The sequence below is a fragment of the Magnolia sinica genome, chromosome 9 (genome assembly GCF_029962835.1).
Source record: "Magnolia sinica isolate HGM2019 chromosome 9, MsV1, whole genome shotgun sequence".
NCBI lineage: Eukaryota > Viridiplantae > Streptophyta > Magnoliopsida > Magnoliales > Magnoliaceae > Magnolia > Magnolia sinica.
Genome location: NC_080581.1, coordinates 17,827,203 through 17,971,381, shown reverse-complemented (window position 1 = coordinate 17,971,381; position 144,179 = coordinate 17,827,203). Strand labels below are relative to the sequence as shown.

The 144,179-nt window shown below is 38.9% G+C and overlaps 4 protein-coding genes, 1 non-coding gene and 1 pseudogene across 7 annotated transcripts; 2 read left to right on the top strand and 4 right to left on the bottom strand.

Moving 5' to 3' along the window:
- Positions 1-9,247: 9,247 nt before the first annotated feature.
- Positions 9,248-9,354, bottom strand: LOC131257276 (small nucleolar RNA R71). The gene has a single exon (XR_009177284.1). It is a non-coding gene; the product is annotated as a small nucleolar RNA R71 (small nucleolar RNA).
- Positions 9,355-64,000: 54,646 nt separating this feature from the next.
- LOC131256999 (two-component response regulator ORR24-like) lies at positions 64,001-74,196 on the top strand. Of its 3 annotated transcripts, none has more exons than XM_058258141.1 (7): positions 64,001-64,528; positions 65,885-66,037; positions 67,593-67,988; positions 68,986-69,062; positions 69,199-69,988; positions 70,481-70,955; positions 73,841-74,196. In XM_058258141.1, the coding sequence occupies exons 1-6, from the start codon at positions 64,420-64,422 to the stop codon at positions 70,948-70,950; spliced, it is 1,995 nt and encodes a 664-aa protein (XP_058114124.1). In that variant the 5' UTR covers positions 64,001-64,419; the 3' UTR covers positions 70,951-70,955; positions 73,841-74,196. The 3 variants fall into 3 exon arrangements, with proteins under 3 accessions (XP_058114124.1, XP_058114123.1, XP_058114125.1); XM_058258140.1 differs by having other exon boundaries at positions 64,003-64,528; positions 70,481-70,946; XM_058258142.1 differs by lacking the exon at positions 64,001-64,528 and having other exon boundaries at positions 65,909-66,037; positions 67,574-67,988; positions 70,481-70,946.
- A 21,691-nt stretch (positions 74,197-95,887) lies between these two features.
- Positions 95,888-116,011, top strand: LOC131254890 (brassinosteroid-related acyltransferase 1). The gene is made up of 3 exons (XM_058255592.1): positions 95,888-96,262; positions 97,638-98,099; positions 115,200-116,011. Exons 1-3 carry the CDS (start codon positions 95,888-95,890, stop codon positions 115,692-115,694), a joined length of 1,332 nt encoding a protein of 443 aa, XP_058111575.1. The 3' UTR covers positions 115,695-116,011.
- LOC131256249 (histone H4-like) lies at positions 97,173-97,483 on the bottom strand (annotated as a pseudogene).
- A 3,881-nt stretch (positions 116,012-119,892) lies between the features above and the next one.
- LOC131254889 (calmodulin-binding protein 60 E-like) lies at positions 119,893-120,709 on the bottom strand. The gene is made up of 2 exons (XM_058255591.1): positions 120,694-120,709; positions 119,893-120,467 (listed from the first exon to the last, which is right to left on the bottom strand). The coding sequence occupies exons 1-2, from the start codon at positions 120,707-120,709 to the stop codon at positions 120,160-120,162; spliced, it is 324 nt and encodes a 107-aa protein (XP_058111574.1). The 3' UTR covers positions 119,893-120,159.
- A 208-nt stretch (positions 120,710-120,917) lies between these two features.
- LOC131256998 (calmodulin-binding protein 60 F-like) lies at positions 120,918-137,437 on the bottom strand. The gene is made up of 7 exons (XM_058258139.1): positions 137,209-137,437; positions 133,378-133,453; positions 130,440-130,498; positions 124,203-124,696; positions 123,517-123,677; positions 122,899-123,102; positions 120,918-121,813 (listed from the first exon to the last, which is right to left on the bottom strand). The coding sequence occupies exons 1-7, from the start codon at positions 137,328-137,330 to the stop codon at positions 121,112-121,114; spliced, it is 1,818 nt and encodes a 605-aa protein (XP_058114122.1). The 5' UTR covers positions 137,331-137,437; the 3' UTR covers positions 120,918-121,111.
- Positions 137,438-144,179: the final 6,742 nt, after the last annotated feature.

Genomic DNA, 144,179 nt, shown 5'->3' with positions numbered 1-144,179 from the left:
CGATTAGCAAGTCTAATATATATTTTCATTGGGAGAGAAATATACCTTGCTTAAGCCTAGCAACTTCAATTCCCAAGAAATACTTGAGTCCTTCTAGATTTTTCATCTTAAATTCAGTTGCTAATTGCTTTTGAAGCAGAGAGATTTCTTCTTCATCATCTCTTGTAATAATCATGTCATCTACATAGACTATCAAAGCAGTTACCTTGCCCAACTGATGCTTTAAGAACAAAGTATGGTCAAAATTACTTTGTTGGAAGCCATATTTGTTCATTGCCAAGCTAAACCTTCCAAACCATGCTCGTGGTGATTACTTCAGTCCGTACAACGCTTGCTGCAATTTACACACCACTCCATTCTTTGAAGATGTTGTATAACCTGGAGGAACATCCATATAAACCTCTTCTTGGAGATCACCATTAAGAAAAGCATTCTTTACATCAAGTTGATGCAAAGACCAATCAAGATTTGCTGCAAGAGACAATAACACCCTAACTGTATTCAACTTGGCTACATATGAGAAAGTCTCCTGATAATCAACACCATACGTCTGCGTATATCCCTTCACTACCAGTCTTGTTTTGTACCATTCAATAGATCCATCTGCTTTGTGTTTAATGGAGAACACCCATTTGCACCCCACGATTTGTTTTCCTTCAGGTAATGGAACAAGAGTCCATGTATCATTTTTAAGTAGTGCCTCCATTTCTTCATCTATAGCTCGGGTCCATCTTGGATTTTCCAATGCCTCATGAACACTGGTAGGAATCTGACATATGGAGAGTTCCTGTACAAATTTCTTGAGAGGTTCAGAGAGTTCCTTGGTAGATACATAGTTAGCAATTAGATACCTTGACCTTCCTTCTTCAATGTCTGGAGAGTATCTATTAGGTGGCTTGCCACGATTGGACCTGTGAGGTAAGACATATCTCGCAGAAGCATCTATATCATCGGTATGTAAGGGTGTAATAACAGTACTTACCTCAAGAGTATTCTCAGGAGATGATTCGGCTGGCACTTCAGAGGGAGGGGATATAGGTTCGGTCTCAGATGTTGCATGCTCTACATTAGCATATATCTCGGCTTCAAAGTTCACAACGCCTGAGTTATCATTCGGCCCATCATGCTCTTGCGGCTTCTCATGATTCTGCTCCTCATGTTCACGTGGCCCCTCATGTCTGAACCAATCAAACTCATTCGGCATCTCATGTTGGAACCAATTCAACTCTTCATTATGTATCTCCCCCTAAGAGGAGAAGTAGGTGCCGAAGAGGAAAAAACATATCAGTCTTCAAGAATTGGACATCCATTATCACATAGAGTCAGCGAGTGGTAGGATCATAGCACCGGTACCCTTTTTGATGGACGCCATAGCCCAAAAACAAACATCGACGTACACATGGATCAAATTTAGTGCATTGGTTATTGTGGAGATACACATAGACGACACACCCAAAGACGCGAGGAGGAAGCATCAATGCGGTAGGTAGACACATAAGTAGAAAGACATTGGAGTGGTGTCTGAAAGGATAAAACCTTGGAAGGCATTCGGTTGAGAAGATGGACAGCAGTTGAGATGGCATCGGTCCAAAACCATTTAGGCATATGAGCACCGAGAAGCAAAGCACGAGCAGTCTTAAGAACATGCCTATTCTTCCTCTCGGTGACACCGTTCTGTTGAGGTGTTTATGAGCATGAAGTTTCATGAATTAAACCATATTGAGTAAAGTATGCTTTAAGGTGCTTATTGACATATTCACCACCATTATCAGAGTGGAGAATCTTCATGGTGGCATCGTACTGAGTACCAACCATAGCATGGAATGTTTCAAAGGCACTGAGAACCTCATCTTTGTGTTTCATCAAGTAGAGCCATGTCATACAGGTATAATCATCTGCAAAAATAACAAACCAATGAAAGCCAGATATATTAGTAACAGGTGAGGGGCCCCATACATCAGAATGAATCAACGCAAATGGAGTGTCACTTTTATTCATGCGTAATGGATACATAATGCGATGGCTCTTAACCAAAATACAAGTGTCACATTTCAAATCAGAAGTCTGTAAATGATTAAACAAATCAGGAAAAACATACTTCAAATAAGGAAAAGATGGGTATCCCAAGTGTCGATGCCACAACCAAAGTAGTGTCTTTTTATCAGCATGCGGATGGTTCATGTTATTGGCCTAGCCGATACTGATGTCTTCCACATAATATAATCCCTCCTTCTTAGTACCACGTCCAATTATCTCCTTGGTAAGAATATCCTGAATAAGACAGAAGTTTGAATAAATAAGTACAACACACCCAAAGTCTGCAGTAAGCCGACTTATAGACAACAATTTATGGGATAGAGATAGAACAAGTATTAGATAAATGCAAGGATAGAGATAAAGTCATAGAGCCAGCTCCAGTGACTGGTGAGATAACACCATTTGCATTGGCTATGCTAGTGCGTCGCGGAAGAGAGGTCTGAGAGAAGTCCGAGGCAGCAAAGGTCATATGGTCAGTGGCCCCCGGGTTGAGAAGTCATGCACTACAGTCCGCATCTCTGTGGGAGGTAAGAAGGGCAAGACCAGGAATACCTGAGTTCAAGTTGGGAGGAGCATCCATGGACGTTACAACTGGTTGTATAAGAGAAAGATGGGGCTCTGCAGCAGCAACAACAGCTGTCCCTGAACTTCCATTGGTTCCGATTTCATTAGGACGTTTACGGGCTTGAAGATCATGCCACCAATCTGGGTACCCATGCAACTTAAAACAATTTTCACGTATGTGTTTCTGGTTTCTACAATGAGAACATTTTTTCGCATCAGTAGAATTCCGGGTCTTGGAAGATTTACCAGGGGCAGAGGTGCTTAACGTAAGGGCTTTGGAGGCCAAGACAGCCCCCTGGAGCCCATCGGTGTCATGGGAAGTCATAACCTACTATCGAACAGCCTTCCGTCTAACATGCGCATACACTTGTTCGACAGTAGAAAACGGTTTCATCTGTAAAACATCAACCCATATTTTATCTAGCCAATCGTCAAGACCATCCAGAAACACATAAACACGGTCTTCCTGGATGATCCGATTATAGTGTTGAATATCAACAGAGCATTCCATAGGATTTCGCCGGTGGAAATCAATTTCACGTCATAAACCCTGCAACTTAGTATAATATTTTTCCAGCGAGCCAGCGACTTGCTTCAGTCGTGTCATATGACGTCGAAGATCATACACTTATGAGGTATCACTACTATCAAAGAAGGTAGTTGCAATGAAATCCCAAACCGCTTTTACCATAGGAAACCGAATAGAATTGCCAATTAAGGACAAATCCATGGAAGAAATTAACCAACCTTTAACAATGGCGTCATCGGTGCGCCACTTGCGAAAGGAGGGATTAGTTGGTAGCGGCTTGGGAAAGTCGTCGTTAATGTACCCCAGTTTGTCCTTACCAGAGATATACATCTCGACAACCTGGGACCACAATGCATAGTTGGAACCATCCAACTTAATGCCGATCAGAGCAGCAGATGTTTCAGTGGTGATGGTCGGGGTCTGGGTGCTGTTCAAAACCTCGTTCATCTTTGTAGTCAATTCAAGGATAGAGTCAGAAAGATTGGACATGTCGCCAAAGGAGTTCGGAGCATCAGAGTCCGCCATGAACGGAGGTATGGTTAGGGTGCAATACTGTAAGTCAGAACTCGTTTGGATTTGATACCATGTCAGAAATTCTGTCTTTCATATTTCTTCATTTTTGTTCAGCCGTAGGTTATATACATTTAAAAAAATAAAACCTAAAAACCTATTCTTTGTTATACAATTCCGTCTCCTAGACTCATGCTAAACTCCCTTATTCATGGGATGTTACAGATTTCAAATGCCAAATCTCTCTTGGTTGTTTACAATGACAGCTCACGCTAACACGGATAAAATCCGATGTCACTATAACCCCATCCAAACTCATTAGATTTAGTTTTTCAACATCTTATCTGACATAGTTGCTATGCAAGCACCACTACCCTATCTCTAATGCCGTAAAACTTCTACGTCATTGCCTCCTTCATTTACTCTGACCACCACTACTGTCAATGCAACCTTTGTTTGAAACCTATTGCTGGCCTCACTGTCGCAACCTTTTGATCTCGAAAGAGATTGACAACCCTCCTCTGTTACAATCATCCACCACTATAGATCTAAGAACCCATCTTCTCTGATGGATTTGGATTCCAGTCACCACATCAAATGGGCTCTACTATTTTTACTTGCAATGTCTTCCACTCATCTGCTTTGGAGCATATGTCATTCAAAGAAGTAGCTGTCAACATCTTCACCGGAGATATTACTCCAATTACTCAATTAAATAATAATTATTTATTTATAACAAATTATAATGAAAATTCAAATATTAAACTATAATACATTGGCTTTCGTAATCCAAGTTTAGTACTTGTTTTCTGAAAACCTAGGTGTTAACTTTTAAAGATAACCCAATTTTATCTTTTCTTTTCTGGAATGAACTTTTCAATGGAAGAGAAACAATTAGGCATAAAGGAAAGTCTGCATACACGTTCCAAATATACGAGCGATTGTTCATAGGATTTATACAAACTAATGTCTCAATGCTAACAAATACAAGAAAGAAATAATTTAACATATGAAAATGAATGAAAATGCAATTAGACTTCGGTCATAAACTCTTACCCTCAATCCTTCACAAGAAAAGAGAGTACATGAACTTGTACACTTGACAACTTGTCAGATTGAGTCCCTTTCAGCTTCGTCTTTGGTTGCTTGATCGTCGCTCTCTCATGCTTTAATCAGCTCCTCGATGATCCCCTGATCATGATGTCAATACTTTGCGAAGGCTTCAGCTCTAAGATCAAATACATTGCATATAATGATCCTTTGAAGTGACCAAGGTGATGGGAGGTAGGTAGAATCTCCTAAAACTAATGGGAAGTTGTATTTCCTAGGTTATTCACCTAAATGGGTCTTCTAAAGGATTTAGAAAATAGTATACCTATAGAGGTTAAGTCTAATATCTAGAAATTGGAAGAATTCAAGTATATCTTCTAAGGTAGAGGTTGGAATCCTAAGGTGGAGGTTGGAATCCTCACTAGAGTGTTAATCTCAAGGAAGATGTCTTGAACTCAATGGAATAGAGATTTAAGATGACGGATATGAACATGGAATCTCTTAAGCTTCTATTGTACCAAAAATCCATCCAAATGCCTAAAAATTGAATGCCATTTATAAAAAGTTTGAGTTAATAAAATAAAATAAAATAAAAATTAAGAAAAAATAGAAAACAGGTCGATCAATGCCATCGAAGGTTTCCTCAATGCCATCAAGAAAATTAGTAATATGTGTATTTTCTTGCTAGACCTATCTAAGTTAACTTCGATGCCATCAAGCGGGTCTTCGATTTTATGGTCTAGGCAATTCATCAAAGATTTTAAAGGTTGTCCAATACATCAAAAGTTTTCTATTGGTTAATCCAGGTTTTTAACGATTAATTTTTAATTTTGACTATTGAAAAATATTTTGAACCAAGACTAATATATATCCAATGTATGATTTGGTGATTGTTGAGGGTCAAATATTGCATATCAGACCCATTTATTGTATGGAGTTACAAGCATGACACCGTTTAATAGCCTAATTTAATTGTATTTGTGATGCAGGGCGTCTTCATGAGCTTGGACTGAAAAAGGGTGGTAAAATGCATGGATTCGACGCTCCAGAAGCACCAAGGCAAGGCACGGACTCTAGAAGACCAAGAACGAAGGAATTACACATCAGGGACCCAAGAAAATCAAGGAATTGAAGCTCAAGTGGCCTGAAAAGTGTCCATAATGCAAGATCACAGGGTTCTCACCATCTGATCGGCTCCCGACGTTATACATGGCCTGAGGACCATAAATGAACCGTACATGTCAAATTTGAACCCATGGATCTCTATGAAAGTGGCCCAACTGATAGATCAACTCATAAACCATCGATTTTGCACACACCTGATCTCTGGATATACCTCAATTTCGGTATCAACCCCTTAATTCAAATGAAAAGGAGGATAGACGGATCAGAGTTCTCACATGCGTTAAGATGGGACCCACCGTGTGTACGTGGAGTACACATGGGCTGTGCACTCGCAGTGCACCGAGTAAAGGGAAGAGTCCAACTTGCATTTGACCGCAAGTTTCGCCACAACAGAGTCTGCCTCTGTTTACAATAGACGGACGAGCGGTCCGTCCGTCATCTCAGTGTGGGCCACCAACAGGATGATCTAGACCGTCCATTTGTTTCAGAAGGTAAAACCGACCGTACACATGAGGTTTTTCAAAACCTATGCTCGCATACACAGGAAAATACCGATCAAACGCAGGTTGAACGGCAATATGGAAAATCAGGTGGGCCGTTTCAACGTCAATCCAAAACCGACTAGATCCGAACGGTTTTTCAAGTAAAGTGCAATAGACGGTGTGGATTTCTCATATATGGTTGATCAATGCCCATCAGCCACGGCGCAAGAAGCCTTACAACGTCTCTGCTTCGCGACCAGATCTGCGGACGATCCTGGTAGGCCACGAAAACGATCTTTTCGGATGATCCAGTCCACCCCTCTTGATCAGGGTCGAAAACCGACCGGTCAATGCTCGTTTTCTTGATCTATGTTAACCGGACGGAAATCAATCCGCAATGCACCGTCCGCGGACTCCGTTGCATGATCCACATTACAGATGGTTGTGGGCTCCTATCTTCAAGGAGATTGAAGATCTGCATCGTCCATCTTGTAGGGATGAGGGACTAGACCAAACCCTAGAAGATCTTTCACCAATCAGCAAGATTAGCAAGGGTGGAATGCATTGTCTAAATCCCCGCGTAAACAAAGGTTCCGCAGGAGGCTCTGCGTAAACAGACTTGCGGAGGACGTTTCACCATCAGAAAAGCCCTTTTAAAACAGGGAGTTGGAGGCAGTGAAAGGCTCTCGGTTTTTGCTTGGACGAAGCTAGAAGGGAGAGAGAAAGAGGAGCAGAAGTTTGGTGGCTTGGGTTTGGGTTTTGAACGTGAGGGATCAATTGGGAGGGACGTGGCTAGCGGTTTTGGTTGCTGCGGCACGAGCAGGGTCGTGGGCTGGAGGAAAAAGGGGAGGAGAGAGAGAAGCACGTCCTGGGTGTTCTGCTGCTACGTGGAAACGGTGGTGTTCTACTTCCTTTTTCTTTTATTCCTTTCCTTTAATGTTTTTTTTCTTTTTCCTTCTTCTTCTTTTTAGTTGGAATTTAACTTATATCATGCTCGGCTAAACCTCTTAGCTAGGGCTAAGAGGTGAAGCTTGTAAAGTGATGGGAGTCTTTATTTATGCCTTCTTTTGGTTTAAACTGAACTGATGTGGCTTTTTAGTTAATTAAAGGAATGTTTTGTGTCTTTAATGATCTGTTGTGACTGAAATTACAATGGATCTGCAATGGCCTTGAATACTTTCTTTCCAGTTTTATATTCTCAGGAAGCCCTGTTGTTCATCATTGTCCCATGGGCATGGTAGGATGACAGTACCCTTCCTGATCTTCATACATTGTTGATTGGTTGGTAATTAGTTTAACCCTGTTGTTTGCTATGTCTCCTGGGCATGGTTAGATGATGGAATCCATCCTAATTTATATACCTTTCATCTCTTGAGAACCAAATCAAGTGAGTTCAGTTTGAATTCCATATGCGAGCATACGATCTCCCTGATCTCTACAAGTGGATCCTCTGAATCCCTAGTTCCCTTTCTCAGAATTCCTGAAAGTCTTAGATAATTCTTCCACAATTATTTCTTAAATTCTAGTTGGTGTAGATCACATCTTAGTCTAGTTCTAGTTCTACTTGGTTTCAGATAACGTGCAAGTTTCAGGTCCTGTGGATTCGACCTCGGTCTTACCGAGTTTATTACTACATCACAACCACGCACTTGGGGTGTGAACAAGTTTTGGCGCCGTTGCCGGAGATAGTTTTTTTTTTAAATTAATTAGTTTTAGAATTAGGATAAGATTAGGATTTTATTAACTTTAGTTTTAGATTTTTATTTCTATTTGATTTTAGAACTAACTTGTTTCCTGTTTTGTAGGATCCTGACATAAAATCTCTAAATTGGTAATTCTTTCCTAAATTCTCTACTTTTTCTTTTTATAAAATTAGGGTTTAGATTTTAGAAACTTTCTAATTCTAGTATCCTCTGTTCTGTAGGAAATAGTTTATTTTTAGAATTTAGGTTATTTAGAAATTGACTTTCTATTTTGGTTCTATTAACTTTCTAATTCTAACACTTTTTGAATCTAATTCTGTTTCTTAATTTATTTTTAGGATTTTTGTTTAGAAACTAACCTTCCTATTTTTTAGGCCTTTAAGATAGAAATCTCTATTTTGGTACACTCCTTCCCTACTCTCTATTTTTCAATTTTTCTTGTAGTAATTTACTTTTTAGTTTAGGCTTTCCTAGTTTCTTTTAGAAATTAATTTACTGTTATTTTTCTTTTAAAGTATCGTTTCTCTCCTTTATAGAATCTAACTTATTTTTGTTTTATTTTGCAGGTCCTTAACTTAGGAGCTTCAATTTGGTAATTCCTTTCCAATTCTCCCTCTCTTTCGTTTTAGATTTTTTTTTTTTTTTCCTTCTTTAGGATTAGGCTTTGAATTGAGGGCTGCGAGTGTTTCATGCCCAAGTGGGCCCGTGACGACACTCGACGTCTCTTGACTGAAGGAGGAGTGGTTGAGGGGTTGACTATCCATCGCAGGATTAGACACCGCTCGAAATTCCTTGAGTTAACTGAGGTTATGGCTGAAGACCAACCTCCTCTACTTCCACCCAGGGTGGAGGATACCCAGGATGAAAATGAGGTGCAACAGGCACCCCCGCCCCGTACTTTACGAGATTTTTTACAACCGGCGGGAGTGAGTACGCCCTCATGCATGATTTTTCCTGAAAACACAGGACAAATGGACATCAAGCCAGGAGTTATCCAACTCCTTCCCAAATTCCATGGACTTGAATCAGAGAGTCCATATTTACATTTGAAAGAGTTCGATGAAATTATAGCTACATTATGTTTTCCTAATGTATCTGAGGATACAATTAGGCTGAAACTCTTTCCTTTTTCCTTAAAAGAGAAAGCTAAGACGTGGTTACATTCACTGCGTCCTAGATCCATTGGCACATGGAACGATATGCAGAGGGAATTCATAAAAAAATTCTTCCCACATCATAAAACGATTACCCTCAGAAAAGCGATCATGAACTTTGCCCAAAAGGAAGATGAAACATTCTTTCAATGTTGGGAAAGGTTCAAAGACTTGGTCAGTTCATGCCCACAACACGGATTTGAAACGTGGCGCATTACAAATTTTTTCTACGATGGACTGACATCTTCCATGCGCCAAATGGTCGAGACAATGTGTAATGGAGAGTTCATTAATAAAGATATCGACGAGGTATGGGACTACCTCGACAGTTTGGCTGAAAAAACACAATCTTGGGACTATTACCCAAAGTCGAACACCACGTCTAGGCCGACTCAATTAAAGGAGAAAGGTGGATTATATCTCTTGAAAGAAGAAGATGATCTCAAGTGTAAAGTGACTACGCTCATAAGGAAAGTTGAGGCCATGGAAGGAAAGAAGGATAAGGTCAATGAAATTGTTTGCGGCATCTGTGATTGCAACATTCACACAACTGAAAACTGTCCTACAATACCTGTCTTTCGAGGAGTGTTGAATGAACAAGCCAATGCCGTAAATAACTATCAAAGACCTTTCACTGGACCTAACTCCAACACATACAATCCTGGCTGGAAAAATCATCCAAACTTTAGTTGGAGGAATGGACAAACGGCGACTCCTCCAGGTTTCTTCAATCAAAATCCAAATAAAGTAAAACCTCAAGAGGAACCGGTTCAAAATCCCATACAAGAGCTGGCTTAGGCAATGCGGGGAATCACAGATTTTATGCAAAAGATAGATTCTCGTATGACGGTTATAGAAAAGGGGATGCTTCCTGCACAAACCCTCCCCAATCCTAAACCGCAATACGAGAATAATGATCCCAGCTCTTCAAATCAGATGGGACATGCTAAATCCATCACCACTCTTAGGAGTGGGAAGATCATTGATAAAACTCTTCCGGTTAGGCCCGAAAAGCCTCAAGAACCAAAAGAGAACAACAATGATGGATCCAGTGATGTCCCACAAAAAGTGGAACCGGAACTTCTAGAGAAGCCAGTTGCTCCATTCCCCCAACGGTTGGTTTCACCAAAACCTCTCTCTAACTCTCAGGATATCCTAGAGGTGTTGAAACAGGTGAAAGTCAACATTCCTCTACTTGATGTCGTTAAACAGATACCTTCATATGCCAAATTCCTAAAAGACTTATGCACGACCAAGCGACGGAAAATTATTCAAAAGAAAATCTTCTTGGAGAAAGTGAGTGCCATCCTCAAGCAAGACGTGCCACAAATATAAGGATCCGGTAGCCCAACCATATCATGTGTAATCGGGAACCATCGAATTGATCACGCACTTCTTGACTTAGGAGCGAGCGTCAATCTGATTCCCTACTCGGTATACAAACAGTTAGGTTTGGGTGAATTAAAACCCACCCTAACCACACTACAACTTGCTGATCGCTCTGTTCGTGTACCAAGAGGGATAATTGAGGATGTGTTGGTCCAAGTTGATAGATTTTACTACCCTGTAGATTTTATCATCCTGGACACCGAACCCATCAATAACATGAGCACTCAGATTCCCGTCATTCTTGGTCGCCCATTCCTTGCCACGTCAAACGCAATTATCAATTGCAGGAATGGTATCATGACCATGTCTTTTGGAAATTTGACATTGGAGTCAAACATTTTTTTCAATAACGGCAGCAATTCAGAGGATGATGACGATTTCCACGATATTAACATGATTGACTCTTTCGTGGAAGATACGACACCTCTGACCTTATCCTCCGACCACCTAGAGACGTGCCTGGCCCACTCCCATGATTTTGATGATGACATGATTAGGGAGACGTGCGCCTTGCTTGATACTGCACCGGTACTCGAAGTTAACCGATGGAGGCCACAATTTGAAGAATTACCACAAACTGATGTAGTGCCTCTACCGTCTAACCTCAAGCCGCCGAAGCTTGACCTAAAACCTTTGCCCGCTGATTTGAAATATGCATATTTGGGTCAAGATGAGACATACCCGGTGGTGATCTCTGCCCACCTGGAGAAAGAACAAGAGAGTATGCTTATATCTACTCTCATTGAGCACAAAGGAGCCCTGGGATGGACGATAGCGGACCTCAAAGGAATTGACCCCTCCATTTGTACTCACCACATATATCTTGAGGATAATGCAAAAACCGCTCGGCAACCACAACGTAGACTAAATCCAAACATGAAGGAAGTGGTTAAAGCCGAGGTTCTTAAACTACTGGACGTGGGTATTATATACCCTATATCTGATAGTCAGTGGGTGAGTCCAACTCAAGTGGTCCCTAAGAAGTCCGGAATCACCATCGTAGCCAATGCTAATAATGAACTCGTGCCAACTAGAGTCACTACTGGTTGGAGAATGTGCATTGACTACAGGAAGTTGAATACCGTCACGAGGAAAGATCACTTTCCTTTACCATTCATTGATCAGATCCTGGAAAGGTTAGCTGGTCATTCCTATTACAGTTTTCTTGACGGGTATTCGGGCTACAACCAGATAGAGATAGCCCCTAAAGACCAGGAAAAAACCACATTTACATGTCCCTACGGCACATTTGCCTATCGAAGGATGCCATTCGGACTATGTAATGCCCCTGCCACCTTTCAGCGATGTATGCTTAGTATATTTTCTGATATGGTAGGGCAATATTTAGAGGTCTTCATGGATGATTTCTCTGTCTTCGGTCCATCTTTCAGAGAGTGCTTGGAAAGTCTTAAATGTGTGCCGAAAAGATGTGAAGAAAAGAACTTGGTACTTAATTGGGAGAAGTGTCATTTCATGGTTCAGAAGGGAATTGTCCTTGGGCATATCATCTCGTCCAAGGGAATCGAGGTAGATAAGGCAAAAATCGATCTTATCTCTAACCTACCTCCACCCAAGAACATCAGAGACGTGCGATCCTTCTTAGGACACGCGGGATTTTACAGGCGATTCATAAAGGACTTTAGTCTTCTTTCTCGTCCTTTATGTAATCTTCTTCAAAAGGATGCTCCGTACGAGTGGATTGAGCCATGCCAGGAAGCTTTCACCAAGCTTAAGGGCACGTTAACCACCGCACCTATCATGCACCACCCGATGAGCCTCCCTTTTGAGCTTATGTGCGACGCTTCGATTATGCTCTTGGGGCGGTCCTAGGCCGAGAAAAGATAAGAAGCCCTACGTCATTCATTACGCGAGTAGGACTCTAAATCCCGCCGGTGAACTACTCGACTACGGAAAAGGAACTCTTAGCTGTAGTGTTCGCCTTGGACAAATTTAGGTCCTACTTGATCGGATCCAAGATCATTATCTACACAGATCATGCGGCACTTAAGTATCTTCTTTCTAAGAATGATTCTAAGCCCCGTTTGATACGATGGATCCTTCTACTCCAAGAATTTGATTTGGAAATTAAAGATAAAAAGGGAGTAGAGAACGTAGTGGCCGATCACCTTTCTCGCCTTAATACCTCTGATTCCCTTGAGGCGACCCATATCAATGATATGTTCCCTGATGAACAACTGTTCAGAGTCTCCCATTCTCCTTGGTTCGCTGATATTGCTAATTATCTTGCCACAGGTTCCATACCGACACAGTGGACTGCGCAAGATAAGAAGAAATTCTTCACCGAGGTGCGCAACTTTTTCTGGGATGATCCTTATTTATTTAAATATTGCCCAGACCAAATCCTAAGGAGATGTGTACCAGACGATGAGCATCAGAGTGTCATCTCCTTCTGTCACTCAGAGGCCTGTGGTGGTCACTTTTCTGCTAAAAAGACCACGGCCAAGATTCTGCAGTGTGGCTTTTACTGGCCCACTATATTCAGGGACACTCATGAGTTTTGCAAAGCTTGTGAGCGTTGTCAGAAATTGGGAGCATTGTCCCGTCGAAATATGATGCCTTTGAATCCCATCCTTATCATCGAAGCATTTGATTGCTGGGGCATCGATTTCATGGGACCATTCCCCCAATCGTTTGGAAATTTATATATTTTGCTTGCCGTAGACTACGTCACTAAATGGGTCGAAGCGATTCCGTGTCGGAATAATGACCATCGCACGGTCATTAAATTCCTAAAAGAAAACATCCTTTCCCGATTTGGAACACCTCGAGCCATCATTAGTGATGGGGGCTCACACTTTTGTAATAGGCCATTCGAGAGTTTAATGAAGAAATACGGTATCTCTCACAAGGTGAGCACCCCATACCACCCACAGACAAGTGGGCAAGCTGAGATTTCTAATAAGGAGATCAAACACATTTTGGAGAAAACGGTTAACCCTGACCGTAAGGATTGGTCAATTCGATTGACCGATGCCTTATGGGCTTACCGTACTGCTTTTAAAACCCCTATTGGAATGTCTCCCTTTAGACTCGTCTATGGGAAGGCTTGCCACTTGCCTGTAGAGTTGGAACATAGAGCCTACTGGGCGATCAAAAATCTAAATTTCAATTTGAACAACGCTGGCTCGCTACGCAAACTTCAGTTGAATGAACTTGAAGAAATCCGGAACGACGCATACGAGAATTCGAGAATTTACAAGGACAGGATGAAGGCGTTTCATGATCAACATATTCTACGAAAATCATTCACACCAGGCCAGAAAGTCCTTTTGTATAATTCTCGATTACATCTCTTTCCGGGTAAGCTTCGATCTCGTTGGACCGGCCCTTACATTGTTGTTACCGCTTATCCTCATGGGGCCGTCGAGATAAGAGATCCCGACAATGGCAAGGAGTTTAAAGTAAATGGACATCGTTTAAAGCCATTTGTCGAGAAATTTGATTCAGAGGACATGTCCATGCCTCTGACTGATCCTGTTTACCAGGACTGATCTCCTAGTCTGATGGAGGTATAGGTAGGTTTCCCTGTTTTCTTAGGACTAGGGTAGTTGCTTTATTTGTCTGGCTGAAGACGGTAAACTTAGCGCTCCTGGGAGGCAACCCAGTTCTTCATTTTATGTCATTTTTTTTCATTAGTCAGTTCAATGTTTGTGGGTAACATTGCTGCAAACCCTCACGAGACTACAACTCGTCCACTAGGGGTAACCTAGGGGTTTAAAGGCTTGTTGCATACGCTAAATGCAATCGAGAGCACCTACGAAAGTGGTATAGGTAGGATTTTGTCTTTACTTTTGTTGGTTCCTCTCTTGTACTAACCCTTTTTTTTTTTTTTTTTTTACGTACATAGCTATAGAAAGCCTCTTGATCCTTTCAGGTATTATCTTCTCATCACTTCTCATTTACCTATTTTTGTCCCATGTGCATTGCATGCCGATTTCTTTTACATTGAGGACAATGTAGATTTTGGTTGGGGGTGGGAGATTAGGTTACCTAATCAGTGTTTTCTTCATCTTGAGCAAAAATTGTGAAAATTTTTAAAATTTTTTCTGAACATTCTTGTAAATTCGAAGTGATTTTGATGGCCATCCTGGATTTAGAATTACAAGATAAGTGAATGTTGGTGAATTACTACTCTTGGATTCAGTTGCTCGTTAGAATTCACAGTTAAGTGAATTATTAATCCATGATTAGAAGTTGTAAACATTGATTGAGTCATGATTTCACATGTCACATCTCGCTTACACATTAAGATTTCAGTTTGAAACTGAAGGGTTAATTTGGTGATCAGTAAGCATAGAAGGAACCAACTGGAACAATTGCCCGTCAAGATCAATTAAAAGGAAGAGATACCGTTGACAAAGGTTAGGCAAAGAATCTTCACTATAGGTTTGCTCCCTATAAGTGTGGACTTCATTCCTCTTCTTGGTTTGCTCCCTATAGGTGGGGATCTGATCCCTCTTCTTGGCGTTACTTCTAATAAAAAGATAAAAAATTAAAAGAATAAAAGGATAATGTGTAAGCCAAGTTGAGTTATCGTGATTTCTCTTAGTGTTACCAATGATATCCTTAAATATCGAGGTAGATCTTAATATTAACAAGTCGAGATTAGACTATACATTCATAGATCTCAATGGTTAGAATTTTTCTAATTAATGGAATAATACTTTGAACTTGATTATGAGTTTACCGTGTGCTGGAGTCTAGGAGAAAACAATATCCAACAGTCATGAATCTAACAAATTCTCATATCTAGATTACTCTGCAAAAATCACTCGATTTTATAAATTGTTCTGTAATTCTCAACTTATTTTTCGCATACTTTGCTCGGGACTAGCAAAATGCTGGTTGGGGGTTGTGTTGAGGGTCAAATATTGCATATCAGACCCATTTATTGTATGGAGTTACAAGCATGACACCGTTTAATAGCCTAATTTAATTGTATTTGTGATGCAGGGCGTCTTCATGAGCTTGGACTGAAAAAGGGTGGTAAAATGTATGGATTCGACGCTCCAGAAGCACCAAGGCAAGGCACGGACTCTAGAAGACCAAGAACGAAGGAATTACACATCAGGGACCCAAGAAAATCAAGGAATTGAAGCTCAAGTGGCCTGAAAAGTGTCCATAATGCAAGATCACAGGGTTCTCACCATCTGATCGGCTCCCGACGTTATACATGGCCTGAGGACCATAAATGAACCGTACATGTCAAATTTGAACCCATGGATCTCTATGAAAGTGGCCCAACTGATAGATCAACTCATAAACCATCGATTTTGCACACACCTGATCTCTGGATATACCTCAATTTCGGTATCAATCCCTTAATTCAAATGAAAAGGAGGATAGACGGATCAGAGTTCTCACATGCGTTAAGATGGGACCCACCGTGTGTACGTGGAGTACACATGGGCTGTGCACTCGCAGTGCACTGAGTAAAGGGAAGAGTCCAACTTGCATTTGACCGCAAGTTTCGCCGCAACAGAGTCTGCCTCTGTTTACAATAGACGGACGAGCGGTCCGTCCGTCATCTCAGTGTGGGCCACCAACAGGATGATCTAGACCGTCCATTTGTTTCAGAAGGTAAAACCGACCGTACACATGAGGTTTTTCAAAACCTATGCTCGCATACACAGGAAAATACCGATCAAACGCAGGTTGAACGGCAATATGGAAAATCAGGTGGGCCGTTTCAACGTCAATCCAAAACCGACTAGATCCGAACGGTTTTTCGAGTAAAGTGCAATAGACGGTGTGGATTTCTCATATATGGTTGATCAATGCCCATCAGCCACGGCGCAAGAAGCCTTACAACGTCTCTGCTTCGCGACCAGATCTGCGGACGATCCTGGTAGGCCATGAAAACAATCTTTTCGGATGATCCAGTCCACCCCTCTTGATCAGGGTCGAAAACCGACCGGTCAATGCTCGTTTTCTTGATCTATGTTAACCGGACGGAAATCAATCCGCAATGCACCGTCCGCGGACTCCGTTGCATGATCCACATTACAGATGGTTGTGGGCTCCTATCTTCAAGGAGATTGAAGATCTGCATCGTCCATCTTGTAGGGATGAGGGACTAGACCAAACCCTAGAAGATCTTTCACCGATCAGCAAGATTAGCAAGGGTGGAATGCATTGTCTAAATCCCTGCGTAAACAAAGGTTCCGCAGGAGGCTCTGCGTAAACAGACTTGCGGAGGACGTTTCACCATCAGAAAAGCCCTTTTAAAACAGGGAGTTGGAGGCAGTGAAAGGCCCTCGGTTTTTGTTTGGACGAAGCTAGAAGGGAGAGAGAAAGAGGAGCAGAAGTTTGGTGACTTGGGTTTGGGTTTTGAACGTGAGGGATCAATTGGGAGGGACGTGGCTAGCGGTTTTGGTTGCTGCGGCACGAGCAGGGTCGTGGGCTGGAGGAAAAAGGGGAGGAGAGAGAGAAGCACGTCCTGGGTGTTCTGCTGCTACGTGGAAACGGTGGTGTTCTACTTCCTTTTTCTTTTATTCCTTTCCTTTAATGTTTTTTTTTTCTTTTTTCCTTCTTCTTCTTTTTAGTTGGAATTTAACTTATATCATGCTCGGCTAAACCTCTTAGCTAGGGCTAAGAGGTGAAGCTTGTAAAGTGATGGGAGTCTTTATTTATGCCTTCTTTTGGTTTAAACTGAACTGATGTGGCTTTTTAGTTAATTAAAGGAATGTTTTGTGTCTTTAGTGATCTGTTGTGACTGAAATTACAATGGATCTGCAATGGCCTTGAATACTTTCTTTCCAGTTTTATATTCTCAGGAAGCCCTGTTGTTCATCATTGTCCCATGGGCATGGTAGGATGACAGTACCCTTCCTGATCTTCATACATTGTTGATTGGTTGGTAATTAGTTTAACCCTGTTGTTTGCTATGTCTCCTGGGCATGGTTAGATGATGGAATCCATCCTAATTTATATACCTTTCATCTCTTGAGAACCAAATCAAGTGAGTTCAGTTTGAATTCCATATGCGAGCATACGATCTCCCTGATCTCTACAAGTGGATCCTCTGAATCCCTAGTTCCCTTTCTCAGAATTCCTGAAAGTCTTAGATAATTCTTCCACAATTATTTCTTAAATTCTATTTGGTGTAGATCACATCTTAGTCTAGTTCTAGTTCTACTTGGTTTCAGATAACGTACAGGTATCAGTCCCTGTGGATTCGACCTCGGTCTTACCGAGTTTATTACTACATCACAACCCTGCACTTGGGGTGTGAACAGTGATCCATCCTTACGCCAACATAAATATTAGCTAAAGATGGTGGTCATAATGAGTGGGAGAATTTGGCCAATTGGGGTGCATGACTAAGAGAGGATTATAGATTTTTAATATCGTAAGTTTATATTGCGGTAGAGTAACATAACTAGTATCTCCTTATAAATGCTAAATCTTCCTTATATGTATATATGTATCTTAAAAAAAAAAACGCACACACACCCCCTACGCACTACGCTATAGCGGGATTTCACCACATATGGGTACTCGAACCCTTGACCAGGTGTTGAAACTCCTGAAAGTCTACCACCGGAGCAAGAGCAAGGACCCAATGTATATATGTATACCTATTTCAAAGGGAGAGGACTTAGAAGAGAGCCTTATTAGACATCCTAAGCTCCTTTGGGTGTCACTTTGAAAGAGAGAAAAGGAGAAGAGAGAGAGAGAGAGAGAGAGAGAGAGAGAGAGAGATCCTCCTTCCTCTCACGTATGTAAGACAATCAATCGGCTAGAGCCTGTGAGCTTTTATTGGTAGGTATGTGGGTTGGGTTGGAGCATGACTTTTTGCCCCATTGGATGGGAAAAAGTTTGAACAAATTTATGCTCGGTGTGAGTACCCCACTCCCCCCTTCTATTGTGTATGTATGTGTTTGCTAACATAAGCATCTTTAGAGTCCCCAAAACCTTTTGAATGCCATGAGGGATGCCCAATCATCAATAGGAATGGTTCATTCAATGATATTGATGAGAGGAAGTCATGGTGCAAAAATCACATGATTATAAAACTTAAATGGGGATAATTTGTTACAACCATATGTTGTCCATAGATCATATGATTAGAATCATCTAACAAAAATGCTTCTTTGGAATCATAAGCAATACAAAGTGGAACCTATCCACTAGATGTTTCAATATGATGATTGGAGCTATTTTATTTCTCCTTTGAATCTTAGTTGGCCATTTTCCATGCCATGGATCTGATGCCTAGCATCCATCCAATTGGCCTAATTTTTGCACCATGGCTCACACTTTGGATGAATAATTCAGATCAGTGATAAGTCACCCCATGCGCGCAAATGTGTCCCACTTGGATGAAGGGTCAGACCAAGTTTTAGATGCATCCAAGTTTCAGGTGGGCTACACCAAGTGATTTTATATGTTTTAGGCTTGTCTTCACATGATTTTAGATGGTATGGCCCAATTAAGTTCCGTATACAGCTGATTTTTGGCATATCCAATAATTTAAATGGGACCCATCAAATTCACAGGGTTGATGTTCGACATACATCACGGTGTGGCCCACACAGCTCAACCTCATGGGAAGTTCCCACGAGGTCGAGGTGTGTGGGCCTCACCGTGATGCCTACCCCATCAGTCAGATGCACCATTCCATAGTATGCCTCGGGCTTAAAAATCAAGTCAATCTGTGACTTGTGTGGGCCACACCACATACAAAAATTGAGAGGGGTTACCCTCCCATTAAAACATTCATAATCATTTGTTGGGCCCATCGAGATGTGGTTCACAAATCCAGCCCATCCATTTTGTGTATCCCACTTGGATGAGGGGTCAAACCAAAGTTTCACACGTGTCTAAATTTCAGGTGGGCCCCATCAAGTGCTTTTATATGTATTAGGCATGTCTTCGCATTATTTTAGATGCTATGGCCCACCTGAGTTCCGTATACGGCTGATTTTCGGGATATCCCATAATTTAAAGGGGACCCATTAAATTCACACTGTTGATGTTCGACACACATCATGGTGGAGCCCACATAGCTTGTGGCCACGTAGAACCATTTCCATATGTGTGTGTGTGTGTGTGTGTATAATGCATGATGTAATATAAGATGTATGATTGACTTAAATTGGAATTATAATTTTATTCATCATTTAACCTGGATAACTCAGTGTTCATGGGCAGGTCCTACATGGCTGATCAAGGCACCGAAACTGTCATATAGGGTCAGCATGGCAATAGGTTTATATATATATATATATAAGCTAGTCATAGAGGATTTTGGGTTGGGATTGGGTAGTATAAGGCCCAGCCCAGCTCAGCCCTTTGATAGCCCTAGTATAGATGGATGGAACCCTGCAACTGTCTTGTTCGTATTAGGTCAAAGTGGGTCCAAGCCCAACCCACTTACTAAACCAGCCAAGAATTCTGGCTGAACCCAATTGCAAACCCCATTACCATGTGGTCCGACCCAACCCACTTAAATTTCATCCAACCATAGGTCCCGTTGACCCGACCTGTTTACTTGTAAATGGGCCGAGCTCAGACAACCTGGCCGGACCTGCTCCAGTTTAAACGTATAGCATGCTATACCCTAACCAGTTAGTGAATGCACACATACTACATATGTATGTATGATTATCTTCCATTATTTTGTTTCAGACCATGGGTTGGGCCAGGTCAGTTATCTGGTCGAGCCTATCCATAACTTGCATGGGTGGGTCAAGTGGGCAGGGTCCAACCCAAGCCCCTATTTACTAAAATGGGCTACATTTCTAGCCCAATCGACCCCGACCCGCTACACATACAGCTTGGCCAAGTCCACTTCAGGATAGGGTTGGACCAGTCAACCAGTTGGCTGAGCCGAACCATTACCACCCACAGCTCGGGTCACAGGTTGGGCTCGGGCCTGAATTCAAGACCGATAAATAGACAGTTTGAACTGATGAGAAAATCCAGACCGGACCCGAACTCTGCCCAATACCAATACCTTTGCCCTTTTTTTTTTACAGCTGTGGTGCACCTGATGCCTGACAGGCTTACTTTTGGACTGGTCTTTTCTTATCGTAATGTAGACAAATCCTGCACAAAATCATGAAATGACAGTTGCCCACCTACGGATTCAAGATCCTCACATGGCTGACTATAGGAATATGGATATTTTAAGAGTTTTTAAATATCACCATATATATACGGGAAGATCTCAGCCATTACATATTAGAAAAATAGCATATGTCTAGGGACCCTTAATTTTATATTGGGAGAGTGCACATCCAAACTGGTTGCATCTTTGGATGGACCTGGGATATATAGAAAATGGTGTGTGACCCACCAAAAGAAATATCATATTGTTAGATTACATTAAACAACAAGAAATCTTCTATCATGAATCAGAATGAATCTTGAAGAAGTGTGTTATCAATGGAGAATGGGCCCACATGGTCCATGTATTCAATCCAACCCGTCCATCAGTTGCAGCCCCAGAAATAATGGGGGATAATGAAAAATTAAAACAATCTAATCACCAGGTGGGCCACACAATAGGCAACAATAAATGACTCCCAGCATAGAAAACGCCTAGATTGGCGTTAGGGACACACATGGTGAGTGCATCGGTCGCCCCACCGTGACAAAAATCAGGGCAATCCAATCATCAGGTGAGTAACACCACTTGAATTTGTAAGTTTTTTAGCAATTTTCCATTGTTTTATATGGTGTGACCTACCTGTTGATTAAATTAGCCTAATTTTCCATTGTTTTATACATCACAGCTTTAGGGATGCATCAAAATACCAGATCAGACGGCACATACAATCACATGAGAACGGCATCTGGTCAACTCAAAGTTGCTCTAGAATAGTTAAACAGTCCAATCCATTGATCTAGACTGTTCATCACGTCCAGAGAACATTTCATAAGGTACCATGAAAACTTCACATTGATATGACAAATACTAACCATTTGATCAATGGTCTTTAATATGGTCGATCAAGATTATTCACACAAAACTAGATCTAACAACAACTGGACTCATCTAACTGTTAGGGCCCACCGTGGATTGCTGATGATTCTACTACTCACTTTTGTTAGGTAATTGTAAGGGTCACATCCATGACTAGGAAAAATGATGGCTATAGACAATAAAACCAAATCAAGGATTTGATTGAATCATCCAATCAATACGATTTTTTTTTATGGTAATCAATGAAATGTGTTTTGGAATCAGTGGACAGTTCAAATCAATTGATTTGACTGTCCACTAAAACTGATACAGCTAGGAGCACTAGTGTTTTCATAATACAGGAACATTTTTCAAAAATAATCATACATAAGAGACACACACGCTTGGGCACATGCCCCAGTAAGGAATACTTGTGCGAGATCTGAGCTTCCCATCATGTTGGAAATATTGCTTCGATATCCCTAATTGACCGTTAAAATATTTAGTTGGGATTTTTATTGCAAAATTCCTCTAGATTGGGATTTTACCAAACAGTGACTCCACAATTTTCAGAGATGAATTTATACTACTGCCCTTTTGATATTTTCTTTATGCAGTGGAGATTTAGAATTGTGGGGCCTATGTGATATGTGTCTAGCATCCAACCCGTCAATCGATGCAAACCAGACATGATTATTATATGGATGAACCAAAATTAGGGATGATCCAATCATAAAGTAGTCTAGCTAATCCATAAAAAAATAATATTATACCACTCAAAACATCCAAATTCAATTGCAGCCTATCTCATGATTTAATTAGCCTGATGATTTGTTCATGTGACTAACATTGCAGGGTCTATATGTTGGACGGATTGGATGTTTCACACATATCATGTGGGCCGTACAAATCTGTGACTTTCACTACTTTTCAAAGAACAAGGGCCTTTTTATAATTTCCCCTCTCCAAAAGCACCACAGTTCAAGTTGGGGAGGCATCACTTGGTAAATGTGGATTCTGGAGGAATTTTACGGTAAAAAATCCCTTTTTTGTGGCCATACGTTATATGCCTTCTGCCATGGTGGACTAAAGTGTAAAATGGCCTAATTTTGAGGCAATAAGTCTTAAAGATTGTTGCCCATCAAATGGAACATAAGCCTGTGGAATTACAAAACCTTTATACACGAACATCGTGGATTCTTTGGCAGTTATGTTGAATTTTCGTTTAGGATATTTACCACAAAATACTTCAAGATTATTATTTTTTTTTTTGCTAAGAGGTGGTAGAGTTAAGGGTGTACATCGAGTCGAACCTAGTTGAGCTAGCCTGAGCTCAACTCGTCTCAACTCGGTCCTCGAGCCTGGCCAAGTCGGCTTTGTTCGGTCAGTAGCTTGGGCTAGTTCGAGCCGAGTTCGCCTATACAGCATTTTCACAAATACATGGACTGCACCTTCAAATTCTCACTGAATGTAAAACACCAGCAATAGTTTTACAGATATTTCATCAAACACCTTTTAAGCAACATCAAAATCAAGAAAAAAAGGGATTCGTTTGATGAAACATACTTTCCTTGCTACCCAGCGGACACTTCGTTGAGTAATTTCATCGAACACTCGGTGAGCAACATCAGAGATTACCCGAGTCGAGCCGGGTTAGAGCTATATATCGAACTGAGTCGAGTTGAGCTAGGGCCAGCACAAACTCGGCTCAAATTCATTTTCAAGCTCTAAAAACCAACTCGACTTGGATCGAACTCAACTTCGAACCAAGCTGATTCAAGCCTTTTTGAGCTGGGTCGAGCGAGTTGACCGAACTAGCTCAGCTCATGTACACCCCTAGGTAGAGTTGAGCATTGCATATCTAGGTGATGAGTGAATGGCATTCAACCTATCCAAAATGCGCACCCCACCATGATAATCAAACATTATAATGTTCAAGCGCATTTCATTGTTGGAAAGCTCACATGAATTTGGAGGTTTTTGGGGAGTGTACATCTTTTTTATTTTTTAAAATAACATCACGAACTTGATCGTATCAACAAGATTCTTAATTCACTTGATCATCACTTGATCATCATTTTTTGAAGCAAAAGTAGACCCTCTATAAATCACATTTCAACTTCACCTTAGACATAGGATAAATTTTCAAAGAAGCACATATATGAAAATTTTAAAAACTAAGTTAACAACAAAGCATATCCCCAATAGCAAAGCCGAGTAACAAAACAAAATCTTTACCACAAAAACAAGCTCCCTGAGTTATCTTTCACAGCAACAAAGATCAATACATAGTTCAAAAGTGTAGTGTTCACATAGCAAGAGGAGAATAAAGGAAAAAAGACAACATTTCAGCAACTCTCACAACACAAACCATACGTTGTGTATGGTATGCCAGCAACAACATCCAGACCAACACACGTCCACACGGCATGAAGTTTGAGCAGTTGGTTGTGGTGCTAAAAGCACCTATTTCAATTACTTAAAAATAAAAATTTAAAAAAAAAAAAAAAAAAACCAAGAGAGTCTAATGTATTTTTGACGCAAGGATGAACATGATGAGGTCAATCATCGTCTTCCTCAAGGATAACTACTCCGAATCATGGAAGTTCCCTGAGCTGCTCACAAAGACTTCTTGAATCCACGAGGAAATAAAACAAGAAGAATATAAATAAATTCGTAATTTGATTGATAAATCAAAATAACTAGTTCACAACCCTTTAAATAGGGATACCAAGCAATGGGAGAGAAATTTGGAGCAAACTATAACTAAAACTCCTAGAATTCACAACTTACTATAAATAATAAACTAATTATTTATATACGGTCATGGTCATGATGTCTACTAGTGCGCAAGGTTTTCGGCCAAAAATAATAAGTGTCCCATTTGGCTTCACCAAGCTGTTCTCCTAATTATTCTAAGCTCTTTTTGCATTGGGCGCAACTCCTAAAGCCCAACGGATGAAGAGTTATAATCAAACTAAAACTTACTATTTATAGTAAAAACGGAATTAAAATAGGAAAACGGCCATCGATCCAGGGGTATTTCGTAAATCCGGCTTGCATAACCCGGCTATTGGCTAAAGTAGCTCGTTCTACCCTAAAATCATATATTTTACACCCAATAACTCATTCCAGATTGCAAGATACGCCCGATCTAAGGTCTAATGGTCTGGATCACTTATGTCATTGACCGGGCCTTTTCTGATCCATCTTGGCCATGAAACTGTCCGCGACCCGCTCTACATCAATTTTGAAGGGCTTAGATGATTATTTATGAAATTTCACTGCTAAACTACATGGACCATGTGTGGGCTTTGTAGTGAATAAGAGCTCAAATTAGCACAGCCCAAAAGAACTTATTCAACAGTACAAGGCGGGGAATTTGAGTAGCTGATTAGGTCAGGCATGTTAATGACATCACCTAAAGGACGGCTTAAACAAGCGTGTCCTAGCCGAACTCATTTATACATTAAGACGTTTTCAGTTTGTACAAGTTGGGTTCATGGTTTAGTGATCCAAGACATGGATCAGTTCCGCCCATTATAAACAGACCATACCCCAAGAATACAGTTAATTGAAGTTTCTAGGGACTTAACATGGACCTTTTTAAGTGAATATGGACTTGTATTTTTCTTACCAACCTTCTACGTATGAGCTATAAATTGAATTGCGATGTTAAAGAGATTTTCGAGGCATGATCCATCCATTGCCGAGCATAACAGACCAATGGTCTGGGTCACTAAGGGCTTCTTTGGATACCGCCAAATAAGTTGCTTTTTCTACTTACAGTAGTAGATAAGTGACTTGTTTCAGATAAGTACTTTTGGTACATGATTAGTTTATAACTTTTTTATTTAAAAGTACTTAATCATTTCAGTTAATTGTTTTAACTTTTCTACTTTTTATAAGTTTTTGAAGAGAAACATCGGGAGAGAAAAGAGAGGAGGTAGAAAGTAAGATAAAGTACTTGTGGAATAAGTAGATTATCTTAAGCAACTTATGATCCAAACAGGCCCTAAGATATGTTGTGCAAAAGACGTATGAGAAAAACACCTTACATTGCTTCTTCTTTTCAAAACTCATTTATGCACAAAAATGAAAGAAAATAAAGATAGTATGTCCCAAACTTTGATGGGTAACAAGGATAGTATATTTTTGCTAAAAGTTCAGATAACTGTGAAGAAATTTATTCTTACTTTGTTAAATAAGAAACATACATCATATGTGCCAAATGTATAGTATCTATACTCAAACACTCTAAATTTCAGATGTACCATCGTCAATCTTCATATGTCACATTCTATCTTTGATATTTGTCCAAGGTGCTTAAATTGGTAATAGAGCAGCTAAGCCGATATAGGATAACCTAGATAATTGATAGCCAATCCATGACGATAAAACTAAGTCTGGATTTTAAAAAATTAAAATTAATTTTTTTTTAAAAAAAAAAAAAAAACCAATTTTGCTTACATCCAAACAGCCCCTACATAGTCAACCCCTAGAGATGGCCAAGGACAAACAATGAAATCGAAGTTGGCTTGCTATTTTTTGGAACTAAATGTAATTGACCAGAGACCATGTAGGCTTGTTGAGCCAAAGACCCACATAACGAAGGATGAGTCGAGCATACCAGGTCAATGTCTTTACAACTAGTTCCATCACACACTATCACATAAGTGAAACTTCCATCTCTGATGCACTACAATCGGAAATAGAAATCTATGGTGGATCATAGTGGTGAAGAGGAGAGAGAGAGAGAGAGAGAGAGAGAGAGAGAGAGAGAGAGATGATCATTTCTATTTGGTTGAACAGAACTCAGCTCATCTTTGGTGGTGTTTGAGATCGGTCAAGATGCAGAGAATATTGCCTCCAGATTTCATGCAATTAGTCCCCCAATTTTCATGCAATCAGACAGGATTCAGATTAGTCAAGATGCAGAGAATATTGCCTCCAGATTTCATGCAATCAATCAAGATTCAGATCAATCAAGATGTAGAGAATATTGCCTCCAGATTTCATTCAATCAGTCAAGATTCAGAGAAGATGTTTTTATATGTTTAAATAGAAGTCGTCTGTATTAGTTTTGTATCATTGTCGAGTGTTCACGTTTTTTTGAATATAAGAAAGCAGTTTTTTTTTTTAACATCTCCATCGTTTTTCAATTTTTCTTCTTGGTATCAAAGCCTTGTGTGAACACACGGCACAACCCAGCAGCTCCCTACAACCATGACTTCCCTATCTCTCAATGTTGGTAACTTCATGACCCTCAAACTCAGTCCTACAAATTATCCCTTGTGGCGTGAACAAGCCTTAGCTCTTACAGAAAGCCAAGAATTGGTCGGCCACCTTACTCATGAAGATCCTGCCCTTACCAAATACACCATACCAGATTCAAATAACATCACAGATACAGAAATTTCTGCACCAAGATTAACTTAAGCACACATTGTCTGGCGAAAGGCAGATCGTTTTCTTCGTGGGTGGATAATTGGAACACTCTCTGAAGAAACGCTCGGCCTCGTTGTTGGCTTAGACACAGCCCATACTGTCTGGGACGCACTCAAGAATGCATATGCGGAAGATTCACAAGAACGTGAATTCACACTCATATAATAGGTAACACATCTTCGCAAAGAAGATGACAAAACCATTGGAGAACATATTCGCACCTTCAAGGGTTTATGCAATAGTCTTGTAGCTATCGGGAAACCTGTCCCAGACAAAGAAAAAGTTTTCTCCCTTCTCACTAGCCTTGGCCCTCAATATGAAACTTTCACCACTACCATGTTGAAGCCACCAAGGCCTTCATACTCTGAGTTGGTCTCACAACTCCAAAGTCTTGATCAGCGACACAGTTGGTTCTCTAATCATACAAATGTCTCAAACTCATTCACTCCTCAAATGGCATTTTATGGGAAACAACAACAGCGCTTCCAACAATCCTCCTCAGGATATCATGGCAACAAAGAAAAATTCATATCAACTGGGAGAAGATTTCAGGCACAACAACCAAAAGAACGAAACCATGCTTATTTTGCTAGCCCCACTTCGGGCTCTCAACAAAGACGTCCTCCACCACCTGGTGAACGTCGTATGACCCCTGCAGAACGAGATCTTTACCATGAAGAAAAATGCTAGTACTTTGCACGGTGGGACATATTGCAAAAATATGCTGATGGGTGCCCAAAAAGCCAACTCAACATGATGACATACCACAAGCTCTTGCAGCTCTCACCTTGGACAATGCCATCACTGAAATAGAGTGGACCTCAGACACATGAGCCTCTAACCACATGACAGGTAAGTCAGATATGTTAACCAATATTCGCAACTACTTTAGTACAGATTCAGTTCTTATTGGTGATGGATCTTCTCGACCAATTCTTGGTATTGGAAATTCTAGCATTAAGCAAAAACATAACACCTTACCTTTTCACGACCTACCAGTTCCTGACTTTAAAAATAAAAAATAAAATAAATAAAAATTGCTCTCTATAAGTCAGCTAACAACTCAGTTTCCTGTTAATTGTGAATTCTCTAATGTTGATTTTTGTGTTAAGGAACGACAAACCGGACAACCGATAATCACAGGGAGGCGCACGGGTGATCTCAATATTATTCCCACTTCGTCGGAGCTCTATTTTTCTCATCGATTCAAATTTGGCTCAACAGATGTTTGACATCAACGCTTAGGACATCCTTAGTTTTCTACTTTACAGTTATTAAAGAATAAAGGATTGATTGATGTTATAAGCGCTGTAAAATCTGAACACATTTGTGATAGTTGTCAATTAGGGAAGCTTAGTAGATTACCGTTTTCCTGTTCTGAACATTCTAGTTCTAGTATTTTTGAAAAAATTCATTGTGACTTATGGGGACCTGCTCCTATTTTATCAATTGAAAAATTCAGATATTATGCATGTTTGGTAGATGACTTTTTTAAGTATACTTGGATCATTCCCTTACAATATAAATCTGATTTTGCAAATGCTTATTTAGTCTTTGAACAATACGTTACCAGACAATTCAATAAACAAATCAAGATTTTTCACTCTAATGGAGGAAGAGAATTCATAAACTCCAAGCTATCATCTCATTTTCTTTCCACCGGTATCATTCATCAGGTATCATGCCCATATACTCCAGAGCAAATAGGTATGGTTGAAAGGCGACATAGGATAATACGGGAACTAGGTATGACTATGTTATTTCATAGTGGTGCCCCTTTATTTTCGTGGGTAGAAGCTTTCACTACCGCTGTCTATCTTATTAATCGATTGCCTTCGTCTGCTCTTCATTTTGAAACTCCATACTTTACATTGCATGACACTCATCCTGATTATTCTTCACTTCGTGTCTTTGGTTCTAAATGTTTTCCTTACACCTGGGATACACGGCGCCACAAGTTTGACTTAAAAACCGTACTTTGCATCTTTGTAGGCTATAGTGATAAACATAAAGGATACAAGTGTTTTCATCCCTCTAGCAAATTTTTTTTTATCTCCCGCCATGTGATTTTTGATGAGTTATTTTTTTCCTTATAAACGTACTCGGAATCAAAGCATTACTCCTCCTATATCACATGTCATTAGCATATTTGATTCATGGTTACCTCCTCCTCACTCCAATCCTGTTGCAAAGACCTAGTTGCCAACACTTACACCACCATGTTTGAGTCCTTTACCGGCAGTGTCAATATCCCCTCCAGATTCACAAACTTCTGTAGGTTCTCTCTCCCCACCTGAAGATACAAGTAGACATGGGACTCAACAGCTCAGGTCTGAACCTGAGTCCGAGATGCAGCTGACACCCCTTGAGCACGAGTCACTCCAACTCGAGTCTGAGATGCAGCTGCCACAACTTGAGCATCTCGAGTCTGAGATGCACAAGCAACCCACATATTCTTCACAGCCTGAGTCTAAGCCTTCTCAAACAGTCTCACATCCCCAAATTCTCCAAATTCAACACATTCAACCTCCACAAGCACCCCTCTCAACTTCCATGGTTACTTGCTCATAAAGTGGAATTGTTAAACCCAATCCTAAATATGCCTTGACTTCCTCCACATCCTTAGCCAATATCCCTCGTGAACCTCATAATATTCGATCTGCCTTAGCTCACCTTGGCTGGAAGGTTGCAATGGATGAGGAACTTGAGGCTCTTCTTACAAATCAGACTTGGGAACTTGTTCCTCGCACTTCTAACATGTATATTATTAGCTCTAAATGGGTGCTCAAGCCAAAACTCAAACCTGACGGCTCACTAGATCGTCTCAAAGCTCGAATTGTAGCAAAGGGGTATCACCAAGTTGATGGGTTGGACTACACCGATACCTTTTCTCCAGTAATCAAATCTGGAACTATCCGCATGGTCATCACTATAGCACTTGTTCAGAAATGGTCCATATGTCAACTTGACGTAAAAAAATGTTTTCCTGCATGGTTTAATTTCGGAAGATATATACATGGAACAACCTCCAGGAATGGGTAACCCTTAATATCCAACACATGTTTGCAAGCTTCAAAAGGCTCTCTATGGTCTCAAACAAGCACATCTTGCTTGGTTTGATCGGTTTAGAGCTTTTCTTCTTAAATATGGTTTTTTTGCAGCCTAGCAAACCCATCCTTATTCATTTTTCATTCTGATTTTGGTACACTAATTCTCCTTCTTTATGTAGATGATATACTTCTCACAGGATCCTCTACTGTTCTGGTTACAACCTTCATTCAGCTTCTGAGTTCCGAATTTGCGATGAAGGACTTGGGACCAGTTCATCACTTCCTTGGGATCGAGATCTCTGAAACACCAGATGGCCTCCACCTGTCCCAGTCACACTATGCCCTTACCTTCCTTAAACGAGCCAGCATGGTCGACTGTAAGCCCATGAGCACAACACTTGAAGCAAAGACCACGACCTCATCTAATGACATCTTATTAGAAAATCTAAGTTACTTTCGAGGACTTGTCGGTGCTTTACAGTATCTAACACTCACACGTCCAGACCTTTCATACAGTGTTAACTATGTATCTCAATTCATGCATACTCCTACTATCGTGCATTTAAAAATGGTTCGCTGTATCTTAAGAGATGTCAAAGGCACTATTGACATAGGCTTACACTTTACTTCCAATACTACACTTGATCTATGTGCTTTCTCAGATGCAGATTGGGCGGGTTGTCCCATCACAAGGCGCTCCACCACTGGATACTTCACGTTTCTTGGAGGAAATCTCATCTCCTGGTGTGCGAAGAAACAACATACCATCTCTCGATCCAATACTGAAGCAGAGTATCGAGCCATGGCCAACACTGCAGCCGAACTCACGTGGATGACATTTATTCTAAAAGATTTTCAAATTCCACTTGCCTCTCCTCCGATCCTCTACTGCAACAACCTTAGTGCTTTTCATATGATAGTTAATCCACTGTTTCATGCTCGTAGTAAACATATTGAGTTGGATTATCATTTTGTGCGCGAACGAGTTGCACTTGGATTTCTCATCACTTAGCACATCTCCACTAATAATCAAGTAGCAACCTCTTCACAAAACCAATGTCAAAGGCTACTCTCAGTTACTTTCGGACCAAACTTTGCCTTCAACCCCGGCACAGTTTGAGGGAGAGTATTACACAACCCAAACCCAGCAGGATGGTTACTCCCACAAAAAAATCAAATAAGATCAACTCAGCTCATCTTTGGTGGTGTTTGAGATCAGTCAAGATGCAGAGAATATTGCCTCCAGATTTCATACAATCAGTCCCCCAGATTTCATGCAATCAGACAGGATTCAGATCAATCAACATGTAGAGAATATTGCCTCCAGATTTCATACTATTAGTCTCCCAGATTTCATGCAATCAGTAAAGATTCAGATCAGTTAAGATGTAGAGAATATTGCCTCCAGATTTCATGCAATCAGTCAAGATTCAAAGAAGATGTTTTTTTATGTTTAAATAGAAGTCCTTTGTAGTAGTTTTGTATCATTTGCGAGTGTTCATGTTTTTTTGAATATAAGAAAGCAATTTTTTTTTTATTTTTATTTATTTATTTATTTTTTTTTAACTTCTTCATCGTTTTTCAATTTTTCTTCTCAAGGTATTAGATGGGATTATGTAGGATAGAATTGCATTTGGTCCCGTCGAATTCCATTCAACATTTGAAAAGGATGGGAAAAATTGGAATTAAGTGGGAGGGAATTGCATTTAGTCCAATAGAATTACATTTGGTCTAATGTAGAATTTCCATGGATTTTGAAATCCACTACACGTGGGCCCTACATTGATGCATGCATTTATCCATACTGTCCATTCATATACACCGTTTATACCTGATATTCTGGTTATATATCTGTATAAGTGAATGACATCTGTTATGAATTTGATCCGTTGATTACAATTCCATAATCTACCAAACATGATTTTTATAAAGCCAATCTTTTTCAAAATTTTTTATCCCAAACATAGGATTGGATGGCTATAATACATAGTATTTCGAACATACAATCATTTTACAGCAAGAATATTAATCCCATCCAATACAATTCAATACCATTCAATTCCACATGCCAAAGGACTCTTTTCTTATCTCTTTAAGGATTAGAATCAGCCGTAACTTATATATATAAAAATTATTACAAATTTAAAGTATTTAATATTAAATACCTATTAAAGTAGGAATATTTGAAAAGACAAATATATATATATATATATAAGAAGTACACACATCCCACCGTGCCATGCCACATCACAATCATGGCCCGTGAAAAAGGGCATGCGGTACACATATATCCCATCTACCTTAAACCAATATCTCAGAAGCCGAGCCCCATTTAAGATCAAAATTCTCTCCTCAACTAACGTTGGACAGAACAAAATCTTTCCTAAATACACTTACTTATTTTATAACCTTTAGATTTATGGGACCCAACTTGTACATAATGAAAAATCTCGAATAATCTTGGCCATTTGATGAGTGGGCCTTCAAAGGGTGGTCATAAACATGGTAATCATTAAAACCATAGGTGTGGAAGTACAGAAAAGTGATGTACATGATAATCTAATAAATGTCATTTTTGAAACATGAACCATACAAAATGCCACTTCTCCAACTGAAACGAACGGACCATCTGTACACTCTCAGGTGAAGATAATATAAAGCTCCACCACGTAAGGATTAATTTACGATTTGTGGGGCCCAGCACGAAAATTTTTGGGATGAAAAATCAACTGTTGAATAAAGCCAAAATTAAACAGAGAAGTGAAGAATCCACTCCGTCCTTTTTCAGACTAAAATATTGACCGTTCAGTCCACTATCGTCCGCGCGACGAATGTGGAAGAGATAATTCGCGTCCCACTTAGGAAAAAATGACACATGTTACAGATCTGGACCATCCACTAGGTAGTATCAACCGTTTGAATGGCCTGGGTAGAAGATAAAAGCCAGATCACACATCCATGTTGACTACAGACCGTTGGTCATCATTTTTCTTACAAATGTATTTCTAATATACGAGTTGCCCAATCTAATCATCCATCCCAGTTGGGTTTTCTTACAGGTTATTTTCTAAAGTGGGCCGACGTTATGAACGGCTAAGATCATTTACAGGACTGAAATATGATACATATGCTGGGAATAGTATCTGCCGTCTGTCATGACACCGATCGCCGAAGCAGTCACGTGATGCGGGAGCATGCGCACTCGCGTGTTCGCTCACCGGCTTTAAAGAAGTGGTCCCCGCCGTTCCCAGAAACGCACCAGGGAATATACGGAAGCGGACTGCGTACTGAGTAACTCGGTACGTTAAGCGTACTGAGAAAACTCTGTGGGGCCCACCATGGTATATTTATTTTATCCTCTCTGTCCATCAATTTTACCAGATAATTTTATATATTTAATCCAAAAATCAAGCATATCCGAAGCTCAAGTGGACCACACCATAGGAAACAGTGTGAATTGAACGTCAACCGTTGAACAATTCATGGGAGCCACAGCATTTTTGGATCAATCTGATTTTTATTTTATTTTTTTACCTTCATCCGTGTATTTTTGATCTTATGAGCAGGTTGGATGACAAGTAAACATCACAGTAGATCCAAGGAAGGCTTCAACGGTGGAAATCATTATTCCCACTGTTTCCTGTGTTATGGTTCACTTGAGATTTGGATATCCTTAAAATTTGGGGTCAATCTCTAAAATGATCTGAAAAAACGGATGGACGGCGTAGATATACCACATAAATTCACGATTGGCCCAACAGAGTTTCCTCAGTACGATAAGAGTTTTCTGAGTAACTCAGTACGCAATCCGATTTCGAATATACGGCCATCTGACAAGCGTGTTGGACGATTCGGATCCACGTGTCGCAATCGGATCTTATGGCCCGATCAGTGATTTTCCATATGCATTCGTTTTTTTGGCCACGTATCTCTACGGTGGTTCAGATGGTACCGTACTATCCCATAGAAAGTCCAAACGTCGCGAGTCTGCAGTTGTTGAATTTAGGAAGTTATTTGATACTCTGGTAGTGTATGACACTTGATACACGAAAAAATTTGCATAAGTGGCATACTTACATTTGATTGACCATAAACTGTGGACTCAGTGCCATCAGTCGCAGTCCAAAGATAAAATTAGCTGAGCAATCCCAACACCTAATTCCTGCAGACTTGTTTGTTAAGATGGAATTATTGGATGTTTTTATGTTTAACTGTCCAATCATTAGCCATTTTTTCAAGCCTTTTTTCTACTCTAAAACGTGTTAAAGTCAAAGTTCTCATTTTTTAAATCGAAATTTTACTATCTTTTCGTCGATCAAGATTGAATTAAGCATCAACATTTCCTATATGATTTTTTCATTTTCTATTATTATTATTATTACTTATTGTTGTGTGCCGTTATTCTATGGTGTCCAAGTGGGGTCTATAATTAAAGAGAAATATTCCGATTCTAGTACAAAGTGCTTCAGTGGTCGACTCACAAAAATTTAAACATGAGGTCATGTGTTCGAGTACCTGATGCCGCAACTCTCACAATAGTGTGTGTGTTTGGGTGTGAATGCATGTAAAATAAAATCATGAATCCAATATTGGCATGGATGCATCGTGAAATAAAATTCATATCAAATTGATGACCATCCATTTAGTATATTGGAATTGCCTAGCGTGGGACATAGCACCAACATCGATCATGGTTAGTACTATAAAAGCTTTATAGACCGCAGCATGATGTGTGTGTTTTATAAGCTCATTTTATGTTATAATGTCAAAAATCAGGCAGATACAAAAATCAGGTCAACCACACCAAAGAAAAAGGTGGTGATAGTACATCGATGGTTTAAAAACCTGTCCAGAGATACAAAAGTGTTGGATCAAGTTGATACTTGTGTTTTCCCCTCATCCAGGTCCATGTAACCTAATCAATAGGTTATGGCAAATAAACATTACATTGGGCCTTGGAAAGTTTTTAATTTAGGATTTTTAATCACTATTGTTTTGTGTTACGTGGTCCACTTGAGATTTTGATATAACTCATATTTAGGTTCATGCCCCAAATAAGCTCCCAAAGGATGAATGTATGGATGAAACACATGCAGCGCACTAGTTTGCACGGAACCCATGTAAACTTTTTGACAACTTATCATACCTGATGTAAGTCCAAAATCTAAACAGTCCACGTGATGCAACACCCCATGAAGCCCCCCGGGCCCAACTTTTAATTTGTTCCAAAACCTTATTATTATTATTTTTTTAACAGACGCATACGTACTGCCCCACACACTGTAGTGGAATTCAACACCTATGGGTACACAAACCTTTGACCAAGTGTTGAAACTCCTAAGAGTCTACCAGAGACCTTGGTTGGCTATGAAGAAAGAAAACATTTTACTCCTTTGGTTTGCATCTCTCTTTTCCATGGCCACCGGAGTTTTAGATTGTGGCGAAAATTCGTACCTTGAGGTTTCATGGGATACCACGTCACATGGATGTTCGGATTAGATGCCCATGGCATGTGTGCAAAGGTGCACACGTTCGCAGGTGAGCATGCCATATATATATATATATGTGGAAATGGTTCTATGTGGTCTAGCTAATGGGAACTTCCTATGAGGTCAAGTTGTGTGGACCCCACTGTGATGCGTGTCGAACATCTACTCCATCAGTCAAATGCACCATTCCATGGTAGGCCTCGGGGTTAAAAATCAAGTCAATCTATGACTTTGTGGGCCACACCACGTACAAAAGCTAAGACGGGTTACCTTCCCATTAAAACATTCATAATCATTTGTTGGGCCGACCGAGGTGTGGTTCACAAATCCAGCTCATCAATAATGTATGTCCCACTTGGATGAGGGGTCACACCAAGTTTCAGATGCATCCAAATTTTAGGTGGGCCCCACCAAGTGTTTTTATATGTTTTACACATGTCTTCACATGATTTTAGATGGTATCGCCCACCTGAGTTCCGTATATGGATGATTTTTAGGATATCCCATAATTTAAAGGGGATCCATCAAATGCACAGTGTTAATGTTCAACATGCATCACAGTGGGGCCCACACAGCTCAATCTCATGGGAAGTTCCCATGAGCTTGACCGCACGGTGAGTGAGTGAGTAAGTGAGTGTGTGTGTGTGTGTGTGTGTGTGTGTGTGTGTGTGTTTCCCTTAGATTAGGGTGAAAATTGGTACCTTGGGGTTTCATGGGATGCCATCTCACATGGACCATTTGGATTAGATGCCCATGACACGTGTGCAAAGGTGCGCACGTGAGCATGCCACCCATGACACGTGTGCCAAGGTGCGCATGTGCGTATGTAAGCATGCTGCCCATGACATATGTGCAAAGGTGCACACGTGCACAGGTGAGCATGCCTCCTGTGTGTGTGTGTGTGTGTGTGTGTGTGTGTGTGTGTGTGTCCCCCTTATGTTTCTAAAAGTATAGAGTTTAAAACATTTAGTCACTTAAAAAAATTATTAAGTTTAGACTAGTCTTTTGCAAAATCGGATTACATACTAATTAACACAATGTGCTCAAGCATCCCGAGGGGTCCCTACTCATGGCTCCGTAGTAGACTCACGAGAGTTTCAACGCTAAGGTCATGGACTCCAGCATCCATTATGGTTTGTCTGGGTATGAGTGTATGTGTAAAAAACGTAAAGCTATATCAGTCTAAGTAAACTTTGTGAAGCCCATAGATGGATGTATTTGATTTATCCACGCCATCCATCCATTTTAGGAGATGAGCCTACAATTGAAGCATATCCCAAGTCTCAAGTGGAGCATACCACTGAAACATTCGGGATAATGCTGTTCACCATTGAAACCTTCATGGGGCCTACAGCAATGTTTATGTCATCCAACCTATTTATGTAGTCCGACCCTACAAGAAGTTTTTAACCATAGGCATTCAATTCACATTGTTTCTTGTTTCTTGTGGTGTCATCCTCTTGAGCTTTGGGTGTGCTTTAATTTTTGGCTCATGTATAAAATAATTTAGAAAAATGAATAGACCATGATGATAAGACATACATTACAATGGGCCCCTTAGAGTTTACTCCGAGTTACTTACTGCCCAATCTGCTTCTATGTTTTGCTAATTATGGTAGGTACAATGGTGGGGGCCAAACTGCTTGTAGAGGGGTCTCGAGGGATATCCCGTGACTCTGTAGGGCCCACTGTGATATATATATTTTAATTACACAATCTATCCATTTTTCCAGATTATTTTAAGGCCCAATGAAGCAGATCCAAAGATCAAGTGGACCACATGATGTAGAGCGGGTCGCGAACAGTTACATGGCCAAGATGGATCAGAAAAGGCCCGGTCGACGACAGAAGTGATCCAGACCATCGAACCTTAAATCAGGCGTATCTTGCAATCCAGAATGAGTTATCTGACATAAAATATATAATTTTGGGGTAGAACGAGCTACTGAAGCCAACCAACCTGCTACGCCGGGTTGCGCAACCCGGAATTGCGAAAAATCCCTGGATCGACGGTCGTTTCCCTATTTGAATTTCATTTTTACTATAAATAGTAAGTTTTAGTTTGATTATAACTCTTCATCCGTCGGGCTTTAGGGGTTGCGCCCAACGTGAAAAGAGCTTAGAATAATTAGGAGAACGGTTTGGTGAAGCCAAATAGGACACTTACTATTTTTGGCTGAAAACCTTGCGCACTAGTAGACATCACGACCGTCTATAAATAGTAAGTTTACTATTTATAGTAAGTTGCGGATTCTAGGAGTTTGAGTTGTAGTTTGATTCTAATTTCTTTCTCATTGCTTGGTACCTTATTTAGAGGGTTGTGAACTCGTTTTTATTCATCAATTAATCAATTTCGAATTTCTTAGAATTTATTTCTATTTTCTGTTTTCTTTCCTCGTGGATTCGAGAAGTCTCTGTGAGGATTTCAGAGAAGCTCCGTGGATTCGGAGTAGTTATCCTCATCACGTTCATCCCTGCATCACCACACCTAAGGAAACAACGAGAATTGAACACCTACCATTGAAAACTTCCTAGGGCCACAAAAGTTTTGCATAAAGCTGATATCCGTGTTTCAGCTCATCCAGGTCTGTGAAACTGACCTTATGAACACGTTGGATGACAAATAAATATCAGGGTGGTCCATAGAAAGGTTTCAATGGTGGGCGTCAATATCTCCACCTTTCCTGTGGTGTATCTGGCTCATTTTTTGGTTCATGTCCTAGAATAATCTGACAAAACAAATGAAGAACGTGTATAAAACACATGCATCATGGTGGACCCCACATAGTCCGGTCATAAGGATATACAGACCGAGTCTCAAGGCTGCCCCGTCCAAGAAATAGAAGCATATGCGTTGGCAAAGGCTCCACGAAGTGATAACGCTATCAAACGTAAGCACATTTCTTATATAAAATAAATAAATAAATAAATAATAATAATAAGGCCAGTCCATTGACTGATCTGGTAAGCATCACATGAACATTGAATGCAGACCATCCAATGTCATTCTTCTAAACGTATAAATGCCGCATGCTTGACAATGGAAACGGACTGCGTCCTGCCCCAGCATGGAAGGAATCAGTATAGGCAGAGGCTCTATGGGGCCGATGATATTGTACGAATTTCATCCATACCGTTCATCAATTTTTCCAAATCATTTTAGAGTATAATCCCAAAAATAATGCAGATCCAAGGCTCAAGTGGACCACCCAGTGGGAATTGAACGCCCATCATTAAAACCTTCTTGGGGCCACAAGTTTCAGATCAGGCTGACGTTTGTGTTTTCCCTTCATCCAGGTCTATGTGACTAATTATGAGCAGGTTGGAAGAAAAATAAACATGCAGTGCCATGAATGGTACGTGACTATATCTGTTTAGTACTGATCACGAACATTCCAAGGGCCCAAAGTATCCTATCAAGCCTATAAATTGTTTTTTTAGGCCAGCCGTCGGCATTTAAGTGTCCTTTTGAGTCTTTGGTGGGTGTTGCTAGGATTTTACAAGTGAAACCAGACATTCTCTTGTAGAGAAGAAGGGTTTTTTTTTTTTTTATTAGCTTGTTAGTACACAACATTGGTGGTTCACACTTCTCTGTAGAGACCCCCACTAGGGATCGATACCAAGACCTCAGTGTTGAAACGAGGTATCTTTCACTCGGTCTACCACTTGAGCTTTGGATCAGGGTGTTGTAGAGTTAAAGGCTTGAGTTGGACTTAGAAGTAGAATTGTCGTTAATTCTCTTGCAAGACCGCTTCAATAATCAGTAGAGTATAAATATTGTTTTAAAGGCAACAACATTGTACATGACTCGAGAGCTTTTTTTTTTTCTTTTTTTTTTTCCATTTGGCACTTCACAACTAATACATAGACAAGTTAGCACCTCAAGCACGAGCACCAAGTTCTTTCACCAAAGTTTTAATTAGGATGTAAGAGAAATATAAGATTTTAATAAATGCTTTGCATTACACTGAGAACTCAAGAGAACTCACTACTTCAAAGGGTGTTTATAAATGAAGACACATCCTACTTATATGAAGCTAAGAACATTCTAACCACTTCACATGAATGATTAAGATTGTGCTATGTAATAATCATTTAATGGTCAGGAATATTATAAAAAGCTTATGGACTATTATAGAATATTACTCTGGTATACAAGAGTACCCCACTTGAAAAATAGTGTAAAAATCCTACCCACTAATCATCTAATGGCTCGAACTTTTAACGCAAGTGATTATTTGACATGGTATCAAAGACAAGGTTAAGTGTTATATATATATATATATATATAGAGAGAGAGAGAGAGAGAGAGAGAGAGAGAGAGAGAGAGAGAGAGAGAGAGAGAGAGAGAGAGTCATGCTTACCTACGCACATACGCACATGTGCACCTTTGCGCACGTGTCATGGGCATCTAATCCGAACGGTCCATGTGATGCGGAATCCCATGAAATCCTTGTGGACAAATTTTCACCATGATCTAAAATTTTGGTGGGCCCTAGCAAAGAGAAATGTAAATCAAGGGAGGAAACTGTTTTCATTTTTCATGGCCCACCAGAGTTTCAAATCAAATTAAAAATTGGGCCCAGGTGTTTCATGAGGTGCTTCTTCACATGGACCGTTCAGATTTTGGAGTCAAATCACCTACGATGGGTTCTCATAAAAGTTCGCACGAGTTACGTGTGAACCAGTGCATAGGTGAGTTCTCATAAAAGTTCGCACGAGTTCCGCGTGAACTGGTGCGCAGGTGAGCATTCATGTGTGTGTGTGTGTGTGTGTGGTATCCCACAAGGCCTAGGAAAATCAAGACCGGCCCAACTAGAGATATCTATGCTGGCTAACATTGTTTTATCATTCTCTAGAATTCTCCATGCGACTTTAATACCTTATGCATAGAGGTGTACACGAACTGAGTTAGCTCAGTTAGTTCACTCGACTCGACTAAAAAAAGCTCGAATTGACTCAATTTGAAGTTGGGTTCGAGTCGAGTCAAGCTAATTTTTTGAGCTCAAAAATCAATTTGAGTCGAGTTCGAGCTGGCCCCAGCTCGACTTGACTCGAATCGAACTCGGATCAAATCAGTTTGGTGACTCGGTTACTTTGATATTGATGTTGCTCACCAAGTGTTTGATGAAATGACTCAAAGAAGTGTGGCCTATGGCAACGATGGTATGTATATGAAACCAACACCCTTTTTTTTCTTGATTTTTATGTTGCTTAGAAGGTGTTTGATAAAATACCTGTAAAACCATTGTTGTTATCTCAAATTGAGTGAGATTTTGAAGGTGTAGTCCATATGTTTGTGAAATAATGGCAAACTCGGCTCGATCTTGGCTTGAACTTGGCTCGAACTGTCTTGAGCTGCTGACCGAACTGAGCCGAGCTAGCCAGTCAGGCTCGAGGACCAAGCTGAGCGGAGTTCCAGCTGAGGTTAGCTAGTGGTGGAGCCTCAGCTCTACTCGGTTCGACTCTATGTACACCCTACTTATGCATAGCCTCTAATATACAAGAAGAGTATGAATCAGCTAAATCTCTTATATAATTAGCCCCTTGTAAACATTCAGTCCAATGATGCTCAACTCACTATTCATAATCTTTCTTCTTTTAGCAAGATGAAAAATGCATACACTCTAAACAAGTTTCGGCCGGATACATTTTTATAGTCATTTTAATACCCTTGCAGAGGACGATGCTTGATGCTTGATATGCATGTAATTAGAAATTGTTTACATTTTAATGTAATTTAAACTGATGAAATTGTTGAATCCATGGTTGCTAAGTCACAGTCCCCCAAAAGATCATATTGGTTTGAATAATCCTAACCTCTTATTTACGAACACTTATTTGTTTAAATGGGATTATTTGATACCTTTCTTCACTTTAACCATACAATAAATGTCCCCGTAATTTGGACAGTTTTGTTTGAGTTACTTATATGCCACATATGCAATTTTTAAGTAATTTCAAAGTAACTGCATATCATCCATCACACTCTACTAGAGTATTAAAGTTTTTTTCTTTTTACAGGGAAGGTGAATGCAAACCATAGTTTAAAAGGTGGGTGCAGACCTCAACTTTGAGGTGGGGGTGTTTTTTTTCGAGTTTTTAATCTATGGATCAAACACAAGATCTCAATTTCAAAACTTAGGTCGCATAGCATTGAGCTACATTCTCAAACAGCATTATCATAGTCTTGTCCGGCTATTTAGGTGTAGGCTTTGAGAATCCCCTTTTCACAGATTATTCCCATCTAAAGGCCTTATTCTTGGTAAGTGCCTGTCACTTAGTGGGGAACCCTAATTTTTTTTTTAAAAAAATTAAAATTAAAATTTTAAAAAAAAATTAATTAAAAAAAAAAAAAAGAAAAAAAAAAAGAAAAAAAAAAGAAGAAGACTCAAAACAGTAGTTCTCATGATTGTTTGGTAAAGGTTTTCGATGGACCACCTAACTACTTTGGACGCTCTTCCTTTATTGAATCTTGGACCAGCTAGTGAGTCATTTTCATACAGGGTCTATTTGATAAGGGTGTGTTGGTTGCAGCAAATTTCATGAAATGTCATGAAAATTCACACCAATTACATTGACTAATCATTAAATATCATGAAATTTGGTGCAACCAGGCGCACACCCTAAGCAAAATAAAATATTGGAGAAAAGGTTAAATACTAAAAATAAGAAGTGACTGAGTAAAAAAAAAAAAAAAAACCATCAATTAAGAAAACAAAGAAAATCATGCAATAACTATTTCAAGAAATTAAATGAAAAATAAAACATGATGCAAAAGAAGCTAAGCCATGAAGCATATGTAGCGGATGCCCATTAAAAGAAAAAATAAAATCGAAGTCCATATAAAACTTTGCTAATCCCACATGTACATAATATGTGCCAAAGCGGCACATATGTGAGATTTAGGCCATTAATTGGGTGAACTCAACTTATAGCTTCCCCAACAAAGAATAAGGTTGGATTTCCCATTCGGTAGGGTGTATGTTGGGGATGCGACAAGCCCTAACATGACTTGTCTAGCATGAAAGTAATCTCAAAGAGAATCACATGATGCAATAGGGAAGAAAAAATTTAAGCAACCACAAATAACACACGAATTTTATGTAGAAAAATCCTTGCTGAAAAAAATCATTGCACAAAACCACAAACAATCCACTATGGTCAGAAAGTTATAAGAGATGGAACAACTTACAAATGAAAAACCCTAACTTCCCCTCAAAACCCTTGAAAATGTATTAAGCTCATTTCGTTCTACCCTAATTGTGTAATAAAGAGCCCATTTATACACTTTCGTATGAAATTAGAAACAAAAATCCACACTAACACATTCTGTTTAGTCGCACCTTCGGTCAACCGAGACATCAATAGAGTCTCTTGGTCAACCAAAACAGATCTTGATTGATCGGGAACATCGCAGTGTGCAATTCGGTCGACCCAAGAATTCTTCAGTCAACCAAACAACACAACACCAGATTAAAGGTACTCTATCAACAATCTCCAACATGGCTTTAATTCTCTAGTCCACTGTTCCAAGTTACTATTACCATCTCTACTCTCCTTCATAATAGCATTATCATCATCGTTTCTCGTATACACTCTATCTTCATTCCTTCTTTGCCAAGCCTAGAGAAGTTGATCAAAACTTGAACTTCTTTACAGGAACTATCTTTGTAAGCATGTCCATCAAATTTTCACGGGTGTGAATCTTCTCAAGAGTAACATCACCTTCCTCTAGCATCCGCCAAATAAAATAATGATACACATCAATGTGTTTAGTTTGAGAATGGTACAATGAGTTATTCACCTAATTGATCACACTTTCGTTGTCGTAATGTACAAGCACGACTTCCTGTTGAAGCCCCAACTCATTCATCGTTCCTTTCAACCAAACAGCCTCCTTGAATGCTTCCGTTACAGTCATATTTTCCACTTCGGTTGTAGAAAGAGCAACCATAAACTGAAGTTTTCACGTCCAACTAATCGCTCCACCTGTTAACACAAACGAGTAACTGAAAGTCGACCTTTTATTATCCACATTACCAACATAATCATCATCCATGAACATAGCTTACAAGTCTCCCATCAGATTTTTTTGAATGTTAATACGTAGTCCATCATACTTCGTATGTAGTGAAGTAGCCATTTCACTACCTCTCAGTGTTGCTTGCCAAGGTTTGACAAGTATCTACTCATAACACCCACTACATGTGAAGTATTCTGTCTAGTATACATCATGATATACATATAACTGCTAACTACGCTCGAGTAAAGCATATGAGACATCATTTTTCTCCATCTAAAGTAGGACATTGCTCCCAAGAAAGTTAAAAGTGAGCAGCGTATGATGTGTTAACCGGTTTAGCCTTTCGAAGCTCGAACTTGATCAAAACTTTCTCAAGATACTCATTCTGAGATAACCATAGCCAACTCATTTTCCTATCTTTGTGTAAGTCAATGCTGAGAATCATTTTTGTAGCCCTCAAATCTTTCATCTCGAATGTCATGGATAATTAAGCCCTCAATATATTAATTTTAGACATGTATGGTCATCGGTAAGCATATCATCAATATATAATACCATAATAATGAATTTCCCATCACTCAATGATTTGAAGTAAACATGATGAAAAAATTTGCATATAATAAATCTCTGACTCAACATGAAAGAATCAAATTTTTTTTTTTATCGCTGCTTAAACAACCGTTTCAGGCTGTACAACGATGTCTTTAACTTGTAAACTTTATTCTCTTCTCCCTACACCTCGAACCCTTTATGCTACTTTATGTATATCTAGTCTTCTAGTTTCTTATGTAGAAACACAGTCTTCATATCTAACTATTTCAATTTTAGATTGTATTGGGCAACCAACTCTAATACAAATATAATAGATACTTGATTGACCCCAAGTGCAAATATTTTATTGAAGTCGACACCTTTTTTTTAAGCATAGCCCTTCGTAACTAATACAGTTTCGTATCTATCCAGTTTTTTGTGGAAAATTTACTTGCACCTGATCACTTTTTATCTAACGGGTAGCTCCACTAGATCCCACATTTCGTTCTTATAGAGAGAATCCATCTCATTATGCATCACTCTCATCCATTTCTCAGCATCTTTTTCTTCTGATAATTCTTGAAAAGTAGTTAGATCTCTCTCATTCATAATGAGAGGAAATGTAATATTGAAGTTTTCCCTGTATCTCAATGGTACTCTGTGATCTATCGATAGATTTCTCTTGACAAGTGGTGCAACCACCTCTTTCTGTACCTTCGTATATGGCTCAGCTTCTTCAAGTGTTTCAACATTAATTGTTGATTTTTTTTTCTTTTCCTTGTGCTTATCCTTTCGAAACAAGGAACCTTTATCGAACTTGACGTCTCGGCTAAATATGATCTTGCGTGAAATCCAATTGTGCAGTCTATATCCTTTCACTCTATCACTATAGCTGACAAAACTACACTTTTTTACTTTTTGGTCTAACTTATCTTTCTTCACTGGTGGTATATGAGAGAAAGTATCACAACCAAATATGCATAGCCCTGAGTAATTAACTTTATGACCACTCTATACTTTCTTTGCAAATTTACAATAAATCAATGTTGATGGAGATTGATTCACTAAATAGCAAGCAATGTTAACGGCCTCAATCCATAGCTCATTCCCAACCCAGTATTACTTAACATACTTCATTCTCCTTTTTAAAGAATCTGATTCATGCATTCTGCCACACCATCCTACTTTGATGTATGCCTCACTGTGTTGTGCCTTACAATCTCTTCATTCTTACAATACTGATTAAAATCCTTAGAAGTACACTCTTTGCCGTTGTATTCCTCAAAAGTTTTAATTTTTACTCTATTTGCTTTTCAACCATTGCCTTCCATATCTTGAAAGTGACAAAAACATCAAAATTTTATTTTTTGAAATAAACTCAAACCTTTCTAGATAAGTCGTTAATGAACAAGATAAAGAATCACAACCCTCATCCAGAAACAACTGTCGATGACCCTCACACATTCGAGTCCACATAATCAAGTTATCTTTTACTAACATTAATTGTTTCTCATATATGCAGCGCTCACATATATCTAAATTAAAATTTTTAAAACTAGAATCAAACCATGATTAAGAAGTACCTTTTTTAAACAAAGAATCAAACCATAATCAAGAAGTACCTTCATACCACTCTCGCTCATGTGGCCTAGGAGTGCATGTCACACACGTGCTGACGTGAATTCTGCTATAAATGTTGCGACTCTACCTGATACAATGCTCCCGATCAACCTATAAAGGTTTCTACTCTTTTGTGCCTTTATAATAGTGAGTGCCCATTTAAAAACTTTCAGGACACCTTTATAGCTGATAAATTTACATCTGAGTGCCCCAAGAGCTCTCAAAGATATTCGATTCTTCTTCAAATCTGTAACATGCCTCGCATCAGTAAAAGTACACTCCACCCCATCATACATTCTGATGTGAACAAAATCGATTTTAATCATCTTACAGGCTTAATCATTGCTTAAAAGAATAAAGCCACCGTCATACTCGTTATACGTAGTGAACCAATTCTGGTGAGGATACCTGTGATATGATGCCCCTATATCCAAAATCCACTCGTTACATAAGTGTCCGTCCTTGGACACAAAAAATACATCACAACCACTTATGCCTTCATTAGATTCCACTAAATTAGCCTCATTCAACAAATCATCTGATTTCTCCTCCTTTTAGGTTTTGAGATTTCTATAGTCATTCTTCATATGTTTCGTCCTGCCATAATTACAACACTTTAACTTTCTTTTTCTCTTCAACTTGGACCTCGATCGCAACTTCCCATTTTCTCACTCAGACGATCTTCCACTAACAACCAGTGCACCCGTAGACATACATTCTCCACCGTTATTCCTTCTCAGCTGCTTTGACAGAAGGGATGAGATAATGGTATCAAGGTCTAAGGTATCCCTGCCATGGCACAGAATATCCTCAAGATACTTATAGGAATCCAGAGGAGACGTCAACAAAATTAGGGCGTTGTCTTCTTCGTCAATCTTCACATCCACACTTGTCAATTTACAAATTAGTTTGTTAAAGGCATTAATGTACTCAAAGAGATTTGACCCTTCCGCCATCTTCAAATTGTACAACTGTCTCTCATATATAGACGATTGGAGAGCAACTTCATTATGTATATGCTATCCAACTTCGCTGATAGGGTGGTAGTAGTCGTCTCATCGATGACATTATAAAAGATTTTTTCGACCAAGCACAATGAGATTGCGAGATTGCGTTAATCTCCATCTGATGAAGTTTATCTCAATCATCTTTATAACGTCTCTAAAAAATCCGTACAAAGACCAGAGTAGGCAGAAATCCTTAAAGATCGTATACTATGGAAATTAGATGAAAATTAATTAAGTACTAAACTAAATTAATCAGTGAATTAGCATGAATCACTATCTGTACGAACTGCAAGAATCAAAACCATTAAAATCACTAACTCAACAATACTAAAAAATCTAGGAGAAATCCTAAAACTCAGTTGCTCTCGGAAGCACATTAAAACTCCAAATCGGACCTACACCGCGTGTCGAAAGTCTGATTACCGTGAAACTATAAGGTTATGACCGCCTTACTAGGCTTGATAGCCATTGCGGGAATCGATCCGAAATAGTATCCAGAAATACACAACTTGAGCCTTGAGCGAAATGTGTGAGAAACGCGAATATCCTTAGAAAATGAACCAGAACTTAAGTGAATTAGACCGTTCGCTTACATGCGAAATTGAAGACTTCAAACTGTCAGATTCTGACCCAACTACACCCATGGATTAGGAAAATTTTCCTGCTCTTATCGGTATACTTGTGGCCCTGATCGAGTAACGATGACCGTTGATCTGATACAGGTCCTTCACGGTCGATCAGTTTGTCAGATCACACCATAAATATAGTCCTGGAGTAGATCCATTGTCAGGGAACTTGCTCCATGACTTAGGTGAGATATGGACCTTCCTAAGGGCCCCGTTTGTTAAAAACAGGCACCCTTTAGCTATAACCTAAGTATATCATGGCCCTGCGGCTATTGACATCACTTTTGGGCCTATTTAAAGACCTTAAACCACCCCTCTCTCATTCCATACGAATTTCTCTAACTCTAGGAGAGAGAAGAGAAAAGAGAAGAAAAGAGTGAGGAGAAGAGAGTGAGATAGAGAGATCGTTGTTGGGATTCTTTCCCACGACTCAACGTCTCGATTTACCACCCCACCTCGCTACACGTTCATCTTCGACTATGATTTGGGTAAAAAATCCTAACCCTAATATTGTTTTAGGAATCTAAATAGAGGCATCGACGAAATAACTAACTTATTTCGATGTTTAGGTACCGTTGTTCTGTATACGAGAATGTAGGATTCAAACTTAGTTCGAAATGAGGAATCTGACGGAAGGTGCAGACTATAAATGTTTAGATTATGGTTTTCAAGGCTTTCAATGTCAGCAATGATTTATGTCTGACATGATTGTTGCCATATGATCTTAGTTACGATGTATTCGATAAACTATACATGTGTGTGAACTATATGATTATATAATGCATTTCAAGTGTTTGTTAAAATGTTTGAATGAAAGTGAAATTATGATTTATGCTTGCCACGACTATTAATCTAGAATACATGTTTGTTGTATGTATGACAACTCCTCTATGAAAGGACCTGCCATAATATATGTTATAACTATTTTAATTTATGTATATAGTATTATGTAATCTAAGTGTTTGATTAAATGTCTAAATGAGAAATTGTTTGATAAATCGCTTCCAACAAGGTTGTTGAGATGGGATTCTCAACTACCTTATCCATATTTGTAGTTTCCTTCATATAATGTAAATTGCAGTTATGTGATTTATGGATGAAATGCATATGTATAATAACTTGTCCAATGTGTTTGATAAAATGCTCAAATGAAAATTATGTTTGAATTGTTCGTTAAATGTTGTTATGTTTAACATATGTGATTACCTCTTGCATTTGAATATGATTGAGACTACTACGCAATCCAGGCAATCGGTAACTGTTTCCGATTAAGTGACCGAACTAGTTTCGCCACATTAAATATGTTCAATGAATCTGAATCGTACGATGATTATCAACAGTAGTTAGGCCACGTGGAGTGCTTACACACTCTATATCAATCAATTCAACATGCGCTCGTACCAATCGCACTTGTTAAATAATTCGATTGGCCTATTGTGTGTTTACCATGTATGGACGTTACTGTTTGAATCTAAAGTACCACTTACCAATGTAAAACCCGTTCAATCATGGTACTACAATCCGCTAAGACTCATGAGCCGGGCATGGTGGTGTATGGGACACCATGGTTAAGCTGTCCGCCTACGCTGGGGTGATGAGCCTTCCCGTAGTGACCAGTGAGCAACCCAAACTCGTGAGCTGAATATGATGGTGTATGAGACACCGTATTCAAGTTATTGGCCTACGTTCAGGTGACGAGCCTCCCGTAATGACATCGAGTATAAATTAAGCCTACGCTGATGTGACGAGCCTCCCGTAGTGACCTCGAGTATAAATTAAGCCTACGCTGATGTGACGAGCCTCCCCGTAGCGACCTCGAGTGTAAACTCTTGAACTTGTCTATCCACTATTTTCATCAAGGGTGATGCCCTACAACTTGTCTATCGTATATGATTAACTAGGATTGACGACCCTAGATGGATCCTTGCTTGGGTAAATGATAAAAAAGGAGGTACCTTAGTTTTTCGAATCTGTTGTATGAATAAGCCTAATAAATTACTTGACTAACACGACCATACACCGCATTGCATGTGCTTTGGTAAGGAAGCACACTTTTAGGGAGCTTGTCATGCATGATCGTTAGAGGAAGTCACTGAGGGAGTGCAGACGAGGGCATGCATCATTACAGCATACCATCCCTACATTAATAAGAGTACTTAAGATATGATTATTGTACTGCTTTATCATTACTGCTTACCTGAACTGATAACATGTTAACCTTTGCCTTATAGTACCACTGAGTTGATCACTCACTCCCACTCTGGGACGGTATTTTGAAACACCAACTAAACTCTGATTTAGCTGCAGGTTACGACGAGGCTTTCGCGACAGAGCCAGATTTTATTGACGAGGAGAAGGAGTTCTCCTACGTGCAGCTCTCAGGTGGGTCTATGTAGACCTCGCGCTGCTTTGATGAGATTATAGGGATATTGGATTAGTTGAACATTTACATTTTTATATTTTGTATATTTTGAAACAAAAATATGTATATATTCAGCTTGGCTACATGATCATACTCTAGAAGTTATGAAACTCGTATATATACTTAATATACCTATCTTAGTCTTCCCCTTGCTTAATTGCATTAACTTTAGAGTACAATATACTGTTTTAGTGTAATCTCACTCATGTTTAATGCACTAATATGACAACATTTAAACATCATTATCTATATTGCATAAGTGATGCGTTGGAACTTGGGAGTTGAGCTTTGCTCGACCTCCGATTTTCGTGACGTTACAATCTTCTTTCATCGATTCAGGACGTTTCACTTTGCCAAGGATTATTGTTTGCTGTAACCCTTATTGAATTATGAGAGATTTCATCTTTAACCTCCATAATTCAAAATTATCTTTTCTCGTGAATTTCTATCTTGAACTTTACATTCAATCCCCTCGATGTCATGTCTTAGATTTTATCTAAAAACCGAACGTTTTCTTTGATACCACTTCTTGGGGATGCAACATACCCTAACATGATTTGTCCGGCGTGGAAACAACCTCAGATAGAATCACACAATGCAATAAGGAAAGAAAATTTTAAGCAATCACAAAGACCATATAAGTTTTATGTTAAAAAACTCTTACGAAAAAAAACCACGGTACTTAGTAACAAACAATCCACTATAAATAAAAAATAAAAAATTACAAGAGATAAAACAACTTATAGATGAGAAACCCTACATTCTCTCTCAAAACCCTTGAAAACATATTAAGCTCATTTTGTTCTACCCTAATTACATAATTAGAAGCTTATTTATACCTTCCATACGAAATTTAAAACAAAAACCCACACTTGCGCATTTCGTTCCATCGCACTTTTGGTTGATCGAGACATCAACAATCTCTCGATCAACCGAAACAAATCTCAATCGAGCGAATAATCTTACAATGGATTAAAAGCACTCTATCAAAAGTGGATATATACATTGAGTGGACCAATATCGACCTCCTTTTTCATTCACCGTGACTCACCTGATGCATGTCCAACTTGATTCTTATGTCAACATCTACACACCAAGGCCTACCTAGTGGGAAGCTTGGATCTCTCACATGTGTGCTACACTAGCACATGTACTGGCTTGGATTTCGATTGTAGATAACACACATGCTGTACTTCCATATTTAAACTTTTAAATTCACCATCTTTTGTTAAATTTAAAATGTCTCTTTAACTTATATAAAACCCTTTGTAATATCTAATTCTCCCTATTTAACCACCAAAAAAAAAAAAAATCCTTAAGAATAACCCATAGTTGCCAAATTTTATCCCAAACTTTCCGAGTAAAATCTTATTATATTCAAATGTACCCTTCTTTAATTATTTTAGCCTTTTAATTTTTTAAGACCAAAATTTTAAATGTATTTTTCATTGTATGTGCCAAACGATACTCAAACAATTGGAAGCCGGAGCCCCAGAGGGGCTGAAGGAGGACGTTGAAGGCCCTGTAAAGGCCCAGGCAATCGAGGCTCCCGAGCACGTGGTGTTGACCACTTGAACTGATGGTCCCGCCTGTTATCTATCTTTTTCTTTGCCATAACTATAAATACTTTTTTTTCGTTACCTTCTGGACCGTCCAAACACCCCAACGATACGAAACCCAGGCAGAGCTTGCCTACAATTCTTCTTCTTCATTTATTTATTTATTTATTTATTTTTATTTTATTTTATTTTTATTTTTATTATTTTGGGGGGGTGGGGATAAGATCCATACCGTCCATCAGATGCGCTACCAAATGTTGGACGATATATATAAACCATGGTGGACCCCATGTTCCACTAATGGCGGGCATCCCATCCCAACTCTTCCCCACTTTGTGGCGGCCTACCAGAGTTTTTGACTGACCTGATTTTTGCATTTCATGGTTAATATCAGGCAACACACCTGATGGACGGTATAGATCTCATGTACGTTGTCGATCCCAACTTGCCGCCCGGTGCTTATTCGCCATACCCAGCGCATGTGACTCAAAGCCTAACCACCCAAATTGGGACCCACTGTAGAGTAGTGAAGCAATCAAAACCAGAAAGTCATTAGATGTCACCCAATCAAGCGATTACAATCATTAATGTTAGTGGAAACCTGAAGTAATAATCCATCTACAATGGGTCCCACCATTTGGGTGTTCATGCCACGTGTACGGTGGGGAGCTCACCTATCTCCTACATACAGTGCCATATGGCTACTCTACTGTCTACATCAAATCCTACAATTTCTACAGGCAAAACAAAACACTTCCCTTTTCCCATTTCAATGAGCTTTGAATATTGCAGTTCAGACTCTCTCCCTGTCATTTGGATCTTTTGGATCTTTTGATAGAATGATGGGCCCCGCATCACAGATACCATGCCAGGCCTGCTTTCTGCAGTTGGATGCCACACGTGTCAGAGATCCACGCCATTCCTTGGATTGTAATATACACTGTAAACATGCCATGGACAGAAAATAGTATTGGTCCGCTCATCAGGCAGATCATACTTGTACCAGAAAAAATGGACGGTTAGAAAAAGTCCAACGGTCCAAATTCAAAGTTCATGTGATACTTGCCGGATCAGTGGGCTAGAAGATGGTATGTTCAAGGTTCCGTCAAAGGTCCACATTCTTTTAAAACTGAAAGTGGAAGCCATGCGTGGAGAGCTGGAGGTTTGCTATAATTAGCTTTTTGATGATATAAAGCTTTTACTTATTTGAAGGATATGGGATGTTTTTTTTTTTAAAATAAAAATAAAAAAAATTTAAAAAATTTAAAAATAAATTTAAAGCATGTAGGTTTGATTGTGTTCTTCTCCTTTGTATGAAGAGGCAATGAATTAAAATTAACAGTACCTACATTGTGGGTTTATATATATATATATATATATATATATATATATATATATATATATATATATATATCATTTGATTTTCCAACTAGCTACTTAGGTGAATGCTTAATGAATTGCTAGATAGAAATAGTCAAAAGTCCCAGTGATGTAGGCCCGTGGGTAGAGGTGTACATGAATCGAGCTAGCTCGGTTAGCTTGCTGGACCTGACTCGAAAATGCTTGATTCAACTTGGTTCGAAGCTGAGTTGATTTTTTGAGCTTGAAAATGAGTTCGAGTTGGCGCTGGCTTGACTTGACTTGAATCGAACCCAGCCCGAATCGTACTTGGATTGAACCAGCTCAATAACTTTTTGAAGGTGGAGATCAAGTGTTTGTGAAAATGCTGCATAGGCGAACTCAGCTTGAACTGGCCCGAGTTGCTGACTGAACCGAGCCAAGCTAGCCAGTTAAGCTCGAGGACTGAGCCGAGCTGAGAGCTAAGGTCAGCTAGTGGCAGAGCCGAGTCGAGCAGAGGCCAGCTTGACTCGGTTCAACTCAATGTAAACCCCTACCCATGAGGTTTACTTGTGAGCAACCACTAGTTTTGTGGGTCCAGTATATTTTTTCTTCTTATTTTTGGTTTTTCTTGAAAGTTTGAAATTGTATCTAAAAATTTTAAGTTAAAACTGAATTCTGATTTTGGAATAAAACTAGAAAGATGAAAAGATCTAATGAGATGTACCTCATCCAAACTCTCTAATCCCTCTATTATAAATAAAAAAATGAAGGTTTTCTTGTTAATCCCATTAAAAAATTGGGTGTTTTCAAAAAAAAAAGAAGAAGATAATATGTATACTCATATTCCGTCCATCTCCCTTAAATGATTTAAGCAGGTGATCATAATCAGGAAACCATCTTAACTGTTTAATTGAATGGGTGAAAGGATTCTTTCTGTTCCCTTGGTGGTTACATAAATCTTTGACCGCTCATCTTCAACTTTTACAAAGATTCCAAGATTGTATAAACCGTCCAATCATGCAAGCTCACCCATCTAGGAAAAATTTCAACTCTATATTCAAGAAATAAGTATTTATTAATAGAAGGTAGTAAACATTAGATCAATGTTAAATGTACAAATTAATCCACGCAATGCAACTCCTACATCATTTCGTTGAAATAATATACGCCGCGTATATCATTTCAAAGCCTCTAAATGCCAATCCTCACCCTCAACCTAAGTAATGAATAGCTCTTCTTTACACCTATAGCTTTTTCCGACATCTTGCAAACCACTCCCCACACTCTCTCTCTCCCTCTTCACATGAGCTGCATGTGCCATATCCACTAAGTATGAGTGGAATGCACTGAGACTCTAGCTGTTATATCAACGTCTTTTTCAATCAATCAAAGTGTTTATATGATGCGCTACATTGAATGGGGATAACAAAACAAACTCCAAGGTCAAATTATCTCAACCGTCTAATAAATTTTAGGAGATTTTTACATTTTTAAGGTTCTTTCAACATATTATTTGGGAATATCAGGCCAAAAATGAAAATAAAAATAAAAAATAAAAAATTTAAGTAGTTATTATAAATAAATAAGTTATTTAAAATTATTAATATATAATTATGTAATAATAGAATTATTTTAACAATATTATCGAGTTATTTTTTGAAAAAATACTAAACATTTGTCACCCTTGCTTCTAGTTCCAGCAAACCTCTCTGTTGAATTTGGGTAAGGAAATAAAGACTACCAAAAGAAACTCTCCATAGAAATTACTGTCATTTTCAAAACAACAAAGCTTCCTTGATTCCTTATTCTTCTCAAAACACCCCCTCATTTTCCTAAAATTAAAAACATTCAACCTCTGTGGGGTCCAAGAAGTTGTACATGTAAAATCAATTCCATCCATCAGGTTCTATCCTCAATTCTCGTTTATAGAGTGAAAGATCAGCCAGATCCATAACTCAGATGGGCCACACCTCAGGGAACAATGGGGGATGGGATGCCAACCATAGGTTCATTTGTGGGACCACCATAATATGCGCCTTTCGTTAAACCCGTTAATCAAGTTTAACTCACTAAAATACAGTGAAGACACAAAAATCAGCCCTTATCTAAAACTTAGGCCGGTTACATAAGCATGAACTAAAAAGGTTTCAGGAGCAAATTTACATTGTTTCTGTTGGTGTGGCCCATCGGAGCTCTCTGTCAAAGTGACATTTTTCATCATGCATGTTTCCAATTGGTGTGGACCATCCAAGTTCTGTTGAGGTGATATTTTGCATCGTGTTTCAAAGAAAGTTTCTTACCTATGGATGGAGTGGATGATACATATACATATAGCATGGTGGACCCATAGAGCTTGGGCATTTTCAGCAGTGCATAAAGGATTATTGTAAATGATTCTGGTCCATAAAAGGCTTTTTGAAAATGAAATTATCAGAATGGTAATGTCCATTAATTGCTTAGCAAGTTTCTACATCCATCTTGAGTTGATTATTTAAACGGTTTGAGGACTGAGGTACACGCATGCCACTTGTATGTGCACGCGTATGATGTGTCATACTCCTAAGGGCCTCTTTTGGATGCAACCTCTAAGGGGCTAGTGACGCCTAAAACCATTTTTGAGGCAAACTGAATTTTTTTAATGTGCATAGGCACTTTGCAAACCCTATTTTACCATCCGCTCTTTAAAATAGGTACTAAAAAGCTCTTTTTCTTTTTGTTTTTTTCCTTTTTTTTTTTTTTTTTTACATGCACACACACACCCACCCACACACTCACATCATAGTAAATTTTCACCCAATGGCTACTTAATCCATGACCTTGTATTGAAACTCGTGGCATTACTGGATTTTCACCACTTAAAAATTGGCTTGAGGAAAACTAATAATATATGATGGATAGTTTTTTCATTTTGATTCGATCAGTCTTCATAAATATCTTTTTTTGTGCGAGAGCACCTGTTCTTCACCAGTGGATGAGTAAAAACGGTTTAAGCAATAGAAGAATAGACATTCTACGAGTAAAATCCAATCAAGAAATTAAGTATTGCAGAGTCGAAAATTCAGGGATATGCTTCACTTGGGTTCCCTCATTAGCCAAGTCTACCTCATCTCTTTGGGCTTGTGAAGCCTTTTACGTCAATAAAAGAGTGGAACAATTCCGCTTGTTGCAAAGGAATGGTGTTTCCTAAGCCGTATGCATGTAACAATTAAAGCACATTTATACACAAATGCATATGTCAAAGTTGCAACACCCAGATCCAAAGCTCAACTGGCAAACTGAGTGGAGATACCTGCATGTACTGACATGTGTGTACTAACCAGCTAACTGCCCAAAAAAAAGAAAAAAAAACCCATTCATTTAGTTGGCCTGACCATAAACCAAGATCTAAAGACCAAAATGTACCTAATTGGTACCCAAATCTGATTAAATTTGAATCCAAGTTTTTAAGAATGAAATATGGACTTGGCAATACTCAATCCAATTAAGGCAGGTACGAGAACTTTAGGACCTGACCCGATGATAGCCCCAATGCTCTATCCTTTACTAATGTTCAACATGTGCATCATCTGCCACTTATCATCTTTAAATGCCCCACATGTGCTACTTTTCTTTATCATGTGTCCCACATGTGCAACAGGTGCCACTCCTCATCTTCAAGCCCCCTCACTTGTGCCAATGTCCTACATGACAATGTGACAATGTTCTACATATATGTCACCTTCTATCTTCAAGTAAACTTTTCATAAAAAAAATTTGTACGCTGAATAATAGATTTAGAAATGAAGTTTTTTTTTTTTTTGTAAAGAAATTCTCGTCAAAAAACAATTAAGAGAAACACTATTTTCTTTTGCATAATTTCCTTTTTTAAAAAAATATTTCTAGGAAACATCATTTTCTCAATTTTTTAAACAACGAATTCAAGCCATAATTGTTAAGATAACTAAGATGACCAATTCAAATTAATCCATATTGGATTCTGCAAAGCCTTCAACAAAGATTACTTGAGAAAATCTCTCTAAAGGAAATTGTTAGTTTACAACATGTTACCTCTCTCTATATAATGCATTTACAATTAAATTCTGTGTGGGAAATACAAGTTCTAGTAAATTGACATTTGAGTGTTTTTATATACGCTATGAGAAAATTTTAATACTCAAGCAAAGTATGATGGTTGATATATAGTTTACTTTGATATTGCATCTTGCATATAAGTATTTGAAATTAAATTGTCTAAATTAATAGTCTTAGTGAATAAGTATCATGAGTGAAAATTTACACTCATTTGATTATTTGACTATCCAATTTGTGAAGATTTATTGAATGGTTAAAAATGAAAAATATCCAATGGTCTCATTTCAAAAAAAGTGTCATCAAATCAGAGGTCATGATTGCCCAACCAACACTATGACCTCACGACCGGGGATTCCACAATTTAGTTTGCATTAATGTATTCAACATGTTCAATTTCTAAGTGCTTAGTATCAACTGTAATATGCGGTTAGAATGTCTGATACTACAAATTTCTTTCTATCATTTGCATAAATGAATAAATATTTGCACCCACAACTTCTTACATACACATCTTTCCTTCTACTTCTAGCATTAAAACAGTCGTTGTGCTATTTTTACCACCACAAGAATGTGAAATTATAATTTACATAAACGATATTTGCTAATGCCCCCACGCATTTAGACCATAGTTTGAAAATAGTGAGCATTTACATATAGGAACACGTCATAATGCAAGGACTATATCTTGAAGCAACATTTCATGTTGGCACATACACTGACAAGTATGTGAGTTGTGTTATATATTCACAAGTGAGTAGGTAACATAGTGACTTATAGCTACTAGCATAGCGCAAGTGCATGGTGTAAAGAGAAGGGAAGAAATCATTGTCTTCTTCATCTATGATAATCCTTAAATCATGAAGAATCTTTGATTCACAAGGTAAAAAACAAAAAGCCTCTAAAGAAAAAATATTATTGAAAATAATGAATAATGCTTGAATAACGTCTCTCTACAAAACACTTTCATATGACCTGTACGAGCCTAGTCCTAAATTTATAACTTTTTTAAATAGTAAATTTTTCTAAAATTTTAATATTACAAAAAGTAGTAAACGACTTATAAAGTAATTCGAACTCTTTTGCATGGGTTAAACAATAATTTTAAGAAATATTGAACATCTTCAAACCCTAAAGTGCTCTAAAATGATAAAAATCCTAACTAAAATAATAAAGCTCGTAACTTACTAAAAATAATAATGAATCTTAAATTAAAATACAAAGTTATTCCTTAAAACAATTGAAGTTATAAAATTGTTTGGGACAAATATCATTCCAACAACATATTGTATGCCTGAAATAGATAACCAATCACAAAGTTATTCCCATCGAAAGCCACACACTCACACCATAGTGAGATTTCACCACCTATGGGCACTTGAACCCTTGACTTGGAGTTGAAACTCTTGTGAGTCCACTATCGGGGCAAGAGTGAGGTCCCCTATTATTTCCTTCCTAACCATCCAGGAAATTGACCTTAACTTTGTCCCGCATCGCCATGACTATATCTCAAAGCTACATGCCATGTTGTTAGGACATGTATCTTAGCTGTGTTGTACACACATATGAATATACAATCATAACAAAGCTCTCATGCAATAATATAAGGACTTGATAGGCTATACTCCAATGATATTTTTACACCATTTAAAAATCATGGCGGCTCTTCAAACATTACATTGGTACAGTTGTACAACAATAAGGTCGACCATCCAAATATTTGACCCAATTATGGATGGAGCATTACTTTAAAATGACATTAAGAAGATGGTACCATCTATTTCATCCTTAGAATATGGACCACTCATTGTTTTAGTTCCGACCATTCATTTGATAGCCATAAATGGGATGGTTAGGGATTGCTTGATCTATGTAAATTTGTAGATATGCTCTATCCACAATTAACCCCACAATTTGAATTGCATAGGTTGTAGTAAATGAGTGCAACATATGAGAAAGGCGAGTGATAACCAACTTTAAATGATGCAAACCTATCATATTGAACCTAGCCTAATGATGAGATTCCTATGTGGTGCCTTATTCCCACCTTCATAAAGCATATGTGTTTGAGATGCGGCCAATTCTTTTTTAAAAAATGTTTCTGCACTTTATAACCAAAGTTTTAACTGCTTTTTTCATGTCTACACTAAAGTATACTTGGACTTTTTCTACACAATGTTTTTGTTTGCCAAATAACTAACCATGCTCTAGACCACCCATCCAAGCAACTGATGCTTAAAAAAAAGGAGGCTTGCTAGCCCACATCTGCCAACCCTTCGTGTGTATAGAACATCCAAGTAGAGTATTTTTTACCCGACACACCACCCAAATTGATTTAACAAAAAGTGTAAGCTTTCAACTACTGGAGAGGTATGTATTGACCATACAACTTTAGTAAACCAATAAAAAAGTACATGTAACGAACATCTCTCTCCTCACTTGTATGTAGCTCAATACTCTCTCTCTCTCTCTCTCTCTCTCTCTCCGTGAAGTCCTCACTCTCTCTGTTTTTTTTCTCGTCTTATTTATTTATTTATTTTTTCTGTTAGCTTGTTAGTACACCCCACTGTCAGTTCACACTTCACTGATAGCCACCCCCACTAGGTATACTCTCTGTAACAAAGTGATTGAATTTGAGTTGAGTCACAACTCATCCAAGTTGGAGTTGAGTTGGTGTAGATTGGACAAACTAGGATGGGTTGTGACCCGTATAGGTGACTTAGGGCCTGTTTGGAAGTGTGGATTTAAAACCCCCTAGATTTGGAACCCCCTGGATTTGAAATCCTCTTGTTGCGTTTGGCACCCTAGATTGAGAATCAACTTTAATCCAAAAGTAGCTAATATTTGCAGGGGTTTGAATTTAATTACTAAAGCAATAATATCTCTAATGAGTGAATTTATGTAATTTTTGACACGATGGTTGTAATAAGCCCACTGAAATATTTACTTTGCCAAAAAATGATGAAATTCTAAGCCTTGGATGGGCCACAAGCACAAGATTACGTCCAAGTGACTAACTAATGATTTTTAATCATTGATTTACATGGACAATGTTTGGATGGTGTTGATCTTCGTATTAAAGTAATTATAGTGATGCAATTGATAATCTAATTATTTTAGGATATCATTAGTGGGCCATGTGTCCAATAGATTAATAGTTTAGTGATATGCATGTTACACATGCAACTTTGGGAATGATTTTAGATGTAATCCAAGGTCTCACCTTGGATTTCAAACCCTCTAATCGAGGGGATTTGAAACCACCTAGATTTGAAACCCATGGTTACTTTATGGTGCCAAACAACCCTGGGGATTTTAAATCCCCCAAATCCATGGTGCCAAACAACCCCTTATGGTGATGTGGATGCTGGATCCCGGGTGGAGGATCGTCTCTCTTTTTCAATGGTTGTCTCACTCGAGGACATTGTTGGATTAAGAGGGTGTTATGTTTAACCAGACTCGTCACTAACCAATAATTTTGATCCTACAGTCGGTTAGACCTTATAAAAATACTTAGGATTGAGAATACAAAGATCCTTAGCCCTGAGATGATTCTTAAGTTTGTGTTTTATAGATTTTTAGTAAAGGACCACAATTACAAAGAGGGAAGGTGTTAGGCACCCACTCTGTTCATACGAACGTACGGTCTTTACTCCACATGATCTGACTAATTTATAATAAATAAGATTAATTCTCACACACAAAATTGAGATGTAATGCAATGATAATGATGGTTAATTGATCCAAATTTATGATGGGCATGATCTAATTATATTGATAAACCGTAGACATATGTTTGAATCGATTGAGAGTAGTGTTCAAAGTATGTGAAAATGTGATGTGTGGGATTCTCAATGCTATATTGATGCTTATAATAAGCGATGGTTAATTGGCTGGTTTCTACTAGATAGGCTCTGATTATATCGGTAAGTCATTGAGCATATGCCCGACAATTAGATACGAGAAAATGATAAAATGCAATGCAGTGATAATGTATTTGATGAGTAGTGGCGTTGAAAACGAAATGAGTGTTGCACAATGCTAATGTTTTAACTTAGATGCAACTGATTGAAACTTGAATAGTTGAATAGACAGTAATGTCGCAAAATTAAGATTGAGTGGCTCGAATTAGGACTTAAGTGGCTCAGGTTCTAGTTAGGCTAAGCTAGATCAAGACTAGACTCTCTCTCTCTCTATCTCTCTCTTTCTCTCTCTTTGGAGGGATGGAATAACTAGATGGCTAAATTCTTAAGGGATGAGGAGACTTTGAAATGAAAATGGATGCCTAAATGAGGAGAGGATATGCTATTTATAGCTCCCAAACTCAATTTTCTTATAATTCCTACAAAATCTATGGGTAAAAGATGGTTGAAGGGCTAGGAATGAAGATTGATATATGGCATCATCTCATGACTTTGATGAGGCGGTAAAATGGTAAATTTGAGTAAGGAAATGAGCATTAAAGTAAGTACACATCAACCACACACCTTGAGTCTGGAAAAGAGGGGCTCTACATACTTCAGGGATGCCGACTCGAAGAGGAGGCGTGTCACGTGGTCAATGGCAAGTGTCACGTGATCCACACTTGGAACCCCCACCCCCCAGTAGACCACATCCCTCACTCATGTGATGGCTCTACTGTGAAGAGGGTTGCATTGTTGTTGCACACTATACTCCGATTGGACTTGATTTTGGGCTTTGATTCAGGCTTGGTTTTGAACTTAACTAGGTAAGTTAACTAGGTTCTTTGGATTAGCTAGGCTGATCGAATGGGTTGACACAGTGAGATAGCTCAGTAAATTGATACATCAAGTTGACTAAGACTCTATAATTTTAGGGTCCTAAGGTTTAGGATTAGATCAGCTAGATTAATTGGGTTGAGGCCTTTAAGATTAGAGTTTACGAATAACTTTTTGATTAACCGCTCATTAGTTCCAACTCAATCAACTTATCACTCTTAGAATAGGATGTCCACGGGTGACAATGCACATTAGCTTTTATTGAGCTCAAGTCCACTCACACGAGTTACATAGGGCTTATACAAGTCAACTCAAATAATAACACTAGTCATTACAACCTTTCCAAGGGCCACCACAATGTTGACACTCATCTTGAAAACCTTTCATAAGAGCCACACAATGTTTATTTTCCATCCTAACCTAATCATGAAATCATTACACTTGGATGAAAGTAAAATACAAATATCTAGCTTGATCCAAAACTCATGCAGCTCCCAGGAAGCGTTCAAAGGTGGGTGTTCAATCCCGTACATGTGGGGAGCATCACCTTGAATCTGCTTCTCTTTTAAGTTTATACCTTAAAATAATATGGAAAAATGAATGTAACAGAGTGGTTAAAACCCATACATCATGGTGCCCTACATAGCCTGGATGAATAATCCCACAGGCCGGGGCAGGAGGCAATCTGCTTCCAATAAACTGCAGGCCTGATACAAAACTTGTGGGCCCCACAAAGTTTCCAATGGCAAGCGTTCAATCCCCGCTGTTCCGTGTGGTGTGGCCCACAAGAGTTTGGGATCTGCCTGATTTTCAGATTCCTATCCTACTGTGGTCTTGAAAAAGGGATGGACGGGGTGGATTTTTCACACGCATTTCTTTAGGTCCCACACAGATTCCGACTACAGGAACTTACTGTGCTCCGGGCACAGGCCATCCACATCCGTCTAAATCACCCCTTGGAAAATAATACAGTAGGTGATGGTCCACCAAAATAGGTAGAGTTCTAATAGCAACGTAACATCTCATTTTCAATGTGGACTTTTAAAGGAAGAATCATTTTAGAAATTTCTTAAATAATGTTTTCAAACTCCACTGAGACGGATGTCCCGATCCGATACCCGATTTCTCTCTGGCCGTTGCACTCCCTCTCGCACTGCATGTACCGTACCCACTTGTTTACCAGAGAAAAGAATTTGCTTGGTATCGTGTTTAGCACTCTTGCAAAAGTAGTAGGGTGTATCTATCAAAAGAGTAGCTGAAAATATCGATTACCTAAGTGCACACGCATGGACTATAATGCTCTTGGACATGCCACACATGTGCCAGAATGGAGCTATAGGTCCAAGATCCAATCCATCTATCATAACTAAAATAATATATTGACGCATTAAAACAAAAATTATTTTGATTCATTGGTCAGATGGGCCATAGTTTCCAAAATAATTTTACTGGTCTAAAAACCTTGGCTGAAGTTTTTTAACACATTCGCTTGCTTTTGTTTTATGTTGGGGCTCACATGCTGAGTGGACCAGATTGCAGTATTTAAATGATCGGATGAACTTGATGGTTGGATTTGATCTCATACCTATTTGCCGTGTTTGCAAATGTGTGACGTACACATGAAAGGTTTGTCTCACACGCGTGTGCGCTTTATGTAATTGAACGTTGCGTCCTGCCCCCGCCAAGACCGAAATCGGGGTCCACTGTCATGTATGAGATTTATCAAAACCGTTCATCCAAATTTCCAAATCATTTTATGATATGATCCAAAACATGAGACGGATCTAAGGCGCAGGTGGACCACACCACAGGATGCAGCGGTGATAATGATGCCTACCGTTGAAACTTTCCCAGGAGCCGTCATGATGTTTATTTTCCATCCAAACCGTTCATAAGGTCAAAATAACATAGATTAAGTGAAAAACCAAATTCCAGATTGATCCAAGACTTCTCTGGCCCCCAATAATTTTTTAATGGTGTACGTTCAATCCCCATTTTATGGACCACTTGAGCCTTGAAATACCTCATTTTGGGCTCATACCCTAAAATGATATGGAAAAATGGACGAAAGGCGTGGATAAAACCCATACATCACGGTGGGTCCCACGCAGCCCTGCCTAGACCGATTCCGTCCAGCGGGGCCAGGACGCAATCTGATTTCATTGCTAAGAGCACACGCGCGTGCAATAAACTCAAGTACACGCCACATACGTGCGAGCATTGCATTATAGGTCCAAGATCCAACCTCTCTATTAGAACTCTTCCACCATATTGATCCTCCAAACCAATAATTAATTTGATCCAATTGTCATGTGGGCCATACATTTCAAAACCAATGTACGGCCATAAAAAACTTGGATGGAGTTTCCTAATCCATCAACCACTTTCCAATATTGGGGACCCACAATGTGAAAGGGGGGGATCGAACGAACATGATGGATGGATTGGATCTCGCATTTACCTTCCATTCTATCACACGTGTGACGTGTAGATTTTCTTTATTACACACGCGTGTTCGCTTACAAAAGCTAAGTTTTATTCCATTAAGAATTTTTTAAAACCAAAAGAAAAAGACAAAACTGGTAAAAATGAAAAACAGAAAAAGAAAAGAAAGCTTCTTCTCTTTATAGCCATCTCATGCATAGCTCCCTAGATAGCAGCTTTCCTCAAAATTCTGAAAATTTCCTCTCCTTTTTCTAATCCGCAGGACAGCTTCTCTCTCTTGAATTGGGTCTCTGTCACTCTCTTGAATTGGGTCTCTTTCATTTCTCTATCAGACATTCCTTTCAAGCTTTTTACTCTCTCTGTATTCTTTACTTGATTCCTCTCTGTTCTCTCTCTCTTTGGATCTTTTTGGGCTTTGTTGGGTTCTTTTCCTTGAACTGTTTCTGGGTTTTAAAGAGAAGAAGAAGAATTTTGGTTTTTTGTTGTTTTGTTTTTGGTTTTGAAAGAGTTTCAGTAGATAGTTTTGAGGATTTGGGATATTGGTATTTGGGGTGTGAAGGGTCTAGTTCAAGATGACAGTGGAAGATCGGTTTCCGGTTGGTATGCGTGTTCTTGCTGTGGATGATGATCCAACTTGCTTGAAAGTGTTGGAGAATCTTTTACGCCATTGCGACTATCACGGTTTGATCTCTCTCACTCTGTTTTTTTTTTTTTTTCGTTTGTACTTCTTTGAATTTGTTTCTGGATTTTGGATGATTTTTTTTTTTTCTGGTTTGGGTTTGGGTTGATCAATCAGAATTGTGTTTTCGTGAATATAGATGAGAGAAGTGAAGTTTTTGGAATTGGGTTGGTTTTCATGTTAATAGTTCTTATATAGATATATGTTTTTTGGATTTGGATTGATGGGTTTTTAAGATTTTTGTTGATGGTTGCTTAGATTCTTCATTAAATGCGCCAAAAAAAAAAAAAGTTTTTGCAAACTTGTTTTTAATGATTTTCGCATATGTAAAGTTTCATTTATTATCATATTTGTTTATTTTTTTCATTATTACTATTATTTATTTATTTATGTTGCATTTTTTGGTGGTTTTGGAATGTTGGTTTTCTTGTAGATTTTGGCTGAGACATTGGAAAAGCTATTTTACATGGATTTTCAACTAATTTGTTGTTATTGATTTCTTTGTCGTTTATTTTATTTTATTTTTCTGTGGGTTAGGAATTATGGGAAATTTAGAATTTAGTTAATGGTTGGTCAGTCAGATTTATATGTTTTTCTTACGTAAGTTTTTTTTTTTAAAAAAAAGTTTTTGGAAATGGGTTTGGATTAGTTTCTATTTATCTTGCATTTTCTGGCAATTTAGGTCCTATTTGGTTGCGAGTTAAAAATGAATTCATCTCATTTTAGTCAACTGCAATTATATATAGAGAAGGGTTAAATATAATCTTGGCAACTCATAAATTATATAAATTATGATCTCTAATACATCATTAATATCAACTAAAATGATATGAAATCATTTTTAAGTGGCAACCAAACAGGACCTTTTGGTTTTGAGATGATGGTTTCTTGTATTTTTGTATATGGTTACAGAGATTCTGATTTTTTTATTCACATATATACAATAAAAAAGCCAACCACTAATTGCTGGGAGAAGGCTATAAGATGATGATGATGATGTATATAATAAAAAAGAGAATTTTCTGTATTAGATTTTGACTATATCACATTCTTCCTTTCAATTCACTTATTCAATGCTTCTTTGGAGTCTTGAGTGGTTTTTATTTTTATCCTTTATTAATAATAATAATAATAATAATAATTATTATTATTATTATTTTAATTTTTTTTTGAGAATTGGACATTTCTCGTTGCATAATGGCAGATCTGTTTGGTTCTTTATTCCCTGATCAGTCATCTATTTTAGTTTTGGTCAGCAACTTTACTTTGATTTTAAAGGCCCACTTTCAATTTTGAATTCCTTTGGGTGTACAAGGTAGGATATGGTGTGGTTTTACATGTTTGATGTTATTTTGCAGTTACTACAACGGGTCAAGCTATCACTGCACTCAAACTGTTGAGGGAGAACAAGAATAAATTCGACCTGGTTATCAGTGACGTCCACATGCCAGACATGGATGGTTTTAAGCTTTTGGAGCTTGTAGGCCTCGAAATGGACCTGCCTGTTATAAGTAAGTCATTGAGTGCATTTGGGTTATTTCAATTCATCTGTTTTAAAAGGATTTTGTGTACTATATTTCACTTAGACGGTTCTCTTATTTTGCAAATTTCATTAGATGGAGAATTTAAATTTACTATGATATGTACAATTTTGCTCTAGTTTTGGGAATGTGACTTGGGTCAATTGAATTCTTCTTTCAAATCAAAGGGATAAATTGGTTTGTGAATCTCTCTTTAAAAAAAAAAAAAAGAAGAAAAGAAAGAAAGAGAACAAAAATGATAGATCGGTTCCTGAAGATTGCAATGATTTGGGTCAATTGAAAATTTTCTCTTGAATCAAAGGGATGGATTGGCTTCTGAACCTCTTTGAGAAAAAAGATAAAGAAAAGAAGAAGAGAAATGGAAAGGAGAAAAAATATAGATTGGTTTCTAAAGATGTGATGGTTTGAATCAACTGAATTTTTTTCTCTCAAATCAAAGGGATATATTGGTTTATGAAGATCACGATGATTTGAGTCACCTAAATTTTTTCATTAAAATCGAAGGATAGATTGATGTCTGAAGATCGTGATTGCTCGACTGGTTCATGTATGATTTACTTATTATGAATGTGTCAGGTTTGGGGACCTGCGACATTGGGTAGCTGAAAATCACTTCTGGGATTTGGACGTTTCTGAGTGTGGGTTTTCTATTCTTTTTGGCCTTATAAGAGGGATTTTTTCTATCAATTTTCTCTTTCATAAATCTCATTTTTTGAATTTCTGTGAGGAAGTCTCTTTTAGCCATGGAGAGGATTTCGCTTCTGGTGCTGTCGTCCGATACTGTTGATTGGACAGAGATTCCTTTGGCTCCTAGCAGTTTTTGTCCTATGCTTTGATTTTTCATGTTGTATCTGCGTCTTATTCTTTGTACTCTTGTTATGGGCCTTGATTCTCTTCTGTAATTTCCTTCTTCCTTCTTAATACCGTTTCAGGCAAAAAGAGGAAAGAGAGAGAGAGAGAGAGAGAGAGAGAGAGAGAGAGAGAGACTGAACATGTGGAATGCATTCCATACACTGATGAGAGCAAAAGTTAGAGATTTATCCTCGTGATACATGCATTTACTTCTTTTGGAGCTAAGTTCTAAATAGAAGTGAGAAGAAATATAGGATGATTGATATTAAGAAATAGTGCCTTTCGTTTGATCCAGCACTGGCCCAGATGGAGGCCATCTGGTAATCTGGGCCATCATCTTTTGGGTGCCATCAGAATCATCAGATGTGCAATTTGTTAGTGTATCTTATATCCAACATACAGTCTGCCATATGAACCATTTGGATCACCGTATTGCGGGTCCCACATGTATGTTTTTTGGACCGGGCAAATTACTCGATTGATCATTAATCTATACATGGTTTAAAAAAAAAAATGCATACTTCCTTGATTGAACATCACTTATGGACCAGGCGATTTATAAGGCTGTCTTGCATTAAATTGGCTCATTTGTAATGTTTTGAATCGGTTGGATTTTGGAGAATAAATTGCTGGACTGATATTTACTCGTCACAGCATAATCTTTGCAATGCAGTGTTATCCGCAAATAGTGACCACAAAGCTGTGATGAAGGGGATAACGCATGGTGCTTGCGACTATTTGCTGAAGCCAGTCCGGATTGAGGAGCTCAAGAACATTTGGCAACATGTAATCCGGAGGAGGAAGATTGATTGCCGAGATCAGAACAATGCAGGGTATGGAGATGATGGCGAGAAGCCACGTAATGGAGTGGGTGAAGGTGCGCAAGATTCTGTTGTGAACGGAAAACATAGCAAGAAACGCAAGGATCAAATTGAAGAGGATGACGATGATTGTGAGGAAAATGGGCATGGGAATGAAGATTCGTCGACCCAGAAAAAGCCAAGGGTTGTTTGGTCTGTGGAGCTGCACCGCAAATTTGTTGCTGCTGTTAATCAGTTAGGCATTGACAGTAAGTTCTTCTCCCAATAGCAATGGTGGTATGCTAGATTGAAAGCAGCAGTGTATGTTTTTGTTTGACCCAGCAGTGGTACCTCCCTTTGATCCTTACATTCCTATGGGAATGGATAATGACAAGTTGACAATTGCTGGTCTATATTTAAAAGGGTCTGAATCTGATGGTTGATCATCAAAACAGAGATTTTTAAAAAATATTTTTTTGGGCCCGATCTGTGATTTGGCCGATCAAATGAGCGATCTGGTTCACAGAATGTGGGCACTATCTAAAAAGTTGGAGGGGCTGAGCAAATAGGGCTGTCAACTCAGGTTCAGGTGGATTCCTATGGTACCCATACCCAGGAGAACTGGGTTCAAGTCTTGCCTGGTCTGGGTCACTTGAGGTCCGGTTCTAGTTCTTGAAGACCCAAACCCATATCGAATTGGGTTTGGGTACCTGTTGTGTACCAATCAGGTCATTGGATCTTGGTTTCAAGTTTCATGTGGAACAATAACCCACCCCTCCTGGTGGATGGATTATATCACACACTCGTATGCCACCTTGACAAGCGCATGGTGTGTAAATGGCCTCTTCTACATGCATGTAGCTTAGGAAACCTTAATTTGTTATTAGAATCATCAATACATATTAATGTATAATTCTACTACAAAAACTAACTGGACCCAACTGGACCAGCTTTAATTGGGTCCATCACATCAACCCCACCCTAACCAACTAGAACTGATGCTTAAATGAGTCCAAAAGGTGAGACCTGAAACTGACCTGATTTCCTAATGTGTCCAAAAAAGGGGAACCAGTCCCATTAAAATCAGGTCAGTTCTGTCGGGTACAGGCAGGTCTTGGTACCCATCGACAGCCCTACAAGCAAATGCTGGATCGAACATTTTATATTTCTTCATATTGTTTGGGTCACAGTTATTTATCTTGATGTTTCTGCTTCTATTAATTCTTCAACCCATCTTTTCTCTTGTTTCTGTGGTTTCTAATACAGAGGCTGTGCCTAAGAGGATTCTTGATCTTATGAACGTCGAAAAGCTTACCAGAGAAAATGTAGCCAGCCATCTTCAGGCAGGATCAATTCTCAGATCTTTCTTAGTTTATACTCTCTTCTCTGACTTCATTTTTCTGCTTTGAGACTTCATCTTTCACTGCTTGCTACATCATAAAGTGGTTTGAAGCCTTACTCTCTTATGTTGCATTGCAGAAATATAGGCTCTATCTGAAAAGGATCAGTAGCATGGCAAACCAGCAGGTGAATATTGCTGCTGCCTTTGGAGGCAAAGATGTCTCTTATTTGCATGTGGGTTCTTTGGATGCGCTTGGAGATTTTCATGCCTTGTCTGGATCAAGGCAGCTTGCAAAACCTGCTTTTTCATCTCCCCAAAGTGGTGGGGTGATTACACGATTAAACAGCCCAACTGGTTTCAGCTTGAGTGGGCTTCATTCATCGGGCATGATTCAACTCGGCCATCCACAGAACTCATATAGTTCTGTCAATGATTACGGGAAGTTGCAGTTGGCTGCCCTTCTTGGAAACCCACATAGGAATTTACTTCCGAGGATGCCGCCTTCTTCGGATCTCGATCAACTGCGACAAAACAAGCCTGTCTCTGGCACTGGAGAGTTATCTCCTTCCTTCAATGATTCGACAGCCTTTTCTGTTGTCCCACACCAGCCAACTATTATTGGTGGTTCTACTGATGGTGGGGTAGGCAGCGGAAGCCGTAGCACATCATATCTCACTGTTGCGGACAGCCCCTTGTTTTTGCAAGGGCATCAGCAACGGACAGTATGTGAGGGATCGGGCCAACAATCTTCCGTTGGAATGGCAACGCTGGACACAGAGCCTTTTGATAATGGTGTTGGGGTTTTGTCCCACCTGCCCGATCATGGTAGATGTAATAACACCTGGCAAAGTACTGCTCCATTGACCAGATATTCAACAGACCCATTGCCCGTTGGTGGCCCGTTAAATTACGATGATCTGTCTTCAGGTAATTTGATCATATTTGTACACATATTGAGATCAATCAAGGCCCTTCTATGGCTTGTGATAGTAGGATTTCATATCCTGCTCTCCCCAAATGATCCAACACATTTCCAATGTGGCATGTGTGTGAGACGTGGATCATTCAGCAGGTGGGCCCTAGTTTGTATTTCATGGCCAAAAAGAGTCCACTTTGGTCATCAGGGTAGCCAAGGTGCATGTTGAGTGTGGACTGTTGGCCAAAAAATATTTTAACCGTCCTTGTATTCTTCATCCATGTTGGTGACCTGAATGACCAGGAAGGCCTGATCCTTGTGCCATGGTGCGTTTTTTTTTTTCCTACCAGATGGACAGCCCAAATCTTGCTCACATTTCCACATCACCACATGTTGGGAGGGTAGGATTCAAAATCCTACTTTGGCAGTGCAATTCTCAATTAATCCACTCAAGGTTTCTCCCAGCAGCATAGCAACAGCCCCTTGGTGTGATTTGTTGACAGGAGATTCACGGTGCCAAGCTAGCTCAGTTAACATGCTGGATGTGTTGGGAGACATCAATGGGAACTCAAAGTTCTCAAATTTTGGAAGCATGGCCAATACCAGTGGGCAGAATATGAACATGAACTATGCTCCAAAGAAGTTGGAAGACCATAGATTGGGTTATGCTCAAAACCCAAATGTCATGTTCAATTCTCCTCCGAACTCTTTGTTGCCTAACCATGGTATTGTCAGCATGGTAAACCAGAACGTCAATCAAAGCAATGCTGTCTGTAATAGAAAGGTGGACATGACTTCGGGAGGCCAGTCGATTTCTGGTGCTCCATTTCACAAACAGCAATCTGAGGTTGAGAAGTCAGTTAACAACCCGATGAAATTGAAGGAAGATTACCTTGTGGTGCATGCTAAGTCGCAGGGAGGTTCCAACCCTAGTTACTGCAGTTCCTTTGACGATCTGATCTCGCAATGGTAAAATTGGTAAACCCACTCTTCTGCTTTGTTTGCTTGATTTTCTTTTCAAGTTGTCCTCTTTTGATGTATCGTCTATGTAGTATTTCATTTCTAACTGATAACCGATATCTATATCTTACCTAGTGTTTGGACGTCCCCAAGAAAAGCAGGCTGGATGAATCCTTGTCCAGCGAAATCTGCAGTGGCTCTGTTTCAAGTAATCATTACTGGTGATTTGAAGTGTAAAAGGCACCAGCCCAAATGGGAAGCTGAATTGATAAGCAATTGTTTCAGCTAATAGTAGTGCCACCAATATTGTGGGGACATGCAAACACTCCTGTACTCGAAGGAAGAAGGGAGAAAGAGTTCAAGCTAACCACTTGTGGAACATATTGACAAGATCGCCGGCCTAAAATTTTTTGCACAATAAAATGAAAGGAATTGCCACCAGAAATAATAATAATAATAATAATAATAATAATAATAATAAAACTTAGATCTATGAAAGGCTAGAATTCATAGAGCTAAATAACCCAAGAGTTAAGATCAATGATTTGATTGAATAACTCCAATATGGTGTAGCTTCCAAAGATCCAAGCAAGGACCTCAGTTACGTAGACTGTGTTTAAGCAACTTCTCCACCCATACATGTGTACAGACTACAGTGTGTTATGGGATTTAATATTTCTACGATCAGAACACTAGGATGAAATCTTCATAGTAAAAAGAAAAACAGAAAAAAGAAAAAAGAAGTACAAGCAATGGGGAGCAGAGAACGGGAATTGTAGCAGAGTCAGTGTCCTAATACTCCATCTTGAACCGTTGCGTTTCTCTTTGGAGGGCCTCGGTGCTCGAGACTCAAGTAGGAAAGGAGTCTTTAATCCTCACTTGCACTAGGAAGATTAATGGGGTCTTAGATCCTTGACTGCTCTCTTTCCTTGATACTTTAGTACTTTTCTCTTCCCTCACAAGATAGAATGTCTAGGAGAATGGGTTGTAGGAAAGGGGAAATGTTGCAATTTAACATGGGAAAGTCCATCTACAGAGAGCCTCAGTTCTAGAGATTTTTAGGAGGGAAGAACTCTAAAATGTTGCTCCTAGCAATGGTTCGGGAGATATTTCTCAAAATCACTGGGGTGAGGTGCACGGTCTTACCAATTGCACTAGGAAGATTTAAGCGATCTTTGATCCTTGATTCTTCTCTTTCTTTGATGCTTGGATGCTCCTCTTTCCTTGCAAGGCATAGCCTCTAGGAGATTGGGCATTTTCTTTGGAAAAGACCTGTATCAGCCCTGTAATGCGTAAATTCTATTACGGCTGTTACGTAACTGTTTTTGAATACCTTGATATTATTAAGCATGAATTTTTGACATTATAACACATTACTGTATTATTATGTATTGCATGCTAAATTTTTTTTTTTTTTTTGGGTATTGTGAGAGGATGTTGCATTATGTCTCCATCATTGTCTGCACCAATGCCTTTAGTTGTTTCTGTTCACCATGATATGACCCTGTAATTCCTGGAAATTGTCTATGATTTTAAAATCTTTAGATGAATGGTCTCAAATCGATGGGGTGGATAGGTAGGTATTAACTCTATTGGAAATCCAAGTGCTTCCTAATGAAGGAACATTTTAATTGTTTGGAATAAAATATCAATAGTAATGCATTTTGAAGCAATTGTGGCTGGACATGGGTCATCTAAGTCATGACTGGTAACTTGAATTGGATCTTAGTGGTGATTTATGTCACACACACAAACATGGCGCATGTGCACGTGTGCAGGATCCAGGCCACCCATACACGGGGACGGCAATGAACATTCCCTGGCTGAAAATCAAGGTCCACTAGTAAGGTGGGCCCGATGGGTATGTTGGATATACTGTAGGCCATCTTTCTAATTGTCCTTGATGAGTGGGCTAACCTGATTTTTGGGTCAGCGCATGTTTGCAGTGGCCCCCATCTGATGAATGATATTGGGCATGTGTCCCAGCGTGTTGGCATGTCTTCTGTGAATCACCTCCTCACTCCATCTACATGGAAACTGCCTTATCACTTAACTCTTTAGTTGTACCTGGGAAGTGTGACTAGGAAGTGACATTTGTGTCGTGTTTGTTTGTTTTTTGGTTTCTTTCTCGAGCAATCTAGATCATCAAAGTTCCAATATGCAGGCATAAGTTTTCTTATAGTTCTTCCATGTCGTCTAGATGTCTTTAATTTGTACATGAGACAAGGGTCTTGATCGACCAACCGGACTGATCAATCAATTAAGTGAGCTCCGGATTATAGAGATTGGTCTCTGGGTAGTTCTAGATAGGTTCAGTCGATTGACACAATTTGGAAAATACTTGTAAACTCTCTGGATCCTTTTGAGCATGTTCGAGCGATCGAACATGCGGCTGTCGATCGATCGAGGGTTGCATGATTGATTTCGATCAATCAATGCTTAGATCGACGGCGCGCGCAATTTTGATTAATGCGTGAATTGATTCCTATTTCGGGTGTAACACTATAAATATGGGTGTAATATGAGATTAGGGCATGATTAAGAGAGCTTAAACGTTTCTAAGAGGGCTTTGAAGAGAGGCTAGGGTTTTTTGAAGGGTTTCACATCAATAAGTGATTCTATCTCCTCTTGTAATTCATTGTTCATAGTAGATTTTACCGTATCTTTGTGCTGTGGTTTTTTCCCACAAGGGTTTTCCATGTAAAGTCGTGTTCCTGTGCATGCTTTGTTGTGTTTGTCTTTCGCTTGTTTGATTCGAATTCGGGATTTGCTTCCACGGTCCCCCAACATTCCAAACAATAAAAGCTGCTATGTTGGGCTAACATGCAAATTGCCATCTCTAATTTTAATCTGCACTCTTGTCATTCTATGAACAATCTAATGACTTGAATCACATTGTACAGGAGTGAGAGAAAGTTGCGTTGATGGATGGAGACATTGGATTCAACATTTATGTATCTGATGAGAACATGTATGTGAAATTTCCATTTCTAGCGGCATAAACTCCTTAGAGGAGTTTTATCGTGTATTTTCTCTAGGAATTGATATCAAAACCCACCTTGATTGATTGGCTTCCACCCATTTTCCGATTTGAAGATCGCCACAGTATTTTTCGTACAATTTTGATTCCCAAAACGGTAAAATGGTTGTAAGGGAATCAATCAGGGTCTGTGTAAAATAGTGGGTTTCTTTTCATGATCTATTTGCATCTTTGCATGCCAAATCCTAATCCTCGGTGCCTATCGCTCCATTTCTTTTATATCGTTGAAAAGATTGTTGATTTCCATATTTGCTACTGCTGATTGGGGGTCGTTTGCAGCATGGATTTGGATTCCTGGATTTTGCATTCTTTCAGTTGCATTTGGCAGCTTGGGTTTTCAATCCTGTGGAATCCAGGAATTGTTTGGCAGCCTGTAGTAAGAGGGGCCTTAAAAGAGAGGAGAGATCAGTTAGATTTGAAAATCCAGGATATTGGGAGGTGCCAAATATGGCTTGGATTGAATGTCCTGGATTCCACTTCCTGACTGGCCATAATCCATGCTGCTAAACCACCCTATAGAGAATGCCTGATGATCCATACATGTACTGAATGATTAGCCCTACCATCTTTCTACCTAGGGAATGATATGGTCAGACCTGTAAGAGAGCCATGCCATCTATTTGTTTTTCTAGGGAATGATATGGTCAGACCCACATGAGAGCCATACCATCTATCTGTCTATCTAGGGACTGATGTGGTCAGACCATAAGAGAGCCATACCCTTTATCTGTCCACCTAGAAAGATATGGTCAGACCCATAAGAAAGCCATCCTGCCTAGAAAGATATGGTCAGACCCACAAGAGAGCCATCCCACCTGTCTGTCTAGTCTCATAGTTCTAGAACTCACTTACTCGACTTGAACGGAGATTTTGAGCTGAGTCTCTGGGAAACTCGGACTTGAAGAGATTCATCGAGTTGACTTGGTAGCTCGCTCAACTTGACACGACTCAGCGTGACTCCAACTGATCACTTGCCTTAAGTATGGGAACAGTATTATTGGACCTGTCTGACTGTATAAACAAAATAGACCACTTATCAGCTGCAAGTCAGTTTAGTTGACCCATTTGGGTCTCTCTCTCATATGGAATCTCCTATACTGTTTTGGCATGTGTGTGAGCCTGGCTACACAATGTTGATGGCTCTCTTATGGGTCTGATCATATCTCTCCTAAGATAGACCATTTGAAACCAAAAACTTGACTCTACCCAACCCGATTTGACTTGATATTTAGTTATTATAAATTGAAAATATTAGGACTGTTGATAGATATTTTAAATAGTTAGATCTTGTATTAGTAAATATAAACTATAACCATAAGCAACAATATTACTAGCACCATACTGGTTAAGGTCGTTGCTTTTCTAGTTGAACATCTATTTTATTTTTAGGATATGTGAACAATTCTGATAAGTGTGGTCCATTCTTTCATTAGACATGTATGATCAATCCAACCATCTATCTGTGAGGAATTATAGGTAAGGGAATAATCCTGACAAATGAGGCCCATGCTTTGGTAATTTAGACCATTGGTTTGTTCCTCCTAGAACACGGGACACAAGGCCAGTGGTCCATATTATGGAAGCATGGCCCCACTTTTCCAAATTGGAAATCCATCTATATTAGGTGAGGCTCAACATGTGTTCCCTGTCCCACAGGCCCTATATATTTCATCCATCTGTGGAAAGGTACTGTGAACGCTCAGGGAAACTTCTCTGTAGGTTGCCCACTAGAATCCGCAGAATTGCCTTGAGATCGGGAAAACTGAAGAATTTCCAACTTGAGTGACTCCTTCCTTGATTTGTGCCATGGATTCTGGGTAAGGGCATCGGTTACGAAAAAGGAAGAGGTTATGCACTCTTTTACCGCTTGTGTGAATACGGTCTCTACTTTGCCAGACTGTACCCTTTCAGAAGGGATTCAAAGAACTAGTAAAAATACTATACTTTAGATTTTTAGCTATAAAAGATAAACTAAAATCGAAATGGAAATGGTAGAAGAAAAGGCTTTCTGATAAAACTGAGGAAAAGAAAAAGAACACAGAGTTTTCAATTACTCCTTTAAGTCACGTATTTTGATATATAAGATTCTTAACAAAGGCAACTGTAGATCATACTTTATGTGATATCAGAGCAGATCCTAAAACTTCTGGTGTTCAAAGCAATGGGGTTGGAAAATATAAACTGGAAAATGATAAATTGATAATACAACATTGGCTTTTGAAGTTGAAATAAAATAGACGAGATTGAAAGAATGAACGTGATCAAGAGAACATAAGGAGATTGAGAGAACAAATAGGAAATCGAGCTTACTGGCTTTATGGATAATAGAGGTCAGGGGTATAGGCTGTCTGTGTCTCTCACTTTCTTTTTCTTACGCAACTCTCTCCTAAACTCTTTTGTCAGACTCTGTCCCATCCCTCTCGCCCAGACTCTCTGTCCCATCCCTCTCGCTGGACTCTTCCCTTTTATAGGCATTGGGGAGGGATACATGGCCCCTTTTATAGGCACTGGGGAGCGATACATGGCCAGGTTTGATTCTCTCAAGCCTTGAGCTTTGGCATCAATGCTAGGCTTGGGCAAACAGAACCATTGCTGAAGAGACGAGCAATTGAGCCTGAGTTTGGCGAGCTTGCAGAAGAGATGAGAGTAACTGCACCTGGGACGGAGCACTGGTTTTGTACAAAGCTGGCACTGGCAACACCGGCTTTTGGTTGCCTTCCTGTGGTGATTTTAGCCCCTCAAATTGAGGGCCCACCAAAGTTATCAAGCCACATGGTTATGTTATGATTGTGGGATGTGTACAGGTACACTATAAAAATGTGATATAAAAAATGAGCGGGTTGAATGGTTGGATTATCAGAGCTATCCATTTTATACTCCAATGTGGATTGGTTATGGACCAAAAGCCACCCGATCAGACATTGCACTCTATGAATTTTTCCAGCTGAATGTGTGCCATTAGACATTTTTGAAAAAAAGAATAAGAAAATCAGGACTGTTACTTCTCATTTCAATTGTCTATCTTAATGCTTGTAATATGATGTTTAGGATAATCGACAGAGGAAGAAATGGATTCTCAATATAGAGTCACATTCATTTCACCACATACCTATCCAACTTATTAAATCAAGTTTTATGAATGCCTTTTTCATTGCATCAAATTTCATGAGATACCATGAAACTCTCCACAAAATTAGACTTGATTAACCATGGAATATCAGGATATTTGGTGCAATCAAAAGCACCCTAAACCAGAAATAAAATTTTGTGAAAATATGATGTTTTATGCAGCCTTGCTAGCAATATTCTATGTGAACCTCAGTAAGCACAGGTGGGTGTATGAACAAGAGTCACTTACGGAGTTGGCTGGCTCACCCAATACACTAATTTTATTGACTCACACATAAATAGATAGTTATTCATCTTGACCATGTTAATAAAATCATGGAGTTTATTATAGACAACTTCCAGTTCAAAATAGTTGAGTATTGGTAACTAATGCTGAAAATTCTGGCCATAACACAGGAAACTACGGCCTAGGTTTGAGCATAGATTAACCAATAATGCATCATTCGACTCAAGAAGAGTCTCCTTCCTAATCACTTGGGGCTCGTTTGGATCCTTAGTTACTTTACATAAGTAGCAGATACGTATGACTGGTAAACAACATACTAGCCAGAATGTAGAAAATGATGTTTGGTTTGGTTTCCAACATCACATAAGCACTTATTCCTCAAGTTTGTTTGGTACACCCTTTCCATCATCTGAGGTGAACCTTTGATGTCGACTGTCCATTATATTGGGCCTGCCTTGGCCCTTTTTGTAATGTGAATCATCTATCATGTGGGGCCATCTTCAATGTGGACCATCCACCTTGTGAGGCCCACCTTTGATGTGGGCTATCCATCATGTGGGGCCCACCTTGGATGTGGGCAGTCCTTCATGTCGGAGATTGGATATGGACAGTCCATCATGCTTGCCCACCTTTAATGTGGACTTTATCATGCGGGCCCAACTTTAAAGTGGGTCGACCATTATGTAGGGCTTGCATTGGATGTTGGTCATTCATCATTATGGGCCGACCTTCTATGTGAATTGTCCTCATGCAAGAGCCACCTTGATATAAGCCATCTATCATGTGGAGGCTTCCATCAATGTTATTGTCCATCATGCGGGGCCCACAATCAATATCCACCTTCCATTGTGTGGGCCCCACCTTTGAAGTGGGCCATACATCATGTGGGGCTCACCTTCAATGTCCACTATCTATCATGTGGAGGCCATCTTTCCATTGTGTGGGCCCCACCTTCAATGTGGGTCGTCCATCATGCAAGGTTACCATTGGATGTGGGTCATTCGTCACTAGGGACTGACCATTAATGTGAAGCACCCATTATATCAGTCATCTATCATGCAAGACCACCATTAATATTATGTCCATATATGGGCCCACCTTCAACGTCCACTACCCATCATGTGGAGTCCACCTTTGATGTGGACTGTCTATGGATGGGCCCTACCTTTGAAGTGTATCATCCATTACATAGTGCCCACTTTGTATGTGGGCCATTTATCATTACGGGCTGACCTTTGATGTGAACCATCTATTATGTGGGCCCAGGTTATCCACCATGTGGGGCCCACCTTTGATGTGGATCATCTTTTATGTGGGCCCTGCCTTCAATTTAGACCGTACATCAGGTGGGGGGCTCCTTTGACATAAACCATCCACCACATGGAGAGAGAGAGAGAGAGAGAGAGAGAGCCATAAAAAGGTCCGAAGAAACAATAAATGAATACCCTGTTAGAGAATTTCCCAAACTTGTATCCCTTGTAGGAATGAAAAATGCCTAACTTTGCAATGAGTTGTCATGAAGTCTCCATCATCCGTCTAATATGCATGACATGATACAATATGCAAATGATTTTGAATCAATGATAATCAATCTCAATGTGCTTTGATTTATTGTAAGATTTTATAATCCTCCAGAGCTGTTCATCTCCATAGAGAAAATCAGCAAAGAAGATATCAATCATGCTTCCGTATACATGCCCAACCAATTTTCAGTCAGGGTTGGGATCAAGTTATTTCAGCCCGACCTGACCCAGCCTAGCGTACGTGATCGGACCCAACCTAAAACTAGTGTTGTAATGTAATTTGGGCCACACCAATTGGGAATCCCGGACTCGTCCCCTGCGTCTTAATGTCAGGCTGTGCTGAGCTTAGCCCGGCCTTGCCACCCTTACTACCATGATGTTTTTTTTTTTTTCTTTTTTTTTCCGCAAATAAACATGGGTGTTACCTCCGTCTCAGTTGGCATTTATATCATGAACACACCTCAACTGGTATATATACAAAATCCAAATCATCACTCTGGTGAACTGAGTGACCTCTGTTCTGGGCATGGTGAATATAGTCCGCCCTTGCTCAATTCTTCTTTGAGGAGTTGCGGTCGATGTGGGGCCCATGAGGAGGTTTGGCTGAGTGCCTAACCCATGTGAAGTGAGGCATGAGCTATGAGATAAATGAATTGATTTGCCACGCTCTATTAATTCGAACTTTTAGAACAGGTGATTAATTCTCTCATCGAGGGTGATTAATTTAGGAACACCCAGGTGAAGTAAGGCCTAAGCTATGAGATAAGTGGATTGATTTGCCACGCTCTATCAATTCGAACTTATAGAGCAAGTAATTAGTTGTCTCATCAAGGATGATTAATGCAGGAACATTTTGCATTACTGGTTGGCCAAACACTCCCATGAATCAAGGGATATCAGCAGTGCCAATATCTTGTATAAACTAATCGAAGTAGCCTCCATTTACTTATGTTCCTTTTTAACCTAAGAGAATGCACGTTTATGACCCATTTTCACGTGTATTCTTTAGAGATTAGAGGGAAAAAGTTTAATACTCTGCAGTAACACACAAACTTGTAGTTTCTGAGGCATCTGCCATACGTGAGACTTACCCTTCGTGATTGAGCCGTTCATTCTATAGGCCCCTCGTGGACGGACGTCAATGCTGCAAAGATCCCATGCATTGGAGAATTCAGCAGATCTGACGATCATCTGCATGGATGTGGTTAGGGCCAATGATCATATTCTTTAAGAAACACAATTCAATTGGATGGATAAGATCATCAAAACGGGCGAGAAATGGCCCATATACTCAAGGTACAGTTTTGAGTCGTGAAATATGTTTTGGGCTTTGGGGTGAATTAGTGAAAAATGAAGGTAGCAGGAACTTGCCTTTTTAATAAGGGAACACTTCAGAGTTATACTTTTGTCTTTTAATTTCATCTACATTGTTAGTATTGAGCAATCAAGATAAGTGGGTCTATAAGATCTGATGGTATTTATATGATTTTAAGACCTTTCACACAAAATCAAAGATGGACAGACTCCATCCAATGGTCTGTCTAACTACCATTGGAGCAGAGAGGATTTAACCATCTCACTGATCAATAATTTAAATAGTTCCTGGATTACAATTCACGGCTTATATCACCTAAAGGTGAGCCTGATGGATAGTGAGAAATTTTCCTCTCACTATTTCCTCTTTGGGAAATTCTCTCGAATTGGAATGCTTTTAATGGGGAATACCTTCCTTTTTATAAAGGGACGGATCATTAAAAATAATAATAATAAATAAAATTATGTGAGTCTCTGTGAGATAGGACTTACTTTTATCATATCTAATCTTTCTTATATTTCTCAATCATCTTTGAATTTAAAATTCTAAGAAAAAAAAATTGAAAGTGGAATTTCGAAAGCAGAACATGCTTTGTCTAAATTGGCCTAATTCAACAGACTTGTGTGATGATTCAGTCAACCAATTGAGTTCAACATAGAAATGAGAAATAAGTAGCAGTTAGGTTAGGTAAATATCACTTTTGGTCAATGACCGATCGTCAATAGGTCCTACACTTTGGAGGTCCGAGTAGTCCATCGAGAGGGCCACTCTAGGTAGATATTGTGGTCTAAAAATCAAGCTAGTCCATTCATCAGGTGGGGGATGGTGGATGAAATAAAGAGATTTTTTTTTTTTTTTTTTTTTAAAGCCATTATTTCTTACATGCACCACACGCTTGAGTTGCTATTTAGGGCTTTCGGTGGAATGCCCATAGTTCGAATGAGGCCTACGTGGGGTCAAGAGAGTTACACACACCAGCTGGTATACTGAGCTGGGTTATCAAATGTGAGTTGTTGCTAATGTTGGACATAGGCCTGTGGGGCCCACTTGTGGGCAATTACTAGAGGGTGGGTCCCACGAGGTTTAGCCTCTTTTTTATTCATCCGTTTTATTTCTTACATTATACATGGGAAGATGTTCTCCCATGAAAATCATATCAAGAAAGAAGGAGAGTACCTAGAGAAAAGTGAGAGATTAATATTTATGCATCTAGTTTGTCCATTAAACGATCTAATCCATAGATTATAATTCAAGGTCATCTTTACAGTAGAATCAGAGGGGTGATTAGACCCTGCTCTAATCGTGGTTAATTAGGTGGACCACTAGACCTGAACTGTTCATCCTCGGCTTTGTGGGAGTTCACATATCGTGTAAACCATTGGATCTTGAGGGCTCACTCTTACGAACAGACTTTCAGCTAATACAATCTCGGACAATATGAATACCGGTTAGTGGTGAGTGGGAATGAGTAAACGAACCAACTGGAATGACCTAGTGCGATGATGATCTTCGAATCAAACTATGATTTCGGTTGCTCAACCCAAAATCACAAGGCTGCTACAGGAAATTAACCTATCTGCGAGCCATTGATATAGCCATGACCAAAGACTAAGATTTTGTGAAAAAAGCGGACCTCACAGCCAAATTGGTCCCATCTGAAGACCAGACCCATCAGTGGACCATAGATGTTATTACTTTCTATCTCTTTTTATTTGTTATTTTTTGTGTTCTCATAAACATGGCATAATTAGGGTTTATTAGGTCTATTTATTGGTTAATTAGGGTCTAAAATTTAGCTTTAGGTTTAAGCAAATCTTCCTTGTAAATAAGCTGTAATAATGGTTTAGTTTGATTTAGTCTTAAGGTTCTAATCAGTATAATTTTATAGAAAGCAATTTTCTACTTATATACTTTATTGAAGAACTCCAACTTTGTTCCTATTGAGTCAGTTGCCGAATCCGCCGTTTTTGCTAGCCATTGTTGACCTGAGGCTCTCTCAGGGACGGGTGGGGAGAGGTTATCGACAATTTCGATCATCGTTCATCACTATTTTCACAGTGGCTATGTGCATCATGGATTTGAAGAGGTTGCATCGTTTGGTATTAGAGTAGTTTTCTTTCGAATCCTAGGGCCATATAATTACCTTTTAGTTGATCTAAAGATGTCCACATGAAAATCCAAATGTCAGATTTGATCCAAATCAATCCATAGTTATTTCCATTTTAATTGGTTTTTTGCCATCGTTGAGAGGTTATCCATACGCCTTGTACAAATATTATTCCTATATAGGTTCTTCTCATATTAGGATTACGCTTAACCATCCTTAGTTTCTTATTGGAGCTCTTTCCATCGCCCAAATTCCTATTGCAATAAACGATATTCGGAAAAGAAGAAGAAAGTGATAGGAAGCTCCAAAAACAATATTTATTGTCAATGTAAAAACAAGGTCACAATCGACCTATTGAATTTGGAGATTCAAAAGAAGAATTGCAATCAATGACAACAAATAATGCTAAGAACCCACTTCTGGATTGTCTTATAAATTTATAGATAGATCAATAGAAGTCTTATCAATGGAGCTATTGCGCAGAAGAAACAAGAGGTGAAATGGTGGATGCTTGCAATGTCAATGTGTAAGATAGTTGATGATCCGGCAATCATTTTGTCTAATTTTAAGAAGATTGATATTGATACATTAGTCTAATCCCAATGACAATCAGAATGCAGCAGCACAAACAACATTGTAAGTAAAGAAAGCCAATCGAGAGCAAGGAAAGACGCTACAATCAACAATCCAACTTTTAAGGCTAATAAATCCATTTTTAAAGAAGAAGCTGAAGCAGCATAAAAAACATAATGAAGAGGCGAAAGCGGACCAAGCTACAATGCATCGTAGGCAGGTGTACCGATCGATAAGGTGAATTGGCTTCAATATTCGTGGACCCTTACAAGGCCCACAAAAGAGCAAGACAAAGGTGGATTATGGTGATGTTCCAAGACAAGTTCAAAACTTGCGGCCGTGTACTTTTCTAAAATGGGGAGTCTGATCCTCCAACGATTGAAGGCTAAGATCGCCTAAAGAGGGGACCCACAGCCAGATCAGTCCACGTAATTAAAGATTGGTCGACCTACAAGCGGGTCATTAGATATTATTACTTGTAATTTCTTTAGCTACTATTTTTCATGTTTTGACAAACATGGATGAATTAAAGTTTATTAGGGCTTGTTTACTGCTTTAGGGTTCACTTAATGCTTAAACTAGCTTTAGGTTCAGGTAGATCTCTTCTGGTAAATAAGTTGATAATGAGTTTGATTTGAATTCCCTTAGCCCTTGATGTAGAGCGGGTCGCGGACAGTTTCATGGCCAAGATGGATCAGAAAAGGCCCGGTCAACGATAGAAGTGATCCGGACCGTCGGACCTTAGATCGGGCGTATCTCACAATCCGGAATGAGTTATCTGACGTAAGATATATGATTTTGGGGTAGAACGAGCTACTTTAGCCAACCAACCCCGCTACGCCGGGTTGCGCAGCCCGGAATTGCGAAAAACCCCTGGATCGACGGTCGTTTCCCTGTTTTAATTTCATTTTTACTATAAATAGTAAGTTTTAGTTTGATTATAACTCTTCATCCGTCGGGCTTTAGGAGTTCGCCCAACGTGAAAAGAGCTTAGAATAATTAGGAGAACGGTTTGGTGAAGCCAAATAAGACACTTACTATTTTTGACCGAAAACCTTACACACTAGTAGACATCACGACCGTCTATAAATAGTAAGTTTATTATTTATAGTAAGTCGCGGATTCTAGGAGTTTGAGTTGTAGTTTGATTCTGATTTCTTTCTCATTGCTTGGTACCCTTATTTAAAGGGTTGTGAACTCGTTTTTATTCATCAATTAATCAATTTCGAATTTATTAGAATTTATTTCTATTTTCTGCTTTCTTTCCTCGTGGATTCGAGAAGTCTCTGTGAGGAGTCCAGAGAAGCTCCGTGGATTCGGAGTAGTTATCCTCATCACGTTCATCACTGCGTCAGCCCTGGATCTCTTCTTGGCGTTTTTTCCATCAAGACGACTTGACTTTCGGTGGCTACCTTCTCCCTTTGTTTTTTTCAAGGAATCTGATTCAAATCCCGTTGAGTTACTCATGAAATCTATTATTTCTGCCGACCATCACTGCCCGTTGCTGAGGTGCTTCGACGTGGACAAATTATCCTGTGATGATTTTGATTATCATTCATCAATATTTTTACTACAGACATGTGCGCCGTGGATTCTTCACAGAAGGATCTGAGCGAAAAATCAAAGTTCTAGATTGGAAGGTGACAAGAACTTTATCTAATGAAAAAGAAAAAGAAAAAGTGGGAACAGTGAGCTTATAAACACTTCCAATATGTCACAATCAAGCATACATGAAAATTGAAATCTAATATGCCGACATGCGAATCTGTTCATCTACTTTAGTAGTACATTGAGATTATTTATATAGAAATTTCAATAAAGAAAAGGAAGTTAATAAGCATAAAACTCAATTACTTTTGTTCTTGTAGAAGACTAAGAGGTGGGCTTTTTCGAGCTGGGCTTTGAGTGCACCAAATATCATGAAATTTCATGATTATATTAGGTGCAACCAAACGCACCCTAATCGAAGATAATAAAAATAGTTACAAGAATATTGTAGTTTTTTTTTTTTTTGTATATGAGCCATCCTCACGACCATGGGAAATATGGACTCAGTCAGGCAAGGCTGCGTGCACTTTTTAAAAGATGCCGTTGTGGGGCTTACATGAATGTGAACATATTTCAGCCAAGGGGTGGACTCCAGTGATTTCGACTTGCAATGGTACGCATGGACCGCAGGTTCCTTTTAGATGAGTGGACGGTCAAGTCATTAATCTGCACCGTCCATTAGGTTTTGACCTTTATTTCAAGGGTCAGCATAAAAGATTCACATCAATAACAGGAATTTCTCCATTGATTAATGTCATACATAAATAAAGATCTATAAGTGGTCCATTAATCAATATGAATGGACCATTTGAAAGAGACTACTTTGGATATGCCTATTCTTTGATAAATCATTTTGATCAGAGGCCAATATTTGGAAGGTTAGCATCCTCCAATCAATTTGAGTTTCTCATGGTAGCCCATCAAATTGGCCCGAAGATAGTGGATTTTTCATATCTATGATTAGACCGTCCACAGGTCTAGAAACACTAGGTTGCACTAAAAGCATCGTTGTCCCTCACATGAGCTTTTCCTTCAATTAACACTTAAATATATAATAATAATAATAATAATAATAATAATAATAAAGCAAAAAAGAAAAGTTGGGTAGTTCACCACCTTAATCTTTGTTGAATGGTAAACCTTGCTGTACAAAATTTCAGGTGGGATCCACAGAGAGAGAGAGAGAGGGTAGTTCACCACCTTAATCTTTGTTGAATGGTAAACCTTGCTGTACAAAATTTCAGGTGGGATCCACACACAGAGAGAGAGAGAGAGAGAGAGAGAGAGAGAGAGATGGCCCTCAACTATCATATAACTCTACATTAGTCTAAGAAAACAAACAAAGCAAAAGGGGAATAGAAAGTCACAACACTATTTACAGAGACCAACAAAAGAAAAAGGCAGGTAAAACTCCACTACTCCACAGCCAAACCTGACCAAGTCAATCCCATTCAAGTAACACTAACAGGAGAAGGGGAGTGATTTGATACTCTTGCTGCAAGTGATGCTTGATACACAGACATTTATAATAAATGGTACACATAGCATATGTATATATTAACTTGAATTAAATTACCAATTAACTAGAAACAATGCACAGACCACATAACTTTATAATGTCGATAGTTTAGCATTCAAACATAACATTGGTAGAACTATCCTAACCTCATGTTTGCTGAAATAAGGCCATAAGATGGTTGTCATTTTAGCCGTCCAATAAATGTCCACCAATCTGATAGTCAGATAATCAAATAAGGTTGATTTTTTGGTTAATGACACATCTAAACTGGTACCAAAAATTTGGGCGGTTTCGTTTGAATTACTTGCATGCCATGTATGCAATTGCCGAGCATTTTTAAGTGCATCGTCATCATCCATCCACATGTTAGGAAACAGACGTGCGCACAAAAGCATTCATGCATCACATGATACGTGTATGTATAGATATGCCATCCATGCATGCTTTGATGTACCAACTCAAACGTTAACATCCATACTTTAGTGAGCCTGTACATTCTAACCACTTGATATCTGAATGGACACTTATGAGCGTTAACATAAATTTGTATGCGTTTTGCAAATGGTACAACAATCGCTCGGGCATTAGGCTTGAAATCTGTATGGAATGATCAGATCAACTGCATTTGTATTGGTTGGCCAAACACTCCCATCTTTATGGATGAGATGATTTTGCTGGTTGATCAATCTGTGAATCAAGGGATATCCAAACAGGTCCAAAATCTTGTATATAATCGAAGTGTCCTCCATTTACTAAAGCGAATGCTACTTTATTTTTATTTTTATTTTTCTTCTTAAGAGAATGCATGTCAATGACCAGTTTTCACAAGCATCCTTCAGAGATTTGAGGAGGAAGTTAAATCGGGTCCCTGCTCATGGCATGGCTCAGTGTAGACTCCGCGAGTTTCAACGATGAGGTCATGGTTCAAGTGCCCATTGTGGAGTGTGTGGGTACGAGTATGTGCGTGTGTAAAAAACAGAAGAGAGAGTGAGAGGCAGGACTACTGATGTAGAGCGGGTCGCGGACACTTTCATTGTAAAGATGGACCAGAGCTTGAGCAGAGGTGGAAATGATCTGGACCGTCAGAACCTTAAATCAGCCGTATCTCACCAACTGGGATGAGTTTTTTGGCATATTATATATGATTTTGGGTAGGAGGACCTATTTAAGACAACCAACCTGCTACAATGGGTTGCCCATGCCGGATTTGTGAGATTCCATCAGATCGATGGTCAACAGTCCCGTTTAATTAGTTTCATTTTTACTATAAATAGTAAGTTTTAGTTTGAGTATAACTTTTGATGCATTTAGTTGTAGAAGTTATGCCAAATTGGATGCTATTTTTGGCCGAAAACCAAGAAGTCTAGTAGGAATAGAGGTCATCTATAAATAATAAGTTTAATATTTATCATAAGTCATGTTTTTAGGGTGTTTGAGTTGGAGTCTAAGTCTAAAACTCTGTCGTAGATTTGAGTTCATTATTTAAAGAATTGTAATTTCACTTTTTTAATAATTAATTAAGTTATTTCAAATTTATTTGGAATTATTTTTGCTTTTATCCCTCGTGGATTCAAGGAAGCTCTGTGAGGAGTCTAGAGAGCTCCATAGATTTGAAGTAGTTATTCTCTAAGGAAGATGGTGATCGACCTTGTTATTGCTTGAATCTAGACGGATAAGTGTAGTCACTTGTAGACGCATGTATACCTACACAAACAACACGTAAAGGACAACAGGGGTACTAATTGCAGTCGGGGACCCTCCGATGCTTGAGTCGGGCGGGCATACTAAAAGTAGAAGCGAGACTTGAGCTAGGGTTGTTATTCCTTACCTCCCTCCAATTACAATGCATGTACTTATAGGGTGTTTAGGTGGCTTCAAGATTTTTATGTCCTGATGGGATATATTGGATTCATTAGAGGGTCCTTATTTAGATGAGAATTTACTTCCAAAAATATCGTCGAGCCCGCCTCAGTCAGCGTGATCTTCGGGTAGAATTGTGCTAAATCTTCCATTTCTTAGTTCGAGGCGGGATTCTTTTCGAGTTTTCCATTTCCTCTAGTCGGAGTTGATTTGGTCAGTTTGGGAGGTGATTCCCCTCATTGAGCTCTGCCCCTTAGGCAGCTCAACTTAGGGTCGGCTTGGGGCCCATCTCTCTGTAGGGAGAGTCACTTATTATATCTTTTGAGCTTGGTGCCTTATCGGCTCGAGAAGCTCATCTTGATATTCTAATTGACTCAGTTTTAAGGCATTTCTCTTATGATTTGTTGCATCTTCCATACGGCGGACTAGTTCAGTTTTCCCCACAACAGACCTCATCATGTCCCTCCCTGTGCCAACTGCAGACTACATATGGTGCAATGATCCTATTCGTTGGAGAATTTAGTGGGTCCAATGATCGCTTGCGTCGAGATGGTGGGGCCCATATAGTGAGGTAAAATTTTGAGCCGTAGAAGGCGTTCTGACCCCTCGGGTGAACTAGCAGGTATCTTGTGTTTTTAGTAAGGGAACACTTTATAGTTACCTAGCTAAATAACGAGTTAACCAACTGAATTTGTTGTCTGCAGTTCGATATATACCTTCCTAATTCCCCAGTTCGTTTGGGTAGAGTAAAATTCCCAAATGAAAGAATTCTTCATGTGTATTTCTATTCAGTATATGGTGGCATATAAATCCAGAGGGAATGGCCCCATACATGGCATATAAATTCTTCAATAGGTCCACCACTTTGTAGGTTCTAAATTGATTAAATGTACATCATATGTAAAATTTCTATCAGGGCCCATCAAAATATACAACATTGGCTCTTTTCCATGCCTTCACCAAATTATACAAAATTTAAAGGGTTTTCTATTCCCACGTTTGTACATAGCCCTGCCCATCCATACACCATTGCATTTGCCAATGTGAAAAACATGCAAGATCCGAGTAATCCATCAAGAGGGCCACTCTGTGTAGATATTGTGTTTTAAAAATCAATCTAGTCCACTCATCAGGGGGGGCATAGTGGATGAAACAAAGAGTTGGAAAAGAAAAAAAAAATTAAAAATAGCCATCACTTCTCTCATACACCACGCCAGGTTGCTTTTTAAGGGCTTTCAGTGAATGCCCATAGCTGGAACTCAGGCCTACGCCGGGTAAGGAGAGGGGCACACCCCAGCTGGGAGGAAAAGACCAAGCTCGATTGACCTAGTGGGATGATGATCTTTGAATCAAACTACGATTTCAGTTGCTCAACCTGAATAACAAGGCTGCAACAGGAAATTTACCTATCTATGAGCCGTTAATGTAGCCACAACTGAAGGCTAAGATCGCGTAAAAAGTGGACCCACAGCCGGATTGATCTCATCTGAAGATCAGACCCATCAATGGGGCATAGATGTTATTAATTTATATCCCATCTATTTGTTATATATTTTTCGTGTTCTCGTAAACATGAGATAATTAGGGTTTATTAGGCCTATTTATTGGCTAAGTAGGGTTTACTTAATAGTTAAGTTAGCTTAAGGTTTAAGCGAACCTTCCTTATAAATAAATTGTAATAATATTCTCCTCATACTTGGTATTATTTTATAGCAAGCAAATTTTTACTTGCTTTATTGAAGTACTGCAGCTCTATTCCCATTAAGTCACTTGTGGAATCCACCATTTTTGCTAGCCATTGTTGACCTGTTATTGAGGCACTCTCACGAATGTGTTGAGAGGGTATCTGACGACTTTGATCATTGTTCATCACTATTTTCACCATAGATGTGTGCATCTATGGTGGATTTGTCGCAAAAAGAGTTTGCATCATTTGATATTAGAGTGGTTACCATTTGAATCATAGGGCCATATTACCTTTTAGTTTATCCGAAGATGTCCACATGGAAATCAAACTTTTGAATTCGATCCAAATCAATCCATAATTATTTTTACTTCAGTTGGTTTTCACTCATTCTTCATTGCTGATCAGATGTCATTGAAAGGATATTCACACGCTTTGTACAAATATTCCTATACAGGTTCTTCTCCATATTACCATTGTCCTTATACATCATTTATTTCATGTTGGATCTATTCTTACTATTACCAACATTCTCCCTATCACCCAATTTCCTATTGCAAATGATGTTTGATAAAGTGGAACAATACAATGAGAAGATCCTAAAACATTATTGATAATCAATGTAGAGAAGAAGGTCACACTCAACCCATTGAATTTGAAGATTCAAAAAAATTGCTTAAGAATATTGCAATCAATGACAATAAATAAATACTAAGAACCCACTTCTAGTTTAATGTCCTGTAAATTTTAAAGATGGATCAATAGAAGTTTTATCCATGGATTTATCGCAGAAGAGTCAAAAGGCAAAATGGTAGAAATTTAAGAAGATTGATTGATATTGACACATGGTCTAATCCCAATGACAATCAGAGTGCAATAGTACAAACAACCCTAACTATAGGAAGCAAATAAAGAGCCAGGAAAAAAACTACCATCAACAATCCAACTTTTAAGGCTAATAAATATCCACTTTTAAAGAAAAAGCTGAAGCTGACATCCAGAACATGGAGAATAACAAGAAGCAAAAGCAGACCTCAACAATGCATCATACGCAGACGTACCGATAAGATGCATTGGCTTCAATAATCAACTCTTAATTACCAGGCCTGCAAAGGAGTGAAACAAACGTGAATTATGCTGATGTACCAAGACAAGTTCAAAACTTCAAGGGCTTGTATATTTTTCTAACAAGGGGAGTCTGATCTTTCCATGATTGAAGGCTAAGATCACCTAAAGAGTAGACCCACCGCCGGGGCAATCAACATACAGATTGGACCTACAAGAGGGCCATAGATATTATAAGTTGCAATTTCTTTTATTCCTATTTTTCATGTTTTGACGAACATGGATGAATTAGAGCTTGCTTAGTGGTATAGCTAGGGTTCACTTAACGCTTTTCATGAAGACAATTTTCGCTGGCTGGCTGGCCTTTTTTATTATTTTTATTTTTATTTTGTGAGGAACTTAAGACTCAAATCTCTCTGAGTCACTCATGGAATCTATCATTTCTGCCGGCCATCACTGACCCGTTCTGGAGGTGCTTCGAGGGACATGTAGACAAATTAATTCCATGACGATTTAGATCATCATTCATTCATCATTATTTTAACTACAACCATGTGCGTCATGTCGTGGATTCATGGCAGAAGAATCTGAGTGAGAAATCAAAGTTCTAGAGTGGAAGGTGACAAGAACTTTATCCAATGACAAAAATGCGCAAATAATGAGCTTATAAATGCTTACATGTCGCAATCAAGCACACATGAATTTTGAAATTGGATATATATACCGGCATGTTGATGTATCCGTTCATGATTATTAATGTAGAAAATTCAACAAAAATAAAGAAAAGGAAAAAGGAAAATAATAAGCTGAAAATTCAATTATATATACACACACACACACACACACGTAGAAGACTAATTGGTGCATTTGGGTGCACCAAATATCATAAAATTTCATTATATTTGGTGCAACCAAACGCACCCTAACCAAAATAATAGTTACAAGAAAATTTTTGTTTTTAATATAAGCTATCCTTTTTAAAAAATAAAAAATAAAATTTAATGAGCCATCTTAGACCATGTGAAATGTGGACTCAGTCAGGCATGGCTACTGCACTTTTTAAAAGAAGCCGTTGTCCTGCTTACATAAATGTGAACACATTTCAGCTGGGTGCTTTTAGATGTGTGGAGGTCAAATCATTAATCTGCGCCGTCCAATGGGTTTCGACCTTCATTTCAAGGGTCAGCATAGAAGAATATTCACACCAATGACAGAAAATTCTCCATCGATTACTGCCATACAAAAACAAAGATATAAAAGTGGTCCATTTATCAATATGAATGGACCATTTGACAGAGTCCACTTTGGGTACGCGTATTCTTTGATAAATCATTTTTATTAGATGACCACATCTATCCTATCCGCAGATTGGCAAACCGGCGGTTACAGAAAGAGAGGCCAATATTTGTAAGGTTAGCATCCTCCTATTAATTTGAATTTCTTATGGTAGGCCATAAAAGTGGGCCCGAAGCTAATGGACGTTACTGATCTATGGTTAGACAGTCCACGCGTCCAGAAGCACTCGGGTGCATTAAGAGCATCCTTGCATCTGGGACTACTTGAGCTTTTCCCTTCAAGTAACATTACAAAGAAAGGGAGTCATTTGATGCTCTTACTCGGCTTGACGTTTGATACACAGGTACTTAGAAATGGTACACGTGGCATATATTAACTCGAATTAAACCGACTAAATTGTCAACTCACCGTCCTACGTTAGCTTCCAAACATAACATTGGTAGAACAATCCTAACCCCTTGTTGCTGAAATAAGGCCATAGATGGTTTTCATCTGATAGTCAGATAATCAAATGATGGCTTCTTCTTTTCTTCTTTTTTTTTGGGTTCATGACAAAATTAAACTGGTAAAAAAAATAATAATCACGGTTTCATTTGAATTACCTGCATGCCACGCATGCAATTTCCAGACATTTTTAAGGGACTCGGAAAGGTCCTGCAGTGAGAGGCTTTGTGGGGCCACTGTGATGAAAAATCCACCCCATCCATCTGTTTTCCCAGACATTAGCCCGAAATTGAGGCAGATCTAACTCAAGTGGACCGTACCACAGGAAAATGTGGGTAAGGAAACGCCTACTACTGAAATCTCCATAGGGTCCACCATGTTATTTATATGCCATCCAAACCATTCATATAAATATTAGCCTGATCCAAACTTTCTGGGTCCCACGAATGTTTCAACGGTGGACATTTAATCCTCACTCTTTCCTTTTATGGGGCCCACTAGAGTTTTCAATTTGCCTCATTTTGGACTCATAACCTAACATGGCCTGGAAAAACGGATGCACGGAGTGGATTTCTCACAAACATCATGGTGGCCCCCTCCTAGCCTCTGACCACACAGGTGTTCGCTGACCGTCCTTGTTCATGTGCATCATTACCATCCACCACATTCATCCGTCCACATCTTGGGATACAGACGTGCGCCCAAAAGCATGCATGCATCACATGATACATGTATGTATAGATGTACCATCCATCCATGCTTTGGTGTATTTTGTACCACAAAGCTAATCCCTTGAATCACATGAAGAGGAATACATTCCTTTCGCTTATTTTATGTGCACCCTCAAACACCATTGATTTGTTTACTCAAAGGTTGAGGAAAAAGGAAAAGGAGAAGGGCCCGAGCAGCCCTTAAAAGAGGGCAGTTGCATGGGAAAGAGGGGACATGTAGACAATCCCCAGCTTCATTTGCACGCATGCCCACCTACACACCTACACCCCATCACTCTTTTTTAAGGCTTTTAACCTCTTAGTAGGGTATGATACATTTCATGCTTACCATCTTCAACAACAGACATCCTTTGATGCCATATCACCACCGTCCCTTTTGTTTTTTCCCCTTTTAAAAAGACTATTTAGATGATACTCGACCTTAGATTATGTACTGTATACTCGAGAATGTCCATGTTCCTGTGATCTGGACCATTGGATGGAGAATTCCTTAAATAACTCATGGTTGGATAGTCCTAACCATTGATCATGAAACTTTTTTTTTTTTTTTTGTGTGTGTGCAATTTAAACCATTGATGTCTGGGAATTTTTGAAAGATCTGGATTGTACCAACGAGGAGATTCTTAGGGAATAATTCATCCACTTTGTGGCCCAAAATACCAATGGTCTGGATCACTTAACCATTGCTCTCTACTTCTACAAACTGGCCTATTATAGTATGTATGCCCTGGGGTCGAGGATCATAGACTTTTTTGAGGGACCCATCTAATGGGTTGTTTTCCACACGCTTATTAAGGTTTCATATCTTTGTCTACAATCATATACTGAGATACAACCAAATAAGCATTTGGGTCATTTCCAAAAGTTCGGTGGGATCAGTTTCCTAGAAGTGGACCATCATTTCTTCAATGTAAATGAGTTTTATCTCACTTTAAGGTCAGTTTAGTAGTCTATGGGGCTAGCTTAGATAGTACTCCACTGCCTCTCTGCTGTACAGTCCCCTACAGGATCTACGGTCAATAGACCCCCGTGGCCCACCATCAATGATGTGTCTTTGTAAGCTAACACGGATTGTCCAATCCTGGCTAATTAGTTATTTTCTTGTAGAATTTTGTGGGACTTTTCATCTTTCTCCGTCCATTTGTAGGAGAAGGTGGTTTGGTTCGTCTGATCGTGAAATCAGAAATATTTTTCTGGCCAGAGTCAATCTCCCGTGGTAATAACTGGATGGACGGTTTCGATCTCAGAGTGTGTATTATAAGCACAGTGAATGGCCACATGAACTACATTTTAGGCTAGTCCCTGCGGGGTAACTATCTTTTACTTTTGTTGTTCTATTGCTGATAGCATAGGTATGTCCCACTAGCAAGAACGCTTTTAGCTACAGACTTTTATGAATTCATTTTGCCTGTCGCGACTCAGATCCATCTTAATTCGCTGCCGACAGGGGTCCACATGATAAGTTTCAGAAGATCGGAACCGTCCATTTTATGGAAATGTTCTATAAGATACATCTAAAGAAAATTAAGCTAAATAGATTATTTCAATTATCACTATCTTTAGACGAACTTTGAACAATGAAAAGAAGTCTTCAAAGTTTAGTTTTATTACTGAAGTATTATTATGGAAAAATAATCTATAAGTAGTAGTAAAGAGAATATGGAAGGTTCAGATCATTGAAGAATCTCAGCATGTAAGCCCCAGTACTATGCGACACACGCACTCACCTGAGTCGCGACAGAGGAAACAAGTTACATTGACAGTGACGACGACAGGCAGAAGGAAGCGGATTGCGTCCTGCCCCCGCCTGGACAAAATCGGTACAGACAAGAATTCTTTGGGGGCTACAGTGATGTATTAGTTTTATCAACACCGTTCATCAATTTTATAGATCATGTTACAGTATGATGTGAAAAATGATACATATAAAAGGCTCAATTCTACCACACACTAGGAAATGAACTCTGACCATTAAAAACTTCTTGGGAGCCACAGAAGGATTTGATCAAGATGAATTTTTTTTTCCCTTCATCAAGTATTTTTGGACCTTATGAACTGGTTGGATGGAAAATAAAAATTATAGTGGGCCCCAAGAAATTTTCAACGGTGACTGTCATTATTACCGCTGCTTCATGTAATATGGTCCATTTGATCGTTGGATCTTGCTCATTTTCGGGATCAAACCATAAACTGTTCTGGAAAAATGTATGAACGGTGTGGATAATTATAATTCATCACATTAGGCCCCACGGAGTCCCTGCATGGACCAATTTCTGTCCAGGCGCGAGCAGGACGCAATCCGCTTCCGGAACAAACACCCCAGTATCTATTCAGCATGACTTCAACACGCACAGCGCGTACTGACAGTAGTCGGTGGAAACGTAATCTCTTACCATCTGATGTGGGCCGGCAGGAACCTGGCAGCACTTCAAATTCGAATTTCGAAAAGCCCATTTTGGGATATGTGTTAGGATTCTTCCTACCATTTTGGATGGCAGGAGATATGTGCGCATCGACTCTCAGTGCATACTGTGTCCTCGTAATGCATGCCTAAGGAATACAACATAAACAGTGCCATGCATAGACAAGAAAAACAATAACAAGGGTAGAAGAAGCATGCCAAATCATTCTCCTTATCATCACCATTATAAAACTCCACCAATACGAATCCTTTTCTTCCAAGAATCTGAGCTCTCTCTCTCTCTCTCTCTCTCTCTCTCTCTCTCTCTCTCTCTCTCTCTCTCTCAAACCCTTTTTATCTACCTGCCAAACTGAGAGAGACCATCACAGAAAAATGGCCACTCACCATCAAGGTCATCAGATGGTCACCATCACCAGGACCACACCAGTACATGCAAAACCTCTCCCACCTCAACCTAATCAAACCCAAATGGCGCCCCACCTCCTCTGTCTCTCCAATCTAGATAGGAAGTGTCCATTACTCATGTACTTGGTCTTTTTCTACAAAAAATCTCATCCCCACCAAAATCCCTCACTTGGGTCTCTTTCCAATAGCTTGAAATTGGGTTTGGAGAGGATATTGTCAGTTTGGTTCCCAGCAGCAGGCAGACTAGCCATTAATCCAACAAATCAGAAGCTTGATCTTGTGTGTAACAACGCTGGTGCAATTCTAGTTGAGGCAGTTACTCAGGTGAAGATATCAGAGCTTGGGGATCTCTCTCAGTATAACAGCTTTTTTGAAAACCTTGTTTTCAAGCCTGTTTTCAATGAGAACTTCTCTGTGATGCCTCTGGTTGTTGCTCAGGTGAGTATGTGGGAGTCATGTGTAGAATTTGTTATTGAAATATGTTCTTATAGTGACTCTTGTACAACATAATATAGTCACCTATCACATGTATTAAAGTCGATGTGTCGATGGTCCACAACATCGACGCGGACTGTCCATTTGGTGGACCCAAAATCCTCAAAGGACACTATCATAAAATTACCAAGATCAAATAAGTGTAACATTCCAATCATGGGACTGCTTTATTATATCTGTTTTTCTTGTAGGCAACTGATCGTATGGTTATAATCATAGGATCAAAGCGATTGTTGAGAGGAGTAATCTAAGGTGGCCTATTGATGGATGACTAAGATTATTGATTGGAATTTTCTGTAATTATCGTGTCCATTCTGCAGTCTGTTGATTGGATTGTAGGCCCATGATGAGTGGACAATTGGATAGATGCTTCAGATGGATGTTTGAACTGTCCAACTGTCCAAAAAATCCTTTTATTAAATAAATAATTATTTCAAAAAAAAAAAAGAACTGTCCAAATGTCATACACATGTAAATATTGGCCACTCTTATATCAGCTTATAAGATTTTTAACAAACAAAATCAAGTGATTTGACAAAAGCTAGAACTTGAAAAATGAGAGAAGTGGTAAGGATCCTTCACTAACAAATTGGCTTGTGTGATTCTTCATCATCGATCACCATCATTATCACCGTTATCGCCATCACCATCACCATCATAATTATTGTTTTTTTTTTTTTTTCCATCAAGAAAAGGAAGATTTCTCCATTCAAGCTATCTTGAAACTTTAACATCGGAAGCCCTAAACCTAAAAGAACATGGACCACCCAAATCTTTACAATCAGCTGATCAGCCCCATCAAAACCCAAAACCCTAGAGATATCCAATCCACCAACTCACAGACACATCCAGATCAGGCCCCGAAGCCATAGAAGGTGCAGCCTTGCTCTTGCGGGCATGGACAACATCCATGGCGGTGATGTCGGCAAGCATGCTTGATCTAGGTGAGATGACGTTTTCTAGGAAGATGTTAAGGACCCCTCTTGTATCCTCATAGATCAGACCGCTGATTCTCGAGACCCCACCACGGCAGGCCAGGCGACGGATGGCAGGCTTCATAATTCCGGCTTCATAATTCCTTAGATGCTAGTCTCTCAAAACCTTCCTATGCCTCTTTACTCCTCCCTTCCCCGATCCCTTCCCTCCTTTCCCTCTTCCAGACATCTCTCTCTCTCTCTCTCTCTCTCTCTCTCTCTCTCTCTCTCTCTGAATGGAATTTGAATTTTTGTAGGATATCATTGTTGTTGTCACGATCATCATCGTCTTCATCATCATTTAGATAATCATCATACGAACGTCCATTTTGGGAACCATGCAGGTGACTACATTTGGGTGTGGAGGATATGCAGTGGGTATTGGCATCAGCCACTCCCTATTTGATGGGCAGGCAACATTTGATTTTCTAAATGCATGGGCTTCTACAATAGCTGGGAGAGCAGGTGGAAGTGTACAGCTGATTACACCAGTACATGAGAGAGGTAGGCTGTTAGTTGGTAATAGTCAAACCCAGCCTAGGGATCGTCAGTTGACCAGGGTAGTGGCTTTTGACCACATTTACCAGCTGATAGAACAGGCAGCTTCAACACCGTCTGTAGATCCTGATAGGATGATCGGAGGGTGCAACTTCTCTGAGCTGGGGCCCACAAGCCAGGAGGACTGTGTTCTCAAGACCTTCTCCGTGAGCAGTGCAATGATAGAGTGCTTGAAAAGGAGGGTCGGTTGTGGCCGGCATATCGGTGCATGCTCCTCGTTTGAGGTGGTAGCGGCTCACCTTTGGAAGGTCTCTCTCTCTCTCTCTCTCTCTCTCTCTCTCTCTCTCTCTCTCTCTCTCTCTCACTCACACACACACACACACACACGCCTTTGTTCCGCATGCACATATATCCAACATGTGTTGCTGAAGAGGCCTATACATGAAGCTATTGTTGGATAATCTGAATTGTTCATTTTTCTAGATGCAGCTGTAGATGCTCTATTTTCCAAAAACCATGCTGAAATGGATGAAACTATCTATTTTTCTTATTTAATGTGGACCACTGACCTTTTCTCTTCACCTGTCCACTTGAATGCCACCATTCAATGGTAAGGATCATTCAATCATCATGATTTTTGGATCATGAACAATCTGAGGTAGTTCCCTCGCAGATGGACGTTTCCAACCGTTGCTGCTTGTTGGCCCCATCCAGCAAACGTTTCTGGTGGAAATGCATCGCGGTGCATGTGAAAAAAATAAATCCAATTCTTGTTTAAATCTAGTTACATCAAGAACTTCTTTTTTTTTTTTTTCGCTGGAATATTTTGAATTACGGCTGAATCAGTTAACAATTACTTCCTTCCACTGATTAGCCATAGAACTAGACAATATTTAAGGTCCCACGGAAGAATTTTTTTAGGGCAAAAATGAATACTTTCGGAACTTTGCCAGACAATCTTTGCGGTCGCACAAAAGTTTTAAAATTGAATGGTTAGAATTGTTGAATCCGTGTAAATGTTTGGGCAGTAGCCATCTACAGTAGATTTTACCAGATGAATGGTTCGGATCTTTTCACGTGTGACGTGTGGTGTGAGAATACAGCGGCTGATAACTTGAAAGAAATGTATTTCACATTCCTGTAATTTCCTTAGTTCTCATACACACGCATCCATGAAACAGGCGTGCATACATTCCTATGGACATGCAGAGGTTTGCAAAGCTCATACGCGTGCGGAGTCCTGCCTATATATCTTCATGCAAGGACACGTGCCAATATAGCACAATCCGAGCTTTCCATCGTCTGGGCCACACCGTTTAGATATTCTGGCGTAAATAACAGGCTGTTTCACTCCAGTGTACAAAACAAACAGAGATGGCTAGAAATTAATTTTAGCTGTCTTTTTTTCCACAGATTGTGGCCCACCTGAAGATTAAACTGACTTGCTTTTTGAGCCAGTAGATCTAATTAGCGTTTACCACCTGATGTAAAGCTCGGATCTCTCTCACACGTGCCATATCCGCACCCGTTCTTGCATGTAGATGGGCATAGTTCACAGTAAACGTCTGCCCACACGTGCTAACCTATCAAGTTTGTGAGACAGCATAAAGTGGTCCCTTCATTGAAAATGGCCATGCATAGAAATGGGTGGGGCCCATCGTTCTGGGTCCCACAAGATGATCACATGAACGATCATGTTGAGTATATCATCATTGATATTCCACTCAGTTGTGAAATGAGGAAAACTCAAAATTTTTTCAGTCTTATATTTAAGAGAGACTTTGAAACACTGGGAGAGTGTGCTGGATAATATGCAGGCACTTGGAAATTACTTACAAATTGCATAGATGGCATGCAATTTAAACTGTCCAACCTAGGTTTACCAGTGTAGATGTGATGACTAGTGTAAAGGGGCATGTTGAGAGAGTGAATGTCAGTAATGTCTACTTTTCATTTGGGAATGTAGGTGCTGGAACTGGGTCATGATGCAATGATCCGAACCATTAACATGATAGGCCTCAATGTGGATGGGAAATATCTAAGCAAAACGTCTCATATTGGAATATTTCAACCCTTTGATCATTTAACTCATTTTCTTTGACTATTCACACTTCCTTGTAACCGTTGTTCTGTGGGCCATTGATAGAATCTTCCACTCTCGAAATATTCTTTGTATCATCCATGCACGGTGAGATCCATCATTAAATAATTTTAATTAATGGAAACATGACCATCCAACGGCAAGTTATGAACAATGTGTAGTGGAAAAGCACGTCCACGAAAGGCCCAAGCGTGTAAGGAAATTTTCGTTTTGGAAACTTACTTGAACAGGAGAGAAAAAAAGTGAAACATCCCATGTAGGATGTGTCATCCTGTAAGACTTATGAGCATTTGGACATCTTTCAATGATCCAAACCATTTATATGATGCACATTCCGGTGGATTGGAAATGGTAAAATTAAAAACTCTCATGATGTATTGGATATTTTCAAAATGTAAAATATCAAAATTTCGAATCTTAAAAAAAAAAAATAATAATAATAATAAAATCATTTATTTTAATAAAAAAAATTCAAAGAGTTAGTGTCTAGAGGAGAGGGAATTCAGTCCCGTGACATCAAGGGTTCTGAGTTATAAGCACCGTAAGGACAGTTTTGCACTATCTGCACATGAGAACAGAGGATGCTTAGACGCCTTTCTTATTCACTTCGCATTTCGTACATTGACATTGTCATGTCTCTTACTTCAAATACAGGGTGTGCATTCTCATACTCAAGTTACACTAAGTGTACATAAATACACCCATCATATAGTGCTTAAGATGGACAATTACATGTATTCTAGATTATCATTATATTAACATTCATACACTACTATTTCCACTTTATTTAATAACACTTCATCCATAAAAAAATTATCAAATTGGATTAAGTCCACCCATTTGGAACTTTATTCAACCAAAATAATTAATTACCGTCTAACAAAGTTCTGGTTATAAACATATTTCAAAATTTAATCAAATCAATCAGCATTGACTAAAATGAATGGAAAATAAAATTCTTAGAATCAATTCAGCCTTCTAATGTGGCGAGCTCGTCCTCTGTCAAATATAACAGGCCTCATTTTTCAATAACTGATTAGATCGCCTTGCATCATCTGCCTCTGTATGGTTGTTAATCCACAACATTAGCTGGTCAGGCTAGTGAGTGAACCCAACATGGATCGTATGTAACACAATATAACTAAAATAGTGCGTATACAATATGAGCATGAATACAAAGATGTCATGAGGTGCATGTCAAGTGGGTAATCGTTCACTTGCTTAGATTGGATATCCGTCAACTCGAAAATTATACCCTTCAAACATCCATCATAGGTAGGGATGGACAATCTGTACCCGTCAGACATCCACCTAGGTGGGCATGGGTGATAATACATCTACTCCATGAGTAGGCTTTCACTATCGTGAGCATCTGGTAACAAATTTACAAGGCGTGACCATCCTAGGAGATCCATGAGGAACCCAGGCACAAGGTGTACATGCATTTATAATGAATGCATGTAATACATGCTCGATCAATGTCTACACATCAACATGTGTAGTTTATAGATACATTTTTCTCTGAGAGAAAACAACAAATTCCATAACATCAATAATTTGCATGTTTGCATGTTCAATATCATAAATCATATGGGAAGGATCATATTAGGATAAGCAATATAACATGACAACCATATGAATTCAAACAATCACAACCATCATTTCATCTATCTTAATTATACAAATATGAGACACGTTGAGATTCACTCACCTATTTATGGTACGATTAAATCCTTTGAATAATTGAACGCATTGAAAAATATGCTTCAAGTCCCCATTAAGATGATTTAGCATATCACAATTCAATCACATTATTCCAACAAGTGGGGTCCACCTTTAATTCAATCAAGATGATCCAAAGTCAATTCTTAAATTTAAATTTGAAAAACAATAGGGGTTGTTGATTAATGCAGTTGATCGATCGAGACAACTCGAGAGTTCTCAATCGTTCGACTATGGATCGATAAAATTCAAATTTAATTTCCAAAGTTTTTAGACACTTTTGGCCATTCTCAATCGATTGAACTTTGGTCGTTGATCGATCAAAATTGGTCAGATAAATCAATTTGCTCGTTGGACAAAAATTGTCAACTTTGATCGATATGTTTGATTTATTGAGACTAATAAAGGTTCTCCTCGATTAATCAAACCTTGACGTCAATCAATCGAAACGGATTACAAATTATGGTTTTTGGTCTCTAGACAAAAATCAACTCCTTCAATCGATCGATCGAATACTAACCTTGATCGATTGACTGAAATCGGATAGGTTCTGTTACATGATACAATTTTTTAAAAATTATAGAGTTTTTCTGATTCTTTCTTAATTTTGATGGATTCCATTGATTACGGAATTGGGTCCAACTCATCCAATGGTTATTCTCATAGTCAAATTCGAAAAATTCAAAGGATCGCTCAAATCCGAATATCTAGCATCAACAACTAATAGTTGAAAATTATTTTCGACAAAAGCTATTATCAACTATACAACTTCATAGATCGTTGTGGGGAATTTATTCGTCACTTCAATTTATAATTTAAGGCTCTAACACTATTTGGCCTTAAGATCCGTAGATTCGGATTTCCTTAGACTAACACAACTAGATTTTTTTGGAGTCAATCTCATAATAAAGATTCTTACTCTAAAAATCAATTCTCTACACCCAATACTTTCCCATTGATAGCAATGATGAGTGTAGTGTTAACCCACCATGTTCATCAATTAGATATAGGGTTTCTGAGCAAGGAAAATAGAAGATTAAAGGAGAAATTAATGAAAATTTATCAGCAAAAGCTTCTCGTCCTAGGATTTCTCTCTTTCCTACAGTTGCTCAGCCCTGATTCTAGAAAATTTCACTAGAATTTTTGTGAGTTTTGGCAAAATAAAATTCTGCAATGTTGGAAGTTGATCCCTTAACATATCCCTCTACCAAGGGTGATCTTACTAAGAGGGTTAAATGCTTATTTTTATTAATAAATGAAAATCAAATCATTAATTTGTTTAATCAAGGTCTCAAGTGAGTAACAAAAATTAGGGTCGTTACACACATCATAACAAGGAACCTTAGAACTCGTTAATCTTAAATTTTTGTCAATCCTGCATTAGCCCAAGTTCTAGCCATTCTCTAAAGCATGGTCAAAATCGTGACTAAGTGTGACTTGGAAGGAATACTTGGTCAGCAGTTGAATCTACATTGACCATCATGTGACATGGTATTGAGGTAGCAATTGGCAGTTCCTTGGTCGCAGGTGAGATGTTATTTAGGCAAGGTAAGTTAGAAGGGTATTGGCCAATTGTTTATAGTTGATCGTTGTAATTAAATTACAATAATGTCATTGATTCAAAAGAAAAGACATAAAAGTGTCTCTTGCCAACAGATAAGTGTCTCTTTAAGGCACCATTTCTGGCACTCCCAACACTCAATCAAAATCTACATGTACATGGTATGGAAGAACCACAAAACATAAGAAATACTTCTCTCTCTCTCTCTCTCTCTCTCTCTCTCTCTCTCTCTCTCTCTCTCTCTCTCTCTCTCTCTCTCTCGTTCTCTTTCCTTCAATTTTCTGAGTTATTTCAAAAGGTGTTCGGATTATGCAATAGTGCAGTAACAATCTTGAGAGTAGACCAGGATTATTCTGAAGGCAATTTTGCTAGAACTCTTTGCAATGTCAATCTAACTGGTGTGAGCATTTACTGTTGAGGATAACATGGTCCGTTATTCAAGCTAAAACAATTTTTGTCTCCGCCATTTCTTTTATTACCGTGTTGAAGTATTTCAACCATTTGATTGTTTATCTCTTTTCTTTTGAATATGGATCCCATTCATAACCTTTGAATGATCAAAGGGTTGACATATTTTCAAGATAAAGTTCTTTATATATATATATATATTGGTTGTTTCCTATCCAAGGGGAGGCCCATTGAGAAAGTCACCCATTTAACAACTAAAGTCCGTCATATCCCATTGTATAAATTCACTTATGTAATATTACCTTAGAGGTGTGTTTGGATGACCAAAGAACTAAAATGCACCTATTAGTCCAATAAAATAGAAATAACCAAATTGTACTATCTTTTGTTAGCATTCATTTGGAAGGTTTTAGCTACAAATTACAAGTATTACTTTCAAGTCGGACATGAATAAGTAGCCACAGTTTTAGGGCTACTTATCCGAAAACATCTTTCTTGTTATTTCCTCCTGGTTAAATTAAAAGTTTGCAGTTCGTTTCGCTTGTGCCTTTTTACATCCAAATGCAACCCAAGTAGAATCTTGAGTGATCGTTATTAAATCTAAATTTAGATATTTCATCCCTATCATGAAGAATTTCTTGACTTCAGTTGTATGAGTTGGAAACGTTCACTCCAATCATAGTAAAACGATGGACCTGAATAGCTAGCCATCTACAACTTATTCCGAATCTCTTATCAAATCATTTGACTTCGGTGTTGAAAATGTTTGGTTTTCTAACAACCCACATTCTAAATCTCCTGCCTCCAAAATCCCATGTTTTTCCCTCTTTCGGGTTAACAAGGATATTGGATTGGACTGGTAGGAGAAATTTCTTGATGGAACCATCTACTTGCCATATGTTTAGTCCCTGTTGCAAGTTGATTATTTATTTGCAGAGAAGACTCTGGTGTGTGTTTGCATCCCATAAAAAAATGAATGGGCGCTAGGGTTGCACGATAGGGTTTGGATGGTGTCACCTGGAAAACCAGTTGATTGACATCAACAAGACCATATTGTGTAGTGCTTGAACTTTTTCTACTTATTCACAAAGTTTAAATAGTCATTATGTTTTGATGAGAAATCTCTAAATGGATTTCATGATCCATTAATATTAGATATTGACGGTGTTATTGTTGGGGATTTGTGCTGCGGGATCACACAGATCTAGATCTAGGATAGCAATCCAATGGCATCAAGCAAACATAAGAGACCACACAGATTTAACATGGAAAACTCTTTCAGAAGAAAAAAAAATCACGGCACAAAGCAACAGAATTCCACTATGAAAGCATAAATTACAAAGAGAGAAGACTTACCCGATTCGAACAACCTCGAATCTCACCCTTGCTACACCCTTTAGAAACCCTAAAACCCTTTTAGGAACCCTTGGAACTCCTTTAAAAAACCTTAGCATACCCTAGAATAGCCTTAGGGACCCCTATTTATAGTTTAAGAAACTGCCCTTCCGCACCTCTACGAAACCGCCTTAAATTTACGCAGTCCGCACAAAATTCGTGGAGAATCTGCGTAACCCTCGACTAGTCGAAAGAGGGCTTCAACTGGTCGAGCAGACCCTCGACCGGTCGAGCCAGTCCCTCGACTAATCGAGCAGCACAGAAGAACAAAACACAAAGCCGCTGGACTTCGAGTTGAGTGGGCCTCGACTAGTCGAGTGGAACCTCGACTGGTCGAGCCAAGCCCTCGACCGGTCGAGCAGCATGGTCGCATACAAATTTAAGACATCTGTTTACAACAATCTCCACCATGTCTTCAATCTTCAATTGTGTAGCTTCTTGACTTCTTCTCTTATCTCTGCATCACATCATAGCTTCTCGTGTATACTCCGTCCTTATTTTTTTACCATCGCCAAGCCTATAGAAGTTGCACAGAACTTGAACTTCTCTTCAGGAATGTTCTACGTGAGTATGTCTACCGGATCAAAATCCACGTGACTAACCACTTTTGCTCATGTCTTCTCAAAAGGAAAGACGTAGTCTTCTTATCATCTCACTGCAACCCAATATTGTGTGTTGGGGTATTTGCTCATAATACTGATAGCCTGTGAAATAACCGGTCTAATCCAGACCATGACTTGTACTACCAACCGCATTTGAATAAGTCTCATAAGATATATCATGCTATTCATTATCCGTTTTGAGACATATCTTGAGGAAAACTTTGAGGAGAGATGCGTAGGGAACGCTCTCCGACTTTGCCTGGTCCATCACATACTTGATCAATACCTACCCAAGGTATTCTACCTGAGATAACCAAAGCCTACTCCTCTTCCAGTTTCAATGCTAAGAACCATCTTTGTAGCCCCCCGATTCTTCATCCTAAATGTCCCACTTAATTGAGTCTTCAGTATATTGATAACAGACATGTCATAATTGACGATCTATATGTCATCAACATAAAACACCTGACCCACCATGAAGGAATCAAACTTTATACTACTACCTAGGTAACAGGTCATACCACGACCTCCTGCAAACTCTTTTTCTCAGTTCCTTTAACTTCGAACCACTCTGGTTGCTTCATGTAAATATGTTCTTCCAATTTTCCATACAAAGTGCAAACTCCACATCCATCCTTCAGCTCAAGATCACATTGGTCAATCAGCGCCAATCACAAATCTAATAGACACCTACTATACCGTCGGCGCGAATATCTCTGAGAAGTCAATTCCTTCTCTCTGATCATAACCCTTCGCCACCAACCTCGCTCTGTATCTATATTATATCCTCCTGAAGATCCACTTGCATTAAACTACTTCTCGGCCCACTGGAAGCTCCACCAGCTTCCATGTGTCGATCTGGTACAATGAGTCTATCATATCGCTCATAGTCACCTTCCACTTCTCAACACCAGGCTCACCTAGAGCCATCTGAATAGAAGATGAATTCCTTGTGATATTAGAGTCGTCCATGTACCTTGCCGATATCCTGTAATTATGTTGTGTGATTCTTCTCACAAGTGTCTGCTCCACCTGCTCTGTATCCCTGTCTACGTGTCTCAACCTTCCTACCCTCTTCGCTCATGTGGCCATGCCTAATATGTCACACACGTGCAGAGGTAAAATCTGCTACAGCCATTGCAGCTCCACCTTTTGAAGTGCTCCCGATCAACCTGTACACGTTACCAAGTCATTGCACTTTCATGATTACCCGTGACCCCTTAGATACCTTAAGAGCACTATTAATACCTGTGAACTTACAGCCCATTGCCTCAAGTACATCAAGAGAAATCAGATTCTTCTTCATGTCAGGCACGTGTCCCACATCAGTCAGGGTGCGCTCTGCCCCATCGAACATCTTAATGCGCACCGTACCAATAGCTACAACATTACAAGCAAAGGCATTACCCATAAACACCTGTCTACCATTGTACTCCCTGTAACTGGTGAACCAACTCCGATGAGGAGTCATGTGAAAAGATGCCCCCGTGTCTAGCATCCACTCGTCCTTACGATCATCATATGGCCGTCTGATCATAGACACAGACAAAACATCACCATCGCATCCACTTTATCCATCTGATGTGGAAGCATTGGCCTCCCTGTACGAAGCCTCAGAATCTTCTCTCTTAGATTTAGGATTTGTACAATCTTTCTTCACATGTCCTTCATCCCACAGTTCAAGCACTTTACCTTTTCTTTGCCCTTGCCCTTAGATTTAGATCTAGAACCTGAAGAACCTATATCTTATTCAAAATTTCTACCCCTTGTAAGTAATGCATCAGAAGATATCCTTATGTCGACGTTAAGCTTTCTCATAGCCTTCCCTTGAAGGGCTGAGATAACAGTGTTAATACTCAGGGTTTTATTCGTAGAATACATTGTGTCCTTGAATGATTCATAAGACGCCAGAAGAGAATTCAGCAACAACATGCATGTTCCTTATCTTTCATCACTTCCTCCATATCTAGCAATTTACAAACTAATTTATTAAAGTTGTTAATGTAAGCCTCCAGATCTCCACCCTCTGTCATCTTGAAGTTATACCACTGCCACTTCAAGTGTAGGCAATTTTCATAAAAAAAAGTTCACATAGATATCCTCTAATTTTGTTCATAATTTAGACGCAGTTTTCTCCCTCATGACATTGTAGAAAACCTCATCCGGAAGATATAAACGGATCGATAATAAGGCTTTCTTATTAAGAGTATTTCATTTATCATCAGTTATAGTAGACTTTCGCTCCTCAAGAGCACCATCTTTGCCTTGCTTGATTAAGGAACTCATCATCTTGATCTTCCATAACTTAAAATTATTTTTCCATGAGTACTTCTCAATATCATACCTGGTGCTTGCCATTATTACTAATCCTGCAGATTCAAATTTGTGCCCCAACGATTGCTCTGATACCACTTGTTGGGGATTTATGTTGCGGAATCACACAGATCTAGATCAAAGATAGCAATCTAATGGCACCAAGCAAACACAAGAGAATACACAGCTTTAACGTGAAAAACTCTTTCAGGGAAAAAAAAACCACAGCAAAAAGCGACAGAATTCCACTATGAAAGCATAAATTACAAAGAGAGGACTTATCCGATTCGAACAACCTCGAATCACCCTTGCTACACCCTTTAGAAACCCTAAAACTCTTTTAGGAACCCTTAAAACCCCTTTAGAAAGCTTTAGTATGCCCTAGAATAGCCCTAGGGACCCCTATTTATAGTTTAGGAAACTCTCCTTCCGCACCTCTACGAAACCGCCTCAAATTTACTTAGTCCGTACAAAATCCGCGGAGAATCTGCATAACCCTTGACTAGTCGAAGGAGGGCTTCCACCAGTCTAGTCAGTCCCTCGACTGGTCGAGCAACACGGAAGAACAAAACATAAAGCCACTGGACTTCAAGTCGAGCGGGCCTCGACCGGTCAAGTGGACCCTCGACTGGTCGAGCAGTGCTGTCGCATACAGATTTAAGACATCTGTTTACAATAGTTATTCTTGTTCAATGGTGTATTTTAGCCTTTTTCTTTCATTGTTGTTTTGTCTTTATTGAAGACTATCTCACGGTTTAAAAACTAGGAAATAATTATAGGCTATTGTAGCCTTTTTACTTAGAAAAAATAACTTAGAAGGGAATAAGAGAATACTGATTTTTGTTGTATTGCTTTCTTCATGCTTGAAAATGAAATCCATACACATATTTATAGGCTTTTGGATACAATCAACAAATAAAAGCTATTTAATAGATGTATAAAAAACTAAGGGACATGTGACTTTTCAACAAAGAGACATGAACCTTTTCACAAAACTCTAAGCATGAATACATGCATGTATTACAACAAATACATGTGTTCCAAAAGGTACATGTATTGGAACAAATTAATACATGTATCTCATTAAGTACATGTACATGTATTGGAACACATACATGTATCTCTCTTAAAGTACATTAATTCAACACTCCCCCTAAATGTACTTTCTGAATTACTCCCAACATCTCTCGAAGATGACAAAACCTTTCTTTAGGGAGTGCCTTGGTGAACATGTCAGCCATTTGTTCTTTCGTCTTGCAATACTTTAACTCGATCTCACCACTCTCAATAACTTCGCGGATGAAGTGATGCTTGATCGCAATATGCTTCGTCTTGTTATGATATACTGGATTTTTTGCAATTGAAATGGTTGACATGTTGTCGCAATATATAGTAGTTCCTTCATTTTTCTTTTCGCAAATATCTTCAAGAATTCTTCGTAACCATATTGCTTGAAAAACTGCAAGAGATGCCGCCACATACTCTACCTCTGCTGTAGATTGAGCAACGATACTTTGTTTCTTTGACACCCAAGAAAATATCCTGGATCCAAGAGAGAAAGTGTATGCCGATGTGGTTTTTATGTCATCTATGGATCCTGCCTAATCACTATCTGTATATCCTACCAGTTTTGAGTTTGGAATATGAGTATACATGATTCCATAATCCAACTATCCTTGGATGTATCGTAACACCCTTTTTCCAACTCCTAAGTTAGTTCACTTTGGACAATTCATGAATCTCGAGAATAAACTTGCAGCAAACATAATATCAAGCCTTGTAGTAGTGAGATACAAGAGGCTTCCAACGATACTTCTGTACAATGATTCATCCACCTTTTTTGAACCATCATCTTTTATCAGTTTCTTGTTTACTACAAGAGGAGTGGTAACTAGGTTGCATCCTTCCATGCTGAATTTTGCAAGAATAGATTCAGCATACCTTTTTTGAGAAATGACGATTCCATTTTCGTCTTGAGAAACTTCTATTCCCAAAAAATAATGCATCATGCCCAGATCATTCATCTCATATGTCTTCATCATATCGAGTTTGAATTGATGGAGCATACTATGATCATATCTCATGAGTATCAAATTGTCAACATACAATGATACAATGAGAATAGATGTACCTTCAGTCTTGACATATAAGGTAGGCTCACACTTGCTCTGATAAAATTGATTCTTGGCAAAATAACCATTAATTTGGCTATACCAAGCATGCGGCGCTTGCTTTAGTCCATATAATGCTTTCTTCAATTGATAGACTTTATCTTCTTTGCCCTCCACCACAAATCCTTGTTGTTAAGTAACATAAATTTCTTCATCGAGGACACCATTCAAGAAGGCTAATTTGATATCAAGCTGAAAAATGGACCGCTTCCTTTGAGCTGTAAGTGCAATGAGGGTTCGTATAGCCTCCAATCGACCAACCGGTGCAAAGGTTTCATTATAATCGATGCCTGGTTGTTGTGTAAAACCTTTTGTAACGAGCCTTGCCTTATATTTTTGGATTGAGCCATTTGAATTGAGTTTAGACTTGTAAACCCATTTTACTTCAACAACATCTTTGTCACTTGGATGATCAACTAACTCCCAGGTACAGTTCTTCTCGATCATGCAAATTTTCTTTTCTATAGCTTTCACTCAATTGTCTTCTTGAGCTGCAACTTCAAAGCTTTCTGGTTCTACAACCGAAAAATTGCAACGCTCATAGATGTCTCTCAAACTCTTCATTTTTCTTAGGGGCGATTCAGATGAAATACTCGAAGTTGTTGATAGAGAACTTGATGATACGGATGGAGTAGCTTCTAGTGAAGAGAATGGAGTTGTGGGTCCATAATCTTCTTCATTATTTTCTGCTTTTGTTTCTTCTTCCACATCTTGAGTGCTTTTCGGTTCATCGTCTTGTATAAGAACGGCTTGTTCATGTATATTTTTCATTTTCCAATCCCATCTTGTACTTTTACTGAACAAAACATCTTGACTAATCATTAGCTTCCCCGTCTCAAGGTTATATACTCGATAACCTTTCAACGAAGTATTATAACCAATGAAAATACAAATTTCAGATTTTTCATCAAGTTTTTGATGCTTTTGAGATGGAATATAAACATAACAAATGCAACCAAAAAATTTGAGCTGTTTTACAGAAGGCTTGTGACCTAACCATGCTTCAATCGGTGTTTTGCCATCCACAACTTTTGTAGGGCTCTGATTAAGCAAGTAAATAGTTGTAGACACAGCTTCAACCCAAAAAGTATTTAGGATGCCTTTCTCCTTCAACATATAACGAGCTGTTTCGACAATTATTCTATTCTTCCGTTCTGCAATGCCGTTTTGCTGAGGTGTGTAAGCAATAGTCAGTTGCCTCTCAATTCCTTCTTATTCACAATGTCTCAAATTCTTTAAAGACATACTCGCCGCCACGATCACTTCTCAGCATCTTGATTTTGAGACCACTTTATCTCTCAACTTGTGATTTGAATCCCTTGAAGATCGAAATGGCTTCTGACTTTTACTTTATGAAGTACACCCACATCATTCTTGTATAATCATCAACAAAGATGATAAAATACAAGCTTCTACTAAGTGATGGAATTTGCATTTTTCCACAAATATCAGTGTGGATCAACTCTAAGGGCGCCTTTGCTCTCTACGTGCTTCTTGAAAAAGGTGCACGATGATGTTTTCCTAATGCACAACCTGAGCAAATGTCATTTTTAATTTCGACAGATGGTAAACCATTTACCAGATTCTTTTAATCCATCAATTTCAACCCATGAAAGCTCAAATGTCCCAGTCTTTTATGTCAAAGCCAAGATTCATCAAGTGTCTCACCTTTCCATGCACAATCGATCGAATATCGCAACTTAATAGGAAAATTACAATTTTTCTCCATATTCACCTTAGCGATTACTTGATTTGTACCATTCTTATCATAGATAATGCAAGAATCATTTTCGAAGAATATAGAGTGCCCATTTTAAACAAGTTGCCCAACATTTAACAAGTTTTGATCCAAGTCAAGAACAAGTAAAATATCTTTTATATACTTGACCCCTTTCTTGGTTTCAATGGCAATTGTCCCCTTTCCATTTGCTTCCACAATAGCACTATTTCCCATACGGACTTGAGATTTGACGGATGAGTCGATATTTGTGAATATCCGATCATCACCTGTCATATGATTGTTGCATCCACTGTCCAAGTACCATATGTCTTCATTTTGAGTAAGTGAGTACTGACATGCAAAAAATATGTTTTCTTCAACTTTTTCGTCAGAGAAGCTTGCAGCATACTGATTGTCCTTGAAACGACAATCCTTCTTCACGTGTCCAAACTTTTTACAGTTAAAACACTGAGGTTTGCCTCAATTCCAACACTCACTTTCAATATGGCTAGACTTTTTGCAAAAATCGCAGGTAAGATTTAAATTTTTACCTTTATTTCGATTTTGCCATTTCCGTTGCATTGATTTTCCACCTTTCTTGTAATTGCCTTAATTCTTTCTAGGACCAGCTTGTGTCTTCTCGGAAGAACTTTGTGAACCAATTGAAAGTTTTGTTTAAAACTCACTTTCAACTAATTTTTCTTCACGCCTCAACAATCTTTGCTCATGTGATTCTAAAGAGCCCATCAACTCAACTAATAATAAGGTTGAAAGGTCTTTAAATTCCTCTATTGCAGCAACGGCAGTATCATATTTTGCATGGAGGCTTATTAAAAGCTTCTGAACCACCTTTTCATCAGAAATAGAATCTCCTTAGTTCCTAATCTGATTCACCACTTCAATCAGTCATGAAAGATAATCTTTCATCTTTTCCAAGTCTTTCATTTTCAGATTTTTATACTCCCTTCATAGAGTTTATAACTTGATGGCAATCACTTTAGACGTACCTTTGAACTCCTGTTGTAAAGTGTCCCAAGCTTGCTTTGAAGTTTGAGATGAATGATTCTAGAGAAGATAGAATCAGAGACACTTTGTTGGATGAAGAAGAGGGTCTTCGCATCTTTCTTCTTATTCTCCTTCAGTTGTTCTTGTTGTATGGTTAAGAGAGATGTGAGATCAGTTGCAGTTGGATAACCGGTTTCAACAATCTCCCATAGCCCTTGAGATTGGAACAAGGTCTTCATTTTGATGCTCCAATGATCAAAGTTCTCCCTTCCAAAATGGGAATTGCGGGATGAATCGTTGCACCATTCGTTGCCATCAATTCTACTTCTTTACAAGTTTCTAATGCCCAGTCAAGACCCGAAACATGGCTCTAATACCACTTTTAGGCTATTGTAGCCTTTTTACTTAGAAAAAATAACTTAGAAGGGAATAGGAGAATACTGATTTTTGTTGTATTGCTTTCTTCATGCTTGAAAATGAAATCCATACACATATTTATAGGCTTTTGAATACATTCAACAAATAAAAGCTATTTAATAGATGCATAAAAAACTAAGGGACATGTGACTCTTCAACAAAGAGACATGAACCTTTCCACAAAATTCTAAGCATGAATACATGCATGTATTGCAACAAATACATGTATTCCAAAAGGTACATGTATTGGAACAAATTAATACATGTATCTCATTAAGTACATGTACATGTATTGGAACACATACATGCATCTCTCTTAAAGTGCATTAATTCAACAATAATTAAGTTGTGCCTACATATGAACGTAGACCATTTGTGTATATTGATTGTACAAAAATAAATCAAAATAATCATTAACATAAATTTGAGAATACATGGAAAGAAATGGAGGAGACGAGTCATGGTTAACCGCTAGGGTTGCATTCATATGAAATACTGGTAAATCAATTCATAAGAAAAATGAAGGAAATTAAGCATGAGGAAGAAACCAAAATCTTTATTAAAAAAAATCGTTTTGATGCATGCATTCCCTTTTATCCTGGACGACATATACTTGGTTAACATGCTATGGAGGAGAAAGTGAACAGTGAACAAGAAAAAAAGGGTTTTCCTTTTGTTTCGTTTCATTTCTTTCTTTTGCATCTAATTGCAAATTAGGTGATGAACCATATATTTCTTAAAGGTTTGCTCAAATACATCTCGACATATTTCAATGACATACATCAGGGCACTAGCTGTTCGATTTGGTTTTTGTTCCAGTGACCCAAACAGTTTATTTGATAGGGCTCCTCTTGGATGGGGGATGAAGAAGGGGGGATGCCTGAAAAAATATCAAATTGAATATTTCAACCCCTGAATTATACAAAGGTTAGGGTTACAGTACATGTTCAAAGCAAAAGAGCCAAGTTAACAAAGGATTGAAATAATTCAATTGAGAGCTTTTTTTTTTTCAACATACAAAGTGCGTCACGTCATATATATAAACGGTTTGGATTATTGGAAGATGGCCTAGATTCAACTCTAATGTCCCAACATATTATATTGCGATGCATTGGGATGCCTTCTCAATTTATTTTCATGTATAATATTCTCAATTTATTTCCATATATACTCGAACTTATGGTCGTACTTGTTTTTTATCTTCGCAATATCGATTTACACACATGGCAAAAACACTTCCATCAATAGTGAACATGAGCTTCCAAAACCTCCAACATAGACTATGAGTCCATGAAGAGATTAATGTATGGTTTGCCCACCTGAAAATTAGACCTGAAGGCCTGATCACCCATCACTATTGTGTTCTTATTGTGAGATGTATTTGTGCAAGCTGGGAGCATTTAGCATATCCCCATCCACATTTTGGAAGCTGCGGTCCATGACTTCAATTGCTCGAAACGCAGATAGGCATATGTTCGAATCCATTGCTGTACCCATTCTCCGGTGCATGCATTCAACTCATAGCTTTCATTATTCTTATTTTTTGTTTCTCTGAGTTACCACATTGAGCATACATACATAAAATGACCATTACATGATTATAGTTATTAGGCTACGGCCTGTTTGCGTGTTCGATGTATATATGCGCATACACGCGTGCATCATAGTTGGGTTGTACCGGACAGCCCTTGACTCCAACTAGTCGAGCCTAGTTTACCAACTCAGGACTCAATTGAATCAACTCGTCTCCACGAGTCCGCCAAGTTGGAAAATGGATTTTTTGTTTTCTTTTTTGTACCGAGATGAAGAAACTATGAGATTTGAGAAGACGATTGAGAAGAAGAGGAGAAACAACAGGGGAGGAAAATGAGATCCTAACTTCCTAGTATGTATATGTATATGTAAATATAAATATATAATTAACTATGGCATGCGTACGTGTCTGTATGTTGATTTTTACACATGTATGCAAGATTATCCTTTTTATTTTCAGGCAAGGACCAAGGCTTTAGGATTGAGGAACGAGAGGAAGGTATGCTTGCAATTCACTGTCGACACAAGGAACAAGATGTCACCACCATTGCCTAGAAGTTTCAGTGGAAATGCATACGTGTTGGTGTCCACAGCTAGCACCGCAGCTGAACTCGATGAAGAGAGCATTGAAGCGACAATTGGGAAGATAAAGCAAGCCAAAGGAGTAGTAACTGATGACTATGTGAGAGCGTATATTGATGCGCTAGAGGCACCCCAGAGAGCTCTCCCTCCTATAAGAGAGCTGACAATCGTCTCGGATTGGACTCGGACACCGTTCCATACGGTGGATTTCGGCCATGGAAGTGCAGCTTATGCATCTCCATTAGGCTCTCCAATCCCACAGGTTGCATATTTCATGCAGAGCCCAAATGAGGCAGGAGCCATTGATGTGAGGATTGGGCTGCACCCACAATACGTGCATGCTTTTTATCACTACTTCCTTACCATGTCGTAGTAGTCTGCTTTGGTGTAGGATTCAAGATTAACCTTGTTATTAACTATGTTATATTGACAGAGAAGGCCTGGTGGTACGTGTGCCAATATAGCATGCGTGTGCAAGATCTTGGCTATTTATTAGGAGGGATTACTGAAAATCAGGTTCAGCTACATGGGTCGGACAAAAATGGTTGTGTAGGAACGAATGAATGACAGGTCATGTTCGGTGCATACGATGTGGTCTGCTTGATATGTGGACCAGATTAATTTTTAGGCAAGGGAACGATGATGATAGGTTCGACTGAGGAATGGAGTAGATCTCACACATGTGTCCTGTTGGCAGCATGCTGCTAGTCTAGTTCGTATTTCTCCTTAAGTGTTACAGAATAGACTTTGGAGTACATTTTGTTTGGTTGTTTCTTTCTTTGGAATGTTCTAACTATAGTTTAAAACTCGAAAAAAAAAAAAAAAAAAACTCCACTGGAACAAACAGAGGACGGGAGGAGGGAGGTATTAGACCAGAGGAGCTTGCCCGGGATGACTTTACTTGATGGGATTTCATCAAGACTCGATCCGGTCACGACGTGATCAAAACTTGAGAAAATACTCGACATGAGACGTGAAAACTCCGATAACTCAATAAAGAGTTTGAAAATGGGCATTTTCCCCAAGTAAGCCCAAGGTTTGCAAGGAGATTCAAAATAACACCCCTTATCGAAAACTACTTTTTTAAATTTAAGAGTGCTTTATGGAGATTCAAAATTTTATTTATTTATTTAAATTTAAAAGTGATCTTTTATGCTTTTTGACGGTAAAAACTCGTGCCTCAAAGAAAAAAAAAAAGAGTTATGAGTTTGTTTGGGAAAAAGATAAGATGAAATGAGGTTTTAAAAAAATATTGTAAAATTTTCACTTTTAAAGGATGAATTATTCTTTTTCTTCAAAATATTTTGGTTAGATGGGTCTTTTACTAGTTAATAGACACATACACACACACAGAGAGAGAGAGAGAGAGAGAAGATACCAAAAACTACACTTTTATAAACAAAAGCGAACACAAGATGGACTTTAACCCCACTTTTGAAAAATCAGACGGTGTTCAAATGAGAAGATTCCAATCCTATTTAAAAGGACATCAAATTATCTTTCCAATGAACCCAAAATTGCCTAAATACAACCCGTAACGAGGGAGTTATGAGATTTTTCTTGAGATAGTGAGTTGTTGGCACTACTGGAACAACATCAATGATCGCTTCTTTGTTGTAACAACGGTCACTCATGTTTAATAACAATGATTGACTCCTTTGTTACAACAATGATCACTCGTGTATCAATAGCCCTGGCTCAAATGTGCTCATGTGTTATAACAACGATCACTCCTTTATTACAACAGTGTAATACAGCAATCGCTCCTGTGTAACAACAATGATTGCTCATGTATGCTCATGTATGACATTAACGATCACTCCTATATTACAATAACGAATGTGTAATAACAGTGATTGATGCTGTAACAAAACATGGATCATTGTTGTTACAAAATTTGTCATAACTCTCTTATAACTAGTTGGATCGAGACAATCTTAGATTCCTTGGAAAGATAATTCTAAGTCATGTTAAATAGGAGAGAATTGTCTCGTTTATACATCATTTAACTTTTTTAAAGTGGGCCCAAAGTTCAGCTATTGGCAAAATACTCATCTAAGCCCAATCTTTTAAAGAAAGAAGAACCATCTTTTAAAAGTGGAAGTTTTTATATCTCTCGTCTCTTTTTATCAGTTTCTTCCAAAAAAAAAAAAAATCATCTAAACAAATCTTTTATAGAAAGAAGAACTCATTTTCTAAAAGTGAAGTTTTTATTATATCTTTTCTTTCCTTTATATATTTTTGACAAAAGATCCATCAACGCAAAGTCTTTTAAAGACAGAAGAATTCTTCTTCTAAAAGTGAAATTTTTATAATATTTTTCATCCCATTTCCTCTCATTTTCATTTCAAACAAGCTCATTTCAAAATTACAAGTAAAAAAGAATGAAAGAGTTTCTACTAGAGACAATAGTCAGAGAGCATAAAAGATCTCCATATATCACCGAAGGGTAGTGGTAAAAGAAATTTTAGTTGTAGAGTAATGATGAAATAAAAAGGTCATAGCATTTTCATCCAACTAATTCAAAAAGGTGTTACACACTGATCCATAGCTTTAGTGGTAGACTGAGTGAAGATACCCTCCTTTCAACACTAGGTCTTGGTATCGATTCCCTAGTGGGGTGGCTAACAGTGGAGTATGTACTGAGAGTGGAGGTGTGTACAACAAGCTAATCCAAAAAAAAAAAAGAGGTTCAAAAAAGTTTCGAAAGTCTAAAAAAATTAGTAGTTTAAAAGGAGATCTATTTTGAGTCTGTAGCTAACCTCTAGGCTTACTTGAGGAAAAATCCCTTTTTAAAAAAATGTCAAAACTCAACTAAACTCAACACAACTTAACATTATTTATATATTATTTGTACTTTTTAAATATTAAGTAATACTGAAAAAGCTCGTCAGTATGATTTTTCGAGATAGTCGCCCAAGTTGACTCAACTCGATAGGATTAGTTTTGAGTTTTCATATATGGTTCTAAACAAAGAGAAAGATCACCATCTACTAATATACATATGTTTGTCACTTGAAAATGAAAATCCAAGAGTTTCTTCAGCCCGAATGAAAGAACCATGCTGCAACCATGAAGTCCACGTACAACCCCACCTTAATAATAATAATCATAAATGGAGAAGAAATAAAGAAGAGAGGATAAGATGCTTGTTTAAATCCTGTTTTGACCACGTATTCTCCTCCGGTGAGTTCGCTTCAAAAGTGTGGGACCACTTCCAACCGCTCTTCAATATCCAGCCTTTTCCTGTCAGCTCAGCTACTGCCAGAGCTACCAGATGGTGGTGCACCACTGCCAACTCAGATTGGTTCAATCTCCTAAGGGGCCTCGCCCCTTTCTTCATTTTCTAAGAATTATGGAAAGCAAGGAATGCAGCCCACTTCGACAACTCTCCCATTGGCACTAAGGTGATTGCTGCGATCCACCGCCGGAGCTACTTGACAGGGCCTTTGCTGCCTCTCCCTAGAACGTTGAACTGCTTATCAGCCTCTGCGCTGGCTGATCTGGGAGTCAATGGGACTCTTTTGCACCATAGGAGAATCTAAGTTGTGAAGGCTAGACCGAAGGGAGGGTGGATCAAGTTAAACGTAGACAGGTCATCGCTTGGTAAGCCAGGTCCCTCGGGCAGGGGTGGCATCGGTAGGGACTATAATGGGAACCTCTTTTTTACGTTCTATTCTGGCTATGGTGTCGGTTCCAACTCGAGAGCGGAGATTAAGCCAAAGTGTGATTTTCTTGGGCCTTGTTTGGGACCAGAGAAATGAAAACATAACCATGAACTTGTCAAATTCATGAATTTGCAATGGATTTGGATTTGGCAAATCTAAAGTCCATTGTTTGGGAATCAAACTATAAGTCTATGGATATTGGAGAATTTAGGGAATACCTTACACCGCATCTTTATTTTGGGGGGAATTTGGATTTCACTAAATCCATGGACTTATGGGGTGTGGATTTGAGAAATCCCCAATTGAAATATTAAGAGAATTGGTTCCAAATTGCAGTTGCACTACCTTGAAGTTGGCCTCGAGAGAAATCAAGAGTTGCTTCCTTGTTACAAATACTACGAAAATTCATTAGTCTTTTTTTTTTCTTTTTCCTTTTTTTTGCCATTCCATCTTTTTATTAAAATGAACATTTGCAGTTCAAGTTGTGCATCCAAACGGGACCTAACTTTTACAGTACCAGGGAAATTGGGGAAAAAAGGCCACAAGGATCAGACACCAATATTCCACGACCATGCGAGCCTGTTACATTAATTGCACCCAACCCAATATAAGAGACCCCTGAGAGAAATAAATGAATTCCAAAGATCTTGGGCAACCCAAAAAGAGTTTTCCCAGATGTTCATCACAGAATATTTTTAGGTCCCAACACATCCAATGCCAGATAGCTGCTAAAAAGCACAAACCAACTTCAATTGGCATTGAATACCTTTAGCCAACTATATTTCTTCCAAGTAATGGTATCGAGAACATGGCCTAAAATTCAAACCATAGGAAAGCTAACAAGCCCAAAAGCTGAAATCTCCAAAAAAAAAAAAAAGAACAAAAAAAAAAAAAAAAAAAAAATCACACAAGATGAAGTATTTCCTTTTCTAGCCAAGCCCCAAGGCATTCATGAAAAATACAAAAAAAGAATTGAGGAAAACAGAAATACATTTCCCTTAAAAACAAGAATGAGGAGCAAAACAATACAGAGAAAAGAAGGGAACAATTCCTTAACAAACAGAATTTCCCCTTAATCTTACATACATGAACTCAAGACACCCACAAACAAATGCAACAGAGCTGGAGATTATCTCAATTCACCCACGAATACACAAGGCCGAGTCCCATTCAATCCAATTCCACCAGCTGAGCTCTCCTCTCCGCTGCCTTTTTCCTCACAAATATACCCCACCTCAAAGCTGCTTTCAGCTTAAGCCAGCCGACAACTGCTTTCCCGGAACTCCGGCCACTATCTCTGCTGAATCTGCAATCCGGCTGAGGCTCATAACCAGCATTGTAGTTATAGCATGCCTCTTCAGAATGGCTAAACGCCCCAACCCCAACACCCACATTGAAAGTTCTCAGCAAATACTGCATTTCATCATTAGCTAGCATCTCCGAGCTCCTCAGACGGATCTCTTCCTCAGATAAGAACTCTGGGAAATTGGGGAAAAAAGGCCACAAGGATCAGACACCGATATTCCACGACCATGCAAGCCTGTTACATTAATTGCACCCAACCCAATATAAGAGACCCCTGAGAGAAATAAATGAATTCCAAAGATCTTGGGCAACCCAAAAAGAGTTTTCCCAGATGTTCATCACAGAATATTTTTAGGTCCCAACACATCCAATGCCAGATAGCTGCTAAAAAGCACAAACCAACTTCAGTTGGCATTGAATACCTTTAGCCAACTATATTTCTTCCAAGTAATGGTATCGAGAACATGGCCTAAAATTCAAACCATAGGAAAGCTAACAAGCCCAAAAGCTGAAATCTCCAAAAAAAAAAAAAAAAAAAAAAAAAAAAAAAAAACACAAGATGAAGTATTTCCTTTTCTAGCCAAGCCCCAAGGCATTTATGAAAAATACAAAAAAAGAATTGAGGAAAACAGAAATACATTTCCCTTAAAAACAAGAATGAGGAGCAAAACAATACAGAGAAAAGAAGGGAACAATTCCTTAACAAACAGAATTTCCCCTTAATCTTACATACATGAACTCAAGACACCCACAAACAAATGCAACAGAGCTGGAGATTATCTCAATTCACCCACGAATACACAAGGCCGAGTCCCATTCAATCCAATTCCACCAGCTGAGCTCTCCTCTCCGCTGCCTTTTTCCTCACAAATATACCCCACCTCAAAGCTGCTTTCAGCTTAAGCCAGCCGACAACTGCTTTCCCGGAACTCCGGCCACTATCTCTGCTGAATCTGCAATCCGGCTGAGGCTCATAACCAGCATTGTAGTTATAGCATGCCTCTTCAGAATGGCTAAACGCCCCAACCCCAACACCCACATTGAAAGTTCTCAGCAAATACTGCATTTCATCATTAGCTAGCATCTCCGAGCTCCTCAGACGGATCTCTTCCTCAGATAAGAACTCGTCAGATCCCCGCCCATAGGCCCCACTGAATGCTGGCGTGCTGACAGAACGGAAATGCATGTTCTGAGGGATTGATGCTTGAGGGGTTGAAAGGGCCAGGCTGACAGTAGGGTCCGATTGGATGAACGGAGATTCATATGGTGGCTGATCATTGTGTTCCAAGAATTGTGTGCTTTCAGTTCGGAACTGCATTCCCGGGTTAGAAGTGAAGTAATTCTGGGCATGTGTTGGAGGCACGATAGAGTGATCCTTGGAGGGGTTGTAGTCAATGGTGGGTTCGGGAGGGGCGTGCGCTTTCTTGCTGTTTATGGATTTCAATAGAGCTCTGCCATCGTATTCCACAACTTGATTCCAATTCTCATAAGCACTCTTCATTAATGTATCGACTGAGACCTGTTTAGAGTATGATTTGTTTCAATAGAGTTTCTTGGTAATGCTTAGAGAGATATCAAGGAAGCTCGAAATTTTCCAAGTGAAAAGTAGATAATTCTTTCGACTAAGGTAAAACACCATCTGATAGAAGGCCAAATCTGGGTGTTTCGAAAAGTTAAGACAGTTCGGATGCTTTTTTCTGCAAATTCAATATACATAACGTTTCAGGTCTAAGTTTCTGGGTATGCTTAGACAGATAACCGCTGGTACTTGAAATATTCCAAGTGAAAAGTATTTTATTTTAACTAGGTAGAACACCATCAAAGATGGGCCATCATGCTGTAAAAAGGGCGGGGGGTGGGGGGATCTATTTGACAGGTTGCATTCTTTTTTTCTCCAAATCAATATCCAGAATGTTTTGGGACTGAAACATTCTGAATATTGATTTGGTATAGAATGGAAAAAAGGGAGTTCCCCGTAAAATGCAGTAAGACAGCTCACCAACCATTCCTCAAGGTTACCCGTGTCACATGTGATATGGCACTTCCAAATGCACCAAAAATTACCATCACAATTTTGGTTGTAATGAGTCACAATGGTGGGCCGTGTATTTGCATTAAAAATCATGATGATGGCAGGGCGTGTTTTGGTACAACCCACCATGATGATGGCAGACAACAAAAATCAGCCCAATCCAAGTGGACCCCACTGCTTGAATTTAAAGGTTTTTTGGGGGCAATTTTCATTGTTTTCTGCAATATGGGCCACTTTTTTTTTCTTTTGTTGCAATATGGGCAACCTAACAGTTAGATTGGCCTTATTTTTGGGGTGTTCCATTTTCATGGTGGGGCACACTTGTTAGATGGGTTGGACATCATATACACACCGCACGAGCTCCATTTTGGACCTTTACAACCATAACTTATGGCAGTAAGTTACACAGTAGTATTTAACATGAACATTTTCAATCAACTATGAAAGCAGGTGGTCTAGTCACTTCAGGAAGAAAAACTTAGATAGCTCCATATTTAAGAGAAATAACTTTATTGTGGCCAATTCAGGGTTATTGGTTACTTCATATATTTCAAGATAGAAGAGCGCCAAACCTTTTGACTCTGGGACAGAGATTCTGCAGAGAGGAACTGCCCATTTGTGATTAAGCCTCTAAGCTCATAGATGTCATTGAAAACAGCACCCATGCTCCGGGTTTCGTCGGTGTAGTACACATAGAGCTTCCCACCCAGGACACATGTTTTTGCATGCTCCACTGTATTCTCCCACATCCTATTTGACATCCCACTTCCTAGGATCTAAACAATAAAATCCAAAGAAATAGTCAGCATATGAGAGAGAGAGAGAGAGAGAGAGAGAGAGAGAGAGAGAACTAAGTGCACTGCAAGTTACAGTGCATTGAGTTGCATTAGGACACATGGACCGCCCAATCAATCTTATATGGATTGTACATTTGCTCCCACACTGGATGGTCAGAAATGTCTCGTTGAAGCGAATCTTGAGACTCATACAGAACCAAGGTGGGCTTACCAAATAAATGGTTCAGATTGAGGGCTGAACTTTTTTGTAGCAAACAATGTGGACTGTCCATTTGTAGGATAATAATTGGACAGATAGTATCCTCTGCCCAGTGTTTTAACACACACACACACACACACACACACACACACACACACACACACACAGATTTATAACCAAAAGGAATTCCTCACATGACGTAATCTCTGTGGATCCCTGACCAGAAGCCGGAGAAAATCTTCAACGGTTAAGATTTCAGCCATAATTAACTTCTTGTGCAGTGCTCCATCCTTTGCTATTCTATCCAATCTCCACACCTCATCGTGTAGAGCGGGTGGGTAATGTTTCTTGTACACTACAATACAACAGAAATAATGTCATTTTAGTGTCTTCATAACCAATACCCGAGAACATTATCCTAAATGTTTATCAAAAGGTCTCCATTCTGCCTTTCAAGATTAAGAGTGTGAGATGCTGAAACATTATTGTTTGACCATCAAAGCAAAAGAAAAAGGAAAAGGAAAAACATTGAGGATAGGAGTTTCTCTAAGCCACATGCGCCTCTACATGTGGGGGACTTCCATGCCATACATCGTATGAGCAACACCTTTGACCCAGAAATAGACCGATCAAATCATCAATATGAGCCATAAATGAACAAGACCAATGGATGGCATAAAATACTACCAACATTTCAAAATTCAACGTACATGTGTGGTCCATATGATGAGTGAACCAGCTTGATTTTTCCACCAGGTTATTTATACCCCACCTGATGCACAGCTCAGGTGTCCCACACATGTATTAGGTTGACACATGTGACCATGTATAGATGTGCATGTGAGCTTAGTAAACCACTCAAAAGCAAAGGCAGACATACATTCTCCCCTATGATCCTTAACAGCAAAAGCCTCCGTCTTAGCCTCACGAACACGAACCCCATCACAATAACCATCGACAACTTTCACACCAAGTCTAAATTTCCTGCTACGAATCCAACTAGAGTTGTCCGTGAAGGTGAGCTCTCCTAGGGTGCCGAGTCCATCCTTTAGGGTCACCGATAAATCTCCGGTGAGAAGTGGCCTCTTCCCTTCTCTTTCCTTCACTTCAAAGCTTTCAAACTGCTCTTTGTTCCAATCATCATCAGCTTCGTCATTGAAGTCACCCTCCAGAACAACAACGTTGAGTTTAGCCGTTGATTCGGGTCCAAATTGGACCACAAGGCCTGTGGATGCGTCCAACAACACGACATGGATGGCCGAACCCTGCTCTCCTTCCACCTTCCCACCAGTGAATAGGTGAGGCGGCAGCCTTGATCTGAAATGAAGCTGCAGCCTCCTTCCTTCAGGCCCTTCTATTCTTGGAGGGGAAGACCTGCCATATACAAAGCAGTTGGTTCAAAATGACAGAGGTGCAGCAGAGGAACCTTTACACTTCAAATGAATTTATACAGACACATGGAATGAAATACACTTGAGGTAATTGATAGTTACACCCAGGTTTTTACAGTACACACACCCTTCTTTAGACATATTGTGATGATCGGCATGTACCTCATCAAAAAGAGAAAAGGGGGATGTGCATAAAAAATAGGGGGCATAAATGTCAACTTTGTTTACTTATATACTAGGCAAAACATAATTAACATCGTTAGGAATTCTTATTGTAAAATTATAAAGAAGTGAAAGAAGATAGAAAAGAGAAAGAAAAACAAATGGGAAAAAGAGAATGGTGAGAAAGCAAAACTAGGGCTACATGCCCCCTCCTCTCTTCCTTTATATATGAAGTGAAAAGGTAAAAATTCCAAAAAGTACCCCTCAGTTACAATATGATAAGTGTATAATAATTGCACCTGATAGACTAAATAAAGGAACATATGGACACAACTCAAGACTAGGTGTCATACCACTATATGGCCCCTTTATTACATTCATCAGGGTGGGCCATACAGTCATACGGCCCTACATCCCGCATCCACAGTCATTAACACTCCTCAAGCTGGAACATAAGATTTCGTTGATGCCTAGCTTTGAATAAATATGTGCAGACTGATTGCAGCCAAGAGCTTAGTGAACACATCAACAAGTTGATCCTGAGAACGAACATACGGAGTAGAAATTTCACTATTAGAAACATTTTCACATATGAACTGACAGTCAACTTCCAATATGCTTAGTTCTTTCATGATCAACTTGATTGTTTACAATATGAGAGGTTCTTGATTATTGTAAAATTATTCCATTGGCAAGCTTATTGCAAACCCATTTCTTGTAACGGGTTCTTGAACCGCACGAGCTCATAAGTGGTAGGACTCATGGCCCTCTATTCTGCTTCAACACTTGATTAGGATACAACACTCTATTTTTTACTCTTCCATGTGATCAAATTCCCTCCCACAAATGTGTAGTACCCAATAATAGGTTGCCTATCAGTCAGAGAACCTGCCCAATCTCAATCAAAATACCTTACAATTTGAAGATGGTTATCCCTTTTAGACAAAACTCCCTGACTCGATACTCCTTCAACATATCGCAGGATCTGAACAACTGCATTCATGAGAGGCACCTTAGGATAATTTATAAACCGTCTTACCATACTCACAGCATATGAGATATCTCACCTAGTGCTTGCTAGGTGGAAAACTTTTTCGACCAATCTTTTACACCTTCCTGGGTCTTCAACCACATTTCCTTGATCACTAATTAGTTTATAATTTAGATCCATTGGTGAATGGAGTGGACTCAAAGAAGATAACATCAGAACAAATAAATTGTCTTCAAAAATGAGAACTGTAACATGGCCCAACTCTAACTGTTGAACAAATCATACACACCCAAAAACTCTATAGGGTAAACAGAATAATGGAGTACCTACGAACAAAACTTCACGAGGTGACTGACCTATTAAGATAGTAAAAGGGATCAGTCAAAACTGCATCACTCTAAAAACCTTTTGGAGCATTCATATGAATCAACAAAGCACATGTCACCTTAAGCAAATGACAATTTTCCCGTTCTGCAACACCTTTTGTTGTGGAGTTTGGAAACACAATGTTTAATGCAAAATATTAGTTTTAGATATATACAAACTAAAAGAATTGAAAATATACTCGGTAACATTATCTAAACAAATCACACACACTTTGGAGTTAAATTGATTCTATACTTCCACATGGAAGATCAAGAATATAGAGAACAATTCATATCTTTCTTTAAATAAAATCAAGTCATTCTTGAAAAATCATAAAAAAGAAAGTATCAAATTACTTATACCCTGACACACTAGAGATTCAAAAAGGTCCCCAAACATTTGAATGAAACAAAGCAAATGGAAATAGACTATGCTTTGCCACACGTTGTGGAAAAGCAACTTCATGATGCTTAACTCACACACTAAAACTGACACTGACAATAGTGAAGGAATAACACTTTTAAGAATATTCAAGAACAGATGACCGAAACAACAATGCCACTAGTAAGGAGAGGTGTTGTTTTGCAATACTGCTCCAATTACTTCACGATCAAAATAGTAAAGTCCACCATGTTTACGTCCTCCACAAATATTCTTCTTCGTCCTTAGATCCTAAAAAAACGCAGAGTGAAATATAGAAAGTAACAAAGGATGTCCAAACTGAACTCGATGACGAATTCTTTTGATGAGGGGGAGACTAATGCAACCTAGAAAGCGGGGCCCAACAGTCACCTTGGGCCCCACCCCCGTTCAAAATAGCATGCCAGATTTTCCCAAGCTGGCTTCGCATGCATGCCGCAACATTTCTCAACAATGCGATTTGTAAGCCTACAATTAATACACTTTCTAGGTCCATGACCTTCCCTACAACACTACAACCATATGGACTACCTTGATTACCTTTGTCATCTCCTTGATTACCTTAACCGCCATGACCACCAACTCTACCTCATCCAATAAATGATGCCAAAGTAGAATTATCACTGACTCCATCACAGAGTTAGAGACACACATTGAAGGCGAGCATAACCTTCATTTAGAGCTGGAACATCCTTGTCACCCAAAATCTATGCATGCATTGGCTCATATTCTAATTTTAAACTGGATAGGAATTTAGCAAGTGAAACTCCTCATATTGTTGACTTTGTTTCTAAAGATCACTAGCAAGTGGCTAATACGCATTCAGCTCGTCCTACATTACTTTTGACTTTCAAATAATATTCACCAAGAGACTTATCCCCTTGTTGGAACGTAAAAATCTCTTCAAACAACTGATACATATGAGAGATGTTTTTATCAGATGAATACATCACGCACCTCCTTTGCAATATCTAGAAACATTGCATTCCCACTAATAGATGTTTCTATGATGTTCCACAACCACTTCATGATCTGAGCATTTTTCTCAATCCACCTATCTTAAGTGTTATCACTTTCACCTGGTTTCTCCACAGTCAGATATTTTAATCTGCCTCTGAACATTAAAAGCACTTGGATAATTTTAGACCAATGGAGATAATTTGCTCCATTTAGTTTTATAGCGGTTATTTGTACCTTTAGAAAATCATATGGATTTAGGAACCAAGATCTTTGATCACCCTTCATCTCCATTGGAAGAAGAAATTAAAGAGAATACCACAATGCTTACATGAACGAGGATTGACTCTTCTAGATACAAGAACTCTTCAATTGCACACTCCACACGATGTACACACCACACTTGACAAAATAATTGGTCCCACACATTTCAACCGAACACAAGAAGAGTGATGATCATGAACACCGCATTCACCCTCTCACAACTAGACCATTACAAAGGCCCAACACACTATAAAAGAATAAAATAAAGATGAAACCTTAGGTTTCTTAGAGAACCTTAAGCACAAGGGAAATATGAAGAACAAAGAGGGAAAAGAAAAAGAAGAATTTATGAGATAAAGAGAAGAAGGTAGTGTAAGTCAATATGAAATCCTCTATAATACCATGTGGAATTATGTAGAAGCGAAAGAAGATGGAAAAGAAAAAGAAAAAGAGAACGGAAAAAAGAGAATGGAGTGAGCAAAACTAGGGCTACACACCGCTCCTCTCTTCCTTACATAATAAAGTGAAAAAGTAAAAAATCCCAAAAATACTCGATTACAATATGACATGTGCATACTTATTAGACCTAATAGACTAAAATAAGGGCATATGGACACAACTCAAGTCTAGGCGCTCGTACAACCATACAGCTCCTTATTACATTCATCTAGGTGGGTTGTGCAGTCATATGACCCACATTCACAATCATTAACAAATGATTGATTCACAAAAGTTTGGCAACAAGCTGCCCACCTAACATCAAACCTCCTCCTCTACATGTGCTTATGACCAGCCAGCGCATCGCTACAGAAGGGTTGATTGTTAAAATGATGAACATACACGACAACGAACAACACTATTTAAAATAGAAGACCGAGTTCCCTATTTGTTCCAAATAGGAAACTTTCTTATTGGGAACTTAGTTTGTAAATGTGGGGCCCATGGCTTGTCTATCCAAGCCATTGATCTGATGGCTCCCATCATGGATGGACCATTCCCATAATATCCTCTCAATTGGTCAACTCTAACCTTCCCATTGTTGGCATTCAAAACATGGTTAAAAAGAAACGCATGAACAGACTACATTCAACAGAGGAAAGACCCAAGATTCTATAGCTAGAGATCTTCCATTTTGGGAGATTTTGAGAGAATGGTCCATCCATGATGGGAGCTGTCAGATCAATGGCTTGAATAGATGAATCATGGCCCCTGCATCTACAAACTAAGTTCCAAACAGGGAAGCTCCCAGTTCGTGACGAAAAGGGAATTCGGCCTCTTAAAAATATTTAAATATTTATCATACGTAAAACTAACCCCTATCTGATCAAGGGAAGATAACGTGTATTGAAGAGGAGAATTGAATTATGGGATCACCCTAAATTTAATAGAACAATGACTCCATAAACATAAAAGAAAAGGTTTCATCAGAAGAATAGGATGACCAAGAAAGAGTTCGTAGTTGATTATGGCCAGCCACTTGAAGGCTTTCCCAAGTTGGTTCTTCCAACTCCAACATACCCTTAGGAATTATTTGCGGAACTGGATTCATAAAGCCGACAACAAATAGCCGGGACAACACTATGATGACAATGGTGATGATATCTTTTTGTTGGAAATCCAAATAACCCGATATCTGTGTCGAATTGGAAATTTAGTTTAAAAGAAAATTCATTCTTTGACCCTTGCTACACTCTCAGTAAAGTGCCGCCTCTCAACTTCGGATAAATCTTACATTCTTGTTATATGAAATCTCTACACACTGGTTCTAAGGATGGTTCTGGACCTCTATCTTTTCCTTCATTTATTGTATCAGTTCGTCCTAGTTCATCTATACCATACATTGTTGCAAATTTCGGATCTCCATGATGGGAATTATAGGATCATTAGTACAGGGCTTTTGACGTCTGAGAAGTGGTCCATGGTTCAGTGATCTAATCCACCAAGAATTAGACTATGCCTTGAAAATCTCCAGCATAAGACAATCCTAACTTTTTGAATTTTTGGCAAACAAACAGATGGTTGAAGAGAGAAATATAGAAACAGTCCACATTCAACAGAATAAAGCCTGAAATCTTTGGCTGGGATTTTTCAGCCTGGGAGAGTTTTGCAGCATGTCAATCCAAGGTGGTATGCAACAGAGCAACGGATAACGAGGTGTCAGTCCCACTTGTCAGAACTGAAGACCCAAGCTTATTGCTTAAACCCTTGTTGAGGATTTTTTATTTAAAAAATAAAAAAAATAAATAAATAAAAAATAAAAAATCCCCCCTCCACGAACAGAAATTTTCGTTTAATTAAGAAACAAAGCACATTTCATGATACTAGATTCTCCCAACTAGTCCTTTTGGATTTTTCTAAATTTCTTTCATTTGGGGAGATTCACTTGGTCAACTTGACCAAGTGCCCATGTCAACATGGCTCGGCCCAAAGTACCAAGACGAACCCCATTCTTGTATGAGTTAAAATGTCAATCAACATCATAAAATTCATGTAGGAACTGCAAATACGGAAGACAATTTATTTGCGTAAACAATAGAATATTTTAACATAGTCAGGGACACCACACCTTCCAGCAAGCTTGGCATGGCCCAACTTTGTTAAAGCACGCTCCACTTCTTCACTAACCTGTTCATTCAAAGAGACACTATAATAAAGGATAAGAACAGAGGGCTGAAGCCCACACATTATGAATTTGTAATAATCATGCTCTGCATATAATGCCGAGATACATATTTATTAACACAAATGTAAGTATTTTAGTACATCCACTGGAATGTAATGGTGATCGAGAGGACCCATTATGAGGCTTAGGATCTTCATTGCACTGACACCCAACTTCTGAATCAAGTGTCTTGCATCCATGAATTGACATACAGAGATACACATCACCCACAATGAGCTCATGCAGAGCATCATCCCCTGTTTCGATACCTTATGCACAACTCTCTCAAGTTAACAGTACAATAGCAACAAGAGAATCATCGGATCGTCAACCTTAACCTTTGCAGATTATGCTCATGTTTTAAGTTCTGATGAGTGGAACGTGTGGTTCAGAGATTTGGACCATTGAACTGTTGCTTTCCACTGTGGATGGAACATGCCTTACAAATATTGTTGAAAGGACAATCCTAACCCTTCAACACATGCCCTGCAAATGACAATTATAGGTAATATGGCATGGGTCCACATTCAACTCAAAAATGTCCCAGATCGTAGCTAGATCTTCCACTCTCAAAGAGTTCCAGGCAAGTCCATCCACTGAAGGATGCAAGAGACCAACATTCTAGATGACCAAACCATGGGCCTGGCTAGTTTGGACCAACATCCATTCAGCAGGTTGTTTGGGCGAGTACTACCGAATTTACATCCTGTAAAGGCAGTGATTCCACCCAACTCAAGCATCCCAGTAATTTCTAGGAGGATAGAAGTTATCAGATGGAGAAAAGGGAGGACTATAGTTACATGACGTGTGAAGCGAAGAAGCAACAGATTCAGTTGCAGAGCAGGGAAGTGTCTGTTATAAAATGTTAGAAAGTACAAACAGGTAGGAAGTGGATCCTTACTCTTGCTCCGGTGGTAGACTCTCAAGAGTTTCAACACCCGGTCAAGGGTTCAAGCATCCATAGGTGGTGAAATCCCACTAAGGCGTGAGTGCATGGGGGTGTGTGTGCGTGTGTTAAAAAAAAAAAATAATAAATAATAATAAGGTAGGAAGTGGGTGCGTCAGCAGGATTCAAAGCAGGAGCACTGACTACAAGGATTGTGCAACTAATAGGAGGAGCACATACCATCCATTTCAAGAGGAAGAAGCTTCTGAATGCATACCTTACACAGGTAAAATTGATATGGAGACTCTCAAGGTTGAGTCATGTCTTGTATGGGAAGCTAATCTAGTTGAAACAAACCATTATGACAAGCCACAAAGATCTTAAAACGAGTAGGGCGTATATGAATAAGAAAGAAGAAAAGAAATCATAGGTATATTTCTCAAAGAGAGTCAAATTTATACGTGCATATAAGGCAGAACCTCTACAAGCCACCACATGAGCCCAGGTGGTGCACAGGTGCGCATGGTTTTAAGACTCCTAGGAATCGAACATGATTCATGCAAATCGATTTGGATTAAGTACTAACCAATCCTGTTTGATACCACAAGACACCCCCTCGAGTCACCCAAAACTCAGGCCAGTCAGGCTGATTCATCCTTGACTACTGCAAATCATGCCTTGACTGAGAGCCGGACAAGTCGATCTGAGTCTCTGAATCTTTTAACCATGCAGTTGCGTGATTCATGCCACCCTTCAGCTCATGTAGTGCCACTGTCCAGATGCCGTGTCCCAAACATAGTTCAAAAACTCAAAAGCTCGACTTGACTCGATGTCTGGCAGGGTTTGGTCAACTCAAAGACTTGACCGAGTCTTAATCAATACTTTAATTTAAAGAATATAGATGGGTAAGAAAAAATTTCTTAGAAGTGGTTTGAGTATTAAAACATTTAAAAAAAAAAAAAAGCAACTTGTCGTCAATGGTGTGGTGGTAGCAACTCTGTCATTCTTCAGCAGAGGTTAAGTGTTTGAATCCTCTTGAAAGGAAATTATGTTTCTAACAGTTGGATCGAGTCAGGCACTCCAGCAAGTTTCCGAGAGACTTCGCTCGAATCTCATCAAGTCGCCTCAGACGAGTTTCAAGTGGACCCAACTGAGTTTTAGAACTGTGGTCTCAAGAAAATAGGCTAGTCCACTTACCTGGTGGGCCATGTACAAAATAAATGGACAAAAATTGGCTCAGCTTTTCATAGCCACACATTTGTTTCAAAAACAATGGACCACCTATGTGGACATGCCAGAAATTTTTGGCTGACACATCTTCCTAGTTCGACCCCCTTGATGGATGACTTAGATGTTGCATTTAAGTGTGTGGTTCGTGCATGTGGTAAAGGAGCTGCTTGTGCATGTATGCAGGGTCAGAAAGCCTCAAACAACTAAAGCCAAGATTGATGGGTGATTTTAACTCATGAGGATTTGGATCTTTCAGCTCTTTTATTTTTTAAAGCAAATCTTTCCAGCCTTAGTTCAAACTCAAGGCCCAATAGGTGACTCAACACAAATTTCAGCTAAGCTGACTCAACCTAGTTCAGGTCGCTAGTCAACTCATTGAGTGAATGTCGCCATACTGATGTAGCAACATTTTATTTTTCCTGCAGCCGAAGACCTGATCAAAACAAATTCGATTTTTTACACATCCTACTACGAATTGGTCATGTCTAGGATATCTATACTTCATCTACGGGAATTTGATAGGACGAAATTGAGAGATTCACAACCATGAAGCATTCAATGTGCTTCGATGTCAAATAATTTTAAGGAAAGTCCAAAATTAATGATAAGAATAACGAGCTATGAAATATTTTACTGTATACTATAAACCATTAAAGCACTTGCCTAAATCAAGATATCCTAACATCCGATAATCTAATGCTGATGAAATAGTAAGGTATGACTCACGATTCTGCGAAGAAGAGGCTCTAAAGACGAGCAAAGTCTTTGCAAACTATCCAACTTCAAAGCTTCCACAATGACACTGCAAGAGAAATACATGCACTTTAAGCAAAAGATGTGAGAAAGAAAATTTCATGCCGACCACCAAACTCGATAAATGAAACAATGAACTACCCAAATACTGTTGAATCTTTGTAATGTGTCTATGGTACCACTAATCCTTTTTCTTTTTCAAAATAAATCATCTTACTAACTTAGCAATCAATAAAATATATATTGTTCGCACGTTGGAAATTGGAATACTTGCCTATTGTGTGTGTGTGCGCGTGTGTGCACGCGTGTGTGTAACAGTCAAATGGAAAATATATACATATATATTCCTGAAACAACTCCACATCATATCAAGTGGGATCTTTAGATTAGTTGTCTTTTCGTTTGACTAAGTCACCACTACATCATGCGCTTGTATTGAATCTTCACATATGGTGCAAGGATATCAGGGCATATTCAAAATTTTCAAATTTCGCATATATTTAGATAAGAGAAATGCAAGCTCCCTTCATGGGGAAGTTAGCATCCTCCTGAAAGTTCTCTAAATGTCTACCATGACGCTTGGGACGGTTAATCACTGATCAGGACCGTCCATTTATTCCATACAATTAGCGGCAGGTCATGATTCCAAAATGACATCAATTGGATGATTTTGACACCTAGAACATTTATCATTTTGTTATAACCATCCTTTATATGAGACATACATCATATGATTAGGATACGAATCAAAAACAATTCATGGTGGGGCCTATCAAATAGATGTTTCAAGATGATTATTTGGACCTATTTTCTTTGTCTGATCTTCATTCGTCCAGTTTCCATGTCATAGGATGGTTAGGATCATCCAATCAAAGTGTTTTCAGCATCATGGCCTACCAAAAATGGTATCTAACAAGTGGATGGTCCTCGATGATCGACTGTTCCACATTCCATTTAAAAGCACCGGGGAATGCCCTCGTGATGGCGGGGCCATGGCAATGCAAAATGCATAGTGCAAACTATGCATCCTTCTGTAGAGCGCAGCCTACCTTTTAAAGATCTAGATTGTTCATTCAGTAAACTTCATCGTGGATGGTCAATATTGCAGGAATACCCTCTCAAATGGCCCTAGCAATCCAATTGTTTACATGCAAATGACCAACTGTACATATGCAATGGAAAATTTTCAAGTAATCAATGGCCAGGATGCTTTGAGAGAAGAAGATTCTTGGTCTATCGACCATCCACAATGGGTTCACCCTGATGAATGTTATGAATCGCCAACTCATGGGCCCATGATGTAGAGTGGATCGCGGACACTTTCATGGCCAAGATGGACCAGAGAAGGCCCGATCGGAGGCGGAAGTGATCAGGACCGTCAGAACCTTAAATCAATCGTATCTCGCAAACCGGGATGGGTTTTTGGACATATCATATGTGATTTTGGGGTAGGAGAAGCTACTTTAGCTAACCAACTCCGCTATGCCAGGTTCCTTACACCGGATTTGCAAGATTCTATCAGATTGACGGTCAAAAGTCCATTTTATTTTTGTTTTTACTATAAATAGTAAGTTTTAGTTCGATCAATACTTTTGATCCTTTTGAGTTGTAGGAGTCATGCCTAACATAAAAAGGGCTTAGAAAAATTAGGAGAATAATGTGGTTAGGCCAAATTGGACACTTACTATTTTTTGTCGAAAACCATGAAGTCTAGCAGGAATGGTGACCATCCATAAATAGTATGTTTACTATTTATAGTTAGTCACATTTTAGGGAGTTTGAGTTAGAGTTTGAGTCTATAACTTCGTCCTAGGCTTGAGCTCATTATTTAATGGATTGTAAATTCATTTTTTTATCATTAATTAATTTATTTCGAATTTATTAGAAATTATTTCTATTTTTTATCCCTCGTGGATTCGAGGAATCACTGTGAGGATTCCAAAGAGATCCGTGGATTCGGAGTAGTTATTCCCTGAAGAAGACGGTGATCGACCTCATCACGTCCGTCCCTACGTCAGCCCACCTGTTTAGATCACTGACCATATAGAATTGCCACTTAGGTCGAGCATTGTATAGTGACACACTACAAGATCAAAGCATCATAGAGTAGAGATAAGATTGGAGTGGAGTAGGGGGTCTAGGTTATGCAATCACCACACATCCCACATGTGTACACTCCACACATTTGCACAAGAAAAGGCCCACTTTCCCATTTTAGACTATCTCTAATTTCTTTTTCTTCCATATCTCTATGTTAGGAAATCAGTAACCTTAGATTTTTCTTACTCAAATGTTTTCTTACTTTAGAGATTTTAATTTCTATGTAAGGAGATAAGCATCATTTTCCTATTTTGGCCAACTAGGAATCCTATTTTAGATTCCATAGATTATGCTGAAGATTGTAAGCACTCGTTATAAATAAGGCTTAAGCCTATGGAATAAGACACAGTTGAATGGATTCTCTAAGCAAATTCTCATGTTTCTCTATGGTAGTTGTTGAAGTGAGGAAGTCATCTCCAGTATAAGACTAGAGGACTAATAAGCTTGCTCACAGTCATTGCATGTTTTTCTCTTTCATGATTCAAACTTCAATATGGCTCTTTGAATCTTATTGCAATTAGTTTCTTCCTTGATCTACTTGCATTACCGGGGGAACGGTCCATGTCCGTAGATCTTTAAAAACTTAAAAAATAGGTGCAAAGAAATCTACTACTATCATTTAGATGTGTGGAATAGAGAGTCCATGGACGTTGAGATATTCTGTTTGGATGACCCCTCCCGTAAGTCATTTACCCAAAAAGTGTACCGCAAGAGCATGTATTGAAGTGGTGAGCTGTGGCACATAGCACAACACGGTAAATGTTCGCAAGATGTAAGCATTGTACTAAGTGGATCCTAAAATGTGAACATTCTCTCCCCTGAAATCCGGGCCACATACTTTGGATTGCATCAATACAGTTGCAGTATGGTTGTGGACTAGAAAACCCCTTGTCCATGGAAGCTACATTTCAGCCTACACATAGACACAAGAACATACAATTTTCTGAGGAAAAACCTATCCACTGGCAGCCTCTTCGGTAAGTGACATTTGCATCCAAACAGAGAAAACATTCAACAGATCATATTCCTTGGACACCTTAAGTGAACTGATCCGCGCACCCAAACGATCCTGCAACATCCCTGTCCGTATAGGCGGGTCCCATAGTTTGGCGATCCAGACCACCAATCTTATACTCTAGACCATACATGGATGACACCCCCAAATTCCCCGAGATCGGAAGAATCAATTTATCCAAAACCTACTTTATTGAAGGTGGACCATCACAGTATAATTTTTTCTCAACCGTCTATTAAAAGGCCACTGATCAAAAGCCCTATTTCTTCCAAACCAGCCAGATATTTAGGGTATCCTCATCCACAAATCAGATCTACAAGCAAGTTCACCTGAATCATCGCCCGAACACGCACACCGCCTCACCCAATAATTCATCCTTCATAATACCTATTAAGGACTATATATATATATATATATATATATATATATATATATATATATATATATATATATATATATATATATATATATATATATATATCATTCCAAGCTTAAAAAATGTAAATCATTCCAAACTATTTAAAATTAAAATAAATAAAAATTAAAAAAAAAAAAAAAAACTTAAGAAACCATTCAATCCAAAAGGTCAAAAAGGAAAAAACCCAATTCCCCATAATTTCAAATTCTCATATCAAAACCAACAGTTACAAAACTAAAAAATAATAATAATAATAATAAAACTACAGAACCTGGCAAGAGCAGGAACCTTCTTCTTCTTGGCCTGTGGGCCCACTCCATCATCACCATCATCACCGCCGTCCATCCATCCTCTCTTCTCCTTTCTATTACCACTGTTTCTCTGCGCTTCCATTCCTGGAAAAACAAAAGCTCACTCTCTCTCTCTCTCTAAAAATAGAAATACAAAAGTAATCTAAAAATCAGATTTTCAAGATCAGATTTTCTTCTTCATTTGGGAAGAGATGTCATGACATGAATGGGACTCGGGTCTTTGTTGGAGTCAGATTTGGGGATCTAAAACTGGGCCCCACCATGCATGTGTTGTATGTGTGACAGTTTTCAGATCTGGAAATTGATCGGACGGATCTGGAGAGATCTCCGCAGTCTTCGATGAATCTCACCCGTTCTTTCGTTTTATATTCAAACCACAGCTAGCTGGCGAGTGGGGACTCGTTTAAGATGAATTCTTTTTGCCTCCATCGCGACTAACGTTCCATTGTGACTCTCCACCCACTGGGCCCACATTCTATGATGGTCCTACGAGTTTAACTGCATATAACTAACCCATTTCCTAAAAATCACGGTTTAATAATGATCATCACCTTTGAACTTTGGATTTGAATGTGAACCCTTGAAAATTCCCATTTTGTTTTATAAATTCATCTTCTAGTACGATTTTCTTCCATCATCTGTAGAAGTAGATTTTTGACAACATGGACGGTCCCGATCATTAAAACACTCAGCATGTGAGGCCCAGTTTCCTGCGGCAGACGATTAATTATATGCCGCGACAGATGCAAATCGAACCCGTTTAAGACGCCGCGGTTTTTGTTTGTAGTGTTTCTAATACGGATGTACAAATATTCAAGCGCCAAATTCCTACGCACTATAGTTACTGATGTAAAAAGTAATCATAGGATCTGGGACGTTCATCATACATTTTATACGATTTTAATAATATTTTTTACAAATATTTTTTTATACCGTTTGTAATATTTTTCAACCATCAATTTTATGTCTGTCTTACTTAATAATTCAAAGCAGATATTTTCACGTAAGGAGATATTAAAAACTATTAATATACTATTAACGTTCCAGATTAAATACATATTTTCCACGCTTGCACGTGTTGTGCGATTTCTTTTAGCGGTTGAAGATGCGGCATGCTTGCTCTCTTTAACAATATAATGGTAGATTTTGTTCCCCACGTCGCGACACGGAATCCCATCATGCATCGCCCATGGGGCCATGTGCAGAGATGTTGGAGAGAATGAAACCGTCCAATTTTCTGGTAGAAAATTCTGATGGACGACATAAGAAGTATCACATCGAAAGGATGACCATACCACTCATCGATTGGGTGGAATGCAAGAGGATGGAAATGTTCGTTTAAACGGTTGAAATTTGATGTATGTATAAGCTTAGAATAATCCTTCCAGCGTCGGTCTCGAACGTGGCCCATTTAAATATGTGCCGAGGAAACGGACAATGCGATTATCATGCCATCTGTTCCTGACCCCACCGGGAGATGCATCTCGGAGGAACGTGAGTCGCGACTTACGTAAAACCTACTTTTGTTAGGCTCCAAATGCTGATTTTTAATATTTATTAGTACGGAAAAATAGCTGTACACGAGTGTTGCCTCCGTAGGCTCGCTAAACTCATTCGGAGGAACAACGCTTGCCTTGGCTCGAAACTGGATTCACAAGGAGTAGAATTAATTTTTGGAGCTTGAGCTCGAACCTCAGCTCAAATAGATACGAAACAAATCACTAAAAATAAAATTTTTTTTAAAAAAAAAAAAAACACAACTTTATATTATAAAATTATCCTCATATCTTGATTTTAATGCTGCTTGAGAGTGTTCGATAAAATACCTATAAAGTTTATTACCGTTTTTCATTTTATGAGAATTTGAAGATACACTACATATTTGAGAAAATTTTACAAGGGCTCAAACTTAACTTCAACTAGCATGAGCTACCGACTAAATCGAGTTGAGTTGGCCAATCAAGCTCGAGGACCAAGCCAAGCTGAGTTCAAGCTGGGATTAGCTGCCTAGTTGAACCTGGGCCAAGTTTACTCGTGTATTCCTTTATGAAAATTTCATTTGGTAATGTCCGAAAAAAAAAAGTACTAATATTTGAAAATAAGCACTTTTTCGTTTTTGATAAACATGGGTAAGAAATGTTTGAAAATTAGTAATTTATCACATTTGACATACAATTTTAATTTTAATATTTTATAGAGAATAAGATGAAGTTTTTATTGTCATGCTACTAAATTTAGCATATTTGTGCATTATTCAGTGAAATTTTATTAATTTTCCCACCAAGTAAAGTGGAGTGAACGAGTGGTCTGGATATTTTGTGTTTGCAACATCCAGTAAACACAAATTGTTTTGTAAGGAGGCAAGTAGATATAATCATCTTAAGGATATACACTATATATATATTTAGGTTTTGAGTTTCTACACTATTTATTGCTTTTAATTATACTTGATGAAATGGGTCACACCATTAATATAGTAATCATAACACTTTGATTAGTGTCACTATGAGACAAGCACACCAAGTGAGTGATATGAACCATGTGATCTTATCGGTTGAATATGAATCACTATATTAGTGCAGTAAAAATAAAGATTATTACTTACAAATCTCCTTAAATTTGAAGATTGGTGCCCACCACAATGTTTATTTGTCCGTTCATACGGTCATACAAACTTATATGAAGGGAAAACACAAATATTGGCTTGATCCAAAACTTTTGTGACCCCAGATAAATTTTCAATGGCAGGCATTCAATTTCACTGCTTTCTACATGATGTGGTCCACTTGAGCTTTAGATCTGTCTCATGTTTTGGCTCATGCCCTAAAATGATCCGAAGAAATGGATGGACAATGTGGATACAACATATACATCATGGTAGGCCTACATGACCTTGCCACATTACTGCACTACTAACCTATGTGGTGTGTTGTACACTGTGCAATGGACAACCATTGCCTTTTAAAGTCTTTACAGGAACTTCTTGTGAGGGTAAGCTAGCTGAGGCCCACCTTGAAATCCATCCGGTCCATCCATTTTGCCCCATCATTTTAGGACATGGGCTCAAAATTGTTGGAAATCCAATGACAAGTAAAAGTTAATAAAATGCTTATAGTTGAAACTTTCTTAGGGTCTATCATGATGTTTATATACCATCCATACCATTTATGAGGTTATTCCTATCGGGACGAATTGGAAACAAAAAAAATATTAGCTTGTTCAAAAACTTCCATGGTTCTATGAATGTTTCGACAGTGGACTTTCAATCCTCACTTCTTTCTATTGTGCAACCCACTTGAACTTTGGATCTACTTAATTTTTAGACACGTCTTAAAATGAGGTTTCAAACATTAAACTGAGCCTCGTGAAGTTTTTATAAGTGAGCATTCAATCACCACTTTCTCTTGCGGTTTGGTCCACCCAAGACTTTAATTTGTCTCACTTTTTAGACCATCTTCAGCTTATGACTATAAAGGCCTTTAACTATATAGTAATAAGCATTTTGAAGCTAGTTTCAAAACTACTGCGCGCGCTTTACTAATAGGCTTTGAAGCCAGCGAGCAACTGCCGCGCAGTAGTTTTGAAGCTGGCTTTGAAGCCGCTAGCGCGCTCAGTAGTTTTGAAGCATGGCTGAAAAGCGTCTATATACAAACGTGCATTGGCGCTTACATTTTTCAGCTGGCCCCCGCGCATGTACTAGAGCTCCCGCTTGCTGAAAAACGTGGTTATCACGCTCAAATAATTTTAAAAATAAAAAATAAAAATAGATGGACCTCGTGGATAAGATATATATATATATATATATATATATATATATATATACATAGTAAGCCCACAAAGCACTGTCCAGTAGTGACGTCACCTCACTATAGGCAGCGTCAATCATGGATCCGCAACCATAGAACCCATAACAAAGGCACTACCTTTGTTGAAATGGCAAAGCTCTATGGCTCCACCACGTTGTATGTGTTAGATCTATACCATCCATCTATTTTTTATATATATTATTTTTGTTAATGAGCCCAAAAAATGAAGCAAATCCAAAGCTCAACTAGACCACCACAAAAATCAGTGGAGATTCAACACTCACAATTGAAAACTTCTCACAAGCCATCTAAGTTTTAGATCAAGTTGATATATGTGCTTTCTCTTTATCCAGATCCATGTGACCTTATGAATAGATTGGATGACATATAAACATCATGGTAGGCCTTAAAAAAGTTTCAATGATGGATGTTATTGTCCCCTTAGCTTTCCGTGGTGTGGTCCACTAGATCTCTGGGTCTGCCTTATTTTTTAGTTCATGTCCTAAAAGGATATGGCAAAATAAATGGATACATGAATATAACACAGACATTATGGCAGGCCCAGCCTTCACTCAGTTACTTCATGTCATTACTCCTGTAGACAAAATCAAGGTAGAATGGTTATTTAAAATATATATATATATATATAAACTCAAAATCACTTACATATTTCATATCAATTTCTACATCAAAATAGAAAAGGTTAAAATTAAACTTATATTTTCAGTTAAACTTTTAATTAAACACTTAAATAATTTTTATTTACCAAACACTCTAAACTTGAAAAATCACTAAAAAAGAGCATTTTTAATTATAAGTTTTACCAAACAGGCAGTTAATATAGTCCATGTGGATATATATTGACTGCTCATACGCCAAACAATACTCCTGAACTTTAAAAAATCACTGAAGAAGAGCTTCTTCAATTATAAGTTTTAAAATAAAGTTTTATCAAATTGGACCTTAGTAGTCCATGCGGATATTGACAGCTCATGCACCACACAGTACTGGAAGTCAAAAAGGCAATGCAAAAGAATAAAAATGCCACTGTTTAGTACCTTAATTACGCAAGTATCCTGCACGTGCTGGTTCTTTTGTTCAAACGACGGGCACTCTAACTGCATTCGCTCGCTTGCATTACGTGACTACAATCAATTCACACGTGTAAACGATGGGCGGGTGTAATATGGAGCACATGACCAGAAATTTCACTGTATACATTCTGTGTCATAAAAGAGGAAAATCAGATAATGAGTGGGCCATGTGTGTAAAAAGAAATGAACGGTGAACCAAAAATGAACAATGGTCCAAATTTAATGAAAATATCTGGCCAGCCTGATGATCATTTCCCCCTAAATTTATATATGTGAAGATTAGATACACATGTGTGGAAAGTTTACACGTATGAGGTTAGCTACACTTGGGTGCGAATTTTGTGAACATGATGATACAATCCAGAGGTTGCACTCCCAAGTATGGATAGTGAAGAATTTCATCCATAGAAATTAAGTAATTTAATGGATTCAATACACTTGTATGGTCTTTTAAGTAACCCTACAGTAGAATTTAAAAGGCATGAATAGAGCTGTTCAGGAGTCGAGCTAGCTCGATTAACTTGCTCGACTCGGCTCGAGTCAGCTCAGATTGACTCGGCTTGAATGGCCGACTCAGGCTGAGTCAAGCTAATATTTTGTAGCTCGAGTTGAGTTTGAGCCGACCTCGACTAGGGGCATTTTAACTCAACTCGACTTGAACTCGACTCGACTCGAAACTCGAACTCGAGCTTGACTCGGCTCAATTAGTAATAACTATATTAAAAAATTTTAATTTAAATATTATATATATATATATATATATATATATATATATATATATATATATATATATATATATATATATATATAAAATAAACCCTACCTACGGCCAGCCCTACCCGAAGCCATTTCCCTTTCTCCCTTTCCCTTTCCCTTTCTTCTCTTTCTCTACCCCACCCAACCGTTGCCCGCCACACGCCCGCCCAACCAACAATAGCTATCCACCGGACCACCACCACCAGCATGCTACCTGGATGGCTAGCACTCCATTGGACCACCAACCACCACCCGATCTCGCCGAACGAACTAGAGCAGCCGCGCCCAAACCAACAAGGTGAGTCCCCACTGCCTAGATCTATTTATTATTATTATTATTCTTCTTCTTCTTCTTCTTGTATGTCTGGTCCCATATGATTCTTAGACGAGGTTTCTTTCAAAGAAGGCTATTCATGGGACGTCTCTGATCAGCATCTTGATCGTCAATTGCTGACTTTACCATTCAGCATAGGATCTGACAAATGATCACCAATCAACTGACTAATCGGACAAATGATCCCGTCGCTTTCCTTTCTCCTTTTTTTCAACTAGGGTGGGATCGGAATCCCCATCCCTTACTTTTGGACGGTCTGGATTGAAGTCTGGCCCCGTGTGCGGGCCATCTTAAAAATTAGATCCAAGCATTTATTTGGGTGGCCTTCAGCCAAGCATTCCATAAGGGCCTTCGGCCTTAAAAATCATATTTATGTCCACTGAAAGGGACCATCTTAATTTTCCATCAATCCATTTGATTGCAATTAAATGAATGGTCGGGATTCTTTGTGTGATATTAGAGATGTGCTCCATCCAGAAGGGAATCCTCAATTTAGATGGTCTGAGCTACCGCCACTTCAAAATGGTGTGGAACAAAAATAGGAGTCTAACCGATCATGCATGAGATCCTGGTTGTTCATTAGGTGGGCCCCTATGGCACATCAATATTTAGGATTGTTTGAACAAGCTCGCGCTCGACTCGAGGTAAACTCGACTCAACTCGAACCACTAGCTCGACTCAACAACTTTGGCAAACAAGCCAAGCTTCAATGTTGAGCTCGAGAGACCGAGCTCGAGCTCGAGCTTAAACTGGAGTATAGCATGGACAAGCCGAGCCAAGCTTGGCCCACCTCGACTCGACTCGGCTCGATGCCCACCTCTTGCCATAAAGTTTTGAGAATAATGTAGCCTAAATTCCAGCTTTCTAAGTAATTAAATTGAGCTCAAGTCACTAATTATCCATTTGAAAATTTCCAAACATTTAGTACCAGAGTGCTTAAT

Excerpts from the sequence above, each read along its gene's own strand:
- LOC131256999 (XM_058258140.1), top strand. The coding sequence starts at position 64,420 with ATGACAGTGGAAGATCGGTTTCCGGTTGGTATGCGTGTTCTTGCTGTG. Across the intron at positions 67,989-68,985 it reads TAATCAGTTAGGCATTGACA|AGGCTGTGCCTAAGAGGATT; the intron begins GTAAGTTCTTCT and ends TTTCTAATACAG. Across the intron at positions 69,989-70,480 it reads TTACGATGATCTGTCTTCAG|GAGATTCACGGTGCCAAGCT; the intron begins GTAATTTGATCA and ends ATTTGTTGACAG.
- LOC131254890 (XM_058255592.1), top strand. The coding sequence starts at position 95,888 with ATGGCGCCCCACCTCCTCTGTCTCTCCAATCTAGATAGGAAGTGTCCA. Across the intron at positions 96,263-97,637 it reads TGCCTCTGGTTGTTGCTCAG|GTGACTACATTTGGGTGTGG; the intron begins GTGAGTATGTGG and ends GGAACCATGCAG. Across the intron at positions 98,100-115,199 it reads TAGCGGCTCACCTTTGGAAG|GCAAGGACCAAGGCTTTAGG; the intron begins GTCTCTCTCTCT and ends TTTTATTTTCAG.
- LOC131256998 (XM_058258139.1), bottom strand. The coding sequence starts at position 137,330 with ATGGAAGCGCAGAGAAACAGTGGTAATAGAAAGGAGAAGAGAGGATGG. Across the intron at positions 124,697-130,439 it reads CATGCCAAGCTTGCTGGAAG|GTCTTCCCCTCCAAGAATAG; the intron begins GTGTGGTGTCCC and ends TGTATATGGCAG. Across the intron at positions 123,678-124,202 it reads TAAGGATCATAGGGGAGAAT|TGTACAAGAAACATTACCCA; the intron begins GTATGTCTGCCT and ends GTTGTATTGTAG.